At 45.8% G+C, this 144,179-nt stretch overlaps 1 protein-coding gene across 1 annotated transcript; it reads right to left on the bottom strand.

The window, feature by feature from the left end:
- Window positions 1-44,531: 44,531 nt before the first annotated feature.
- Window positions 44,532-110,557, bottom strand: ZBTB34 (zinc finger and BTB domain containing 34). Its single transcript, XM_069241775.1, has 3 exons — window positions 110,408-110,557; window positions 78,558-78,612; window positions 44,532-50,532 (listed from the first exon to the last, which is right to left on the bottom strand). The coding sequence occupies exons 2-3, from the start codon at window positions 78,565-78,567 to the stop codon at window positions 49,037-49,039; spliced, it is 1,506 nt and encodes a 501-aa protein (XP_069097876.1). The 5' UTR covers window positions 78,568-78,612; window positions 110,408-110,557; the 3' UTR covers window positions 44,532-49,036.
- Between the last annotated feature and the right edge of the window lie 33,622 nt (window positions 110,558-144,179).

Here is a 144,179-nt window from a genome sequence, read left to right as displayed (position 1 = left end):
GCCGCCATCTTGGCCACGCCCCTATGACTGTCTTTAGCAAATGACTACACCCTGTCTCATTAAGAATATAGCCAAAATGTGTGTCACCAAGGAGAACCAAAGAAAACAGTAACTTTTGAAACGCTCTGGCTGGTGCGGCGAATGGCAGCCTCCCCAGTTGTATGGACGCTGGTAGTAGAGGACAATTATAAATGCATAGATTACAGTCTAACAGTGAGCCACCAAGGAGGGGAAGGGAAAGGGAGAGGAGGCATACCCCTGGTTTCTGTGATGGGGGCAGGGGTCCTATATAAGTGTCCCACTGTGGAAGGTATGAGAACATACAAGTTGCTCAGAGGCTCAATCTAATCAGTCACCCAACTCATCACGGGTGGCGTTGCTGTCAGGAGGGGGTGGGTTCATTTTATCAAACAATTTAAGTACATACATGTCCCATATTGTAGCGACAGCACCCCCAATACCTTACAATCATGCCTCATGGCATCTGCTTCCACCAGGGCCCATTTGTGAGTCACCCAAAGCCAGCACTCAAGCGTGGTTGGTTGAGGGACTTTCCGAGCCATGGTGATTAGTCCCTTAAAAAGGACCAACGCCAACTCGACCAGCCACAAGTAGTGCTTAGTGCGCTTTGTTCATTTTGTGATCCCCAGACGTCAGAGGAGAGGGGCTAGTGGCAGTTGAATATTATTTACTGCCAATACCTGGGTCCAAGTGCGCATTAATGGTGGGGGTTCCCAGACCATATGAAGAAAAGTTGCATCTGCGTGTCCATATCTCAGGCATGCTAGTGACATCATCAGGAACATCTTGTGTTGGTGATGCGCTGTAAGGTAAGTTTGGTGCATGAAATTGAAATGGGTGAACTTTAAGCGCGTGTCTTGCGAGATTCGCTTTATTCGTTCTAAGCCCACGGTCCATTCCTTGGTAGTCAATTTTGTGTTCAAGCAATTGGCACAATTGCATTTGCTCTGAACTGAAAATTCACGGCCTTCCCCCTGCAATGCTGCATATAGGACTGAGACCACTCACCGGCCCATCCCGTGTGTTAGAAAGCATTGCAGGCCCAGGTGTACTGGTGGCTCAGTCTGTCCGGACACCCACACGGCCCCAATTGCCTTCTAGAGTGTTAGGAAAGGCCTGAGCCAATCTCATAAAATTCCTTTAATCCATCAAAGGGTATCAGGGTCCCTTCACTATAGAGATCACCTAAGTGGGCAAGTCCAGCGTCCCACAATTGAGAAGGATCATGAGTGGTCAGCAGATTCTTCATGGTTGGTACGCTCCACAAGGTCAGCTGCGGCTCATAGGGGGTCAGTGCATGTCTGAGTTGGATATAGCAGTTCCAGACTACCTAGGCCACTCGCGTAAGCCTGTCCAGTCTTCTAGCCAGCCCTCCTGGTGTGAACATTCACTCTAGTATATCCATGTCCCTCAAGTCTGCCCGAACCAGGCCACCCTCCATTGTCTTATCTCCGGCCAGCCACTGCATAGATCACTGCAGCTGGGCCGCTGCAAAGTATAGTCTGGGACTGCAAGCCCCCCCTTCTAGCGTAGGACACTGAAGCACATTGATCGCAACCAACTTCTAAGCTGGTCCCCAAACCAGTTCAGATTCCAGACTCTTAAGTCTTGAAAAAGGATCTAGCTGGTATCACTGGCAAGGCTGCAAAGAAATACAGGAGCCTCGGAAGGATCACAATTTTAGCCAACGAGGTTCTGCCCGTGGGTGAGAGAGGGAGTGGAGTCCAAAAGTTCATATACTGGTGAGTCAAGGTCAAGGCCTTACCGTGATTGCTATCTAGCAGGTACCCCTCAGTTTGACATACATTAACACAGAGATACCAAAGGGTGTCAAAGGAGCAGGGAAGACTCTCCGTTCCCAGCATTACTCGGAACTCTGATTCAATACGGGGAAAGGGGAAGATGAAGGATTTACCCCAAGTGACCTTCAGACTAGCTAGCTCTACAAAGCTGTCTAGTAGGTCGCAGAGCACAGGTAGCGTAGGTGGCCTGAGCTCATAGATATAAAAGCACATCGTCTGCATATAGAGACATGGCATGCCAATTTAGTCCCTCTCTGATGCCCCAGTCAGGACCTCTAAAATGCAGCAGGGCTGCCAGTGGCTTCATAGCGAGTGAGAAAATTACTGGGGATAAACAGCACCCCTGGTGGGTCTCTCTACAGATGGGAAAAGAACACGAGATCTGATGGTCAGTATGGACCCATGCCTGTGGGGCGGTGTAGAGTAGTTTGACCCATCCCAAAGAACTTGCAGTAAGTAAGACCAGCTCAGGGTGACAAATGCTTTCTCAAAATCCAGGGAGACCACCACCGGTGGGTCGGCTCCCCCGGTCTTCGCGTCCAAGATATGGCAGAAGTGCCAGATATTATGATGAGTTGCCCTGTGGGGCACAAATCCACATTGATCTGAGAGAACAAGGGAGTTAAGTGTCGGGAGCAACTTGATTACAAGAATCTTACTTAAGATTTTATAATCAATGTTCAACACTGACAATGGGTGGTATGAGTTCACCTCTAGGGGATCTCTTCCTGGTTTAAGGAGCACCACTATGAGTGCCTCATGCAGAGAACTTGGTAAAACTCCCTGTTGATGCTCCTCTTGGTAGACCTCAAGCAGCCGTGGGGCAAGGGTGGCTCGAAAAGCGGTATAATATTCCACAAGGAACCCGTCGGTACCTGGGGTGTTGCCATGTGCCATCTGGCAGATGGCTATATTATCCTCCTCTATCAGGAGGGGTTGCTCCAGGTCCAATAGCTGTAGTGGAGACAGCTGGGGAAGCACTAGCACTCGTATGTAATCCAGTATTTGTACCCTGGAGGCTCCTGAGGGGAGAGTATAAAGGCTCATAATATTAGGCAAACACTTCATTAATGTCTGTTTGAGTATTTCTCATGTGCCCCTCCTTATCGCGTATGGTACCCACTAGCATCGTGGGGGTCTTGAATCGCAACAACCAGGCCAATGTGTGCCCTGGCCTGTCACGATCTGCTTGTTGGCGAACTAAAAAGGAATTATAGTCCAAGGCATAAAACTGCTTCACATACTCTCGGAATTGGTGACCTAAGCCTGCTAGACGAGGGCGTGCTTCGGGCAGCATCACCGCCTCAATTTCTGCAGTGCACAAGCGTGTCTCTAGTGCCAGCACATTATGAGTAAGAACCGCCTTGACTCCCCAAGTTGTGGTGATACAATGCCCCCTCATAACCTTCTTCATGGCGTCCCATTCAAGTCCACAGGACCCCATCAGCCTCGTGTTTTTCTCAAAACACATGGAGAAATGCATGGCTATTGTGTCCTTGTAGGCAGTGTCCTACAGAGCATCTGTGCGGAGCCGTCATGTTGGGATAGAACCACTTGCCCCCCACCCACTGGAATGTATTCGAAGAGGGCTGTAGTCTGAAAAACCTCTGCAACAAGCTGGCCACTTTCTTCCAACGCAAGATTAATGACATCTAGGACAGTTTTCTCCCACAGTACCTGCCCAGCATCAGAACCCACCCACACCATCCACAGCTGGTCCACTCTCACCACAGAAGAGACTGAAATCATCATGAACAGCATTCACTCTGGAGTTCCCACAGACCCCTGCCCTCACCACATCTACAACAGAGCCAGTGCATCCATCGCCCAGAACTCCGCAAGATGCTGAACTGCTCCATCAAAACAGCCACCTTCCATGGATTCCTCTCAGTCTGGCTTCCGCAGCAACCACAGCACGGTGACAGCTCTTCTTGCAGACACCGATTACATCCGCACACTCCTCAACCATGGCCACACCGCAGCACTCATACTCCAACCTCTCAGCAGCCTTCGACATGGTCTCCCACAGCACCTTATGCACCAGACTCCGTGACGTAGAAATCTGCAGAAAAGCTTTGCAATGGTTCACTCCTTCCTCACCGGAAGAACATAAAGAGTCAGGCTCCCATCCTTCATATCCAAACCAACAGAAGTCAGTTGAAGAGTCCCTCAGGGATCCTCCATGAGCCCAATGCTCTTCAACATCTACATGGCCCCGCTTGCAGCCATTGTCAGAGAGCATGGAATGAATATTGTGTCATACACCGATGACACACAACTCATCATATCCCTCACTGAAGACCCGGACAAAGCTAAGAGGAACTTTCACACCGGAATGGAAGCCGTCGCCACCTGGATGAGGGGCAGATGCCACAAGGTCAACTCAGACAAGACCGAGTTCATCATCTTCGGAAACTCCACTTCAGCCTGGGATGGCGCCTGGTGGCCCACATTGCACAGCATACCGCCCACTCCGACTGACCACGCCTGCAACCTAGGAATCATCCTCAACTCTTCCCTATCAATGATCTGACAGGTAAACACAGTCACCTCTTCCTGCTGGCACACCCTCTGCTAACTCCACACAATCTTCAAATGGATCCCGGTCAATTGCCGCAAGATAATTACCCACGCCCTTGTCACAAGCAAGCTCGACTACGGCAATGCAATCTATGCCGGCACCGCAATAAAGAACATCAGGAAACTACAACTCATCCAAAAAGCCACCTCCACATTCGTCCTGAACCTCCCCCACCAGGAACACATTTCCCAAAACTTGAGGATCCTCCAGTGGCTCCCAGTGTTGAAGCGAATCACCTTCAAGCTACTCACCTACACCTACAAGATCCTTCACAACATCTGACTAGCCTACCTAAACCATTGCATCTCATTCCATAACCCACCAGATCCCTCTGTTCTGCCCTGCAGGTGCTAGCCACCATCCACGCATCTGGAAATCCACCACCGGAGGAAGATCTTTTGCCTACCACGCAGCTAAGAGCTGGAACAACCTGCCCACGCACCTCATGCAAAGCCCATCACTCACCATCTTCAGGAAGAACCTCAAGACATGGCCCTTCAAATGAGGCTCAGACCCACCACCAGCGCCTTGATACCCTCACGGGTGAGTAGCTAAGCTTTATAAAAATTGATTGATTGATTGATTGATTGAAAGGGATCTGCCCAGATATTCTGAACCACGTATGAGGGGCCAACAGTCTGCATTACAAAAGAAGTAGTCTAATCAAGTGTGTACCTGATGGCCCAGAGCATATTATGAATATTCCACCTCTCCAGGATGTCTCAGGCACCAGATATTATGCAAAATGACAGCCTGGACCACCACTGCAAATGACTAGTATGCCTGCAAATCCGGCGTGGCAGGGAGCGGGGGTACCAGTCGGTCAACATCAGTGTTGTGTATGCAATTAAAGTCACCCCCCATAACCCATGGTCGGGAAGAGGGTGTCCAAGAATGTGCCTTGGGCAGTATTGAGCATTTAAAAGGGACCATGGAGAAGGGGGTCCATCTAGGGCTCCCTACAGGACAACAAGACAGCCTTCCTTATCAACTAGCACTCTAGCTTTAACAAAGGGCACCTCTGGAGCAACCCAAACAAGAACCCCCAGGCATACGCTGAACAGCCAGTACCATATATCTGCCCGCTTCAATGTCATACCGTCTTCATCAACCATTCTTCAAGACACAACTCAACACTGGCACCTTCAGATTGTTTGGGGAAACCCTAGCAGCCGAATGCTAGGAGGAGTGCCCCTCCACGTCCTCTGCTCTGCAGTGTAGGTTAGATACTTCAGCCTCCATTTTTTGCAACTGCTCCTACAGTTCTTTCATCGTGGGTTACATTCCAGCCACACCAGACTCCGTTTCATCAACCTCTTCTGACAACTTGCCGTGGTTTGCCCTTAATAAGTTCACATCTAGGGACACTGAATCTATCCGGGCTTCCAGCTAGGTTTTAGTGTCTGAGATGGCTTGTAGGACTTTGTCGAATTGAGTAGAATGAGTGCATAGGGTGGCCACAATATAACGCAGTGTGTCTATGGTGTGGTCCATTGACATGAGAGAGATGGGTCACCACAGTTCTGTGGGTGCAGCTTCTTGGTTTTTGGTTTCACCACACTGATTATTGCGTTGATATGACTCCCAGGTCAACTGCCAGATGGACAGGAACCACAATCCCAGTCCAGAGCATAGATCACGTGAAGGAAGAGCCCCAGGCTTCAACAGGACAACAGGACAGTAGCTCTTCCAAGCCCACTCGAGCAGGAAATCAGTGAAGCACAGGTGATAGCTGGTATCCTTCCTCGTGTCTGTGTCGGTGCGGCCCATCTCCAAAACCAGACACTCTGGCTGCCCGAAATTGTTCTGGCGTCGCCTGTTTACATAAAACTCAGTCCGATTAGGTGAAAGATTGTTTTGTGCTTTAGAAGCCTCCCAGTAGTGGCACTCAAGTGGGCGGAAAAGTCTCTGACAGTCAGTATCAATGCCCCCCGAGGCTGCAACTCTCATGCATCTCCTAAGGGATCATGTGAGTTTGATGTGGCACCAGATGGGGGGAGTCAAAGGTCTCATTCTTAAAGGCTGCCAGCAACGTCTAGCAGGTGGTCAGTGTACTTGCAGAGCGGTGTGTACCGAGGAGCCTATGGCATTGGCGTTGCTGCACAGAAGGTCTCACTTGCAGCCCAAACCCAGTAGCTCAGTTGCTGTATGTGGGAGTGATTGTCTTTTGACAACTATGGGGTTAGGAAATGGGGAGGGTCAGGATCCTCAGTCACTGATGTCTCTGTTAGTTGAAAGTAGTTCCAGACTGGAGGTGGGGTCCTCTGAACACCGGGTGATTACTGGGAGTAATCGCTGGGATGATAGCGCTTCATATCTCCTTAGTGCCGCTCCTTGATGTTGGACAAGGCGGAGCGCGGTCTGTCCTTCCTCCCTCACTTGACTTACATGCTGATAATTAAACAGTCCAGTTCAAGAGGACAGACAGCAGGACCGCCACTGCCGAGCAGACAAACCTCCTTCTTCTCCCCCCTCACTGAGCCCCGCTGAAGAGGGGCCTGTGATGGGCAACCCCCGTTTCAGTCACGGGGTAACGAGGAGGGCCAAATTCACAGCGGCGAGGCACTTACCTGGGTGAGGATGCCAGAGTTATTGAGGGTGGCGGGTGGAGGTCCGTCGTGCAAGTCCAAGCACACTCTGGTCTAGGAGCCGCCAGGGGCCGACCAGCTGGCCCGAAGGAGATCCAATGGTGGAGACTCTGTGGCGACGTCCAAGGGTAGGCACCTTTACTCGCTGTCAGGCCCCGATGCCCCCAGCTCCAGGCGGGCAGCAATCCTGTATCTTCTGTCTGTCACAGGGTCCAGGCTGCCCACCAGGTCAGTGGGGCCCTTGATGTTGCTCCGTCTCAATCTTCAGGGCTGGCAGCCCGGAAACGAAGCAGACTGCAGCCGGGCCACGCAGGTGGGGCTCCGGCAAGTATCCCAGCAAAGACATCACTGGATGCACCGGGGTTATGGAGGATTTCTTACAGGCCGGCCGCAGAGCTCGTTACAAGTCATCTGATGCGGCCTCCATTTTGGCCACACACCCCATAATTCCCTGTTTGTTGTCATTCTACCCAAATTTCTAAAAGTTCATGTTTTTCCTACCACTTTATAGTTGTAATCTTACTTTAGTATGGGATCTGTGGTTTTTCAAGCTCACACTACTCTGCCCCAGAAAATATTTTCACACTGACATTCAATATGGTTACACAGCTAAGCAGTTTAAAGGGCAAAGTTCTTCCGGTATACAAACACGCCCCCAAAAGATTGTACAGTTTCCAACGGTCTACAAACATATTTCAAAATAATAGATCAGCAGGCTGTTTTGTTGGACGTCCAATATTGTAATACTGCACCCAGAAATCTCAATAGCACAGTTTGCTGTAATTTCTTGGCGTTGTATTAAACCACCATTATCAAAATACTCTTCAATATTAGGGAGTTACCAATGAAACTGGTGTTTCTGTAAAGATTCCTGCATAAGATTTTAAGTATTCTTGGCACATCTATCCACGGATATTTTCATTCGGGTTTCAACTGTGAAAACACGCGGGTGTGATATCATGTCAGAATCTTAATCAACACTATTATGGTTTTCAGTTGTTGCATTCTACTAATTTACTTATATTTGAATTTCATTAAACATCCATAATGTGTCCAAGTCTGATTCATAAATGTTTTCTTGGTTCTATGGAAATTTATAGTTTGTACATTAATTCTGATGATTTACAAATTTAATAACTGTCAGAGATTCACAAAATACACAAAGACTGCACATGGGAATCTACAAAAATCCAAGACTTCCATGTAAACTCTTGGTTTATCATCAGTACACAAAAAGATTTTCTGTATGGGTTTTCCACTTTGAGTATGCATTGTGAAAACATTCATTTCTATTATTTACTTCAATTTCTGCTATGTAGATATCCCTTCTTTCCGATTAAATATGAGGGTGTACGATTTCTTTTATGCACCTGGACAGTCCTTGCAGGTTAGAGACCTACCTGTAAAATATTGGTGAATGTCATCAGACTTCTGTGTTTGTAACAATCCAATGCATTTTTCATAGACAGCCCAAACAGAAGCATCCACTTCCCACCACAACCTTCCACCGAGGAAAATCCAGCAGCTCACTGTTGTATGCACACGTCACATTTCAAAGGCTACCCATAGGCTGGAAACCTTTGAACTACAGATGTTGCTCTCTTTAGTTCACAATGTACACCCTTGTGTGCCCAAAGACTTGCGAATAGGGCTCCAAACCATCTTTTCAATGTGAGCAGTATTTTTTAAATTTAGTGGATGTACCCATAAAACTGACCGACCCTTACTTTTAGGGAGTTCACTATCTTTCTGTTGATACAGGGGACTTGACTGTATTTTGTCAGTGCAGTAGTCAAGTTTGTTTGAGCAGCAGATGTGAATTTTGCTTCCTAGACAGACCATATCACTGATGGTTTAGTCATGTCATCTTAGCAGGCTTAACTTTTCTCTAGTGTCCTAGAGGAGGGATTTCGTGTAGCATGTACTAAATAGGCTGCAGATGTGAACCAAAGTCTTTTTTTCCACCACAGTGTAGACAATGCTTAAAGAAAGATATTTTGGGATTAGTGGGTTTAGTCACTGATACATGAAAGCAGTAACTTCCTCATGGAACAACTGCCCAGAACAACATATTTAGAGATGCCAATTCTAGAAAATGGGAGTCACAAATACCACGCACAAAGGAAAAGGTAGAAAGATGGGTCGATGTGAATTGTACCAGCTGAACTTAATCTCCATTAGTAGAAATGTCACATGAAGGTAGACATTGTCTATCATATATCCTGGAAAAGAGCAGACATCTAAGCGGGTAGTAACTTACTTGACCACCCCAAAGCGCTTTTGACTTTGCAAGGTGTAGAAAAGTACTATGTAGATACCAATACTTGGCATGGCCAGGATGGGGGCTGTGTAGGAGCATCTCCAAGTATCTACACTGCCAGCCTGCGTCACAGGCCATCATCTGATGGTCTTCAACCTGGTGGTCCGTGGGAGAAGGAACTGTAATGTTGCGCGCCATAACGCAACAGTGGTGCGTCAAGGGAGGCATCATGTAGAGCTCCCGTCAGGGGTGTGTGAGGAACACCCCTGCGCTGCTGACCTAGGTGTGCCAGACCCTGGGTCAGTGCACATAACAAATAAAAGACGCGACCCGAGGGGGCAAGGGGTCATTGCGGCCCGCCGAAGCGCGAGCATTGAACAAGCAAGCATGTGTGGCCTCGTTTAATTTCTTAAGTGCTTCTACCCCCGCGATCGGCAATCACAAAGCCCAGCACGTGATACATACGCTGCCTCTATAATAAATGGAGCATCAGTGTTGCTAGGACAACACTACAAATTGGCAACGAGGATGGGACAGCCTGCCGGTACTCTGCTCTTTGGACCACGTGGGCGGCAACACGTGGTACTGCTCACTACAGACCGCAGCAGAAGCAGTAGGAGATACGAAAGTCAATAAGGAGAGAAACACAAAGGTGGGTCATCAACCCTAGCAAAAAGAAAAATAAGAAAAATATTAATAAAGGCCAAGCTAGGCACACCACACACCTGCACCAACGCATCAGTGCACAAAGGCAGCAAGCAAGGCAAGAGCTACACGTCATGACAAATATTCCCCCATAGAGACATTCATCATTGAAGGGGCAAAGACAGCAAAGGCCTCCAGATGGAGAGACTGGGTACAGAGAGTTACCCTGTATTTGACGCCCTGAAGATTGAAGATGAGAGAACGAGAGCCATGCTCCTGCATTTGGGAGGGAAAGAGCTGCATAGATTATCCAAGACACATACGACCCTAATAACTTAGCTCAATGCTTACTTCGCGCCCCTGGTGAACCGAGACTACGAGCGGTTCATCTTTCGACAGGCCAGACAACAAGAGAGCGAATCCCTCAATGTATTTCACACCAGGTTCAAAGAACTAGTAAGTATGTGTGGCATCACAGACGAGGGTGAGGAGATAAGAGGCCAGATCACGCAAGGGTGTGCCTTAAGCAAGCTAAGGGAACACATCCTAGAAGAACCAGGAAAACCCCTTACTGACATCCTGACAATGGGGAGGAACAAAGAGCTATCAAAGGCCAGAGCCTCCCTCATGGAAGCCGTCCTCAACAAACCCATCAAGACGGAAACCATAACTGCCATTGTATCAGACAAGCCCAAGAAGACGCCCACGAAGACAGAAACACCACAGAAGTCGTGTGGATACAGCGGGGGTCCCCCTCATTGCATGGCAAATTGCTCAGCCTAAGGGAAAAAGTGCGCAGCCTGCAGTAAGTATAATCACTTCGCCAAAGTCTGCTGGTCGTAGGAAAAGGGAGCCACCTCAACATGGGTCTACAAGGTAATGGGCCAACAAAGTGACCTGGATGATGACGAACTTGAGCACATGGTTCATACCATCTTCACAGTAGGCAAACAAATAGGGGAGCACCCCGTCTCCCGCAATGTCATCTCCAAGTGGGCACCCAGAAGGTGTTAGCAACAGTAGACACGGGAGCTTCCATTAGCCTGCTGTCCAAAGAACTATATGACAGCTTACGCCATACTCCCCAGCTGCACAAGACAGTGGTGAAAGTCTTCGCATATGGACAGAGCAAACCCCTACACATCCACTGGAAGTTCTGTGCACCCATCACGCACGAGTCGGAGGTATGGAATTCGACCATCTACATCACTGGAAAAGGACATGGGATGCTGTTAGGGTGCCAAACAGCGGAAGCCCTCAAAATTGTTACTTTTGCCCTAGGGGTGCACCATGAAACAATCACGTACATTCTGGATGAATTCCCTGATGTGTTTGAAGGGATCGGATGTCTGAGGGAAAAAGAAGTGACCCTTCACATTTACCAGACAGTGAGACCAGTGGCCCTGAGGCACCGAAGAATCGCGTTCCATCTGAGACCCCAAGTCGAAAAGGAATTAGCCAACCTAGAGAAGGAAGCATAGAGAGAGTGGAAGGGCCCATCCCATTGTCGTGGCAAGGAAACCAAAGCAGCCCAGCGAGGTTCGCATATGTGTGGACATGAGATTACCCAACATGGCCATTAAATGAGAGAGGCATCTGACTCCCACCATCGATGACCTCCTATCAGAGCTGAACCGTGCTTGCTGGTTTTAGAAAGTAGACCTCCGCTTCGGATACCATTAGATCACACTGGCCAAGGAGTCGTGGTACATTACAACGTTTTCGACACACCAAGGGCTCTGACAATACCGAAGACTGAACTTTGGCATCTTCAGTGCGGCCGAAGTTTTTCAGAACACAATTTGCGAAATCCTTGGGGAATTACCAGGAGCCATTAACATCAGTGATGACATATTAATATATGCCAAGTCCATCCCAGAACACAACAGGCGACTTCGGGGAGTACTCCAGCGTCTGCAGGAGTCAGGAGTCACTCTACACCGGGACAAGTGTGAGTTTCTAATGCAGCGGATCAGTTTCTTTGGATACACTTTTTCAGCTGATGGGATAGCCCCCGACCCGGAAAACGTCAGAGCCATCAAAGAAGCCGCTGCACCTACCACAGTGTCAGAGATCCGCAGTTTTCTAGGGATGGTGAATTACTGCGGGCGTTTCATCCCCGACCTGATGACACTAACACAACCCCCGCGAGATCTGACCAGGACCGCTACCACGTGGCAGTGGGGTCCTACACAACAGTAAGCGTTTGAGGCCACTAAAACAGCCCTTTCAGCAGACACCACTCTGCTGTACTACGATCCTCAGAAAGAAACCACACTCACAGTTGATGCAGGACCGAAAGGTTTGGGTGCAGTATCGATGCAATGGCCAATCGATCGGGAATGGGCCCCTGTGGCGTTCGCGAGCAGATCGCTAACGAGTACGAGGCAGCGGTATTCTCAAATCGAGAAAGAAGCCATAGCTGTACACTGGGGATGCCGGCACTTCCACCTCTACGTTTATGGTTGGCCCTTTGTAGTCACTACTGATCACAGGCCACTGATACCGCTATTTCGGGAGACTGCGGCAAAACCACCCTCTCGGATAGAGAAGTGGCTGCTTCAGTTGTAGGAATGCGACTGTCAGGTTGACCCGGATCAAGTAACCCCGCATACTTTCTCTCTCGCCATCCCAGAGAAGCCACTCTGGCAGAAGAAGAAGCCCAAGGGACTGAAGAATACGTCAGCTATGTTGTGGACCGTTCTCGCCCTATTCCATTGTTTCTTGAACAGATACAACAAGCCACAGCCCAAGATGAGTGCCTGCAGCACGTTTTGAAAACCTTACAGACCAACCGTTGGCACAAGTTCAAGGAAAGCTGGGCCCAGAAAACTCCAGAAGCCCAGAGCATGCTTGAGAGCCTTTATCATGTTTGACAGGAGCTGGTGGCTGACTCTGGCGGATGCTTAATGAGAGGAACTCGACTAGTCATCCCAGCCAGCCTACACTCCCATGTGGTACAGTTAGCCCATGCTGGTCACCAGGGTATGGTGAAAATGAAAAATAGACTGAAAGCAAAGGTGTGGTTCTCCTTAATGGATGAGCAAGTGGAAAACCTTCTTCGAACGTACCCATGGTGCCAGGTCACCAGACCACCCTCCCCTCCAGAGCCAGTAATTACTGAAGAAGGACCACATCAACCCTCGGTGTGTGCTAGCCTTGACTTTGGCGGCCTTCCTATCGGAAGGCACACCATGGTAGGCATTGAGACTATTCCAGGTATCCCGAAGTGGAAATACTTCCTTCGCTTTCTGCTCAGGATGTGTTACCCAAATTGGAGAAGATAATGACCACCCATGGGCTACTCAAAGAACTGAGAACTGATAATGGACCTCCGTTCCAGAGCCATGAGGTGGCCGAATATTTGAAGTCGTTGAAGATCCATCACCGCCACATCACACCCCGCTGGCCACAGGCAAATGGAGAAGTCGAGAGATTTATGCGTACCCTGAATAAGGTGATCAGGATTGCTCATGCCAGTCTACAGCCATATGAGTGGGCCATTTATACCTTCCTACGGGAATATAGACAATCTCCTCATTCCACGACAGGTCAGTCCCCTGGACATATGTTGATGGGTTGAGTGGTACATGACTCCATTCCACATCACCCAGATTGGACTCTCACCCCAGTGGACCCTAGGAGATCTTTCTGTTAACATCAGAAGTCCAATCGCAGAATCAGCCGCCGCAGCAAAGCTAGGTCATTGAGACTTCAAGTAGGAGATGCTGTGCTCCTGAAGTGTCGAAATCCAGATAGTAAATTCCAGCTCCCTTTTGAACAGGCTACATGGACCATCGTTCGTATCACAGGTACCAAAGTGACAGTGAGGCGGGGCTTGGACGAGTTGTCCCAGAACATCTCACATGTTAAGAAATTCCACGGTCCATTGCCCCCCCTGAGGAGGAAGAAGGTGCTGAACACAACTGTGATTCCTTGGAGGTCGCTTCTCCAAAAGGTCCCTCCAAAAGAGTCAGACCTAGTGAGGATAACGAGCCATCCCGGAGACCTTCTGCTCCAGCTGAATCGACATCAGCTCCTGAGGTAATTCACCATCCCGTTTTCACTGGACGGAGTGAGAAGACCCGCTACAATCTGAGAGCCAACCCTGCACCATTATCTCTACTCCACCATGTAATGTATGACTGACTTTCACAAGTGTAGCTGTTTGAACTATGCTTCATGCCAAGGGTTTGTTGTTATAAGGTTTTCATTGTTTTGTTAATTTTGAGGAGGAATGTAATGCTGCGCGCCGTGATGCAACAGTCGTGCATCATAGGAGGTATCATGTAGAGCTCCTGTCAGAGGTGTTTGGGGAACACCCCTGCGCTGCTGAGCCAGATGCGCCAGACCCCGGGTCAGCGAACGTAACAAGTAAAAGGTGGGGGGTCATTGTGGCCCACTGAAGCGCGAGTATTGAGCAAGCAAGCACGTGTGGCCTTGTTTCATTTCGTCCGCACTGCTACTGCCGCGATCAGCGATCACAAAGCCCAGCGCGCGATACATACGCTGCCTCCATAATAAACGGTGCATCACAGTGTTGCTAGGACAACACTACAGGGATCTTGATTGCAGAGATCCTGAAAACGCCACCAGAAAACGCAAGAGCATCAAGGGAGAATCCATCTGGCTATGCAGTGAGATCCCAAGGTGGCACCCACTGTGGAGGGCGCATTGTACACAGCTGCACTCCTGTACCTTCCCGGAGACCCTGGAGCATACGGCTGCTCCATCTGTGGAACAACTACAGCTGCTGCTGTTCAGCCCCGAGCTGACTGAGAGCTGCTGATACTTAACTTCACTTGCTCTGTGTCTGGTGACTGGTGGGACATTGAAAGCCACAGTGAGAGTGCAGGATCTGTCACCCACATTGGTACAGTTGCCTCCAACCAACTAGCTCACCTGGACATGGGGAGCGAGAGACCACTGGGGGGAGGTAGGAGGCCCAAAGCAGGAAGTCACAGAGAGACCTTGAGTACTTTGGTGCCAGGACCACTACCTGGGGACTGAGAGGGGCGCTCCTGGATGCACGACATGCACTGGGATGGCCCACATAGGGCCCAATGGAGCACCAGGCCAGAACTAATTGAGATCGCTGGGGTTGCAACTGGGGCACACAGACACCTCACCCATCAAGGCTTAGGGGGCTTGCTTGTTCCCCTGTTCTCTGGGCCACACAGCAGAGGTCCCCGATAGCAACAACTGGATGGCATTAAGCGCTCCTGCACAGCTGTAGCCCCGCTCCCTGAAGTGTAACACCCACTGCAGCAGTGAACCCAGGTGTCCCCACCCTACCCATCACTCCCCCACCACAACATCCTCCCACAATAATAGCAAACCAGCAGTCCAGGAAAGACTCCACCTTTAAGGACATACATATCAAAGCTTCTACAAAAGCCCAATCCAGTCAGTGATGCCTCCCTTTAGACCAACCAACTCTCTACACACAGCCCTCAGGAACGGGGCAGGAGAACTCACATGCGCCAATCACCCATGCAGTTATGGAAACGCTGTTTGGGAAACTCAGAAAAGACATTGCAGCCTTCTGAGAAGGCACTGCAACTGACATCAAGGAAATTAAAAAAAGATGTGGCAGAGATTGTCCACCAGGGGCCCCCTTTGGAGAACAGCAGTGATACCAGGGAGAAGGAACCTGATCACTACTGCAGCGAGTTGCTGGAACTCCAGGAGCGCAAATCAGACCTAAAAATTCTCATGGGTGATCTTGATAACAGATTGTGTTGTTTAAATATTAGAACCAGAGGAGTCCCTGTCATGGCAGACTCAGGCGATCTACAGGTTTAGACTGGAAGGACATTGCCATCAACCACACTCACAGAGCAGGCAGCTGTCTAATGCCTCAGACACCACTTAAGACATCCTTACCTGCGTCCACCATTATTATCAGATGGAAGCCTTGATGGCGGCAGTGCGTGAAGAAGGCCCCACTTTAGTCGGGGGTGTGAAGCTATGGCTGTACTTTCACCCTTCAACAACTTCGCTCTCATAAAACAGCCACTACCTTTCTCCACGAGAAAAGTGTTAAATAGAAATGGGGTCACCGGTTTTGCCTGATCTTCGTGTGGAACAGAAAAGCCACATAATCCTCACCATGGAAGAAGGCTGAGATATCTCAGTGTGTTGCCACACTGAAGAGTTGTCCCAACACGCCATCCCTGAGAGATGCCGGCACGGCAAGCAGGAGACAAATGGGAGTGACGCGCACTCAATAGAAATGCATGTAACCCTACAGCAGGCAAAAGCCGCCTGGAGCGCTCAGCACTGCTTTAGCACCTCCAGCATCACAATGTTCCCCATACCCATCACTGAAACTGACTACCCAGTTGTTTCAACTCAGGCCCCTTCTGCCCGGCACACCCTATGGGAACTGTTTCCCTAACTACTTCACAAAACTTATGCCAACTCCAGAGGGTCAGGGATGCAGCTACACTACCACTTGATTCAGCAACGGGACAGTAGAGTGTCCCCCATACCTATAATACCACCTTAATATATTCCCCGATACTATGCTCAATGGCACATACCCCACATTGATGGTATGTATGGGTCCCATGGATGAGCGGTTGAGCTCTCTATTCTTTCCCAGTTGTATCCTATTCTCCACCCTCGGATAGACTCCGTGATTCACACTCCACAGCTCAACAGCGTGAAAGCATGTAGCAGGTAATTGATCTTTACTCCCTCTCTTCCCAGGAGGCCTTTCACTCACCACAGTGTGCATTGTTAAAATACTGAGCCTTAAAGTCCACGGTCTCGATGCCCCAGCAAAACGTCTAGCACTCCTAGCCTTACGGCTATATCCATCTCCCAGAGGAGATGCATCTCATGAAGGATTGGGAGTGGATGAAATCCAGCCGGTTCGATAGACAATATTGCTGTTCAGGGCAGGGCGGGGTGGCAATTCTACTGCCCACTAAATTCCAGGTGTGTCACCAGCAGACAACCTCCACAACACTGGACCAGCCTACCTCAACGAACGAGTGAACTTCCACACACCCACTCATCTCCCCTGCTCTTCTGACCTCGCCCTCGCCACAGTCCCACAAATCAAACGTACCACCTCCGGAGGCAGATCCTTCTCCTACCTCGTCTCCAAGCCCTGGAACTCCTTCCCCACCAACCTATGCAAGACCCAGGACCTCCTGACCTTCAGAAAGCTCCTAAAAACATGGCTTTTTGAGCAGTAATACGGCATCCCCTATAACCCCCCCCTTACAGCGCCATGAGACCCTCTCCGGTGAGTAGCGCGCTTAATACATTTTTGGATTGATTGATTGCTTGCACAGAGGCACCCAGGACCCTCTCTTGTTGCATATTGCTTTGCACTCATAAACTTTCACACTTGCCACATTATATCCACTCTCCGACAGATAAGAACAGTTTATCCATTACAGTCTGGGCTTCGTCGCCACATCATCAGGTGCCAAACTTATAGTTGGTGGGAATTTATCCTGGTGGCTCATACAGACCTTGACAGATCGGCCCACAGAATACTGCAAACAAAGGCTTTCACAAAGAACGGGCTGTGCTAGCTGGGGCATGCATGGCTAGTTGACACTTGGTGGTCTCAACATCTCACTAACACATATTTCCTCTGCCTCCCACCAGACAAATGCCTGAATTGACTATTCCCTGTCCTCACACCACATCTTAGCAACCAATGCCCAGGCAAAGGTGGCGTATCAACACCCATTATTACCTATCGGCCCAACTGTGCTACATGGTGGAGTGGAACAAGCTACTCTCTGAGAAACACTGGTGCTTTATAGACCAGGCAATGGCTGGGATTCATATCTGGAAAATGTCCTAGCTCCTCAAAAAGCACAGATCTCTATGGAGATGGAGATGGAAAATGTCACTTACCCAGTGTACATCTGTTCGTGGCATGAGTCGCTGAAGATTCACATGCTGTGCACAGTCCGCCGTCTGGTGTTGGGCTCGGAGTGTTACAAGTTGTTTTTCTTCTAAGAAGTCTTTTCGAGTCACGAGACCGAGGGACTCCTCCCATTTTGATTCCATTGCGCATGGGCGTCGACTCCATCTTAGATTGTTTTCCCCGCAGAGGGTGAGGTAGGAGTTGTGTATGTTAGTAATAGTGCCCATGCAATGGAATGAATACGTATGTACATAATAAAGGTTAAAGTAATATATTTACAAATGTACAAATGTTCAAGATCTACTTCTAAACGGCTACAGGCTCCCGGGGAGGCGGGTCGGCGCATGTGAATCTGCAGCGACTCCTGCCACGAACAGATGTACACTGGGTAAGTGACATTTTCCGTTCGATGGCATGTGTAGCTGCAGATACACATGCTGTGCATAGACTAGTAAGCAGTTATCTCCCCAAAAGCGGTAATTCAGCCTGTAGGAGTTGAAGTAGTTTGAAATAATGTTCTTAGTACAGCCTGACCTACTGTGGCTTGTTGTGCAGTTAACACATCTACACAGTAGTGCTTGCTAAATGTATGAGGCGTAGACCATGTTGCTGACTTACATATTTCGTTCATTGGAATATTTCCTAGAAAGGCCATGGTAGCACCTTTCTTTCTAGTTGAGTGTGCCTTTGGTGTAATAGGCAGCTCTCTCTTTGCTTTAAGATAGCAGGTTTGAATACACTTAACTATCCACCTAGCAATGCCTTGTTTTGAAATTGGATTTCCTGTATGAGGTTTTTGAAAGGCAATGAATAGATGTTTTGTTTTTCTAATTAGTTTTGTTCTGTCAATGTAGTACATTAGTGCTCTTTTGATGTCTAATGTATGTAGTGCTCTTTCAGCTACAGAATCTGGTTGTGGGAAGAACACTGGTAATTCTACTGTTTGATTTAAGTGGAACGGTGAGATAACCTTTGGTAAAAATGTAGGATTTGTTCTTAGAACTACTTTATGTTTATGTATCTGAATAAATGGTTCTTGTATGGTAAATGCTTGAATCTCGCTCACTCTTCTTAGAGATGTGATGGCAATCAAAAATGCAACTTTCCACGTTAAGTATTGCATTTCACAAGAATGCATGGGCTCGAAAGGTGGACCCATGAGTCTTGTTAAGACAATGTTGAGGTTCCATGAAGGAACAGGTGGTGTTCTTGGTGGTATGATTCTCTTTAAGCCTTCCATAAACGCTTTAATAACTGGTATTCTAAATAGTGAAGTTGAATGAGTAATTTGTAGGTAAGCTGATATTGCGGTGAGATGTATCTTTATGGAAGAGAAAGCTAGATTTGATTTTTGCAAATGTAGTAAATATCCTACTATATCTTTTGGAGATGCGTGTAATGGCTGAATTTGATTATTCTGGCAGTAATACACTAATCTTTTCCACTTGTTTGCGTAGCAGTGTCTAGTGGTAGGTTTCCTAGCTTGTTTTATGATCTCCATACATTCTTGTGTGAGGTGCAAGTGTCCGAATTCTAGGATTTCAGGAGCCAAATTGCTAGATTCAAAGATGCTGGATTTGGATGTCTGATCTGTTGTTTGTGTTGTGTTAACTGATCTGGTTTGTTGGGTAGTTTGACATGAGGTACTACTGACAGGTCTAGTAGTGTCGTGTACCAAGGTTGCCTTGCCCATGTTGGTGCTATTAGTATGAGTTTGAGTTTGTTTTGACTCAACCTGTTTACTACATATGGAAGGAGAGGGGGAAAAGCGTATGCAAAGATCCCTGACCAGTTCATCCATAGAGCATTGCCTTGGGATTGATCTTGTGGGTACCTGGATGCGAAGTTTTGGCATTTTGAGTTTTCCTTTGTTGCAAATAGATCTATTTGAGGTGTCCCCCAAATTTGAAAGTAATTGTTTAGTATTTGGGGGTGAATTTCCCATTCGTGGGTTTGTTGGTGATCTCGAGAGAGATTGTCTGCCAACTGGTTCTGAATCCCTGGAATAAATTGTGCTATTAGGCGAATGTGGTTGTGAATCGCCCAATGCCATATTTTTTGTGTTAGGAGGCACAACTGTGTCGAGTGTGTCCCTCCTTGTTTGTTTAGATAATACATTGTTGTCATGTTGTCTGTTTTGACAAGAATGTATTTTTGGGTTATTATGGGTTGAAATCCTTTTAGCGCTAGAAATACTGCTAACATTTCTAATTGATTTATGTGAAACTGTCTCTGATGTATGTCCCATTGTCCTTGGATGCTGTGTTGATTGAGGTGTGCTCCCCACCCTGTCATGGAATCATCTGTTGTTATGACGTATTGTGGCACTGGGTCTTGGAAAGGCCGCCCTCGGTTTAAATTTGTACTGTTCCACCATAGGAGCGAGATGTATGTTTGGCGGTCTATCAACACCAGATCTAGAAGTTGACCCTGTGCTTGTGACCATTGTGATGCTAGGCACTGTTGTAAGGGCCGCATGTGTAATCTTGCGTTTGGGACAATGGCTTTGCATGAAGACATCATGCCTAGTAGTTTCATTACCATTCTGACTTGTATCTTTTGTGTTGGATACATGGCCTGTATTACTTTGTGAAATGTTTGAACCCGTTGTGGACTTGGAGTGGCAATCCCTTTTGCTGTGTTGATTGTCGCTCCTAAGTATTGCTGTGTTTGACACGGCAAAAGGTGTGACTTCGCGTATTTGATGGAGAAACCTAGTCTGTGAAGGGTTTGTATGACATATTTTGTGTGCTGTGAACACTGTTTTAGCGTGTTGGTTTTGATTAACCAGTCGTCTAAATACGGGAACACATGTATTTGCTGCCTTCTGATATGTGCAGCTACTACTGCCAGGCATTTTGTAAAAACTCTTGGCGCAGTTGTTATACCGAATGGTAACACTTTGAATTGGTAATGTATTCCTTGGAATACGAACCTTAGGTATTTCCTGTGTGAAGGATGTATTGGTATATGGAAATACGCATCCTTTAGATCTAATGTTGTCATGTAGTCTTGCTGTTTGAGCAGTGGGATTACGTCTTGTAACGTGACCATGTGAAAGTGGTCTGATTTTATGTAGGTATTTAGTGTTCTGAGATCTAGTATTGGTCTCAGAGTTTTGTCCTTTTTGGGTATTAGAAAGTACAGTGAGTAAACTCCTGTGTTTTTTTGTTGAATTGGTACTAATTCTATTGCGTCCTTTTGTAGCAATGCTTGAACTTCTAGTCCTAGAAGATCTATATGTTGTTTTGACATATTGTGTGTTTTCGGTGGGACGTTTGGAGGGAATTGGTGAAATTCTATGCAATAACCATGCTGGATAATTGCTAAGACCCAAGTGTCTGTTGTTATTTCCTCCCAAAGTTTGTAAAATTGGCTTAGTCTTCCCCCCACAGGTGTTATGTGATGGGGGTGTGTGACTTGTGAGTCACTGCTTATTTTGAGGCTTTTTGGGGCCTTGGAATTTTCCTAGATTTTTTGGGAATTGGCCCCCTCTAAATTGCCCCCGAAAACCTCCCCTCTGATATTGACCCTGGTAGGTAGGCCTTGTTTGTGAGGTTGTGGTTTCTGTGGGTTGACCTCGAAACCCTCCCCTAAAAGGTGCGCAGCCATGCGTGCCTTCGTATTGTGACTGCAGTGTTTATTGTCCTTGCAGCTGTATCTGCTGCATCCATGGAAGACCGTATCTGATTATTTGAGATACTTTGTCCCTCTTCCACCACCTGTTGCGCTCTTTTTTGGAACTCCTTCGGTAAGTGTTCGATGAAATGTTGCATTTCGTCCCAATGAGCCCTGTCGTATCTTGCCAAAAGTGCTTGTGAATTGGCAATACGCCACTGATTTGCTGCCTGTGCTGCAACCCTTTTTCCCGCAGCATCAAATTTGCGGCTCTCCTTGTCCGGAGGTGGTGCGTCGCCTGAGGTATGAGAGTTGGCTCTCTTACGAGCTGCCCCCACAACTACTGAGTCTGGTGTTAGTTGTGTTGTAATATATATAGGATCTGTGGGCGGTGGCTTATATTTTTTCTCCACCCTTGGAGTTATGGCTCTGCCTTTAACTGGATCCTGAAATATTTGTTTTGAATGTCTTAGCGTTCCTGGGAGCATGGGAAGGCTTTGGTACTGGCTATGGGTGGAGGATAGGGTGTTAAAGAGAAAGTCATCCTCAATTGGTTCCGAATGTAAGGTGACATTGTGAAACTCGGCTGCCCTTGCGACCACCTGTGTATAGGATGTACTGTCCTCAGGTGGTGACGGTTTTGTAGGATAAGAGTCTGGGCTATTGTCAGACACTGGAGCATCGTAGAGGTCCCATGCATCGGGATCATCCTGACTCATTGCGGTATGAGCTGGTGAGTGCATTAGTGGTGGAGTTGTTGCTGGTGATGCATGTGTTGATGGTGGTGGAAAGGTGGTGGGGTTGTTTTCTTTGCCACCTTTGCCTGTGGTTGCTTGTCCCCTTGTTGAAAGACAAGTTTCCTTTTAATCTTGATTGGGGGAAGAGTGGTTATCTTCCCTGTGTCTTCATGAATATGAAGCCTTCTCTGCGTGTAGTCAGGCTCTACAGCTTGAAGCTCCTCTCCAAATCTATGTAATTGGGTGGTTAGCCCTTGTTCCTCTGTATAGGAACTAGTTTTCGGCTCCGAGGCTGGATGTTTCGGGACCGAAACCTTTTCGGAAGTCCTTTTCGGCTCCGAAGAAATTTTCTGTGGTTTCGGCGCGGTGTCTCGGTGCCGAATCTTTTCGGTGCCGCTGTCTCTGTGCCGAAGTTTCTCGGAGCCGTTGTCTCGGCTCCGAGGTTGCTGTGTGGCGGTATCACGACCGGAGTCGGATGACTTCAACACCAGCATGCCCATTTTAGGTGCCTTGGGTCGGTCACCTAGTTTTTGGGTTAAGCCATGGCCTGTTGGCGGAGGCGTCCCCTGGGCTTTTGTGGACTTTTCGCGAGTCCTTATTTTCGACGTCTTACTCACGGTTGTTGTTTCTTCGGCGTCGAGTTCTTCTGAATCCGACTCGTGGATGGAGAAAGTTTCTTCTTCTTCCTCCTCGAACCGTTGTTGACCTGTGGGCGTGGACGCCATTTGTAGTCTCCTGGCTCTTCGGTCTCTCAGCGTCTTCCTCGACCGAAACGCTCGACAGGCTTCACACATATCCTCCTTGTGCTTGGGGGACAAGCACAAGTTACAGACCAGATGCTGATCCGTATACGGATATTTGTTATGGCATTTTGGACAGAAGCGGAACGGGGTCCGTTCCATCAGTCTTGAAGTTGCATGCGGTCGGGCCGACCAGGCCCCGACAGGGGATCGAAATTACCCCGAAGGGCCACCGGAGCTCTTCAAAATTCGGTGTCGATTTGTTCTAACTAACCCGATACCGAATGCAACAATACCAACATTTTTTTCCGAGATTCTAACTAACTTTCCGACCGAAACACGGAGCGAAAAGGAACACGTCCGAACCCGATGGCGGAAAAAAACCAATCTAAGATGGAGTCGACGGCCATGCGCAATGGAATCGAAAAGGGAGGAGTCCCTCGGTCTCGTGACTCGAAAAGACTTCTTCGAAGAAAAACAACTTGTAACACTCCGAGCCCAACACCAGATGGCTGACTGTGCACAGCATGTGTATCTGCAGCTACACATGCCATCGAACACATATATATATATATATATATATATATATATATATATATGACCAGTCCTAAGGGCCATGGTAAAGGCATGGGATGGAGTCATGCATCCTAGAGGCCTCTCCACATCTATTTCTCTCCTCACAACCATTACTGGCAACCCACATAACCCCTTCCCCCAACTAGAGATCTCAAGATGGACATCCCACAACTACAGGGCAGTTATGGGATCCCAGCTGCTGAATTCTGGCACTACACTGTCATCAAGCACAGGATCTCCCAACCATTAATGAAATATAAAAACTGGCCTATTACTAAAACCGGAGACAACGGCCTGCTCTCAGCCACACACATATTCTTGAATAAGGCTGTGGACACCAGTAACATCCCAGCTCAGGGGAAATGAGAGGTGGTGTTAGATTGATCATTTACTTCCAAAGAATGTACTGACATACTCCACAGTGCATGTACCTCTCTTTTCAGTGCAACGGTCAAGCAGGCGATGCATAAAATAGCCCAGTATTGAGTTTGCATCCCGGCGAGGATAGGAAATGGAGAGCTGGCAGCAATGGGGATTGCTGGGGCAGCACCAGCCATGCAGGCACCACGACACATCGCCTTTGGCACTGCCCTGAACATAAAAGACATTGGGAAGATGTGCTGAAGGACATTAGTTTAATAAGATTTTCAACACAGATATCCCCCATCTTCCCCCAAACCTACTGACATCCCCGCTGCACTGCAACACATGTTTAGGTTCTCACCATGGGCCTCTATGCAGCCAAGCAGGTTATTGCGTCCAAACGGGGCACCAATTCCATACCAGAGCAGGCTTGTTGGTAATACTGGCCTTGGGACATTATAGGAATGGGAAAACTCACAACCTTAACCGCCATCAAATTGGCACTATTCGATCAAATGCGGGTCTATGCCTCTGGTTCCTTTCCCGGGATTTCCGTGAATGCTCTTGCCTGAAAAACCTCCCCATCCTTAGATAAATACAGCCTGAGCCCCCGCAGGAACGGTCCTGAACCCAGCACCATACCTTACTCAACCCCCCCGACTTTTGAACACTAGATATGGACGTCACGTGTGGTGGAGGCCCCCTCTTTTTCCCTTCTGGATCACTTCCGTGCTGTCCCACGTCCCTCATTCTCTGTTACTACGACAACTCCCCTCCCAATCCCCAGCCACCCAATCCCTGTTCTAAGCCCCGCCTCCCATGTATGTACCTCACCGGCCACTGGATAAAGGTGCATGCATTTGTTACTGGCTAAACGAATGAAAAGATTTGAATCATAAATACCAATATAGTATAAGATACTATTCAACTGCTTCTGCTCAAAAATTAAGTTGAAGACTCTGTGCACTGGTCACCTCCTGGGGGGAGTGGAGTTCAAAGCCTCCACACCTAGCTGGGTACCTGGCAGCACTAACAAAGGGGCTGACTACACCATACCAGCATTCTAATACTGCTGAGTACTCCCACCTTGAACACTGGCAACAATTCAAGTGTATAAGTATCTGTTCTAGAAAACAAGTAGGTTTATTAAGCAACTAAAATGTACTTGTTTTAAGAAGGGGTGGAAAACTCAAAGGGAAGAAGTGCTGTGATGAGGGTTCATAGGTGTTGGGAGCAGAAGGGGCAGATAGAAGCATTTTTGCTTGACAAGAATCCGAAGAGAATGTATGTAAAAGTGACATAAATGGACAAAACAAGATACGGTCGCTTTCCTTCATAAGGCTCTATGAATCAATCAATCGTCGCATTTGTAAAGAGCACTAATTTTAAAGGTGAAGATCTCTTCGAACTGTTTGTTGTAGAACTCCCATTGTTAGAATGAGACTGCTGGATTGGGGGAGGCAGCGCCACTGTTTGTGGGTGACTGAGTCACTCCTACACTGCCTTGGCTGCTGTTGGCCCAACCCTTTCGACTACCTAGGAGCACCTCACCAAAACCTGGAAGATAAGGTCATTTGTGGCAGCCTGAAACATGACAGTCTGTGGCTTCTCAAGCGAAGTCGTGGCCGACAGGTCTCACCCCTTTCTCTCGTTATTAAAGGGTCCCATACACACACATAGGCCAAAGAAAGGGATGCAGGACATTTATTGAAAAGACTGCAATCTACAATAAATTATGAGCTGCAAATATTAGGGCAATGAGGCATAACAGTATTAAAATGGTGGTGACCAGGCAGAAGAAAATGAACAGTTCCAACATACTGGGATACCATACATGGATGAATTCTACCTAACCCCTAACTCCTGAAAGCATAGTTGTGATTGCCCAATTTGTCCATACTTAGTCCATGAGAGGAGCACCCATCCCCATTGCCTGAAGGATAGGGGTCTGCCCACTATCTCCGGGGGCTGTCAGCAATGAAATGGCATGCAGCGTGGATTGAATCCTGGCTGGATAGACCTCCCTATTGTCCCTTGGCCTAAACAGTGTTTTTATAAGAAACTAGGGTGACCACCCGGCCGTACATTTCACAGACTATCAGTAATTTAGCCCTGCCTTCCGTTGTCTGTGATGGATGGCTTAACTGATGGCATTTGTCCGTGATTTTAGCCTTTCAGCAAACGCTCGAAAGTTAATTAAAAAATTTAGTATCCCTAGCGGGAGTGTAAGGGAGGGAGTCGCTGTGCTCTGATCCAGAGGGAGGGGCACACAGATAAAGAAACAGGCCTTTTTGCCAGGGTGACTACTTCCTTAAAGAAATGCAATCGTGAGCAACTGGTAAATCAGCACATGAAAAGAGGCTTGGAAGCCTGTATTGGCTTTAATGGAAGAAGTCACTTGAAGCTTTTTGAGGGCAAAGATATTTTATTTTAGAGAAATACTGTAATGGTTTTCCAAGCTGCGCTGTGGAATGTGCGGGTTCAATGGACAGTTATAGAAAATGTTTGCACTAGGTATAATCTGTACATTATTGAAATCTATAGTTTAGAATCACTTTTTATATTTCCCCTTAGTTCATATGCACATTTTGTGGCAGCCTATATTATGCTGTGTGTAATACATGTTTTAAAATAATGACTTGCACATTCACAGCGCTTTCGGGACCTTGGGACCTCATACTACTAACAAACATTGGCAAAGCCAATAGGTCTTGTCTATGCAAGAGTTATTGGCTTTGCCAATGTGTTTTAGCCATGCTATACACCAAAGTGGTTGCTGTTCAGCATGGCTAAAGGTTAGTGGCATAGAGGAGAGTGGGGCGGAGTGTCATAGAGTGTAATGGCGAACAGTGGAGTAGAGTATTGTGTTGTGGCAGTGTGTTGTGTTTAGGAGTGGCATACAGTAGAGTGGACTGTGTAGAGTGCAAGTGCATTAGCGTAGATTGTTGCAGAATACAGTGGTGTAGAGGCATTGAGTGCAGCTGCATAGAATTCAGCAGCGTATAATGCAGCGACACAGGATGCAGAGGCATAGGGTGGTGCATAGTAGAGTGTAGTGGTGCAGAATGGAGTGTGCAGAGTAGAGTGGCGTACAGTAGAGTGCTAGAGTGTGCAGTAGTGTAAAGTGGTGTATAGTGCAGTGGCATAGAGTGTAGAGTACGTTCGAGTGGCAAACAGTGCAGTGAGAGTGGTGCAGAGTACAGTGCTGTATAGTAAAGTGGCATAGAGTGGAATGATGCAGAGTAGAGTGACAGAGTGCAGTGGCATAAGGTGTATTGGTATAGAAGGCAATAATACAGAGTAAAGTGGTGTAGAGTACAGTGGTGGAGAGTGCTGTGTTGCTGAGTAGAGTGGCTTAGACTACAGTGGTGGCAAGGTGTACATTGCAGTTGTTTAGAGTGCATTGGCGTAAGAGTACAGTGGTGTAGAGTACAGTGGTGTAGAGTGCAGTGACGTAGAGTAGATGGTTTCAGAGTAGAGTGAAGTGGCAGAGTGGAGCGGTGCAGGGTAGAGTGCAGTAGCATAGAGTGTAGTGGCATAGAGTAGATTGTTTCAGAGTAGAGTGAAGTGGCATAGAGTTGAGAGGTGCAAGGTAGAGTAAAGTTCCGTAGAGTGGCATGAAGTGTAATGGCATACAGTAAAGTGGTGTAGAGTGCGGTGGCAGAGTGCAATTGTGCAGAGTAGATTAGAGTGATGTACAGTGTACTGGAGTAGAGTCCAGGGGCATAGAGTTGAGTGTTACAGAGTAAAGTGTATTGGCAGAGTGCATGCAGTGGTATACAATACAGTGTTGCAGAGTGCTGTAGAGTGGAGTTCTGCTGAGTAGATTGGTAGGGCCTAGACTGGAGAGGTGTAGCATGCAGTGGTGTAGAGTAGCATAGAGTGCATTGGCATAGAGTGGAAGAATAGAGAAGAGAGGCGCAGAGTGAAGTGGCATAAGTGGGGAGATTTAGAGTGGAGCAGAGTGAAGTGTCCCAGAGTGCAGTGGTATGGAGTGAAGAGAGTTGCAGAGTGGTGTGGAGTGGTGCAGATTAGAGTGGACTATGCATGGTGTAGTAGCACACTGCCATTACAGACATGTTTTTTGATTGAAATGACCATTACGTTGGCACAGACATAGTTTTACTAATAGAAATGCAAAGTGCACAGATGATGATGTGTGGAAATTGCATCACCCAGTGTAATGATTTGTTTTAATCATATTAAGGTATTTGTTTCTAGCACAGTTCAGAATTAATAAAAATGTGCTTCATTTGTTCCTAATTCTGAAATATTCTGAAATCCTTGCACAGTTCATTTAAATGTTGTCATGTGATAGAAAAAAACTCTTTCCTACGCCCAGTATCCAGCAAGATTGTCACATAAATCCTCACAGTTTGAAGTCTTTGAATGCACAACAAATGTGATGAGTAAAGAACAAGATTTACAGGCCTTTTTACAGAAAGGGAGCACTTGGAAGCATGCTGTAAATAAGGTTTGGGCAAGGGAAGGGATGAACTCAAGCTGGACAGCCTAAAACATATCAAGCCAGCAAATCGAAAGCAACAAATGTGAGGTAGAAACCCCAAAGCCAATGGCAAGCCTGGGGCGGAATCCATTCCCTGTGAAGCTCTCTGAATGTACTTAAAGTGGCAGCCGCAAGATACTTTGTGGGGAAGTTTAGTATTTCAGCCCACTCTGTATCTTGCAGAGGTTTGGCCACATCAGTCTCCCAGGTAGTATGGTGAGAAGCCCCACAGTGGTCTCCATGTAACATGAAAGGTCTATACACCCATCTTATCAGTTGGCCAGCAGTCCCCACAGTGTAGAGATTCTGGCACACCTCATGTGTGGTTGGTGATAGGGGGCGGACAAGAAGTAGGGCATTTAATGATTGTTTCAAGGTGTTTGTAAGTAATGAGCTGACGCGGGTGAAGATTGTAGTCTGCCACAAGGATTTGGAAATCTAGTAGCTCACCGTCCACAAACAAATTCCCCAATGTTAAGACACCTGCAGCATGCCACTGATGGAGTTGCCCTGAGCGCAGCTGTCCTGTGCGAGTGAGAAGGCCTAGTAGAGGTAGTGCAGGAGCGTAGGGTTTCTTCATGTCAGTGAGTATATAGGTACTAGCAAGGCAAGAGAAAGCTGGGCAGGATTACCCTGGATGGTGTTTCATAGAATGATCAGTAGGAAACCATGAGTAGTGCAGCACGCTCTCCTTAAGTCTTTACCAATAAACCCCATCTCATAAAGGGGTTGGCAAGACAGCCAACGAGCTACCAGTTGGACCTGTGCAGCTAAATAATAGCATTCTAAGTCCAGAAGGCCTAATCCACTGGCAGTCACAGGTAGCTTTAGATTGGAAAGGGCTATCCGATGGCACCCCAGCAACCGAATCTGATGTGTCTGAAGAAGGAATGAGGGATGAGCAGGAGAAGGTTTGCAGAGTAATACAATAATTGAATAGCACACCATCTTCATTAGTGCCACGTGGTCCATTCCTGAAAGCGGAAAAGGAGACCAAAAAGCAAACTGGGCTTGGAGGGACCATGTCGCTCTGCCCAGATTTCCATTGTGCAGATTCAAGGGGAAATGGTAGATATTAGTCCCTAGATATCGAAAGGTAACTGGTTGCCAGTTCAATCTGAGGTCTAAAAGGGGAAAACAGTACCATATATTTAAAAAAAACACTAATTGAATTTAAAAAATCTTTCTCATGTTTTTACATTTTGTTTGTGCAATTTACATACCAAGTGTTTTGAAGAATCTTTGTGTACTCTGACACTTAGGGATGGCCCAGATCACTCACTGGTTTGGCTTTTGCTCAACTGCATAACCATTTTAGGACATGGGCAAAGTAGGCAATTGCCTAGCATAACCTTGCAAGTGGTCTGGCCCCTGCTCACCCTTCACAAGCACGAACAGCGGACCATTGCACCAGAAGATTTTGCCAGGGTGGGTGGGTGCTGCTTGTCCAACCACTTGACGGTGCCTTTTCTATTTCTCTCTCCTCTGTTACAACAAATGCCCAGGTACGCAATACCTTCCGATACTCCTGGTAGACCCATCTTGTCAGATTTTATGTATTGTCCCACCTCTTCTTCTCTTTCTGATTTATCCAGTACTTAGCAACAACCCTTTTGAAAATTTACTTTGGATCTCCCATCTGATCTCGATTTCATCTCCCTCTTTTATAAACTTTGATTTGGTAGTCTGGGCTCCCGGTTCTGAGATAAATGCAGAGTCCCAGACATACACTCTAGTGCTGTGAGACTATAAACAAGTTGTGGGTACCTCACATCCTGATATTAGGTGCGAGACTGCCGCCCACACCATATGCTCTGCCTCCTTATTTTTTTTTGTTTGTTTAAAGTCCACTGGTGGCTAGGGTTAGCCATATGTTTTTGCTAAGCTTGTTTGAAATAGCATAAGGTTACTTACCTTAACGTTTCCCAGGGTTTTTAAAATGTTTAGAAACATAATCAGAATTTTGCTGTTGCCTTCTCTCCCAGAAAGATTGGTTAGATTTGGATACGGGCGATGGCCTTAACGCAGTGCTGAAGGGCATTAATTTACTACTGAACAAGAATGTAGCCTATCAGGAGGCAATCAAAATAAGACCACAGTGAACAAATAGTGCTATTTAGAAAATGGTAAATACATGCACTGGTAATTTAGTGGGGTATGGCCTCTCCTTGGATGTGTCTGTAAAACTTATGTTTGTTCTTGAATTTTTGTCCTGAATTTTCATCCTTCGTCCTGAAATTTTGTCCTGAATTTTGACCCTTTGTCCTGGATTCTTTTTACAGTCCTGTCCTGAGTTTGCCAGGTGGTCACCCTGTAAGAAACATATTTTTGTTCCATGAAAAGGCCTGACGTGGCCATGTGCCTAAGTGTCGGGCTGTTTACAAACTCTTGTGGTGACAATTGCTATCTGGATTACCATGCACTCGGACTCGTCACCCTTGGACAGAGGTACAATGGTGACATGTCATGCACCCAATAATAATAATAACAAAGCTTTTGCAGAATCAGTTACAGCTGATTAGGAAACACAAATATCCAATCTGAAAGTAGGCTAACTAAAAATGAGATAAAACGGAATCAATGAAATCAGAGTTCGTAAGTAAGTAAAAGGGCACAGGCCACAAGCCTATGCTAAGCTAAAATGTGTGTTCCCAAGCCGAGTGAAAAATGAACCCACGGACAAGTTCCATGGTCTATATTTCTTATTGATTATAGTGTGTGGGAAAAGACAATTTACGAAAGTCCATATCAGTTAACAGGCCACCTATACACCTGTATTTTCACATAATATACCTATTTTCTTATTGCTTTCTTATTACTAGAATAAGGGATGCCTTTCAGCTCCGCAAAGATGTTTTCTTGACTCCCACGTGAGGCAGTGGCCACGGAGCCAAATCTGTGATGGGTACTGTTGTTTAGAGCATTTGTTCAGTACACCAGGTTACTACTTCACTCCAATTAGATACCCAATGCATCCACTGTCTGCACTTGATCCTCTTAGGGTAGCTATTTCCTCCATGAGGAGGTATTAGGTTTGAAAGAGTGCGGCACAGAAATAAGACACAATAAACAAGATGTCTAGTCACAGCTAAAGCTTTTAATCATTTTAGGCCTTTATTACTGTATTGGGGATGAACAGTATTAAAGTGATTAACAAACAAGAAGGTTCTTATGCCATCAGGGGCAAAGATACAACCGCAACCAGTTTTATATCCCATTCAAACCTTACAATTCAGACAAGATGAGGGCTCTGGGAAATTTCATCTGATGGCAGAGTTCACTAGTTCTCGGCTATCTGAAGAAACGTTTAGTTCCACTTCTTTTACTAGAAGTTCCTATAAAGCTATAGAGTGCCAACCAATGAAGTAAAAGTGCCAGGTAGAATGCATCATGTTGGTTATGATGTATCTGCCCTTTTACATACTCTCTGAGCGGCTCTAGAAGCAAGAGAAGAGGGTGACTAAATAGTCCTGAACACAGGCTTCTGATAATCTGCCAAAAAAAAATAAATCACAAGCGTCAGAAAAAGTAAATATTTGACTAACAAATGCAAACTGTAATTTCTAACTGCAAACAAACAATGGTTTTAGGGAACCAAGAGAGTAGTGTTCAATGGTGGTTTCAGGGAACCAAGAGAGCAGTTTTAAAAGTGCAATACTAATGCCAACCAGGGCTCCTGGTGCCAGGGACAGGGGCACACTCCTAATTTCAAGATCAAATTTCTGCTTTGACTCCAAACTAATACAGTTGTGCCAAAGGGGGTGGGTGATTGAGGAATGAGGCAAATTACTGGCCATGGGACTACAATATCATGAAAATGATGTCCACCCAAAGGGGGGGGGACTCTAGCAGTCCATATCATGTTTACAGCTTCTTGATGTTTTTACAGATCAGGGGAAGTTACTGGACCTTTTGATTCTCATTGCTAGCAAGGGAAAGTATGATTTATTGTTAGGGCCTGTGATCGGTTCCCGTGTGGAAGGAATACTCGAACGCGTTGGTCAGGTGTACCAGTGTTTTATTAGAACAAGAGGATAGTCGGTGAGGTATGGTGCAGGTAAGTTTTAAAGGTTTTTCTCCTTTGGGTGGTTGGTGATTTCTTGTTGTGGTCGCTCTCACTCTTCTCTCTCTTTTATTTCCTTGGTATACAGGTGTCCCGGGAGGTACATGTGAAGAGAACAGAGGACATAAGGTAAGTGAAGGGATCACTTTTGGGGTTTTTCTCTTTCCTTTCTCTTTCTAGTCTCTGCCTGTTTTACTTCATGTTTTACAACGGCTATGATATCACTGTCTCTCTTTTGCTTGCTGTCTCTCTTTGTACGTCTGTTCTGAAACTGGTCTTCTGGCCTTTTCAGTGCGTTAATGTCTTTTCCCCTTCTTCCGTTGTGCCTTCTATAGTTTCTTAGGTGCAGTGCCTTTCAATTGCCTTCGTCTACATACAAAAGTGCTTCAGTGTGCTCGATGCGAGAGGGTGTCTGTGCTCTGTTCCCCTCCTCCCCTTTTATTCCCTTGTTCCTCCCCACTCTTTCTTCTCCCCCCTTCTACCCCTTTCATACGTCTCTCTCACTCTCGCTCTCTTTCTCTCTCTTTTCCCCACTCAGGTATGTAATCCCACGCACCTGGGTTCACCACGCTTCTCCAGAAGCGTGGCGGGCATTAGCATTTCGTCCTCCCGGCTGCCTGCTCCAGCGGGACCTGTCAGACGTCTCCGGCTGGTTTCTCCAAGTTGCATTCGCCAGTTGCTGGCTCCGGGTCTCGAAGCGCCGCCCTTCTTCTTCTTTGGTGACCTCCAGTAGCCCGATTCTTTCCTCCTCTTGTGATCGTCCGTCTGCTTCCTCCACACCATCGATTCCCGCCAGTGCTGTCGGAGGCAATTTTAACCTGGCGGCGGCCCGCCGATCCTGAGAGTCCCACCAATCACGGGACAGGAGGCGGGTCAGGCAACGGTCCCCAGGGACAGAGTCAGTACAGGACCTGGAAGTGTGCGGGTGATCGCCAATCAACCCGTCACAAACACTCCCCCTAGAGAGTGGACTGTCGAGACACGGAGATGCAGGATACCGGGACAGAAAATCAGCCGTCACCATTTGGCTACCTGGGAGATGCCGGATCTGAAACGAAAAAAGCTGTAAGGAAAAGAACCAGCGCAGCACCCGGGAATTAGTGTCCTTATGATGGGCGAGCCAGGTGAAAGGGGCATGGTCTGTGACCAGGGTAAAAGTTCGGCCAGACAGATAATATCGAAGAGATTCAATAGCCCATTTAATGGCCAAGCACTCCTTTTCAATAGCCGGATAGTGCCATTCACGCGGGAGAAGTTTCCGGCTGATGTACTGAAGGGGGTGGAGAGACTCATCAACCTGAGGCTGCGTTAGCACAGCCCCAAGGCCCACCTCCAAGGCATCAGTTAAGAGCCCAAAAGGTTTATCAAAATCCGGACAACAGAGGACTGGTGCAGAGATAAGAGCGGTCTTGAGTCTGTCAAAACTACCCAACTCGGTATCCGAAGGAGGTCTAAGTGTATTGGGACATGTCTTTCGCAACAAGTTAGAAAGGGGTTCGGCGATTGTTGAAAAATGGGGAATAAAACGTCTGTAATAGCCAACAAGCCCCAAAAACGCCCTAATATCTTTTTCGGATAGGACATCTGAGAAATAGCGTCTAGTTTCTCTACTTCGGGTCTTATTTTACCCCCTCCTACAACGTAACCCAGATATTTAATACTAGTTTGCCCCAGTCTACACTTCTCCGGATTGGCGGTTAACTGAGCTTTTATAAGGACACTTAGAAACGGACTCAAGGTGGGACATGTGTTCAGCCTATGTTTTGCTATAGATAACGATGTCATCCAGATAGGCAGCTGCATACTGCCTGTATGGTCGTAAAATGTCATCCATGAGTCTTTGGAAGGTGGCAGGGGCCCGTGTAACCCAAACGGCAAGACAGTGAATTGGTATAAGCCTGAAGGGGTGGCAAAGGCTGTTTTTTCTTTATCCTTCTCTCTCAGGGGTATTTGCCAATATCCCTTCGTGAGGTCCAGTGTGGTTAGATATTTGGCTTGACCCAACCTTTCAACCAGCTCGTCAATTCTAGGCATAGGATATGCATCAAAGTATGTTAAGTTATTGACACCCCTATAATCAACACAAAATCGGGTGCTGCCATCGGGTTTAGGAACTAACACGACTGGCGAGCACCAAGGGCTGGCTGATGGCTCTATAATACCGGCTGCTAACATGGCCTGGACTTCCTTCTCTATAATGTTCTGTTTGGCTTCAGGGATGCGGTACGGTCTCTGTCGAGATACCGTATTTTCTTTAAGGCGAATGGGATGTTGCATTAGGGAGGTTCTTCCCGGATATTTGGAAAATACGTCTTGATTTTGGGTCACCACGTGATGTAGCTGGTTAAGGTATTGCCGCGTCAGATTAGGATTGATCCAGGGCTTTTCCTGAGCTAGATACATTGTGGGGTATAAGGATGGGATACGGAATGTCCTCATTTACCTCGGCGGCGACATAATGGATGGTCTGTCCATCAGTGGGTTCTATCCATTTCTTAAGAAGGTTGATATGATATATCTGTTCTTTTCCGCCGTTTTGGGACATGGATAACTTATATGTGGTGGGGTTTATTTGGGCAGTTACTTCAAAGGGACCTTGCCATCGGGCCAATAATGTATTATCAGTGCTGGGGAGTAAGACCAGTGCTTTATCACCAACTGGCAATGTTCTAACAGCACTGTGAGTGTCACACGACTGCTTTTGCTTCTGCTGGGCAGCACGCAAGGCAGTGTGGGCTTCTTCCCATACTGTATTGAGGTTTTCTCGCAAATCTCGGGTATAAGTTAACAAATCTTTGACCTCTTCTTCAGTGTCTTCCCATTGTTCCGCTAACATATCTAGCAACGTACGAGGTTGTCGGCCGAATAACATTTCAAAAGGGCTATGACCTAAAGAGGATTGCATATGGGTCCGGATAGCGTATAGGACCAGAGGAAGTTTCTTTTCCCAATCCTTACCCGCCTCAGATATACTTTTCCGTAGGAGAGACTTAATGGTTTTGTTGTATCTTTCCACTAGTCCGTCTGTTTGGGGGTGGTATACAAAAGTACGGAATTGTTTCACCCCTAGTCATCGACAAACCTCAGTCATTAGTCTGGACATAAAAGGAGTCCCCTGATCCGTTAATATTTCATTCAGGGATCCTACCCTCGAAAAGAACTCTATCATTGCCTGGGCAACTGCTTTCGTATGCATACTGGGGAGGGCAATGGCTTCTGGTCTCTTCATGGAGGCGTGGGTTCAAATCCCACTTCTGACACCACTTGTGATCGGTTCCCGTGTGGAAGGAATACTCAAACGCGTTGGTCAGGTGTACCAGTGTTTTATTAGAACAAGAGGATAGTCGGTGAGGTATGGTGCAGGTAAGTTTTAAAGGTTTTTCTCCTTTGGGTGGTTGGTGATTTCTTGTTGTGGTCGCTCTCACTCTTCTCTCTCTTTTATTTCCTTGGTGTACAGGTGTCCAAGGAGGTACATGTGAAGAGAACAGAGGACATAAGGTAAGTGGAGGGATCACTTTTGGGGTTATTCTCTTTCCTTTCTCTTTCTAGTCTCTGCCTGTTTTACTTCATGTTTTACAACGGCTATGATATCACTGTCTCTCTTTTGCTTGCTGTCTCTCTTTGTACGTCTGTTCTGAAACCGGTCTTCTGGCCTTTTCAGTGCGTTAATGTCTTTTCCCCTTCTTCCGTTGTGCCTTCTATAGTTTCTTAGGTGCAGTGCCTTTGTCTGCATACAAAAGTGCTTCAGTGTGCTCGATGCGAGAGGGTGTCTGTGCTCTGTTTCCCCCCCCCCCCCCTTTTATTCCCTCGTTCCTCCCCACCTTTTCTTTTCCCCCCCTACCCCTTTCATATGTCTCTCTCACTCTTGCTCTCTTTCTCTCTCTTTTCCACACTCAGGTTCCGTCCTCCCGGCTACCTGCTGCCGCGGGACCTGTCAGATGTCTCCAGCTGGTTTTCTCCGAGTTGCATTCAGCAGTTGCTGGGTCCGGGTCTCGAAGCGCTGCCCTTCTTCTTTGGTGACCTCCAATAGCCGGATTCTTTCCTCCTCTTGTGATCGTCCGTCCGCTTCCTCCACACCATCGATTCCCGCCAGTGCTGTCGAGGAAATTTTAACCTGGCGGCGGACCGTCGATCCTGAGAGTCCCACCAGTACAGGACCTGGAAGTGTGCGGGTGATCGCCAATCAACCCGTCACAGGGCCTATCACTACTTCAGACCATCTTGTTTCCAGAACTGCAACAGGCTACTAAATAAGGTTCAGAGTTCTCTGTTTCATTTTTAAGCTGTAAAAGTATTGATACACTCATGCACAAACTAGGAAGGTCAAGCTGATGAAGACATACCAAAGTTGAAGTCCTTGACTGTCTCCTGCAGGCACTTTAACTCCTTACAAGGCAAATGTTTGCTTCTAGTCCGCTCACATCCTCAAGACGAACTCCATTCAAGCTCCAGTCTGCTAAGCTTTGGTCTTGACTTTTCATGAGTCATCAACTCTTTTTTCCAGAGAAGGTCACAGCATTCATAATTTGTATAGAATCCTCCAGATTCCTAAATTTTGTGTTTTGGAAGTACATGCCAATTTGCAGGGACTGATTTACAGTTGTCTGCTATTGTATGTTCCTACAATTTCTTAAGTGCTGAATATAGAGGGAAGTTTCCCCCCCTCTAAGCTATCCCAACAGTTGAGAAAACCCCTTTCCACCAGATTTAGCATTTTCTCCAGATATTGTACAATTTCCCATTACCATTCAACCGTAGAGCAATCAGTGCCCCTGGTCAAATATCCACCTATAATCATGCAACAGATTTGAAACAAGAATATACGAACTGCCCTACAAGGATTATGTTCTGTACAGGTAAGAGGGCATTGGCATGAACTGAGAGCCAATGAGTGTTACTTTTTGAAAATCAATTATTCTAACCCTCAATAGCAGAGCACATTAAACTTGGATTTGTCCACACTCTTGTGGCACCAACTGATGAGAGAAAGTCCAAAGTATTATGAATGAAGAATTGATAGCCCAATAATCCTAACTAATGATAGCATGTAGCTGGAAGGGTCTGCAGAGAGAGCTGCAAACAGGCTTGACTAAGTACGTTCTTCTCTGGCAGGGTTCAGGACGTGGAGGGGGCAGAGGTGGCAGTGAAGGTGAATTTTCTATAGTCTATCATGTCTGGGATAAGTGTTACTATGTTGTATTCGACAAGAGTATACAGAAACCCCTAAATCTTTATACAAATTCTACAGAAAGATGAATAAAGTCTACAACTGCCCTGTAACTCAGTGATGGTGCAGTATATTGATGACCTAGTAGTCACATAAAAAAAAATAAAAAAATTGCAAGTCGGATGCAATTGCACTCTTGAACCATCTTGCTGGTTATGGGCATAAAGTGTCTCCCAAAAAAATGCAGTAGTGTATGAAAGAAGAGCTCTCATTTTGAGAAAGGGGAAGCACAGTGTCAAAAGAACATGTTTCTGCTATCATGAAAAAGAATCCACCAAACAAAGATGTCACAATATTTTTGGGAATGGGTGACTACTGTTGACATTGGATTACAAACTTTTCCCTCATTAAGAAGCCATTAGTAAGGCTAACAGCAATGTTTCTGATCTGTTTCCATTTGATGACAAATGCACTTCCTACGTACCTAAATCAGTAGCAGCAGTTAATGATGTAATTCAGCAAAGTTAATGAATTACAATGGGTTACAGTTACTGTATTAATCCCTCATTCAGTTGGGATGTTGCTGACATCATATTCAAATGCAGCATCTGGCCAAATAGCGGCAGAGGATTTTCACAGTTGATAATATTTCTATCAGAAGTACCCTGAATTCCACATCACTTTTGCCAATTGAAGACAGGGATATGGAGGGTGAGGATTGTGATCATGATTGCTTTGATGAGATGGAAGTGAGTACCAAGCCAAGATGCGACATACAAAACATACCATTTTAACATGACGATTTGACACTATTTGTGGCTGGTTCTTGGCTGAGAGACTATCATGGAATATTGAGAACAGCAGATGCAGTTTGTACCATATCAAATATTATGGAAGCGTCATACTTGTGTGAATTAACTTCGGCATAAGTAGCAGACTTATTTGCACTTACAAGCGCATGCTGCTTATCTGATGGACTTCGTGTGGTCCTTGATTTTGGGCAACTGTGGTCACAAAGGGCTTTTATGTCATCTTTCCGTACCCCCAATTTGCTATGAAACATAAACTCCGACCTTGTTAGAATCACTGCAGCAACCTGACCAGATTTCTGAGACAAAATGTGCTGTTCACAGAAATGACAGATACTTTAGGAAACCGCTATGTGGATGAAGTAAAATAGTGTGTCCGGGATTCTGCTACGATCAATTGAAACGAACAACAGCAATTTAAAAGAGAACGACAATAAAAAATGTTTTGGGCTAACTTCAGTTCAAACATTAAGGCCCTCATTACAACCCTGGCGGTCAAAGACCGCCAGGGCTGTTTTTGAGTTTGTACCGCCAACAGGCTGGCGGTACAAACTCGGGCATTACAACCGCGGCGGAAGCGCCACGGTCGCACCACCGGGACCGGCGCTTTCCCGCCACTTTTGTCCTGGCGGTTGTAATCCCCCAGGGCAGCACTGCTTGCAGCGCTGCCCAGGGGATTACGAGGCCCCCTCCCGCCAGCCTTTTCATGGCAGTATAAACCGCCATGAAAAGGCTGGCGGAAAGGGGAGTCGTGGGGCCCCTGGGGGCCCCATGGAGCTTTTCACTGTCTGCATAGCAGACAGTGAAAAGCGCGACGGGTGCAACTGCACCCGTCGCGCCGCCGCTGGCTCCATTTGGAGTCGGCTCCTGTGTTGCGCCGAGATCCCCCCTGGGCCGGCGGGCGGAAACCAAGTTTCTCCACCCGCCGGCCCAGCGGGAATCTCCAAATAGACCCCAACAGGAGTGCGGCCGCATTGGCGGCAGCCCAGCGGTTTCAACTTGGTGGGCGGTGCTTGCCGCCCGCCAATGTTGAAATGAGGGCCTAAGTGAGCAAAGGGAGCTTGCAGAGAAGGCGCAAGATGAGAAGAAAATAGGTAATAACCAGTTGTATTAAAGACCAAAATGAAGTGTGCGTGACAGCTGAGAAGCAATTTATTCTGTCCAACTCAATGTTGGTTCCTGTGTGCGGAATAAATCATGGTCCAACTCACATTGGTTGAGGCAGTATGGTTAGTTTCTTTAATAATTATTGGTACAATCTACATTTTAGATCTGTTGCTGAAACTCTGTGCACCGTTCTGTTGCCCGTGAGCAAGAGTGAGTGTAATGCAAGCTATGTAATTGATAAGTTTCTGACTGGTGGAAAAACAAATTTTAAGGGGAATCTATTATGTCTGAAGTAAGACTGCTTATCTTAACCTCCCCTACAATTAGGTGTGAAGCTGCTACCTTGCCTTGGCCTTTCGGCATTTATATCATGTGACTGAGTTGAGTGAAAGGAGTGATATGGAGCTTAAAAGATCAAAATGTGGTTCTGTGTAAAGTATTAACGTATGTGTTTGCTGTTTTCATTTCTACTATTGGTGTGGCCTTATATGATGTGAAACTTACACAAATTGCCTATTTGTTGGATTGCTTAGCAACTAATACTGTTGGCGCATTAACTCACATAAATGAGGAGCTTATAGCTGAGTAGAATGGGTATGCAAAGCCACTTTTCATTAGATATTCTTCTTGCAAAAAAGATGAATCTGTGTTGATGGTTCAGCGGTGTTGTCCCTTCATATCAGACAGTAGCAAGGTTATTAATAATGACATCAGTAATAAGAGTAATATTTCCCATGAAGCACAAACACATAAAGAACATTGATTTTGGGAAACAAATTGGTGTATGGTTCAGCGAGATAGCAAAGTCTTTTGCAAATGTTGGTGAGTGGTTTAATAGCTTTGTGGGTGTTTTCAGGAAAATACTAACTCCACTAATTATTGTTTCGTTATGTACAATTGGTCTCATTCTTTTGCTAAAATGTTCTAACAATCTGCTTTAAAAGGGTCTTAAATTGCGGGTGTTTGGAGAAGGTACAAGTGAATACCTACATATAAATGCAAATGACATGATGTTGAGTTGAAGAAGACTAAGTGAAATGAAGGCTTTGGTGAAATCGAGACGCAAGAGGCAGAAGATAGAAAATATTTTGGAAAAGATTGGTGGGATATTAATGACTGTTTAATCAATTAAAGTGGGGACTGGAGAAAGATAACTGATTCAGAAATATTGTGTGCCTAACCTCATGAAAATGTTTGCATTAAAATTAGAACACTGCACTTTGTTATATTCCATTTTGCAGTTCTTGGCCTAACTGGGCCCAAACTAGCAGTGACTTCATCTTGAATCTCCATTCAGCTACGATGTATATTTCCATTTCTCCCTAAAACACACAGCAAAATGTGTAATTATGAAATGCTCTATCTTGCCATGGTCTTTGCAAAGAACTAGCGAGTGGAGGTTTTCCTTTTTTTGTAATTAATTGAGGACTCTTTCTGCATGGCTCTCTAAGCATATTCACAATAGGAGACTGTCATTGTTTTGTGTGTAACCAGATTTTAATTTTGACATCTGTTGCCCTCGCGACAAATAGAGTGATTATTAATTTCGATATTGTTGCACTTTACTGTATCATGATTGATGGAACCATGCAACTTTTAGTTCATTTTATGTTGATGTGAGTTTTCTGTGCATTTGCCTCTGTATTGTACTTTAAATGTCTTAATAAACCTTATTGATTTCCAAATGTTACTGTTATTGTGCTTTCTTAAGACTAAAGACTTATTTAATCGACTATACAGACTACGCAGGGACACACTGTCTCACATGACCTTGAAGTTACAACTGTTCCCTGACTGTGCAAAGGTGCTTTAACTAAAATTACCTGATAAGGTAGTGTGAAGACAGGTGACAAGGGTTCCCCATGGACAGGGTCAGTAGCTAGGGATGTTGACAGAGGGATACAGGTAGGTTGAGAGGGGCATACAACAGGCAAGGGACACAGCAAGGGCGACAAAGCCCTTCAAGGGATTGATTAGGATACCCTAGCTTTTGCCTAGGGCGGCCTGTGTAAGAAATTCACTTTTTCTGCGTGATCACCTCAGATTTCGCCTAATGCTGCCCTCCTTTACTTCTCCTGGCCTCAGAACTGTGCACTTTAGACCTACAAACAAGGAGTAAAGTTCATGTGCTCACCCTTTATATATGGTTGAGTTAGCACACTCCTAATTGGTATATTCAACTTGCCCATGAGTCCCTAGCTTATGGTAGAAAATGTACCCATTGCCTGAAAGCTAAATGCCACTAGGGGGTTGCATCACCTATTGCGCCATTCACTGTAGCAACAGTGCTAACATGGCCACAGGTCTGCCAGCGTAGCATAACTGTAACAGTGTAAACATGCACTGCAAATAGTAAAAATAATCCCTTCTGACAAGTAAAAATGCTGTCACCCCTATGTAGGCCTTGTAGCCCTCAAGAGACTGCATGGTATTTAAAAGTAGGACATGTACAAATTTAAAATTAACATTTACAGTGGCAAAGACCTCAAAGATAGCATAATTGTAAAAATGCTGGCTGGCTGGCCCACACAGAAACACTGGGAAGCAATAGTAACATACTAATACTGCATCTAGAGAATGGGACTAGCTAGTAAAATAATAGGTATTAAAAATCAAATTCAATAGTGAAGTTGGATTTTTAATAAATATTAAAGAAAAGCAAATTCAGAAAGTTTCTTTTTCCAAGCATGATGTTCCTGGAGGCTAATTTGCATTATTTCTCCAACTTTCCCAGGCAGTACTTGGCCTGTTCTGCCAGACTGTGGCTCTTATTATGACCCTGGCGGTCCGTGGACCGCCAAGGCCTCTGTGGTGGTCTCAATGACGCGGGACCGGCTGTGCAGACTGCCATATTACAATTGCCGAGGTATGGCCACTGCCATATTACAACCGCAGTGGTTTGGCCACTGCCAAACCGCTGTGTCCCCACCTGTCCCGCCACTTTACCACAGCCCGCCGGGCTGGAGGTGTCCATCTGCAGCCCAGCGGGAGTTTGATAACCTGGCGAAATGGTATACTGATGACAGAAACTTACCTTCCTGTCGCCGGGATACCGCCAAACACCTCGCACACCTGCATGCATGCATGCACCCACACACAATCACACACCCCACGTACACACGCACTCACAACATTCCCCCGCATACATACCCATCACACACGCAAGCATACACTCACCATCCTCCACCCCCTCCCTTCAACTACATACATACACAACCCCCACTCATCTTTATACAACCATCCGCCATCCTTACCTCACCGCACGCACACACCATATACACAAGACACCAGCCTGCACGCACTCAGTCCCGCCCCCATTACACATTCACCCATGCACATACCCGTCCACATGCATACACACACGCATCACCACATTTACACACAAACACATACACACGCACAACCACCCCTCTTAATCCCCCCCCACATTTATGACATGCATACTCACACAAACCCATTCACCACCCCCCCTTTATGGATGACACTTACCTTGTCTGACGAAGTGCTCCTCTGTGAGGTGACGAGAACAGGCGCTCCCACCGACGATACGGCCACGCCAGAAGAAGACCACCATACAGAATTACTGGTTGTAATTCTGTGGACGGTCTTTTTCTGGCAGTGTCTGCAGTGGAACTGCCTAAGCGCTGCCGACCGCCATTGTGAATGCAGACAGATATCCGACCACCAGAACTGGCGGTCTTCCAGCGGCCACAGCTGCGGTGGTCTTGGGAAAGGACCACCGGCGTCATAATGAGGGCCTGTGTCTTTTGCTGAAGAAAATAGGTTTTTGCCCCAAAAGGGCAAATCAAGGACCTTATAATGGCTTTATTATGTGTACGACATTTTTTTATTTTGGACTGCTGACAAACTTGTTTTTGTGCCTATGTTTTGAAAATAAATGATTCTGCTTCTAGTGGAATAGGAAACTCAGCAAATCTTTCTGTCACAATTATTTAATTACAACAGAGTATAACTGTGATAACAAAATAAATTGAATTTTTATCAATTACTGATGGTGGTGGAGTTTGGTGGAGTTGCTGGACCATATTCTTTGGTTAAACCCCTAAATATAAAAGGAGATAACCATGGGCTGATGTCCATATGGGCCTGACCGCAATAATTTCACATATTAACAAAAAGCCTGGGTCCATTGTGCCTTTTCCTCCCCTGGGGCATCAAACATTAGGTGTAGAGCCTACCAAAATGACCAATCAGTGGGACAGAGAGATATTTGTAGTAAAAGGGTGGGGTGGACTGCACAATGCTAGGATGGGCAACCCTCCTCCACCATATTCATTTAAAAAAATAAATCTCTCTCTAGTGTCTAGTGTGCTTTCTACTTCCTCACTTCTCCAGCTCCTGAAGAAGGGAGACTGGGACCAAATCAACCTATCGGCCACCATGTGGAGGGAGGTTGGGAAGAGTTGCTGTTTAGCTTTTAGTGATGAGGATGCAGCCAGACGTTAGGGAAGGTTGCCCCCACCCCATACTATTTATTTTAAACAACTAACCCTTCTATCTCTCTTCCCCACCTCCTCATGTTGTTAGATTCAAAGTAAACAACTACATCTACCCTCTTAGGTTGAGGAAAGTTGTTGGGGGGCAGTGGGAGTGTCCACACACCTCTTTAAAACTCCCTGCAGCAATCCCTGATGGAGGATCCACTGGCGAGAGGCACCCTTGGAAAGGGGAAGTTTCCACTTAGCTCTACTGTTGGGAGTAAAGGGAGGGGGAGTAGAATGTTTGCATTAGCAGAAACTTGTATTCGGAACTTTCGTCAAAATAGAGACTTATGAAGTGTTTTCAATAAATAATATGCTATTACACAAGATCAATGGCTAACAATATGTAGTTACAACAAAAACATACATGAAAAATGTTTATATCATAAGAATGTGCGTAGTGTTGTACTCGAGAAAAGGCCTTAAAGATGGTGAAAAGAAGAAATACTTTAAAATATGCAGCTCTGAAGGTCTGTGCATGTACACAACAAAAATACAACTTGCTTGCTGTATCAGCACTTTTATTTACAAACAAACAGTAATCCCCATTGACTTTATTCACTTTATTTATATTAAAAAAGCAATTTACAAGCAAAAAAACAAGAACTCATCAGAACAAAAAAAAGCAGAAGTAAAGTATAATATAAACGTCACAAATCTAACAGAAAAAAAAACAAACAAAAGGAATACAGGAGTAAAATATCATTTGAATAAATACTTTTTTGTAAAAATTCATGCTATAAAATAACCCTTAATGGCAAGTTATTAGAGCATCAGCATAGCTAGCTTCATGTACTTCATATGATGAAGTGTGGAGTTTGTGAGGTTACCAGTTTATATTGCAAGGTTATGACACAGAGAAAAGTCATTCAAATTGCTCAAACATTTAGCATGATAAAAATATGCTACAAATCAGAAAATAAATAAAAGTGACAATGACTAATTAAACAGACTGGAAAAAAAGAATGCTTCTGGCTTCTAGTGAACCTTATTCCAAATTAGACCTGAACCTGGTGTTTAATTTTAAATGTTGAGTATATAACCTATGTGTAACAGATATAACAGGAATTTCTCAAACTCTCTAGTATCATCTGTCTTACCAGTGGTTACATGCATGTTTGCCTACTTCGCATTTACCAAGTCTTTTAATTTAAGTAGTACACTTAAAAGGCGATTTTAATGCATTGAAAAATGATAAACATACTATATTGTTCTGGCACTTTGTTAAATATATGAAAAATAGCAAGCAGTTATAAATGTTGAGCATTCTGAATGACTTTATTAAACTGTTCTATTACTGAATACTATTAAACCTATGATTCATTAACAAGATAGTCAGAAAAGAATTTACATTTACACAATTTTCAAATACTTTCATATAAAATTTAATAAATAACCCTGACCAGTCTAAAAGCACCATTCAAGGGTAAATTCCCCTTAGAAAATAGATTAGGTGTTGCATATTTGAGTCCCTTTCAGTCGAGGTTGCATGTGACCCCATTCAGGATAATCATTCTAAGTAGTGAATTATCACAGTTAACTCATGTAAAACATATTCAAATAAAATACAATGATGTTTTAGTAAAAGCTCACAATTTAACGCCTCAGACAGCCCTTCCTTGGATTTCTGCCATCACTCATGTAACATTACCTTAAAAAGCACACGTTTTAATGCTTCATAAGGTTTTATCATTTTGGCTTGAAGTAAACTTCTGACTTGGGTATAAAACATTCAAGGATAAAATGGATTCCTATACATGCCTGGGAAGAGTACAATCTCATTAGAAGGCTCTCATTTCAAATCTACAGTACAACCAATTCTACAGTGTACAAACAGGATCCTTAATGCTACACGTCACACTAACCACTGCAGAACCAATTGGAAAGAGCTTCGGAGACAACCGAAGATAACCTAAAATAGACGCCTGATATAATACAGAACGTTTTAACAAATCTACTTTCTAAAGTATTTACACTTGTAAGAAGTTACTGGGTAGCTATAGGATTAGGAGCACTAAAATTAAATGTCCAATACCACAAACTTTAGCAAAAGTATAAAAGTCTTTGTTTTCACAGTTTGTAATTACAGGTTAAACATATAAATGTACACATATATATTATAAAATAGGACACTGTCACTGTTTTCACATTTTTATATGTACTTTAAAGGTAGCTCAAGAACAGACTCAGTTATGAATAGGATTTAAATTATTTCAGGATGTGTATTAGTCATGTAGAAGACCGTCACAAAATATTGTTTGTTGTTAACGGCATGGAATTACTGCACTTGAAATGTAAAACCCTACAGCACTAAATAAGAGCCCCCAAAACAAAGAATCTTTGATCAAAAAACAGCTGCCTCCATCTGACAGCCCACCCAAGAGTCATAAAACCAAGAAACGTGAACTGCAGATTGACATGTGTTTTGGTTTAGGATAACAATAACCCTGGCATGTATCCATGTGGCAAGGCACAATCGAACTGCTGATGCCAGGTATTTTTCATTTTGCTAACACTTTTTCTTATGTTCACGCTCTTTTGAAAGGTTGAAGTAATGCTCAAAGAGGTTAAGTGGATTCACATTGGCCTACAAGGATGTATCCTTCAAAGCACTGCTGCACTTTACAGTAGTGTTATGGCTTGATACTTTAACACTGGTTGAATGGATTGCATGGAATAGGCGAAACACTAACACCGGATGAAATAGTGAGCAAACAGAACCTGCAATAAAACAGAATACTGTGAAAAAGGATATATAGCCTGCCCTGAAGAGTTCTACTACAATGTTTGTACCTGAATCTGTACACTCTAAGCAATGCATATTACATATCTCCTTTTTATTTTAGCAGAAACAGATTTGGATAAGTCACTCTTTGGTAAACTCATATCAGCTTGAAAATATGTAATTTAACACAGCCAATGTAGTCAGTGTGTTACTAATACTTGTTCATGAAATCACTACACATGTCTAGAGTAAATAACACTTTTTTGTTTTTAGTTTTTCTCCGACTGTTCAGACCACTTATGATAAACACAAGAATGTAAAAAAAAAAAAAAAATAATAATAAAAAAAACAGAAAGGTAACTTGGCGGCAAAATAGTTTCATACAGTAGTTTACCACCCAGTTTCTTGATTTGTGGTGTTATGTTACCTTTGCTCTTGGTTCATGAAAATCAGTTGGATTCACATTATACCGTACTGACTGGATTGATATTTAAATAAAAACTGCACAGCACCACGTGTAAGAAAACAATGAACATATCTGATGAAAAAATAATTAAAGTATTCTTCCTTTTGAGCTTCCACCTTTGCATGTAGTCCAGAACCATGGTTCATCAATAAATTAAAAAGGAAGATGTAATGGCTTTTCTCTAGCGCATTACACAGACACACAACTATTGCTTACAGTTTCAGTATTTTAAAGTTTCCTTGCAATAATACAGTTCAACGCTCTTCACATGCTCTTTCTTGTAAGTGGATGAAGAAAGACAACGTTGTATCTCTCTAAAACCCACAAGAAGACTAGTTAAATGTACTGTAAATACATTTATAAAATATCTTTACTTTAGTGCTAGAACTAAATCCATCTGTAAAAGATTCAACTCAATTTCCTTAACTGGTACATTTCCACTGCACAAATTAGCGTAGATGTCTTAGACTTGAAATATGTGTTAAAATTACTGCTACGATTGGGCTTCAAAACAATACAGTACAAATTAAATTATAGATCAGGACCAAATCTTGCTTGATGTATATCTTGTAAGTTCCAAGAACAATTAATTGGCCTTATTTCAATATTTGGTTTACTTATCTTATGAGGCAAAGCTGTATAAAAGAACGTCTATTTCTGGGCATACATGTTTTTACTAATGTGCAAAGATAATCAATGGTCACCCAGCGTGCCCCAACTCTTACAAATGAAGAAAGTTAAAGTCTGTTCAAATAAAATGTTCCTACTTTCACTTCAATTATGAAAATAATCATGAAAACGTTTGTCATATTTCTATGCAGTTTGAGGCAAGGGAGCATAGTTCATAGGGGATGCTGCCACTAACTGAACAATGACAAAAACATGATATTACACAATACTATTGTAAACTATTATTTATATACTACATTGGTTTGAATAGTAAAAAAGAAAAAAAAAAAAAAAAAAAAAAAAAAAAAAACTTATATAGAAATAAATCCCGACTTTACAAAAACAATATTATAAGGGATATAATTATAATTTTATTTATGTATGTGTGTCTGTATGTGTGTGCATACACACACACAAAAACACACACACATATCCTATAGTCCATCCACTTTTAAAAATTGCATTCAATGTCAACAGTTCCTCTCCACCAGGTGGGTCCCATCACAAATTGACTTAAACAAGGGGAATGGGCAACTGATAAGGTAGCACCATGCAAGGTTAACTCCTGCCCAGTAGAAGGTGCATAGCACCCCCACATTTTTTATTATATTTATCATGGACTTACACTGCAAGTCTTTCAAAGTAAATCAATTATCTTGTCATGATCAGTCAACCAGTGTATGTTAAACATAGAGATTGCTGAGTAACAAGTTGCAAACAAATAACGCAACTGCATTCTGAAATGTGTGTGCTAGAACCACCAGTGGCTTCCCCAATGCACCTGAGTGCCGAGCACTGAACTTTCATTTGCATTCTATAACCTTCTTCCATTTTTTTATTTTTAAAATCCACCACAAACAAACTAAAGGTGAAGATGTTGAATTTTAACTGATTTACTTCACTTTCTGGTGTTATTTATTATGATGTTACTCCACTTGCTTTGCAGTGATTTAAAGATACTCGGAGACGAAAACTTAGAGTACACTGTCTACTAAGAAAAAGAGTTTGTAGTGTTAACACGGAAATCCTGGACCGCTTATATCAGCATTTATAGATCAACAATATATAGTCAATCAAAATTTAAAAAGCTATTTTTATGTTCTAGTTTTAGAGAATACTAAAAAAGCAAACCTTAAAAATATGCATTGATTCATGTGCTTTGTTTGGGCTGCACTTGGCGTTTAGCATTGTAATTAGAGGGTTTCACCACTACGTGAATCAACTGGTGAGTCCATGTTTGTTTCAGAAAGTGAGGTGTCATTATGGAGGTTCGGTTCCACATACGAATCCGTTCTTTCTGGCGACTCCATTCGACTTCTCACTTCTGCCACTCCAGGGTGATTTTTTCTCAGATGCTGGTTTAGAGTTCCTTGGAAAGGAAAGCATTTGCCACAGACCTCACAGCGGAAAGGTTTATCATCTGTATGACCACGAATATGATACTCAAGCTGGTCTTTGCGTGTATATTTCTTACCACAATACTTGCAAACAAAGGGAGTGATACCCATATGCAATCTCATGTGTCGATCAAGGCTGCCCTTCTGGTTGAAAGTCTTTCCACAGTAAATACAGATTAACCGTTCACTGTAGGGATGCCAGTAACCTCTTGAATTCTTCTCTTGGGGACTGTTGTCATATCCTGTGGTGGTAGCTAGTGGATCGCCGTCAGCCGCTTGTATCAGCCTATGCATGTCACTGTGTAAATGGGAGGCGCGTTTCTGACGACCGCGACCTCTGTAACCACTAAGCAATGACCTTGAGGGACCAGAGCTCCCTGCACTTCTGAAAGATTCGGAAACATGGGCAGAAGGGTAACCAGCCTGAGAAAAGGATGAGTAGGCATGCTGCAGCACCGACCCATACGAACCAACATTAACGGCCACCACTTGCTCGCCATCCACCATTTCTGTATGGTAGCCATCATCGCCAAGAGAAGAGCTGTCCGAACAACTTGGCCGGTCTGATTTTTCCATTTTAATTTTCACTTCTTCAATTTGGTTTTCTCTCGGTATAAGATCGCTTTGTTCGTGATCACCATCAATCTGAATTTCATGCTCTGAAACACTACCACTGCTCCCTCTGTCTGACTGCCCCTCTTCTTGTAAGCGGCTTCGCAAGGCGATGCTGGTGTCCATCTTTAAATCGCTTACTGTGGACTGCCGAGGAGGGCAATATGGCGGCGATATTTCTAATGGATTGGCAAAATAGCTACTTTCTTTGATTCCATTGTGGTTCCCTTGGTCTTCTTCAATGACGTCACCAGTGACAGAATCAACAACACTAAACTTTGAGTGAATGCTCTCCAAAATCTGCGTGCACTTGTCAATCACACACTGCATTTGCAAAAAGCTGGCTGCCGTTAAAAAACTAACAACATCCTTTAGCTGTAAGGACATCCTTCCAGTGTAGCAAAAAGAAAGCAACTGTTCAAAAACAGTTGGGTTTTTAATGACTGATATGGATAAGCCACTCATGGTGCTCAAAGCAGAGTGATCGCGAAAGTAAGGAGAACTGGCGGCTAAAACTGCTTTGTGGGCTCTGAAGGGTTGACCCTGAATGTGGACTATGATGTCACACAGCTTTCCTTGAACTCGTAACTCATTTAATTGGCTCAGAACAGTATTGCTGTACTCTGGTACATCAAACTGGATGAAGCTGTTACTGTCCATTTCTTCCGATGTACAATTATCTGTATGGAAAAAAAACAAAAATACATATTTCAGGTAAGTAAAATGAAATGTAATCTACTCTAAGCACCTAGAAATAAACAGATCAGTGAAAGATAATGCAATTCAAATTTTAAAGTAACAAAGAATAAGTTATGGTTTTCTCGTTTAAATGTCTAAGCATCTTTTAACAAATTTATATTTAGTCTGAAATGAAAATTCTGATATATTCTGAAACATTTGCACATTTTATTTACAGGCATTTAAATGTTGTATGGTAGAAAAAAGGTTTTTCTTTCGCACCCCCAGATTGTTAGATGAATACTCTCACTTTGAAGTCAGAGAAAGAAAAGTAAACACCGTTCTCCCTAGGAAGACAGAGCCCGACATTTGACATATTTCAATGCATAGCAAATGTGGCAATCTAAGAACAACATTTATAGACTGGTTTATAGAAAGCGAGCACTTGTGGAAAAATACAATTTACAGATTATGGCACTAACTTAAACTGGACAGCCTAAAACAAATAAAGCCAGCAAACAGCAAGTAAACAACTGTGAGTTACGAAACACAAAGCCATTGGTAAGAAATGGGTAGAATGCACACCCAGGGAAGCTCTCAGAATGCCCCCAAGACGTTTTAAGCAAACCAGACAGCTGTGCTGTCTGGTAGACTTCCACCTAAAAAATGTGATGTGATGTAGAGTTTGACTTGTCTGATATTCTAACACCAAATATTCTGGATTTAGAATTACAATGATAGCCGTAATAATGTATGAAATAAGAATTGACAATGGTTCCAGTACCCTTGTGCCTCGTCTCAGTGTTTGTACTTCGTGAGTGATATGATATACACATGATTTACTAGTTTAGTTAACAAAGGCTAATTAAAAGAATGGTATATAGAAGATCTGTGTTCAGGGCCTCCATAGAGCTGGGAAGTTAAGGAGTGGAAAGATCTACAGAAACATAAGAAGGGTACATTGGAGTCGTTTGGTGGGAATGGATGGGAAAGTGGCTGTAGTGTAATTCTATCTACAGGTGCCTGGAGGGCATTAAACATCCAGCATGTCATTGCATCAGGTCTTCAAAGGGCACGGCCAGAGCCTTGTGGCTTTCATTAATGCTAATAAGGAAGACAGTGTTGTGAGTAACAGGGAAAAACATTGGGGGAGGTAATAAAACAGGGGAAAACATTGGGGGAGGTAATAAAACAGGGGAAAACATTGGGGGAGGGAATAAAAAAAAGGTGGCGGTCTGCCAAGAACAGTGTGGGTTGGAGATTCAAGTGTTGTTAGCGAGCCCAGGTGGTGTCAGAGAATGGGTGCATTTGAATGCCAGAAAGAGAAGCTTTAGTAAGCCCCTTTTGGAGCCAAGAGTCAGAACACCAGTTATTAAAATAAGAAGGCAGGTGTTTATTGGGGCAGTTTGAATTGCATCCACATGGCATCACGCTTGATGATGACTATCGGGGGATGCAGCCGTAAGAGAAACAAGCAAGGAGGCAAGGGTGATGATACAGGTGTTGGTTTATTGAAAGGAAAGAAGCTTCAGGTTTTAGTGTATGTTAACGTGATAAAAGCAGTCATCCCAAAGAATGAGAGGGATGAAGAGGTCCGTTTAATCTGGGTCCTGAAAAGCACCTATGCACAGAACAGTAGTCAGGAGCAAGGGAACAATGATGGAGAGGAGGTGGAGTACTGGGTGCATGCTTCCATCCATCTACTGAGCTGGGTCCACCTCGAGATGTTTGGAGGAGACACTTGAGGTTGGAGGCAGGGAAGGGTTGCAGGTGCTGTTGGATACAAGTCACGTCAATCCTATAGAATTGGGCTTGGGGGTTTTATTGGCTGAACTGGGTGACTGGATCAATGGTTAATTCCGTCCAGAATGGGGAACAAGCAGATCAAGAATAAGTACGCTCATTTATTTGGCAAGTTAACTGAGGATGGACCTGGATGCAGTGAGGAACAGAGCTCAGCATGTTGATTACAGCACAGACAGTTAGAGATCAATGCAAGTGAAGAGAGCGAGTGGTGCTAGACTGAGCCCCCCAAGGATGGGGTCACCTCACCTTCAGCTATGTGCTAATAAAGCCAGTCACAAAGCTCTATGAGGAACAGGCAATCATTTGCTTCTCTGCAGCTGAGGTGGCTACTTCTAACATTTCTACAACGTCAAACGTCTGTGGTGGGAATAGTGTGATTGCGACATCAAGTGCATGATGAACAGAAAGCAAATTATGACGTTTAATCATCAACACACTTGTAGAGGATAACAAGTAGTCATTTTGTGCCTAGAATAAAAATCTGAGAAAGATGGAAATGATTCCAACGGGTAAGCAAGATGAGAATATTTCACATCAACCTGTTAAGATTTACACAAACCAACTGCATTTTGGGGGTTAAATGAGACCTTCACTTCTGATTACAGGGGTTCACCCCCTTATTCTCAGAGGTGGCTACCAAAAAAGCCACACCGCAGCAACATTTTGGACTCTGCTGCGAAGGTTACAAAAACTATACTCTGACCTTCTGTTCAACTAGTAAATGTCAGTATTAATGACATCTGCTAGCAACATGCTTAGAATCAGAAGGATGGTGAAACCTCAAAGGACAGATGCTTTGTGACTAGAATGAAACGCAGCAGCACAAAGAATGGGAATCAGGAAACATATGACATTTGCAGAGTTCTTCACAAATAGACTGTACTGGAGGCAGCTTCTCCTGAAAGAAGACTATGCATAAACCAGGGAGCACACTCGCTTTTGCATGGAACTGGGGTACCTTAAATAAATATGGGCGTATAGGTACAAAGTGTTCCTTTGGAATCAGTAGAGTACACTGTTATTTTTAGGGAGCCTCCAGAAGTACTAACAGAAAGTTCCTCGTTTCAACTGATAAGACAATAAATTGCAGGGTTAAATCAAACATATGTTTTATTATGGGAACAACACATAACCGAAACATGCATTCAGCAATTGGTTCTTTGGGTGAAGACACAGAGCAGCGCTAGCAAAAAAATGGAAAAAGTGGCAAATCCAGCAATATACAATGCACCCTGATCACACAGACAAATTTATCAAAACTTTGAGTAACTACAGTCCCATTATGTAATGGAGAAGTCGGGCGATGCGTAGCCTTTGGAGGGAACAGAGACGCTGCTGAGCCTTGGGAGTTAAATAGAAACTTATTCAGGTTCACACGAACTATTGCCATCATTGACTTTTAGGTAAGAGAGAGACAAAGACTACCTTGTATCAAGTATCTAGGTTTCTACATGGATACTGTCCTGAGAAAGACCTCTTTAAAGTCATTTTGTGGTTCACTCATTGATTGTGGACATTACATCCCTGAATTTGTATTGGTGAATTTGTCAGGTTTGTGCAGCACGGTGAGTGGAGTGAATGCGAATCTATTTTTTTACAGCCAAATGCACTCTAGCGTTCAGTTAGTTCCAATATTCTGATCCTTGTTTCAAGAATAAGAGGTTACAATTACATAGTGTGCAAATTCTACCTTTGTCTTCCCTCCATTGACAATATATATCCATTTTCTTTCATTGACAGTAGATATCCACTGCCAATAAAGGAAGAATATGCACAATATGCACTTGTAACGCCTGCTTTTTGAAACAAGGTCCCAGAAAATTTGAATTAACCAGTCATTAGCACGCACGTGAAGATAAAAAAGAAGATTGATGAAGTCGGTCTCATTAGACAGTTGGTGTCACGTACACCACCAATTGTGGGACTTTCTTGAAGGAAAACAATTGGTGTGTGCAGCAAATTATGGTCTTTAGTGTTTCTACTTGATAAGTCTGAATGCCGATTTATGTCTATTAGGTAAACATGTCAGCATTAAAGTAATTTAAAGTCCCCACAGGGCAGGGATGTACTAACTCAATTACAAGACTGGTCAATTGCTAAGCATGGCCAGAGCCCAGCAGTGTGTTTGTGTAGGACACCTGGGCTCGGTAACTGCTTTCTGAAGTTTTACTAAAGGGAAAGTGTTCTGATTCACAAGAGGGGTTTCACTAGTATGCCTAGGAATTAGAGCTCCTGCACATGGAGGCAATGATTTAACAGCAGTGGGTGATGCAAATCAGATTTTCACTAATGAGCGATCTGCCCGAGTAAGCCAAAACCTCCGATCAGGCACCTCTTTTCTAAGCTTTCATCTAACTCAGCACCACGCTTGAAGGCGTGGGGGATAAGTGTTGTAGACTCTCCTAGCCTCAAACACCTTCATTGTGCTCCACATAAACAGCTAGAACCTGGGTTAAATACTGGTGGAGGGGTTACTCCATCACAGCGGTGACGGATATCCCAAAATCTAAATCCCATTATCTCTAGGGGATTTAGATTTCGGTAGAGGGGTAATCTGTCACCATTGTAATGGAGTAACCCCTCCGCCAATATCTAAATCAGGCCCTTAAAGGGTAAAAAAAAAAAAAAAAGTGGGGGGGGGGACCTGAACAGCCCTTGTTCTATGGGTCGAATTCCGTCAAAACAAATTTGTTATTGTAATTTGGACGACTACCAAAATTGTTTATTGCTGTATAGGTTGCTTCACCATGGGGGTAGCAATTCCTCTTTCCTATGTGTGAGTGATAGTGACTCATAACTAAAATTCAAGGGGCTTTTGTAGGCTAGAGAACGCTGCTTATGCTGCAGTAAGAGCACTCACAGGCTTCAACACTGCTTCAAAGGGATCCACATGGAATTAGTAATAAATGCACTGGAAGGTAAAACCTATCCAGTCCTGCCTCTATAACACTTGTCTGGATCCCAGACCCTGCAAATAACGTAAGCATTTTGGAGGATCTAAACCCAGAGGCTTGGATCACATTCTACTATATGCTTTGAAATGACCAGCCTACAAAAAGCCATGACACTTTGCAATCAATAGAGGGACAAGCATGTCTATGTTTTATTGCTCTTCCAGACATCTGCTAATACCCAACCAGCTGTTGAAAACCTTTAAAGCAAAAGCAGCCCAAAGGCCCCTCTTTATTGCCTTCATGACAGTGTGACAATGACACAGAAATTGCAAATAGTAACCTTCGTGTACAGATCTAAATTAGGCATTCCCTGGGGTAGCAGCTTCAACCAGTTTTGCCCGCTGGGTCAACTGGAATGGATCTGTACACTGTGTATTTCAATCCTTATTTTATATGTGTTGCAAATTTATTACAATTGCAAAGTTAATTAAAGAAGGTTGCACAGATCCTATGAATAAAAATAACCATAATATTACATCTGAGAAAATAGCACTGTACTGCGGTTGTGAGAGCTTAGGCTGCCATGCCAAGCTTTGCTGCCTTCCTTCTGCATACTGGCAGCACTCTTAGGCACTTTCTAGAACAGGCAGGCACACACCTTTCAAGAGGGAAATGACCAGCAGCACACACCAGTCTATCACTAAGATAGACCCTGGGCTGCCCCTTTAGTTCTAATCATCTGTTGGTTTCTTACCCTTGAACGTCATCAGTACACTTGCTTAGAGCATTTATGGCAAGTAGTTTCTAGAAGTAAGTGCTGCATTAGGGAACAAGGATAACTTAGTCGCAGGACCTGTGCTTCTAGTAATGTCTGAAGATGAATGGTTCTGACCGTAAATCAGACAGAAAACAGTTGCAGAGCTTGGGGCCCAGAGGTGGCAGATCTTCAGTTACCATAGGTAGTGGGTTTGGGGTATGCTGGGCTTAACAGACAAAGACAAGCACTGCAGTACTCTGGTGTGTATTCTAGTTTTCTACCAGGTCCCATATGTATGGTGAAGGTGTGTTATCAATTCTGCAGCAGGCCCTTCGGTGTTATCTTATCTTTCACTTTTAACCAGCGTGCTTGAAAGCTGATAGTCTCATCAGTGGTTTAGATTTAACGCGCAGAGCACTTTATATATATTGTAGTCTATACTTTTTTTTTAAGGGCTTTGGTACAGCTTCCTTCAACCATTAACTTTTTTGCCCCAGAATCTTCAGCCTCTAGCCTGGCACACTGTCAATCACATCTTAAGGTAGGTCTAAGTTAAGGTTTTTTTTTTTGTAATGTCATAATTACTTCATTAATGAGAAATTCATTCATTAATGAGAAAGGCACATGACAAATGTAAACCCACTCCCTTGTCACTACAAACCAAATCAAGGACCGGAGAAGAAGGGTTAAACTATCTCACTTATTCACTTCCTTTAAGAAACATCCTGGTAGCAGCTAAGTGTCCAGGCAACTGTTCCACTTACCTCAATTTTCTGCAAATAGTGTGAGTGAATGTAGTAGTTAGTAATCTCAATCCAATCCACTTAAAATAAACATATTAAAACTCATTTACATTCAAATCACCGAGAGTTAATAGGTTCATTTCAGTTCATGTCCAGTGTCTTTATATAATATGGATCTAACGTTTTAGCGGTTATCATCACTAAAAATTGGAATCATTATTAATAATGAAAACAAATTGTGTTATTGGAACGTAGTAAAATTTCCTTAAAGGTCAGTTGAAAAAACGCAGCTACTCAGTGGAGTTCCAACATATTTTATGTGCTGAGGCAGTGTTTTAAGGCTTCCTTACACTGTGTGATTTTGACTGCCAGGAAAACCTGCTTGGTGAATAAGTGTCTCTCAGAGGAGGAACCAAACCTGGAAAACAGCTCAAGAGATGAAGTATCCAAGATGGCGACCAGCTCGGATGCATAAGAGAGAGCTCCGAGTGGGCTCGCAGTTCCATCCTGCACTAATCCTTAGGAGCACAGCGTATTTTGCTCCATAATCACAGCCTAAGGAAGGGGCACACAAGTCTGGGTACTGAGGAGTTAGGATCGCTCCCCGAGGCCGTCAGAGCGAAGAGGAGCGGTGCGGCCTAAGGTGGGAGCGGCGAGCACCTGAGGCGCTGCTGTGTGGCACGGCCGCTGGGGCTCAGGAGGGGCATTAGAGCAGCAAGAGGTGATCCCTGGTGACCCGCTGGGGCTCAGGAGGGGCATTAGAGCAGCCAGAGGTGATCCCTGGTGACCCGCTGGGGCTCAGGAGGGGCATTAGAGCAGCCAGAGGTGATCCCTCGTGACCCACTGCGGCTCAGGAGGGGCATTAGAGCAGCCAGAGGTGATCCCTCGTGACCCGCTGGGGCTCAGGAGGGGCATTAGAGCAGCAAGAGGTGATCCCTCGTGACCCGCTGGGGCTCAGGAGGGGCATTAGAGCAGCAAAAAGGTGATCCCTCGTGACCCGCTGGGGCTCAGGAGGGGCATTAGAGCAGCAAGAGGTGATCCCTGGTGACCCGCTGGGGCTCAGGAGGGGCATTAGAGCAGCCAGAGGTGATCCCTGGTGACCCGCTGGGGCTCAGGAGGGGCATTAGAGCAGCCAGAGGTGATCCCTGGTGACCCGCTGGGGCTCAGGAGGGGCATTAGAGCAGCCAGAGGTGATCCCTGGTGACCCGCTGGGGCTCAGGAGGGGCATTAGAGCAGCAAGAGGTGATCCCTCGTGACCCGCTGGGGCTCAGGAGGGGCATTAGAGCAGCAAGAGGTGATCCCTGGTGACCCGCTGGGGCTCAGGAGGGGCATTAGAGCAGCAAGAGGTGATCCCTGGTGACCCGCTGGGGCTCAGGAGGGGCATTAGAGCAGCAAGAGGTGATCCCTGGTGACCCGCTGCGGCTCAGGAGGGGCATTAGAGCAGCCAGAGGTGATCCCTCGTGACCCGCTGGGGCTCAGGAGGGGCATTAGAGCAGCAAGAGGTGATCCCTCGTGACAGCGCAGACCGGTCCTCTCCTGGAGCTTCCACGGACTTGGGCTGGGGACAGAGGGTGAGGAGTCCACCTGAAGGGGGTGAGGCCAGGTCCCTACCATCCCCCACTACCCGAGATAATGGCTAAGGGGAAGGACCCGGAGACTTGTGCCCTGCGATTTTGGTGCTCGGAGCTGGATACCGGGGGAGCTGGATCACCCCCCACTGCCAAGGACGTGCTGCAGGGTTGGTGAGGCGGTGGGGCATTGCACAGCTTATGGTGAGAGCTGCGCAGAACATGGAGAGATCTGCCACGCAGCAATCCAGCTGAAGGCCGTGGCAGCGAGTGACGACTGCCCTTCCCTGCTAGAGCCCCGGAGACCGAGGTAAGGCGCCGACGGGACACTGATGAGCGAGGGGGGCGCACTGGTCGGAAGCGAACCCCCAACCATCTACGCCGAGGGAGCTGGCTGTTGGGGGTGAGAGCTGGGGCCAAGGACTCGAATACCAGTCTCTTGCCCCCCTGCACCTGGGCCCTACTAGCCCCTCCTGAGGTGGCCTGACCTGGAACTACCTGTTGCCCGCGGCATTACTGGGCCTTGTGCTGCGAGGCGGGCGGGTGTCTGTTTCCCACCTGCCTCCCCAGCGGAATACAGGACTGCTATTGGAGTGAGGCAGAGGCAAACGTGGTGATCACTATTTGCAAAGACTGTACCGGGGGGAGCTCCCCGAACTACTTGTCGACCTCCAGACACTGGCGTGACTGTTTTCTTTTGCGCCAGGTACAGCCGAGGGCTTACAACGCAGTTGTTGAACTACACCACACCCCTGCTTGAGGCGAGGGTCCTTCACCTGTTGGAGGATCCCCTGAGATTGGCCGCATCCTACTAGGCGGCTGATTCCTCTCAGGGTCTGTTTCCCTAGGAAGGAACAGGGCCTGGCTGCAGGAGTGCTGTCCAGGGGAGATGGGTGACAAGACGATCTGATTTCCCCTCTGGTGGCATTTGGAGCCCCCGGACGCCTCCCTATCTCCAAGGAGGGCTGCGCTTATAGGCTGGCGTGCCCCCCTGCAACATTTGGTCTCTGGCCCCCTCAGGCGGCTATCACTTTTCTTGTGACCAATAGTGTTGGGCGCTGCGGGAGTCGAAATTTGTCTACAATAGTGCACTTACTACCTTTCACTATTTTACCATGACGGGAAAGCCCAAAAATGTAAAATACCCATTTTAGGGCCCAGTGCCACTTGGCCCCCTCGACTGCACGGCTGATGCCTTCACTCAACTAGAAACCATTCTTCAAGCGCACTCCATCCAGTTCGATAAGGTCCTTCAAGCTATCCTGGACATGAAGACCTCCCTGGAATCCAGGATTGACGCAATATCCAGATGTAAATTTACTCTGGGTAGACCACCACAACCTGACAGAGAGCATTGATAAGGCGGATTCCTTTCTCACCTCCCTTCACCCTAAGGTTCAGGAGCTGCAGACCCAGATGGTGCAGCTCCAAATGGAAGTGGCTTCCCTTCATAGACGAGCGGAGGATACCAAAGGGACATCTTGGCGAAATATTAGACTGCTGGGCTTTCCCGAGCAAGCAGGGGGCCCTAATGTGGAGCTGCTCGTTGAAAAATGGTTGATTGACAATGTACTGGCAGACAACCCTTCTAAGTTATTTTACGTGGAGAGGGCCCACAGGGTACATGGGAGGAAGCCCAAGACGGGTGCTCCACCTCGGCCCATTGTGACTCACATACTCAATTTCCGAGATCGTGACTTAATTCTTCAATTGTCCCACATGAAAGGCCCGTGGCACTATGAAGATGCAGAGATTACAGCTTACCCCGGCTTTACCACTGAGGTGCAGAAGCAGCGCAGCTCGTATGGCAAGGTTAAGCAACGTCTCAGAGAACTGAACTTTAAACATGCGCTTCCGATCCCGCCCACACGCCAAGTAATCGGTGGTGAGGCGACTTGGATGTTTACCACCCCTGCGGACGTGTGGCCCTGGCTGCATGCCAAAGGCTTAACACACTCCCCTCGGGAGCTTCGAGATGAGTCGACCTGGTTAACACCCCACAAGCGACGACTCACATGTAAACTGCCTAGGGCCAAGCCATCTCGGGCTCAGGCTGCAAAGGAGCAGGCGGAGGCAGTGCTTGAAACCTCGCAGTTGACCTTTAATCCCTTCTCCACCCTCAGAGAACATCCACTCACTGACCCGAATTGGATACAGAGACTACAGCGTTCTCCTGGACCTCACAAGTGGGGGGCCCAGCACTCACCCCACACACAGCTGACGACTTATGAAGGCATTAATACTTTCCTGACTTTGCCTGGCCCTGCGGGCTCATCCAGATGTGGGAAGCTTGCACCACTGATGGCCCACCCTGATGCTGCATATGTTCTTACTGTAAGCTCTGGTTCAATACCTGGCTTTTCCCTGAGGGCCCACAATATGAAACTCTTTTTATAACAGGCCTCCTGCACATCTGCCTTCCTTGCATGGACTTGAATGAACGATAAGTGCCTTTTGCGCTCTGATTAAACAGTTTGGGGAGTTGTGGGATGATACTTGTTCAGGCTTGGGTTCGAGGAGTTGTTACACATGTGTATGTTATTGTTCTGACGTGTCTAGCTGGCGATGATGATGCCCGATGCTTGGAGGGAATGATGAGAGATTGGGGGAGGGGATTGGGGCCAGTTTAGAAATCGTATACCTTTGATATGGCTGCTTGATATGCTGCTCTAACCTGGAATATTGGGGCATGGACACTCCTCCTATAAGACACAAGGTATATGCCTACCTTAGACACAGACAGCTACACTGTGCATGTATACAGGAGACACACCTGACAAATGGGGAACTGCTCAAGCTTAACCGGAGGCAGAGTGGCCAGATATATGGCAGAGGATAAGCCACTTTGGCTCGGGGAGTTCTTATTTGGGTTGCCCTGGGGGTGCCATTTGTCAAACAAAAGTTTCACGTGGAAAGAGAAGGACGATATGTTCTCCTGGAAGGCCCTCTAGCTGGGTGTTCCATCATGATTGCATAGATTTATGCCCCTAACACAGCTCAAGGTGCCTTTTTAAATACGCTTTCCCCGACCTTACTACAAGACCCTCGAGCACCCGGACTCTGGGGAGGGGACTTCAACTGCATACATAACACAAAACTGGACCACTCTGTTCTTTCCCCCCTGAACACCTCTGGCCTACGGGCCACCAAGCATTTTCAGCTTTGGTCTTCTTCCCTGGGCCTGCATGATATATGGCACCTAAGCCACCCTGGGGATAGTGAATATTCCTAGTACGCACTGGAACACCAAATACATTATACGAGGTTCCGAATATCTAGGCAAGAGCTTATCTGATCAAAATCCCCTTAAAATTACATTCCAGTGGGGTACAGTTAGGTCACCCATCCCGTTGTGGAAATTGAGAACAGAGGCTCTACACCATACAGTATATAGAGAGACGATAGGCTCACATATTTCTACATACTATACTGACAACTCGAGTTCTGTGGGTGACGTAGGGGGGAAAATGGGACGCAATGAAAGTGGTTTTGAGAGGGACTGTATAGCCACATCCTGGGAGTGAAATCCTCTCTCACATGCAGTGTGTTAGAACTTGAAAACATTATCTGTACACTTGAGAGGGAGGCGGTCACTACCCTAAGGCGCGTCCCCTTCTAACTGCCCAGTGGCACCAGTACCGAGAGGAGCTACAGCGCCTCTGCAATGTCGACTAAAAGACATATCTGGCCCGACAACACATGGACAGAGACAAACCAGGAGGCACGTTAACGTGGTTACTACGTTCAGAAACTCCTAGATCTGTCATAGGGGTGATTCGGGATGACAGGGCCCAGGAGGTGAATACTCAGGAAGCAATTAATAATACCTTTGCCCACTACTATGAGCAACTGTACTCTTCCCTGGCCATTCCCTCCCATTCCTGTACACAATCTTTACCGCAGGTCTCACTTTGCCCAGTTTACCGCCGCCTCAATTGCAAGACCTAAAACAACCTCTACACATAGATGAAGTACATATGACAATTCAGCAGATGGCTCGTGGGAAAACACTGGGTACCGGGGTACCGATGGGTTCCCAGTTCAGTGTTATGCTAATTTTAAGGATACACTAGAACCTCGGCCGCTGCAGATGTATAGGGCTGCACACCAACAGGGCAAATTGCTGTGCTCTTTATGCGAGGCACTCATAGTGGTGCTACCCAGACCCGGCAGGGATCCAACTGAGGTGAGCTTATACTACCCGCTGTCTATGTTGAACACTTATTACAAGATCTTGAGCACAGTCCTAGCGAACAGACTAATCCTGTTGATCCGCCAATTAGTAAACCCAGACCAATGTGGTTTCGTGCCGCAAATGGCCATGCACTTTAGACGACTGTGTTATATCATAGACGCAGTCTCCTGGAAGACGGGCCACCCAGTGGCTATCTCCCGGGACTTTGAAAGAGCATTCAACACACTAAGTTTGTCATACCAGATGCAGGTCCTGGAGTGGTTTGGGGTTGGTCCAAATTTTTTGCGCTAGGTGAAGTTGTTATACACCACCCCACAAGTGAGAGTTCGCATCGGCACCCAGATCTCCCGCTCATTCCTTATACAGAGTGGGGCGCAACAGGCTTGCTCTCTCTCACTGGTAAGCTATGGAAGCCCTGCAGCATAGCGGTGAGGCAAAGGCCCTGACTGCTGTGTCCAAGTTGGAACGCACTGGCACACAATGTCATTATATGCAGATGATGTATTGGTTTACATGCGGGATGTGACGGGCACTTTCCTAGCCCTTTACGGCGTGTTGGACCATTTCGGGGAGGCAGTTGAACTTAAGATAAATTGGGGGTAATCCTGTATCTTCCCATTGTAGACAGCGAGCATTCCGCACCAGTTAAATCTAGATGGAGGACGTCTCCTGAGGGCTCTTGGGACCTTCCGTTATCTAGGGGTCAAGATTTATTATACAGAAGCTGACAATAAATGGTAATCATGTCAGGGCCCTAGCCTCTATCTGACAGTCCCTATCTTTCTGGACACGTCTCCCCCTTTCTCTTAGGGGCAGGGTGTCCATAGCCAACATGCTGGTCCTTCCCAGGCTCCTGTATTTCTATGTGGCGCTACCCGTGTCTCCCGCAAAAACTTTATTCTGGACTCTATGGTGCCTGATAATGGCACTCACAAGGGGAACGGGATGCAAGAGGGTGTCCCTCGTCATGCTTCAGTTCCCTTTGATAGAGGGCGGCCTGTCGGTGCCTGATATGGAACGTTACTTTGCGGCAGCCCAGCTGAAATGGCCGATGCGCTGGATAGCTGGCAATCACACAACAGAGGATGACATGGTTTGAGCCGACCTGGGTGGTAGAGGGGTGCTTGAGTGACTCCTCTTCTCTGACTCACCCCTTGGTGCCCCTGGGCTGCTCACGCGGATCGCAAAACTAGTTTGGAACCATTGTATCCAACCTAGACAAACACCAATGCCATACTCCGCACAGCTCCCTTTGTAGAGAGTACCCCAGCTGCAACACCTCCGTCATGTCTACAACTTCGCCCCATGGAGGGAGAAGGGGCTCACTCTCATAGGTGACCTATATAGCGATGGTTCATTAAGTTCCTTCCCAGATCTTATAGGTTCACATGGCCTATACACTGGACAGTTTCTCTCACATACCTCTGTAAGAACAGTGATAGGGGAGATTTGGAGATGTATCCCATCCGAGCCCTTACCCCACTGTGGGCTACACTGCATAGTGACCCTCGGCAGGAGAGCGGTTTCAATCCTTTATAGGGCGCTGCAGGAGGTCAATAGTATCCCCCACCCGCGCAGTGAAGCTAGATGGGATGACTGCCTGGGCTTTAACTTAACAGACAAGCAGTGGTTGATTACCCTGGAATGGGTGAAATATGCATCACGCACCCCCTGACTAAAATACTCGCAATTCAACTATACCCACCACACATACCTCACGTCCAGTCACCTCCACAGAATATTCCAAGGCACTTCATCCCTTTGCCTGAGATGTGGTCACAACATCACTTTTCTTCAAATGAGAGGGAGTGCCCGCTGATTTGCACCACCTGGTCCCAAGAGCTACAAAACATTTCGAAGCTAACAGACACACTGCTCAACCCAGACCCACTCCTTTGCCTCCTTTGAGGAGAACCAAGCGGACCAAACACTATTTAAAATTTGTAGACCTTGTGTTGATATTGTTCAAACGGCTTACTGCCATGTCTTGGAAGGCGCACCAGCCTCCCGCAATCGATAACTGGTTAAGCTTAACCTCACACTGGGCCACGGCGGAGGCTAGTGCACTGGCATAAGACTGTAGACCACGGGGACGGAGTGGGCTAACCACGCTCTGGGACACTTACTGGTTGAAGTTATCAGATAAACTGGCATTCAGCACTGCCAGAGATACAGGTACCAGTAACTCACCCCCGGCGCGGAGGCACTGACTCCAACCTAACCACCACTCCTACTCCAGCGAGGGCTTTGCAATACTTCCTCTCTACCTGACTGTGACAGTGAAGGTGCAGTCGACAAGGCCCCTGTATCCCGGCCGCACAATTAAATGCATCCCTGATATACCCCACCACTTTCTCCACCATATTGGGGGCACCTCCTTGACACGCGATAACTCATGTGATAAAGCTTTGATCTATTTCTTCAGCTCTATGCCAACCTAGACACAATTAACTGTTAATTACCCCTCCGTTCTCTCTCCTCCTCTCCCTGCATGTTTGACAGGGTCTTTTCAGGCAAGTTATGTAATATAACGAAATTCTGTTTATACATTTGTCACGCTGCGGGGAACGATGTAAGTTGCCGTCCTCACTGACTGTAGTGGACAATCTACATATTGCCGTAGTCACCGTTACTTGGGCTGTCATATGTATTTATCTGTATCAGATTCTTTACCTTTGGCTGAGATGCCGTTGCGTATGTATGCTTTCTGACTAACCTCCTATGTACTTTACCAGGCAGACACTTGCTTGTTATCTCCTTCTTAAAAAGTCAATATAATACATTTTTATAAAACAGAGAGAGAGGTGAAGTATCCATTCTATTTTAAAGCCATACAGCCTACATCTGAGGTTTGTAAATTGTTGATACAATCAGGATAATCTGAATTCTTTTAAAGAAAAAAGCATAAAGCTCATGTGAAGAATATGTAACCCTACAGGTTCAAGTATGTGTCCTATTAGACAGGGCCGACTAGTCGTAGTATTAGAAGATTTCATAATGTAGTTTGAATTGCTTGCTCTATCATATCAGCAGTACAACAAAGCAAGATGGTTTGTGTTTCTATAGCTAATCTGAATGCTGACTGGGAGATACATTCCCAAATGGACTCTACTTCGAGGTCATAGATGGCGCATGATAAATACTAAGACCAGGATTTCAAAGCAAATAAACATTTTCAAATATTGTCTTAATGACTCGTTTTAATATTCCTTCTTTGCTTTGTGAACAAAATACCAGTATTTCATCAAGTTTGTTTTGCATGCCTAGCTTGGAGAATTAGACCAAATTCCAATGATTTTTGAACTCTCAAGGTGTTCCATGACACACAAAAAAGCTTTGAAAAAGTACTGCACTTTATTAAGTATTATCATTGCCAAGTGTCATAAGAATCCTTGATGAAGATATATTACAGATTAATGAAATTAATTATCCCGGGGGACTTATTTATAAATGGGGACCTTTTGATTACCTACGAGGTTCCCCCTAATTATATGTAATTTGAAAAGCACAGGACTCACAAAGCTTTCCATTTTACATGCATTAAATACTATCAGATAGTACAAAAAAAAATTAGTGATCATAAATTGAAACGTGATTCCATTTATTTACAACATATGAAAAAATCCTTTTTCGTTTACCACAATATTATGATTTTCTAAAGAAGAATCTGTAGTCATTTCGATTCTGATTTTACTTTTTGAATTGACGGTGCCTCAGCAAATGTTGATGTCACTTGTAAATTTAAGGTGGAATCAGAATAATCGGGAGATTGATTATCTACTTTTATAGTGTTAGCTATTGTTGATGGTTTATTTCTCAAGGGCTCTTGGGTGCCCATGACTGTGTAAGTTTCAGTATTTATTTGGAAGATTCCTGAAGCGTTCTTAAGTGAAGCCATAGCATATTGTGATATTTTCATCACAACTTAAATGCTTTACGGTTCCCTCCATTGTACTGATGGGATGAAGTATTGTTTTCCATAGTGTGTCAGAATTAAGTTGTTCAGAGCTAGGATTAGATAATGTTTCAATGAGAATACCATTGCGGGAATGAATTCAGGTATCATGAGATGCATTTTCCTGGGAGGACTTTTAACTTCTATGCAAATATAGGGTGAACATTACTGTTCCCTGTTGTTGCTCCCCTTGTGGATATCCAATTCTTGGAGGTATTGTTCCTTAGAGCCATTATTTGCTTTTCTTAGTTTTTTTCTTCTTCTCCCTACTAATGGTTTAGTAAGTGAATGTGTATGCCACCATCCTGCTGATGCACAGAAGGAAAGAGGACTTCTCAGCAGATACACAGGCAACTTACATTGAAAGTAACTCTGAAACCCATATCAGTTTCTGCCATGAGGAAAACCTCAATCTTAACATCATCTTCATTAATGATACCAAGATATTTACAGAGCACTAAGACCTACGTGTTCGAAGACCGGACAAAATCAGTAAAGCTAAAATGTGAAAGCTGTTAAAGCGCCTCTAAAATTCATTAGCTGTTTCTGGCTTAATTGTTTCAGAAGTGCAATCGCAAGCAGAAGTGCAATCGCTAGATTTCTGATCTAGATTTTAAGACACAACACACAACTCTTGTCCAGTGATTTTTGGTGTGTCTAAGAAATTATTTATTACTGGTTCAGAGTGTTTACTGAGTCATGAAGAGGTAGGTAAGTAACTGAGGGCTGAGGCATACCGAGAACTTAGTTGTAGGGCAATGGTCTTGAATCTAACCCTTCCTTATATTAGCAGCCAGTTTGTAGGCCTAATAGTTGGGGAAATGTGGTAGTACTTTGAGATATTAGTGAAAAATGTAACTGACAAATTTTGAAAGGCTTGGATTGTGGTCAGGTTTTACTATGTTATTTGTTTGGAAAATCATTTTTATTATTACAAAGCACTGCAATATGAGAGTCCTTTACATAGAACAAACAAGAGTTAACAGTAATGTATCATAGGAGGATGGATTAACACGTTAATCAGTAAAGCTGGTTAGTAACAATCAACACCTAAAGCTGATAGGGTATCCTTTGGAGGAGAGAACAGTCCTCAGGAATCAGAAGGTGGCAGTCAATGTTAGATATCCTTAGTTAGACAGAAACAGCTCAAAGAGTTGAGATTTTAGGTGTTTTTTGAGGATGTCAGTGTGGATTTTACTCTCAGTCACCTTATAGTGTGTGCCAAAGGAGTGAGGCAGTACCTGAGAAGGACTATTGCTGGACATATGTGGTTGGAAAAGCAGGTATTTTGAGCAACAAGGTTGTTTTCACTTCTGGATTCTCTGGTGGCCCCAGACCTTTTCAGTACGGAAGCATGACAGGAGCTGAAGTGAATGGCTATGTTGGCTGGACTTGAACTTTAGTGCGGCCTCTAAGGGAAGCCAAAGAAACTGAGAGAGGAAGGGTGTGATATTGTCAAATGTTTTGGTTTTCAGCAGGAAGAGATTATTTTGTGGGAAGGGCAATAAGACCACATTTACTAAATAAAGTCTAGCAACAATGAGGGTACGAGTTACTGCTCTGAGAAGTTGAGTGGATAATAGAGGTTCAGCCTAGTTAAGATATGCATGTAAAAATCTGCTGAATTGGCCATCATACTTACAAAAAAGAATCATGGAGGTTTTTGAGTGTAAAGTAATCCCAAAGAAGAGAACGTGGTGAAGTCTGATGGTGATTAGTCAGGGATGTTCAGTGTGTGAATTAGATCTAGACAGAAGGGCTTCTTGAACCACGGAGAGAACATTAAAAATTGGTTTTTTTGCAGGTTTGAAATCAGGTTATTTTCAGACATCCATTCTTGAATCTTCAGTAGGACAGACTATAAAGTGAGATGCCAAACAAATTTAGGGTACAACTTTGTGTTGTCCACATATTGGTGGGCGGACACCTCCCTGCCTTAGGCAGATTTCAGATAGTGGTTAAACACATACTTTTTAAAAGAGTGAGTGCCAGGTGAACGAGTTACTTACCTTCGGTAACGACTTTTCTGGTGGATACTTTAGCTACCTGTGGATTCCTCACCTAATGAATACTCCCACTGCACCAGCATTCGACGGAAATCTTCTTCCTAGCTTCTGCACATCGACGAGGACGTCACATTTGCCCACGCGACGCCGTCTGACGTCATACAGGCAATAAGAGGTCCTCGCCGACGTGCCAACGTCAGTACCAACATTTTTTACGTGCCTGAGAACAATAATCCAATGAGATGAAAGACAATAGCAATATTTCATGACATTGTAAACAACACATCATTGCGAGAAGATGGACCACTAATTTAATAAAAATCTTTTTTTTTTAAACAAGTAAATAAATATATAAACTAAATATATATCTATATAGATATATACAAATGCGCATATATACATAATCTACACCAATCCTCAAAACCAAGAGGAGCACACTCAAGAATTACTTGGTTCGACCAAACAGGCGGGTGGGACCGTGAGGAATCCACAGGTAGCTAATGTATCCACCAGAAAAGTTGTTACCGAAGGTAAGTAACTCGTTCTTCTGATGGATACAACTACCTGTGGATTCCTCACCTAATGAATAGAGTCCCAAAGCAGTACCGTGCTCGGTGGTGGGTGCCTGAATGGTCAAACCAAGAAATCCTGCAGCACTGACCGTGCAAAATGGCCGTCCCTTCTGACCTCAGAGTCCAACCAATAATGCTTCGCAAAAGTGTGAAGGGACGACCAAGTTGCGGCCTTGCAGATATCGACCACAGGAACACCTCTGGCCAAGGCCGAAGTGGCCGACTTAGCTCTGGTGGAATGAGCTCTAATACCATCAGGAGGATCCTTCTTTGCCAAAGAGTAACAAATTTTAATGCAAAGAACAACCCACCTGGAGAGTGTTCTCTTGTGGACTGCCTTTCCTCTCCTCTTTCCCACGTATCCGATGAAAAGCTGATCCTCCAGCCTGAAATCGTTCGTCCTGTCTATGTAAAAGCTTAACGCCCTCTTTGGGTCCAAGCAATGTAGTCTCTCTTCTTCCTTTGAAGGATGAGGCGGAGGATAAAAAGTGGACAGAGTAATTGTCTGGGCCAAATGAAGGGTGAAACAACCTTCGGGAGGAAAGCAGCCTTGGTCCTCAACACCACCTTATCCCCATAAAAAGTTTTATAAGGGGGTTTTACCGATAGAGCCTGCAACTCACTCACTCTCCTTGCAGATGTTATAGCCACCAGGAAAACTGTTTTAAGAACTAACAATCTTATGGGGCAAGAATGCATAGGCTCAAAAGGGGACCCCATAAGGAAATTTAGGACCAAGGACAAATCGCATTGAGGCATAACGAAAGGATTTGGAAGAAATTTATTCATAAGGCCCTTCAAGAATCTAAGTACTATAGTAGATTTAAATAACGAAGGCTGGTCTGGAAGGCAAATGAAGGCTGACAAAGCAGACAAGTAACCCTTAATAGTAGCCACTGCACAACCCCTCTGAGCTAAAGACAAAGCAAAAGATAAAACATCTGACAAATGAGCACGTAAGGGATCAATCTGTCTCTCTCCACACCATACCACAAATTTAGACCACCTATTAGCGTAGATAGATTTAGTGGAGTGTCGCCTGGCCGCTAAAATAACATCCACTACATCAGGCGGGAGAGAAAAGGAACTCAGGTTGCCCCGCTCAATCTCCAGGCATGAAGGTGCAGACTCTGGAGGTTGGGGTGTAAAACCTGCCCTGCGACTGCGAGAGGAGGTCCGCCCTGAAAGGGAGACGGAGCGGAGGGCACAGTGAGAGTTGGAGAAGGTCGGAATACCACACCCTCCTTGGCCAATCCGGAGCAATTAAGATTACTTGGGCCCGGTCTTGGCGAATTTTCCTCAACACTCGAGGAATCAAGGGTATGGGGGGAAACGCGTAAAGCAACTGGTCGCACCAGGTTCTCTGAAACGCGTCCCCCAACGCTCCTTGCACCGGATACTGGAGGCTGCAGAATAACGGGCAGTGCGAATTCTCCCGGGTGGCAAACAGATCTATCCGAGGAAACCCCCAAATCTGGAAGATTAGACGGACTTGATCTGGATGGAGACGCCACTCGTGGTCAGCCGAGGAATGGCGACTGAGACTGTCCGCACGTACATTCAAGACCTCCAACACAGGTTCCAGCAGCGCCTCGTTAAATAGCAAAAGAGGTTCTGCTGATGTAGAGGCCGGATGTAAAACCTCAGTCAGCAGATTTTGCTTCACCTCAGTTACCGGCAAAGGCAGTTCCAAGAAGTTAGCTGCCTTCTTTATCACAGCATGAAAAGTGGCCGCCTCTTCAGTATACTCCCCTGGAGATGACAAGTCCCACTCAGGGGAAGTATCAAGGCCACTAGCTGTGTCCAGCCCATGAAGACCCTCGCCAGAGTCCTCAATTTCTCCTTCCTCCAGGACCTGCTGATACTCTTGTTCTTCCAAGAGACGGAGAGCACGTCTCCTCGAATGCAGCCTCTCCTCAATCCTCGGCGTCGACATGGCGTCAGCAGATGTCGAAGAACGACGCCGATCACCGGATCCGCCCGACGCCGGGTCAACAGGCACCACAGGTAGCTTCGGCGCCGAACCAAGAGTCGGATAAAGAGAAGACTGCCTCGGAGTCGCAGAAGGCTCAGACGGCGTCACTGGCCGAAACACCGAAGCCGATGGAGCTGAAACCTCCGGAGCCGAAGCCTCTGAAGCCACCGGAGCAGACACCGGCACCGAGCCCACGTTCCCCAAGGGGAGTAAGGGCATGAAGGGTGCTGGTCGCAGCGGAGCCGGAGTACCCAAACTGAAAGACAAAGGACCCGAAGGCCCAGCCGGTGCGCCACCTGGAGCCATCTGCTGAAAGATGGAAAACATTGCATTTAAAAATGCAGTATTATCGGCTCCAGGGGCCGGAAAAGCCGGATACTGGGGTGCCTGGATCGAAGGCGACACCGGCCTCGACGTCTGCAACGTCGGTGAGAACATTTGAGGCTGTGGCACCTCAAATACTGAAGGCGGCTGGCCCGAAGACCCGGGCGAAGTCGGCGAGGCTGGAGAAGGCAACGGCGTCGATGGATGAGGAGTGACTGTGGGACTGACTTCCCAAGTCTTACGACGCCGAGTCGATGGTGACCTCGACCGAGACCTCTCCTTACTCGACCGGCGCCGCGATTCCTGATGGCGCCGGGAGTCTCGATGACGCGATGAGACTTCGGCGAGGAGGATTTTCTATGGTGCCTCTTCTCCTTTTTCTTCGACTTCGCCATAAAAAGTTTGGCCTCTCGCACCTTCAGGGCTTTCGGATTCATACGCTGACATGAATCACAGCTGACCACATCATGGTCGGAACTTAAACACTACAAACAGTCCGAATGTGGGTCCGTAACCGACATCTTGCCCCCACACTCTCGACAGGGCTTAAAACCTGACTTCCTCTGAGACATAGTAATCTTAGAGAAAAAAACACAGCCAAAAACACACTGTAACTGCCGAACAGCAACAGTAGCTCCCTCGAAGATAACCGTTTCGAATGGCACGTCAAAAAGGGAACTGACGTTGGCACGTCTGCGAGGACCTCTTATTGCCTGTATGACGTCAGACGGCGTCGCGTGGGCAAATGTGACGTCCTCGTCGACGTACAGAAGCTAGGAAGAAGATTTCCGTCGAATGCTGGCGCAGTGGGAGTATTCATTAGGTGATGCATCCATAGGTAGTTGTATCCATCAGAAAGAAATCTTATTGGCCACAGCAGACAACACAATTAGGATTTCATATTTTACCGTCATCTATGGAGACCTGAAAGCGCCTTGATAGATGGGATTTGAACCTCTTGAGAACAGGGGCTCAGACTCGAAAATGTTGATCAGGTTATGAGATCAAACGTGTGTGGCAATGGTGTCAAATGAGGCCTCAAGGTCAAGAGGTACAAGGAGGCATGAGTCACCACCATCGGTAATACGATAGATGATGCTGAGGATTTTGAATGAAGCTGTTTCTATTCCTTGGAAACATTTTAATAAAGACTGATGACTTGCTAGTAGGGTGGCTCTTCTAATCTGATATGTAGAATTGAAGACAGGGACATTTTTAAGAGCTTTTTCTCAACCAGGAAGGTTGCAAACAGGTCACTAGTTGGAAGGAACACTAGTGTTGAAGTTGGATTTCTTAAGTAAATGGTTGATTAGACCTAGTTTTAATGTGAGGGTGAAAAGGGAAGTGTGTAGCATGTTAGTGCAATGGTAAGCTTTTCCTTCATCTTAAGAGGATGCATGAAAATGCCCATCAAAAACACGTCTGAATATGATACAGCATCACACCTCATAGCATATATAATGCTCCCAGCAAAGAAACTGATTGGGTTATCTTTTGTACTGTGAGCTGAAGGAATGTCATGAAGCATTATACTGATTTTTAGATCTGTTTGAACTAACTGTTCTTAGAAACTCCAAGTTAGGAGAAAAAAAGTTGAAAAGATATTACAAAGCTACTTCAGTACTTAGGCTTTCAGGTGTAGCTAATAAAAATAAGTAATATACTTTTCCTTAATCTACAGAGAGGTGATTTCACTACTGAGAAAAAGTAAGAATGCTGGCCCAGTCAAGTTACTGAAGGCCTGAATACTGGACCTACTGTGATAATGTTAAGGTTATTGGAAACAGAAAACTCATCTTGATTAGAATTAATTTCTAGACAGCTAAGGGGATGAAAGGAGGAATCAAACATTGACTGACCTATGAGGAAGATATTCCAAAGCAAATCTTATCATCTAACCCGATGCTGATGGCATTTAGGGAGAGACAAAGAAAACTCTTTGGCAAATTCAAATCCACATCACTGACTATGCTAATACCGCCTTATTTCCCCAAATGGTGTGTTCAAGGTTGCAATGGTGGTGCCACTAGCATGTGCATTAAGTGCTAGGCGCCCACGCTGGGGAGTACAGGTTAATGGGAGGTTGCACATTGTGTCCCTATACACAGACGATGCATTAATCTACCTCAGCGAAGATGGAGACAATATACAAAACTTGATCGCTCTACTGGAGGAGTTTGGTAGAGCTTCAGGTCTCAAGATAAACTGAGATAGATCCTGTTTGTTCCCTCTAATGAAATTGCCCAGCGGAAAATGTATTGCACTATCTACTACTCCTCTACCCCGGCAATTCAATACTATTAAGCATTTGGAGGCTTGCATTCATCATGCAGACAAAGATCTAGTAGACAGAAATGTAGGATGTGCATTGGCTGGTACAAGCACATCGATGGCCTTTTGGTGTACCGTATACTTCCCGGGTGGCTATATTTGTGTTCTCAGTGTTCCCAAAGGTGCCCAGCAGGGGCTTTTTTCAGGGAGCTCCAGACTCAGTTGGTTATATTAATTAAGGGTTCAGGAAGGTGCAGGACAGCCATCTCTAAAATATATGCCCTTTTAACAAAGGGTGGATTGGGGCCACCGAATAACGAGTTCTATTATGTTGCTTCTCAACTCCTGTGGCCGGCATGATAACTGGGCGGTCATTGCACTGAGGAACTGGGGAATTGGTTTAAAGAAGCGCGGGAGAGGGCCATACTGCAGTGGTTATTGGGGTCAGTCTCAACTGTAGCTAACAAGGAAGAGAATGCACTCAAGAGGGTGGCTAGATGGTGTTGGAAAGCTTAAGTTCATACAAGGGGCAGACAGATTCATTTTGCACTAGCCCTTCCGTTGTGGGCGTTACCTGGCTGAAAATGCTTATTGACACTTTACAACTTGCGCTCCTGGACAGAACCGGGGCTCATCACATGAAGGTGATGGGGGTGTTTGCTGACAGGATGCTTTGGTGTTTTAAAGACTTGACAGAATCCAACAGGCTGGCTCCTGCAAAATTTCTCCTAAACTCTGCACTGCACGTTAGCTTTACTGATTTGGAATAGAACCCATGATGCCCCTGATATGTCCACACAGGCGGGCCAGAAAGGCAGTGACATGATTATACAGTGCACCACACCAATGTAAGAGGGTCCGGCTTTCCGCACAGAGAAAAGCGGGAGACCAATTTTGGAGAAGAATTGACAGACACTAAATGGACGCAGTGCTTACACTCTGTTAAAAGCATTTCTGTTAATACACAACTAAAATGTGAGCAATCTGACTACCTGAACCGTGCTCACTTGACTCCAGCTTGGTAGTACATTCCTTGATGCTTCTCACATGTGCCCAGGATGCACCGAGGAGGATGCCATTTTTTACTGCATGGTGTGGCTATGTCTGGCCACTGGTGGTTGTTTGGAGGAAGTGCTGGTGCATACCTTGGGACATAGCAGGCAGACAGATGTATCTGAAGAGACTGAGGCTGGTGACACGCACAGAAAAAGACTAGAAATATGAATAGATTTATAGATGTGGCCTTAGTACTGGCCAAATGGTGCACTGCCATGTCTTTGAGGTCCCTCCCTGCACCATCAATAGGGTTTTGGCTTAGAGACCTAAAGACAGGGGTGAATGCTAAGATGGACACATTATTTTAAACCAGCCTTGTTAGTGCAAGGTGCTCGCTACCTGTATACTGGGACATGTATTTGAGATAGGCAGAGGCTAAGCTGAACGAAGGACCACCTTGAGATGCGCCTGGCATCTTGGAGAATAGTGTATGCGCAGGTGGCGATCACCACTGCAATGCAATTAGACACACTGTGCTGTTGGCAGAACTTTTGATATGCTCTCGGAGTTCAATTTAATACCAGTCATGGAGGTTATAGAGAGCTGGGTAACCTCCGCACAACCCGCCACCCGCACTCCTTTGAGTATACCATTTCTTACCTTGCTGTCTTCTGCTGAAATGTTGTTTATATCTTTCACATAACCTGTAAAACTCTAGTATTCTTACAGCATTTGTCGGTTTGTATTGAGCTGCATCATTTAATATTAATGACTGTTGTAATCCTCAGGAAGACATGTTGTAGTGTAATGTCACTGTTACGCATGTTGAAAATTACAACAAAGGGCCTGATGTACAAATACTGCATATAGTGACCTGTATTTTACAGACAAGTGAGAATTATTGCCTACCCCCTATGTACTAATGGGTTGGGTTCCAAATTCCTATTCAGCGTGGGTCGCAATATGAACTACCTCATGAATATTAATGTGATAGATTTCCTGGGAGTGCCACTCTAAGTTGAATCTTAGGTAGGTTGGGTAAGGAGGTGAATGCGCAAATATGCTGGACAAGTCCGCTCTCTAAATCCTTGGGCGAGACAGCAGATGCAGGGGACCCATGTTTTTTCTAACGCTGGTAGTTTGAAGTCGATTACTGCACTCATCTTCTCCATCCCCAGGAGGGCCTGGAATTTCTATAACCATTCTAACTTCGTTGGGCTATTATCCCCTCCCCCCATTTAGCGGGAATGTCATGCTTAGCAGCGCAGGGTGCTAGGGAGACTGCCCGTCCGCGTGCAGAGGGCAGTGCGTAGGTCATGGCAATGGTAAGGCCTAGTAAAACAGAGATGGAGAAGCGAGGAATATCCGTGTTGTAGATTTAATAAATTGCAGTGCTAACTTCGGACCAGAAGTGCTGAAGTATTGGGCATTGCCACAAAATGTGTTAGTGTATACCGCTGACCGCAGTGTCTCTACCAGTGCTCATTCCCGCTCAGTTACCACTTAGCTAGTCGAGCAGAGGTATAATACCAGTAATGGGTTATTTTAGAAGTGTTTCTTTACCCCTGACACAACAAGCAGATGTATGTGCTCTGTGTAGTATGCCCTCCCATTCTTTTAGGGGTGAAGAGTTGTTCACACTCTAGCTCCCACCATCTCTGAGCTGATGAAATCTGTTTAGTGGATGTATTATTAAGAAAGGCATAGATATCTGCCAGTAGACTCTTGTCCGATAGAGGGCTCAGAAGCCACTTTTCAAAAGGCATAAGAGGACGCCAGGCATACTGTCTAATTTGTGGTTGGGTGACCGAATGCTTAATTGCAAGGTACTGCCAATAGACAGAGAAGGCAATATTATAATCTGATTGGAGTTGGGGAAAGTCCTGTCCCGATCAAAAAGTCTCCACCCTCCTGAAGTCTGTCAATGTAGGAAGGCCGTTCCTTGATGTGCAGGAGGGAAGTCTGGGTTGCTAAAGGTGAGTGTCTGTGGTAAGACAAATGAGGATAACTGCTTCAATACTCTGTTGTACTTTATCTCATGTACACATCGCCGCCCGAAGCACTGGTGAGATATAGACCCTCACAGGTCTTTGCACCTTTGGAAGCCAGGGTATCTTCCAAATATGGATTCCGGCAATGGCCTGATTAATAAAGCACCAGTGTTCCACCATTCTGGGCCTGGACAATTCCACCATGTAACGGAGTCGTGCTGCTTGGTATTAATGGTCTAAATGGAGAAATCCCAACACCCCCCCCTCCTTTATTGGCAAGTAAGTTTGTTGCTTAGCCATACGCGCCCGACGGCCGTCCAAAATATAGGACTCCAGAAGGTGATGCATTTTTCCAAGCACATGATGGGATGGTTAAAGTGGGAGGGTCTTCATGACATATAATATTTTGGGCAGAAGAGTTATTTTCACTGCCGCTAATCTCCCCAGCCAGGAGAGAGAGTTTATTTTCCAAGATTGCAAGTCAGCTCTAGCTGTGGCCAACAGTGCAGCGTAATTGCGCTCCACAGTGGTCTCCAAATATGGAACTCCTTGTGTAGCCGAAAAGGAAGTAGCATGGCATAAGGGCTCTATCTGTGTGTGTAATAGTGAGGCTCAATATCTGTGTTTTCTGAAGGTTGACTATGAACCCAGTTACTTTCTCAAATGTTTCCAACTCCTTTATCAGCTGTGGGAGAGAGGTAAGCGTTTGAGTGACAGTTATCATTACATCGTCCACGTAGATGGCAAGTTCATGGTCCCTGACCCCCACGTGAACCCATATTATGTGAGGGCTGCACCGTATCTTCTCAGCGAAAGGCTCTAAATATAACGCGAAGAGAAGGGCTGAGAGGGGACAACCCTGATGAGTGCCACATGTGATAGAGAAGGTGTCCGATAGTACACCATTGGCCCTAACTTGTGCCATAAGGGCATTTCTTTTTTTTCCCAATGAACCAATTTGCCAATATGGGCGTCATGTAAAAAAAGAAAGTTAACTTTTTCTTTGTGTGTTTGAGAGTTGGCATTGGACCCCTGGACCTTGTAAACTAATTTCGGTCAGAAAGTGTTGCTACATCTCCTTTTGTGATGCAGAGATCACACCCCTTCCACATAACGACTCCTTATGTAGTCACATACATTTTAGAAGTCAGTATTAATTTAATATAGGGTTTGTATATATTTAAAAAAAGCGTTGTTTACAGTTTCTAAGGCTAAAGGTTCGAAACTAGTTATGTAGTCTCTACTATTCTTGTGGCTATGGTGACAACCCGACAATATTCAATCTTGCGCATTTTCACATGCCCTGCGTTGAAGTGGTCTTACAGATCATGTTCTATTCCAATCACTCAAGTGGCAAAAGGTTTTCTGCTCAGAAAACATCAACTGTTATCATCATGTTAAGCAACAAACCATAAAGGAAATATTCTTGCACACCCTATTCTCAATATCACTTCAATATCTTTTCGGTGCCAGACCAGACCCTGAGAAGGAGATGTTTTAATTCAATACACTTCTGGACAGGCTCTTTACTTGACATGCATAATGTCAACAAAAGCTAATCCCCCCCAGGTAGGTTGCCCCACAGGAAAGACTGGAAATTCCATGCCAAAGTAAGTTTGATAGGTAGCCAAGTCAAAGACCGAAGATAATTGTTCTACCCTGGTTATGTTAAACAGTTCACAACACTAAAAAGAGAATTCCATAAAGATATACCTACAGTACCAGCTTGGGCAAACAAAATTAGACTGATTTCTCAGCCCTGCCCCTCCATGCCACTCTATCCCTCCAAGCTCCAACAAAAAAGCAAAAACAAACTCTAACCAAATACTGGTAGATTCAGTGCCCTAAATTCCAAGATAACACTGGTCATTTCAATGCAAATGACCACGTAAGCATAGTTTCTTTTGTATTCTTACCACTGGAATTAAGATTAAATTACAAATGAAGTAGATATACTATACAAGTCTTTCTTACCTTTCTGCATTTTGTATTCCTGAGGTATTCACATCCACAGCTTCAATATATTTTTCTGTTATAAAAGAACAAATAAAACCTTATGAAGCGACAGAGTATTAGAGACATTAAGCAACTTATTGAAAGACTCTTGTTAAAGGGGGAGTAGAACAAAATATATTTATACATTTAGATCAGGTTAGAGACACCAGCATTAGTTCACTAGAGACTGACCAAGAGAAAAGCTAGGTGACATGAAAACATTAGAAAGACAAAGATCACAAACTTGACAGCTGCCTCCGTGACCAACAGATTCAACAGTGATACGTAAAGTTATATTGATGACATTCTCAAACTGTTGTACATATTCAGCACCGTGAAGCAAGAGAAATTGTTCTATAACGCAGTATATTGAAAATAGTGTTCTTGTCAACACAGTTTTCCCTTTAATGCATAAATATTTTCTTGAACAGAAAAAAGAAACCTATGGTACAGTAGTATCTTTGGGATATGTTTTACCATTTCATCCAAGCATTTTTTTTTAATGCTGAAAGAACATTAATTCGGGAACATTCTGGAACCAAAATGCACACATTTACAAAAAGTATATAAAAATAAAGAAATTACAAATATTAGGCCGGACACCAAAAAAAACGGACATAGATATAGGATGGTATGGGATCACGTTAATGGGCTTGAAAGATCCAACACTGAGGCCATCAGTTTAACAGTTAATGGTAAGTCTCCTCTGCTGGTACAGTGTATTCAAAAGGTCAAAGAACTTGGCAATGAAGCTGGATTGGAACACCCAACATCCAGTCATGAAATTTAGAGGATGTTTAGAGGTGGAGGGTTCTCTAAATTAGAAAGCAAAATGACCATGCCAGCAACATTGAGAGACCAGACCTGGTACCACTGGGTGGAAACAGATGCTTTATCATCAATGGTTAATGCGGGAAAGAATGTTCTGCATTTCTTCTGAAAGAGAATCTTGCACAGCGTGAATTAAAGGCAATCCTAGTCTACGCTAATGATAGATTTCTGCAGTATCTATATTTATACGCTTTGTTGCTGCATGGCTACACTTGTGCTACACAAATACACACTTATATACACACAAATAGACCTTACAATCATTCCTACACCCTGGAAACAAAAAAATCAATTCCACAGGATTAATAATAGGAAATTCTTTGTAGAAATCCAACCTTGGAGGCATGAACCAGGAATCCAAATATGGTGATAGCATCTATATTTTTGCTAGTAACTTTGTATCCATGGCACGCAGCGAGATAGGTAATAATAAACTCGCAAAATCAGGGAAGTACCTCACAGGTTCAGGAATTAGTAAACCAGAGCGGTGGGCATAACATCAGGATACCTTAATATAGACCTCACAAAGAGTTAGTGACAGCAGGTCACCCTACTGGTGAAAGCAGTCTTCTGGAAAGCCAGCTAGGCCAAGAGACTTGCATGTAATTCTAGAGCTAAAGGTTTCCAAATTTGGTTGAGAAACTCAGTATTCTTAAAGAGAGAAAAACTACCTTAATTGATGGTTTTAGTATTGTACTGGATAACTGTGACTGGTCAGTTTACCACCACTCACAGAACTTCCTTATTACTACTGTAGATAACCATTAAAATGGCTATGCCACCCAAATGATAGGAATTTTTCATCTTGCATGCCTTTTTGCCCTGCCAGCTTGACTAGACCACTTTGAGAAATGCACTGTTCTGTAGGGGTGGAGGTACCCTGTGCTGTCTGAGATACATTTTGATGTGTGGGTTGAGAGATAATAATATATGCTATGCGGTTTGAGGTATGCCATCTACTATATAGGGCGAAACATCTTCTCTGCTGTAGTGTGGGTTAAATAACACCATGTGATCTTCAGCCTGAGAAGCATTCTAAGTTGCAGGAAGTGAGAAGCACAAGTAACCCCTTATTTTGAGAGATACCCTATGGTGTATAAGTGGGCAGATACACAATAGAGCAGTGGTTCCCAACTTGTGGTCCGGAGGGCCCTGTGGGCCTACGAAGCCTCTTAAGGGGGTCCGCGACTGCTTAAAAAATTAAATAATATTAACAGATTAAGGGGGTGATTCTAACTTCGGTGGGCGGCGGAGGCCGCCCTCCAAAGTTCCCCCACCAAAATACCGCTCGCGGTCGAAAGACCGATGAGGGTATTTTGGGATTTGCCCTGGGCTGGCGGGCGGCCGCCAAAAGGCCGCCCGCCAGCCCAGGGCAAATCAACCTTCCCACGAGGACGCCGGCTCAGAATTGAGCCGGCGTAGTGTGAAGGTGCGACGGGTGCAGTGGCACCCGTCGCGTATTTCAGTGTCTGCATAGCAGACACTGAAATACTTTGTGGGGCCCTCTTACGGGGGCCCCTGCAGTGCCCATGCCATTGGGCACTGCAGGGACCCCCAGGGGACCCGCGGCACCCCCTACCGCCATCCTGTTCCTGGCGGGAGACCCGCCAGGAACAGGATGGCGGTAGGGGGTGTCAGAATCCCCATGGCGGCGGGAAACCGGCGGGAGACCACCGGTTTCCCGCATCTGACCGCGGCCGAACCGCCGCGGTCAGAATGCCCTGCGGGGCACCGCCGGTCTGTCGGCGGTGCTCCCGCCGACCCAGCTTCCAGTACTGACTCAGTAGGGGGTCTCTGTGATTCAGTGATGATAAAGTGGGGGCCTACAGAAGTCAAAAGTTTGGGAACCACTGCAATAGAGTATGTTTGGGGTGAAAGATAACCAAGATACATTGTGCAGGGTACGCTGTCAGATACCCTATCCTGCGTCGGTTTTCATGTTCTGCATTGGGACTGAAAGATGCAGACTCCTTTCCAGGTTTTTAGGTATGTTGAGATTATCGATGAGTTGAACTGTGTTACTCACTGCGGAAAAGTTCTGAACTCAGCCTGTTGGAAGTTTACTGTAGGTACTCCTATTTTTGGGGGGAGTGAGTGATGTTTACAAGAAAGTAGTTATGTGCATTTGTACGTGTTTCATGTGGTTAATGTGCTGTGTGTGAAGAGAGTGGTTAAGTTGTGTCTTTTGCTTTTTATGCTGCATCAGGAGGAAGGGGTATGTTGTATACAGTGATGCTGTGAGTGTTGATGCCTGTCCAGAGTGGATTGTCTCTGTATTTTGGCTGTTGCAGTCAGTGGAAGGGAAAGCATAAAGAAAAAGCTTTAACTTCTGAGTGTCTTGGGCAGCTACCAACTAATTTACTTTCCTGGAACAGGATATGTTCTCTTGAATCACTCCTAGAAACAAAATAATTTAAAAACTAATGAAGAAATTAACACCAAACTAGAACAAGCATTTGCAATACAATGGGTCTTGCATTTGTTCGACTTAGAGCTATTAGCTTCGCAAAGTCCTAACAGGACTTTTCTTGCACATAAATTGAAAATAAAAAGTAATAAAGTTTTACATAAGTGAGCCAATTTAAAACTCTACACCATGAGCGTGAAGGAACACACAAAAGGAAACAGAAGTTTGCTCGCAGTCAAACGTATCACAAGTTAAGCAATTATCTATGTAACAGGGTCAATGTCATGCAAAGCGCTCGACTACTGCCCAGCGAGATCACGCTGCGTAGGAAATAAAAAGGAAAGGTAGACTAGAAGCCATGCAGAAAACATGGAGCCTCTTATGTTTTCAGTAGTTTACCAGTGCTGTCGAGGAGGGCTAAACACTGGAAAAGGCATGACATGCATCGGCATGCCTTTCACAAATGAAATCAAGCTAATTTTAAAAGGCAAGCCCACAAACCAAAAAAACTGATGGGAGTGATATGGGTGTGTTTAAAGGCCCACAAGGAGATTGCAACAGGGGCCAGAGCAATTGCTTGCTCGACCCTAAACAGGACTCTTTCTGAGTGGCGTTCTAATTCATTGACAAGTTTGGTTTAAATCCATTCAGTAGTTTTTGGTTGTAGCTGAGAGTACAACTGTCAATCGCAGATTGAAAGGCAAACACCCTCTCCATTATCTTTTTTTATCAACAGATGGATCTGCATGAAACTGGGCTTGCTAAAACATACCAGTAGAAGCTAGATGACAGCCGGATCTCATGCAGGTTCATTCAATGGCATAATAATCAAAACAGGAAAAGGTGTACTTTCTGGCTTTTTTGAGACACTGGGATTTACAATTTTGATATAATATCAATCAATATCTTGGGCTATTGAGCCACCTTCTTTCTCACACTGAAACCTAAAATAATTTCATTTCTCTACCATACAAAAAATTGTGTTGGCAAACACAGCCTGCGACCTCTTTTCCACAGTGTTGCAGCAAGCCAGCAAACTTCATGAAGTTAATCTGAGATTTAGATTGAGGCCGCAGGCTGTTTCACTAACAGTAAAGGCCGCTAGGCATAACTACATTGATCTTTAATTTATCATAGGGTACCCTCAGTTATGCTCTTATGAGGCATAAGTGCTTTGAAAGTACTCAATCATGTACTAGCATGAATCATTTTTTTCTTCAGTGAAGTAGCCTTATTCTGAATTTACTGAGGGCCATGAAACAATTGGGCTCCTTTCCAACCCAACCCATGGTGAAGGGCTCTAGGGCAAAGCAGAAAAGCATTCTCATCAAAAAGAGTTAATCGCTGAGTTATTAGCAACAGAACAATTATTGTTCAATTTATTTTAGACCATGTCATGTTGGAAACATTAATTTACTCTGTGGTTTATTTTCATTTATTTGCTCCCGATTGATACAGTGATATATTTGAGTAGAAACTGGCTTTCATATTCACAAAAAGGCAGGGCGTTCTGTCAAAATCTATCTCCTAAATTGTTTTATTTAAACCTTAAAATTAGAAACAATTAGCCTACAAATAGATTTCAATAGTTCAAATTTCACCCGAGCATGTATGTATCTGAGAACTAAATGATTCCTAGCAACCTGTAACCGTGGTGCAACTAGAAACAGAGCTCATTGTGTATTGGGTGCATTTACAAACAGCTACTGCTCCAACTAGGAGGCAGCAGAATACGTTGGGTCAATGGCAGAGTCAGTAGGGCACATAGAAAACCTTAAACCGGCAGAAGGAAAACACTATCCTATTGTGAGTGGCTCAAGCAGAAGTAAGCCAAGTTCACCTACAAACCCCCAAACAGCACACCACAACAATGGCATCTACCAAGGAACAATAAAGTCGAATAGAGCTCCCAGCCTAGCAAAGTACAGCAGATAGGTACTAATGAAAGGAACAGCACCTCAAAGACTTAGCCACATAAGAAGTGGGATGTCTTTGTGGTGTCCAGTGAGAAATATGTGAAGTAGCTGAAGCTAGCACAGATAATCAAGGTGAGGTCAGAAGGTACACAATATGGGTAATGGATCCCACTGTGGTTCTAGTGACACACATGACCCCCAGCAGAGAAATGAACCCAATTTACTCTCACTTTCCGTAAGGAAGGGTTGCAGGATTTCTGTTGTTCAAGGAGCCAGGGAAATCCAGGGTGGTTGTTGTAACTTTCCACAAAATGACTGCTGGAATGGAAATGTATTAAACTGCTAAACTATATCAGTGGTGTGTCTTGATTAGATCCATGCAGGTTTTCTTACGCACAATACACTACAGATGTCACACTAGGGTGAAAAAATTCAAATTCCTTACATCTATTTGAGAGAAAAACTAAGTAAAATGAATAAAACAACAAATGTCTTACAGTCCTGCGTTCCATAGTTCTCCAGATGAAAGCGGTAGGCAACAAGTATACAGGGTCCAATGTTGTTTTATAACTACCACAACAACAACAAAAGTAGTTGTCAGTTACAGTTATGCTTTGCTACACACCAGGTACATGCATCCTTCAACCTCCTAGCAACTGGCCCTACCTCTTAGCAACAGTCTCTCCACATCTAGAGATGTTGTACAGGAATCTAGAATATCTACACAGAACAACACTCTAGATTCCTCTGTTAAAGGTATACACCACAACAAATCCCACCCTTAAAAATACTCAAAATACATTTAATAACAGCCTACTGAATGCGATAAGAACACACCCAATCAGTGACTCTACACTAGCACGATCCCAACTTCACATGGTCAGTTTTCATCTGTTTCTGTAGGTATGAGGGACACACCTATACACCTGTGGTAGCATGTAGGAATAGCAGCTGGAAGGACTTGTCAAACCCCACAGATTCCAGAGCTTCCCCCAAACAGAAACATACCATAATTCTGTAATTTTAGCCAATGTACACCATTTACAAGGCATCCTGGATAAGAAAATGTGGTTGTATGCATGCAAGTCACACTACACCCTGGACTTTCCTGGGTGTATAGTTTTTAAAAATATCTGTGGTTGGGTAGGGATTCCTGGGTACCAGGCAACCCTGTGTTCAACTACCATCGCTCCTCATTTCCTCACAAAGATTAACATTCCAAGGAAAAATACTGCTAAGTTGCACTCTGGGGCCTATCTTTGAGTGATACGCCCATCCACAAAAAAACAGGAACAGCTTTTATCGTGAGAAGTGTGGAAATCTTAAATGATAGGACTTTAGTTAATTTCCACAGATTCTGGATCTTTCCACCCTTACCGAAACAAGGCAAATTTGTAAGGCATATTACCACAGACTCTCATGGATGACTAGGTTTCAAAAATGCTTTTGGTTGGTAGGTTCCCTTAGGTGACGGCCAACCCTAAGCCCAAATACAGCAGATACCCACATCTCCAGTAAAACTAAATTCAAAGTAAACATTTTGATGTCTCCTTGTTGCCTTTTGGACCTTTTCTTTTACGATTTTATACCCACAAAAGTGGGATTTTGCTTTTTATCTGGAGAAAAGTGAGAGCACAGGATCATAGAACATTTGTTAATATCTGTAGGACTTCTCTCCATTTGTGGCTTCCAAATGTAAATCAATGTGCCACAAAGAACACATATTGCAAAATGCCTACACTATTTCTAAACTCATATTCTTGAGAACATTTCTAAGTGCATAGCTTTCCTTCACACTCATTTTTCATTCATTACATTTTACATTACAAACTCATGCAAGGTCAATCACAATGAAAAATCATCATAAGGCGCAGCTCGTTGATGGCTCTAGGAATCGCATGCTTTTTTGTCAACCGACAAGCACAATATATCCCTGTGACTTGAAGAGTTTGATGGATGTAACAGTATATAAAACATTTGTAGATCAGCTATAAGGGCACTATATTCCAGATAAAATTATAAATTCTATATTTTCCAATATCTTTTCATAAATTTTTAATTCAAAGATTGGTTTCTCTCGGAAAACAAGGAGTCATCTTCATGAATATCTTTTTCTGAATTCAGAATTTGTTTACTTTTCAGAAATGTACAGCTTTCTGGGTTCTCACAATTTTTTTTCCAACAAGTTGCCAGCAGGCAGAAGCTGCATAAAACAAAGTTTCTGAAGGCTAGAAAGAGGGTTCTCTTAGCACAGGAAAACCTTTTACTGATGCCATTTCAAGAACAAAACACATTTTTCTTACACAACACCTTTTCTTTTTTTTTTACAATACAAGAAACTGCTTTAGTTTAGCTACTTTCTCTGTCCCGTGCAGAGGAACCTACAAATCCTGGCTACATTTAGAAACAAAGGACACAAATTTGTTATCTCTGTGGAAAAAGAACTGTATTGACTTAAGCACAAACTGCTCTAAATATCAAAATAAGCACTGGTAAACCAATAGGAGTGGTGTTGGCTATTAGCCTTTAGGCTTTATTGCCTGGAAATGAAAGCAAGTTCTTTTTGTGTGGATGTGCTACTTGTGAAAGGGCAGAATGCCATCACTCGTAGTGATGTTCGTAATTGGCTGAAGTAGACTAACCCACTGCTCCGCCTCCATGCTCTATGGGCAGAAGAAAAATGTAATGTTACATTCATTGACCAATCGATGAAGAGGGCTGGTTGGATGCCCTATATCCAAGTATCCATCATAAATTTAATTTTAGTAAAAATCAAACGATCTTGGCTATCGCCAGGGGCTTAGAAGGGCTCAGAACCTTGAAGTGGATGGAGGGAGTAAGAGCCTTTAAGAAGTAAACTGTTAAAGGCTTTAACAGTTAAGAATAAGGCCTGAGTAGGGGTGTGGCCACAACAGCAATGGAGCAAGATTCTTAAATTGTAGCTCGACACCGCCCGCTGGTTCAGGCACCTTGTAGCATCCACCCCTGCAAGGTCCGGCATGCCACTGCGTGGCACTCTGGAAGCACTGGGGGCCAAGGGGCACCAGTTACAGGGCCAGTGACGTCTGCCGAGGCTGCCAGAGCTGGGCAGGTTGCTGGTCACGGCCCAGGACGTGGCTGCTGGGGGAGTGAGGTAGATTCGCTTCGAAAGCGTGAGGGGCCAGGAGGAGTGCTGAGAGGCCGGTGGAGCCGGGTGAGTCCTATGGAGACACAAGAGAGCGGCCACAGGAAGATGCGGATGACAGCTAGGCGGTGTTAGGCCTGCCTTCCTGAGGTGGCTGCCATTTTGCCTCAAAGCTGTGCCGGGGCCCTCCACTAGCTGCCGCCCCTGAAGAGGTGACTGGGGGCCAACAAAGAAACTAATGGCCGGAGTGGCCAGAAAACATTCAACAGTGACATGAGAACTGTGGAAAAGCAAAGAGTGACCACTGAGAAGAGCTGGGATCGTGGCTGCAAAGGAAATGTCTGCCAAGCTAGGGAGCCACGGATCAGCGGGTGGTGTTGTGGTCGGGCCCCGAAAGGCTGCTGTGGTGTTTCTCCTCACCAGTGGGGACCTGCTGGATTTTTGGGGCTTGAGAGGCTGTTGGAGGCCCAGTGGACTAGCTTCTGCTCGGCAAGGCAGAGTGGAGTGGAGTGGGCTTGCCAGCCCTGCATGGTCTTAGGCAGTGCATGGCCGTCGGAGTGCAGAGCTGGCCTGAGGACTACTAAGCATGGAGAGAGGCAAGAAGGCCCAATGGCAGGGCCAGACAGACTGGTGGGATCCCCCATGGCCCCGGAGTGCCCTGAGCACAAGGGTACCCCTTTTGAAGGCAGCGTGGGCCTTTTGAGCGTTTTGGATCCAGTGGCGGTGCTGCTTTCGGCTGTGTGGTGGGGACCTGAGGTAGCACTCCTAGACCCATCTTGGTTAGCTCACGCATAGGTGAAGTGTGCGCCTGAAGAGGCACTCTGTGTGAGGGTGGTGCTTGATCCCACGCCCCTCCCTGGCCCTGGAGTCTGAGACCCGGTAAAGCTCTGGCTGATATCTGCCAACCTGGGGGACTGTTCAGCTGAAGTGCCTCACATGTACACTAGGCAGGAGCCTGTACTGGACAACCATGTATACTCTTTGTTGGACCTGAAGGGTGGGAACCCTCTGAAGAGAGGGTGGTGGCTGCTGGGTCATCCTGTGTCTGGCAGGCAATCACACGGGGACTTGGCCTGCAGGCTGCTGGCGATGGTAGGCAGTAAGCAGAGAGGCCAGGAGTTGGCGAAGGGGGCAACCGTGGCAGACCACCGAGCTCAGGCATGGACCTAGAGTCACACACAGCCACAATACTAGCAGCTATTTCTGACACAAAAGACGCCTTAAAGCATAAGATTGAGGCGGTGGTGGATGATGTGGGCCACCTGTGGGTGAACTACTCCATACTGGCTGAGCGGGACATGGGGGTGGAAATGATAGTAGTTTGGCTCAACCCCTCAGTGGCAGATCATAAGGAGCATCTGACTCAGCTGAAGAAGGAAATGAAGGCTCCTTAGCAAGGGTGAAAGACGCTAAGGGCCGCTCCTGCTGGAACAATGTCTGAATGGTGGGGGTTCCAGAGAAGGCAAAGGATCCTTCAGTGAAGTTGCTCGCTGAACGGAGGTAGACCTCTGAGCTGGGGGGGGGGGGGGGGGGGAGTACAGCATGCAGCAACATCAGTTCAAGTATTCCTTGTTATACGCGGCCAGGCTCAGGGTGGGGTTTTACGATGCACTTCTTTATGGAGGTGAAGGAGGAATGGGACTGGCTGGAGTGGCAGGGCAGCTGTTGCCGCAAGACCGGACTGATGAGAGATCCCCAGACTGACAGACTCAGAGATGACAACCACAAGAAGGGGAACCTCCACCAGTGAGGAGGCCCTTATGGAAGAAGACAAGGTGTGGGGTGCAGATTCGACATGGACACCTTAGACCCATGGCAAATCGATGGGTCGCTATGGCTCCCAAGTCTTGAGCCTTCAGAAGATGGATCAGCGGCCTTTGGTGTGGATGAGGAGGTGGCAGACCTTCAGAAAGTCACTCTTAGGACTTCAGATAAGGCCGTCTGAGGGGTTAAGTGCAGAGGTGAGGCCCGAAGGGCCTCTCAGGGGAAAAATGCAAGGGGGGGGCTCTGAGTGGGTGGGTTGAGGGTATTTCTTTAAAGGACCTTCAGTTAGCAGGGCTGACCACACCACCCGAAGGACTTTGGAGGACATAGCGGTAAGTAGTATACACAGAGAGGCAGGGGCAACAGGTGTCCTGGATACTGGGGGAGGGGGTGTTTTATACCTGCAACGGAGGCCATTGCAATGGAGACCAGGAGACAGATGAGAAGTGGGAGAGTGGGATAGAACAAGTATCATAAGTATTGGTGGGGATGGGTTCTTCACAAGTAGCGGAGGTAGGATATATCTGAAGGGCTCCCACTGTGATTTTTTGTCGAGAGGCAGATTTCGGTTGGTGTTCCTCATGGGGTACTCAGCGGAGGCCAGTGGAGGTCAGTATTATGGTCTGTAGGTCCATGCCCTTACAGGTAATGAACATATTGGCTAATCCTTCGGGCTGCTTGACAGAGGTGGATGGCGTGTGGAGTGGCAAATATCTGATAGTAGCTTTTTGGTATTGTCTTCCCAGACTACAGGGGCCTGGCTTTGAGAGCACGTGGAAATGGACTTCAGGTTGCCCCAAGGCAGTACTGTTTGTGGGGGGTGAGGGGAGCTCAATTTGACACTACACAGGGCTGAAGATCATATGGTGCAGACTGGGGAGGGACCCAGGAATGACCAGAGACTCTTTATTTTCTGGGGTGTTTGGGGTTGGAGGATTTGTGGGGGCGACACATCCAGGAAAGCGGCAGCTCTCCCATGCGGCTAAAGCTTCCCTCGTTGGCATGCCCAGATTATTTTCTAGTGTTCGGGTGACAGAGATTTAGATATAAGAACACTGCTTACTTGACTAGAGGCATTTCGGATCACTCTCCACTGGTTACGGAATTATGGGTTCCTGGGCCCAGTCCTGGGATGGGCTGAAGTTGGATCCATGGAAGCTATCAGACTGCGACACCCTGCCATCAAGTTTCAGAGATGTTGGTCCATTATTTCTGGAAAAATGAAGGGTCAGTGACCTCAGGCATGATACTTTGGGAGGCATATAAGACTGTGATCCAGGGCCAATTAATTGCAGATGTGGCGGCAAGACCAGACAGAAGCATTGGGTGATGGTGAGAAAGGAGAAGGAGCTGTTGGAGGGGAAAGCAGCTTATTTGGAGCAGCCGAACCTGGATCAGGGTCTGGCCCAGCTGCGGGATGATTATAGACGGCATGTTCAGAATGAGGAGCGAACCCTCTAATGGGTGTGACAGAGCAGGCTGTAGCAGGCGGGAAACAAAGCTGAGATGTTGACATGACTGACAAGGAAAGAAGGCCAGCAGTGGAGTCTAGCGTTATGTACACAAACCATGGTGAGGGCAAAGACACCCACTGAGATCACCCAAGTCACTGCTTCGTGGACTTTATGCCTCCCAGCTGTCGCTGGAGGCAATTCAGGGCATGCAAAGGTTTGTGCAGGATCTTTAGGTGCCTTGTTTTGGTAGGGAGGCCTAGGAAGCACTTGAGGCCAAGATAATGAAGAGGGAGCTGGCAAAAGATATGAACCAGCTTAAAGGTGGGAAGGCACTCGACCCCAAAGGTCTTCCTCGCCCTGTTCACTGAATCCCCGGTCAAAGGGGGTGTTGCCAAGGGACCACCGGGCAGGCACAGGCCATAATGATTGCACATTATCCTACACTCTTGACGAAAGGGAGGGGAAACAAGGACTTGGGTGGAGAGACCGTCCCCTTCCTTCTGCTATATCTAACACCTAGTGTATTTCTGTCCATATGTAGAGTACTTATTCTCACTGCACTGGCACAAAAAAGCCTATCTTGTTGAAAGGTGCTAATGCATACATAGGGCATCCCACTGGAGTCACACCACATGGCAGCCATGGGTCCACAAAGCTAGAACATGCAGCTTAAAAAAAACTATCTCCTAGGTATCATCATGGAAGGCATTGGGGCATAGCAAAAAAATGCACTGGTTGTGGTGCTGGGTCACACATACATAAGTCTTTGTCAGTGGTGTAATAATTCTTATTGATACAGATTACAGAGGAGTTAGGACTAACACATGCCACTGGGAACTTGCATTTCCTCTTTACTGCCACAGTGTCCTGCTGCATGCCAGTGTCAGACACACAGAAAATCAGTTCTCATCGCAAGGCATTTGATCAGATATTAAAATAGGGACTAAAATGTACATTGTCGCAACCAAATATCTGTAGGTCAGCATAGTAAGCACTTTATAAATACAATACTTCAAGGTTATGCCTCAGACATTTACTAAGAGTATAGCACTTTGGAAGACATGTGGAAACTGTGCACCTAGAACATCCTTGCTCTTCTTTGTCACTTTCCTCAAAGATGCCACAAGTCCAATGTCCCGAATAAAACACTGCAGCCTAGCAAATGACTAGTATTTCATCCACGTGTAGCGAATTCTTTGGCATTACATCACATTTGAGTGCACAGCAGTTTTGCATTGTCCATGAACACAACCTCCTGGTGTGTAGAACCCCCTGTGCAGTTATGGTGCCCAAATCCACCTGTTAGATAGCACTGTATACCTACAATCATACTTTTTCTGACGGCAACCACTAAACAAGAGCAAGAAGTTTATATCCCCTCAATCCCTACCACAGCAAAATGTTTCTCTTTCCCCTATTGTAAGAAATTGAATTTTTGGGGGGATAACTGCAAGCCCCTTGTCACGGTGAACCCTCAAAGTCACTAAATTAACTGGAGCTCAACTCCCAGTAGCTAGGATTCGGAGCAGATATGCGTATATTAGGGCAATGTGTAAATTATTTAGGCAACACCAAAACAGTAATAAAGTAAAAAAGCAAGACAATAAAAAGTCCAAACTAAATGAGAAAAAAATCAATAACTTAATAACCAAATTGACACTGAAATTACAATAATCAAGTAACGGAAACCAGAGATGTTAACTTTCAAAGGTTTAAATAGTATTAGCACCAATAAGTACACAATGCCAATAATAGTCAAAGGTTGCGTAGACCAGGACCTAGAAGCAATCTGAGGGTGGCAGTGATGCAGCAAAGGTTGGATATATAAACCAGGTTAGTCAAGGTCATAGATCTTACCATCTGACTTTAGTTTTTAAGTACCAATCTACCACAGGAATATACTTCTAAGAGCTCATCAAGATCTCAGGCGAGGCACTTGGAGGCACAAAGAGTATCAGGCGGAGGCCAACAGTAGGGTCCAGCTGCTACTGGTCATCAAGGCAGTTGCAGGAAGACCTCGTCACTTGTTGTATTCCTGTAACTTGATTAGGTCAGCCATTTGACCCTTGGAGTCTTTATCCTGGGTCAAGAGGGAATCAGTTCAGTCCTTCAGGGCTCCTCTCAGGTCAATACAGCAGGCTCACTACTATTCTGTTCTTCCTCACATTCAACAGTGGGTGCCTGGAGGTGATACATGCATGCCTGGCACTAGCTGGTGGGAGGGAATGACACCTGGTCACGCCCTGAGCAATGGGGTAAATGTTTGTGGGACTAAAATACCCACTTTGGGCACTTTCAATACAGTGAAAGTCTTTGCCAATACTAAACATGGGCTCCAGGGTCTGGGAGGTGAGTGGAGAGTGCAATTGTGGTAATCCTAGTGTTCTCCCACATCTAACACTAAAATCCAGTTTAAAGTAGCCACTGTACCCATAGTCAACCCAGAGACAGGGGTCTAGTAGGACATAGGCAGGGTTTTTCAGAAACCTCTCAAGTGCTATATATGGTTCAGGGACCTAACAAGTAGGATTTCACACTGTGCTGTCAAAAAGGAGGACCCACAACCCATCCTGCATATGCTGCTGGGCTCGGAAAAGTAATCTCTGACTATTCAGGTCTGCCTATCGCTTGCTTCTAGAAGATAATATACATCCTTTTCACTCCCATTCAAACGCTCATCGCTGGCTGGGGGAACCTGGACAGCAAATTCAAATTTCCCTCCAGGAATTTCAGGCAGGTAAAAGGTAACTTTCTAAAAGTTACTTTTCCTTTATATTTATTATACATTCGACTTCACCGTTAAATTGGATTTTTAATAACAATTAAAAATATGTGTTTACTTATTTTACTAGCCAGTCCCATTCCTGAGATGCAGTGTCAGTATTTTAATCTGTGCTCTGATTTGCTCTAAGATGCAGCCAGCCTTAAGACAGTGAAAACACTTTTTGGGTGCAGGTCACTGTAGGGATATGTTAACTTGCAGGTTTCTACCTGTCCTACTTTTAAGTACCATGCAGCCTGCCTTGTGGGCTACCACACCTACATATGTTTGACCTGAATTTGAAAGGGAAGCTTCGACCAGTCAAAAGGATTTATTTTTACAGTTTGACAGGGATGTGGAATTCCTATAGCCCGACGCCCAGGACATATTGTTTGGAGGTTAAGGGCAACAAGTTTTCATGTTTATTTTGTCATTTGGGTAAATAGGCCCATCCCACTGCTGCCAGTTTACAGACAAGGGAACTGTCTGCAGTTAAGGTAATATGTGTGTCCATATGTTAATGATGTTTGAACTTGTATTTATGGTTCATTAATGAAAAGCCTTTATTATTATGGTGAGCACTGCAAATAAACGTTTTAAGGTCACACTGCACTACTGACAGTGGTTGTAGTTAAAAAAAAAAAAATACGTACACGTTTGAAAAGTTTAATCATATGAGGCTAAGTATTATGCTCCCAGAATGCTCAGATTAGATGTACATGTTTGCAGAAGCTTGTATGCAAGTGTGATGATTCTTTGCTTTCAAAATAAAATGTTCAGCAAAAAATTCAAGTAGGAAAAAAAGGTTTCGCTACTATGAAATTTTAGGTGCTAGTTCTTTGAAGTGTCATTTAGTAAAATGTGTTGATGCATGCTAGTATTTCCCCAAATAAATTCCTAATGGAAAATCAGTGTAACCATTTTCAACAAGATTATGGGAAGCATGAAAATAAACAAGCACTGGCAAAGCCAACTGATCCGACATTTGTTGTGAGTCTTTTAGTTTCGTCAATGCATGTCTTGTCTTGACTGGCTTTTGTAACACTTTATTGTTGTGGGAGCTGCCAGGCCCTCACTATTGTAACAAACACTGGCAGAAAGCAAAAAAAGTTTTTGGATCTGAAAAAGCACATATTGCCACCAGTGGCGTAACAAAACCCCTGCAGTCCTTGTGGTGCTGGGGGACTCCACTGGGGGAGGGAGAGAGAGCGGGGGTGGGGGGAATTTAGCCCAGCACCTGCCCTCAGTGAGCCAGGGGGCTCCATGTTCTTTGCAGGGGGGGAGGGGGGGCTCCAGTTTGATTATTCCAGATTGCCACCACAGTAGTTCCTGGCAATGAACAAAACTAAAGTGTGTGCCAATATGCTCCTTGTGGAAGAGCAGAATGCGATCACTCACAGTAAAACCAGATCTAATTAGGGACCCAATTCTTAAAGAAAGTCACAAAAGTGCACCCAGGGTATATGTCTTTGAATTAGTGGTGTTCGAGAATTCAAAAGAACTTAGAGAAGTAGATCAGGAAATTGAACTCCTAGAAAATATTTGTGAACTGTAATTTAGTATATGTAGATTTGCTCATGTGAAAACGTATTGAGCGTTTACAAGTTCACTTTCCCTCGAACCAGTTTTTTCCCAACCCTGGAAGAACTTCTACTTCTGCCATGGTCAGGAATAAATTCCCGACCTTTCGCATTATAAGAAAAGATTAGAGAAGAGCTGGTGAAAATCCTTAAAACATGCGAGTTAGTAGGTCTGCAGACTCAAACGCACTCCAGCCCTGAAACTATTGCTTACTTCTGCCTCCAGCCCCAGTATGTAGATCTGCGGAAAGGTGGCAAAATAAGGAAATTGCTTAAGTAGGGATTGAAATTGCAAGTATTCATGCACCACTATAATAGTAGCCCTAGCATAAACAGCGGGGCTATTCTATTATTAGAGCTTTTACATAACGAGATTGCTGCCATAATTTGTCACCACACTACATGGCACCAAAGGGACAAGTAGATTTTTTTTTGTACATGACAAGTAGATTTAAAAAGCAATCTGTCCATGGACAAGTAAGTATTTTATTATATTCCACACCCCTGACTTGAATTGCAGTTTTTGCACAGCTACAGTCAGACTAGAATGGTACGCCTGAAGCCATGTTTGCTCTGCCACTGCACTGTATGGCACAATGGGTGCTGCATTTAACTTACCAGTCTTGGGCACACTTTACAACATATACTAGGGATTTACAGGTATGCTAATTATACTAATCAGGAACATGCCAATTCGACCATGTTAAATTAGAGAGCACAGGTACTTTACTACTGGATAACAGGGGTAAAGTGCACAGAGTTCTAAAGCCAATTAAAATATAGGGTCCAGCAACAGGTGAACAATTTGGGCAGACCACAAAGAAAAGGTGGATTTCATATACCAGGTCCCTGGTTCAATCAGATAAATTTCCAAACACACACTAGCAGCTTCTGCAGAGGCTCAGCATCCACTAAAATGGCAATGGAAAGTCTTTAGCCAAAAGTCTGAAAACACTCTTGATAGTCTGACTGTCATATTACAAGGGAAGGCCAACCAGACACACATGTATCAGGTGTTGTTTCAGAGAGAACAATAAAGTCCTCATGCATTATCATCCTCTCTGGAGATGAAAACAAGAAACTTCACCTTATGGCTCCGATCTGAGGTGAAGGTTGAGTCAATAGAAACCAGGGTCAAGGACCTCAAAGTTTGAAACTCTAGTATCACCTAGAGCAGTTTTAGGTGTAGAAGCAGGTAAACCACAACCTAACTGGCAGTGTGCACTATATAAGGCAAACATTATAAAGCAAAAAGGTTTGAGTTTAGTGTGCTAATGCATGCAGCTTCTGCTCATGAGAGTGAGACATAAAGGAAGATGCCAGCATGGGCAGTAGATGTAAAGTAGTCCCTGGAGTACTTCAATACATGCACGTCAATGGAAGCAGGAGGACACACCCAAAACGCCAATAGCATTATTTGAGACAAAATTGCTCTTCTGAGATGAGGAAAGACAGAAATGATGAAATCTCAAGCAAATAACTGAAGAAGAAATATGATAGTCATAGAATGCCAACAGTTTACTAGAAAGGACTTAAAGTCCACACTATATTTACTGTAAGCAATATGTCCCTCTGACAGTTCCACTGCCGATAGGAACAATATGCAGCTGAACAAGCTAGGGAAGAAAGAATTCCTGCATCTCTTGCATAAGGCCTACAGATGGGAAAAGGAGAGTGATCTTCAGTAATCCCTATCAAAACAAAAAGATCTGGCTACATACAGCAAATTCTGCATTTTATAAAACACAAAGGTATTACATCAAACCGCTTTAAATGAAATTAAAACAGTGGCAAATGTACAGAATCATTACAAGGAAAAATCAAGAATGCCCATTGATCAACACGAAACGCTTCTATTGTTGTGCCCAGAGCAATTCTCAATGATCCACTCACATGAGAATGGACATCGTCCTACAGTCTCAACTCAAAGTGATACAGAGAACAGATGAATAGGGTTTCAGACCTATTCTGCCGAAGCAGTATAGATGCTGCCTTGTATACAGTATGCATTAATGTACCTTGGTTGGGAGCCGCTACTCTGCATTCTCTACAGAATTATGAGTCCAAGTTGAGTCTCCACGCTTGAGACTTGTGCCATCACCGTTTCTCACTTGAAGAAAGAGAAGCCAGTCTGGTGGCCCAGAGGACTCGCGTGTTAATTTCAGGGCCTGTGTTTAAAATATTGGTCAAAGGTTCACAGCCCGCAGAAGCCATCCAGCCTTTATCTCTTCAAAAGTAGATCAAATTAACAACAAGGAGCACAATAAAAAGGTAACAAATATCTTGTTACGGCTCAGGAGTCACTCTTTCATCAAATGAGTCTGGCTCTCCCGACTATGATGACCAAAAATCACAACATTAGCCCTTACACTGTTTTGTTGTACAATTCACAGACTGACCTAATTGCAATTGATTTTATTTGTAAAGTCCTAATTAATATGTTTAGCATGGCTGTTTAAATTGCGTGCTATACCAATGTCCCAAATGCGTGCTAGCCGAAGCATGCTATTAAATCAAACTGAATTTGAATGCCATCTGCCCCAGGGTGAAGTTGTCTTGCCATTCACATGCCCGTACTTGAACACAGACTACTTCTCACTAACACTTTACCAAATTGGAGAGCCCGGGAGCTCAGCCTTCTATAAGTACCATATTCACCATTGCTGCAGCACTGTTCTTCGCGACAGCTTCCCTCTTACATAAAACACCAACCGGATGAGTTCCTGCTCTCGGTACAAGACTGTTGCCAAGAACATTCTTATGACTTTGGCTCCCAATGTTTGGCTCCAGCTTTAGACTCAGCTGCTCGCTTTACGACAGGTAATCACTCACTCTTCAACAGCCAGCACTCAATGGTATCCCTCAAGAATGATTCTGGCTTACAACCGCTGCCTTACTAAATATCAACAATGTGGATTGTGATGAAATCACTGCATCTCGCAAACCATCCTTATCCACACTTAACTGACTTTATTAAACGAAAACACTGAAAGCCCCTTTGTTGACCTCGAAGTTAGTACACGACTCCTTACTCTGGCATGCAGACACATTACTCAGATTCAAATCATCATTTTAACAGCTGCTATTAAAGTAGAAGGAATGCCTATCCTTCTTCCGTCCAGGAAAAAGCAAGCCGGCACCAACCTCTCTTTTGACCCAATCTACTGGCAAAATATGTCACAATTCATCTGAAACCAGATGCATTCTAGATTCCTTCCAATCTAGATTAAAGGCATACAGTGGTGTCAGGTCTATGTTTGTCTGTGAACACAATGCTATTCTTGGAATTGTACACAGGTGGGACTCAGCGGCCATCGTACCAGAAGATGCCTCTGTAGCCTTTGATATAGTCGACCTTCAAATTCTACAAAAAGGCCTTCCAGCACTAATGGGATTAAACAATGGACACTGCTTTTGTCTCATTCCTTACTACCAAGTAAGCAGCCTCAGTTATTTGTAAACCATATGCCCGTTTCCTTTGGCATGTCCCCATCATATCCCCTGAACCATACCATCTTCATTATGGATTATTATGTATGCTATTAAACATCTGCTTTTAACCAGTAGGACATCCGACCAGCGAATATATTGATGACACAAACATTTAAAACTAGCTCGTTCACGTTCAAGTGAGGCTTCTCTCCCCCTTGTCAAAATAATCTAACTCGTCATTACCAGATGAGTAGCCTCTGCCTCAATTATTGCCTTCCAAAGAAGGCTTCCCTTTCCCATGTCCCCACACCAACTGCATCCCATTGGCACCAAAGGTTTCCAAGATGTCCCTATATCCGAGTTCTTCTTGAGTCTCCTCAATCCCTGTCCAGGCATGAGCCCGCTTGGCTGTCACAAGAAGCCTGCAGGATCAATGTGGCTCTCTATTGCTTCTGCCACTGGCTGTATAGCTCTCAATGTCCCTCTGTGACCTCAGCACTAAAGGCGGAAGCATTCTAAACAAGGGTGCAGGCTATCTAAATACTCTAAACTCAGAGCACCCAATTGCTACCATACGTCGCCAAGTACTGATTCTTATCTCTGTCGACCAACTATTGCACCACTGTGCGGTGATCTGAATCATCTTGCATGAGCTCATCCTGTACAAGTTTACTCTTACACTTTCAAAAAACGTTTATACTTTTGACTATACACCATTTGTGGTGTAACAAACAAGGTGTGGAGTACATAAAAATATGAAATGCGACCAAACAGTTACCACCAGTAGCAAGTTTACAACTGTATTTGCAATTCCCCACACTTGGTGAAGAACTCCACGAAAGGGGCAGAGATCTCCACATAGTAAAGTGGGAGAAATTAATAAAACATAAAAGTTTTAAAAACAAACAGATATGTAAAATTTTTATGTTAAATCTAATAAATGTTTTTGAACTGTGAGCATTTTTGCACTTTTAACTAAATTCAAAATTAAAATTGTAATACATTTTAGTATAATTTTAATTAAAACCACCTCAAGTAATAGGTTTATATTTATTTATGTTCCTGGGTGTTATATATGATATGTTTAAATATATATTAAAAAATTTAAGTTGCAGGTATTTTTAAATCGAAAAAGATTAAATTATTTTAAAATATCATTTTTATTTATAATGTATATATCCTTAACATTCAAATAATTAGATATTTTAAAAATGTAAATTATTTAATTTATTTTAACAATAATTCCTATGGGGTTTTATTTTAAGTGCCTACCTCCATTATATTTTTGTGGGAGTGTGTTGTAGTACGTCTAAGTGACCATGGATGATGCAGAACTTACTTCAGCTCTGAGCCTGAGTACCTTTACAATTGTTTTGGGTCCTTTTTGGTTGTAGTAACTTTAGAAATGCAGACTGAGAATACGTAGAAGGCTACTCTTTTGTGCATTACCATCCCCCGACACCTCCCTATCCCTCACATAACACCTCTTATGCATCCCAAATCCCCTCACACTTAGTCACAGGTATGCTACAATTATTTAGCTCGTCTAGGGGGCAGACAAAGTTTGGATTTACTCGTACCATGACAAAAAAAATCTGATCAGCACCTGGGTCCTACCTGGGGCGCCTTTCTGAAAAAACATGTTGGGAGTTCTGGGTCGTGTGGAATGCATAGATACTACTATTTTTTCTTACCCAGTATGCACTGCAGAAATCACATTTGGCGCAAAAAAGAAATCCCATCATATTTATGTATTGGTACGTTCTGGAAACGTGAGTAGGTGCCAAAGCCCCGTCTTTTAGGGCTCCCACACATCTATAGATCACAATAGTCTTCACGCGTGTGGTTGAGTCAATCATAAGTGACAAAAATAGGTCAAAATTGTGACCGCGTAAAGTTGGAGTATAATGTCAATTCTTAAAGGTTTACTGCATAAAGAATCACAATTTTAATAAATACAAAGAGGTTAGCATTATGCATTAACTTTTATAAACTTCCTTCTGAGCAGCAACCATTAAAAGTTCCAACAACCGAATGCAAACCACATCACAAAGAAAACAGAACTCTCAAGTCCGTATAAATATCCCTGTCTAACATGTTCTTCCTCTTTTCTTTCTCTTCTCCGAACTATCATCATCTTCTGTGTTCTCACGCCATCATATCCTTACTGATCTAAAAAATGCAAACACAATTCTGCATTTCTTCCCATCTCTTAACCTGCACATCAAGTTAATATCCAATTACTCTTATTCCTTAAACCTGGGGGGGGGAAATTAATGCTAGCCGCCTTGTCTTTAATAAAATCGCAATTCTTAATACAGTAAAATTAACATTTTGCAGCAGGCAGGAGGCTAGCGTTATGCATGCTCCAGATTTCTTAATGTGCAGCGTGAAACACGATCTACTGGCCCAAAATGACATTTCCTAAATGTATCTGCATTAGACCAGTCCAATGCCTTCATAATCTCATCCAACTTTCCTACTGGCATTTTTTTTCTTGCCATGGCACCAATTACCGAATGTGCTGTAAACTTAGCTGTGCCCATACCAGCTTCATTCATTGCAGACTTCACCTACCTAGCAATGGTTGCATTTGTAACCGCTGGTGAATTATTTAAACTAGGATAAAAAAACATTGAAATTGACATAATCTTTGTTCTTTTACAAATTTTAAGTAACACTCCTTTTGATAAAATCTGCTCCCATATCTGAAGTTCTTCTAAAGGAGATTAAACACAACAGGATTGCCAACATTCAGAATAATTTCTCTTACACCCAGACACTTATTACTAGGCCATTCCTGAAACAACTTAAATGTCCCAAGGTGACTGATACTTAGATTTCGGACCTCTTTTCAACCTTATCCACGACATCAACTCTACAAATTAAAGGGCTCTTTCCCACCGAAATACTTTGAATCAAAAATGCCCTGCTGCTATTGAACGTTAACAATTTACAGTCCTGTAAACCAGTCCTTCATCAAATAATTCTGCTAAAAAATGAGCTACACCTATCTCATCAGTCCCCAGAGGATCCGAATCCCTTGCCACACACCAACGTAACCATGCCCCGTGCACTCATGTATATTTTCATAGTTCCTGGGGCCCAAGACTCATTGAGTAACCTCTTGTGAATCTTTTGGATTCCTTGAGATTTTCCAAAAAAGTAGGGTGAGCAAACCTGACCGAATTAATGGCGGCTATCTCTCTTCTGCTCCTCTTAATAATCCCTTCCTAGACCTGATTAAAAAAGGACTCTCCATAACCAGTTCTAAAGCAGTCGGAAACAATGCCTGAGCCTTCCAAAAAGATGTCACTAAGACAATCCAACACTTTTGCCTCCTGCACTGTAACAGTATGTTCTGCATCACAAAGAAAGAGGGAAACGCACACTCTTTCATTCCGGACCAATCCTGCATAAACGCATCCATTGCCACTGTACCCGGATCCGGTCTCAAGCTGTCATATTTTTCTAACTGAAAGGCCAACCGGGATGTGAAAAGGTCTACATTCAGCAGACCCATTAGATTCTGAATCTTTTGGAAATAACTGATTTACAATTTACAATCGCTGAAATCTGTTTGATGCTTCGAATTCCAGTCTGGTATTATATTGTGCATTACCGGAAAATATTCTGCTCTCAATCCAACCTTGTGCTTCAAAAAACAAAATCCCACATTTCTCTTGCTAAATCCGCTAATCTATTTGATCTGCTCCCATCTAGCTTGTTGATATAAATTGCTGCTGTAACAGTGTACATTTTCAACAATATCGACACACCTTGTAATTGCATGAGACTGTGAAAGGTAAACAATCCTCCTCTCAATTCTAGACAATTGATATGTTCCTGAGAGAAAAAAATTCTGACTAAATCCTCGGTGAAGTCTGCACTGACTCTCACTCAGACATGTTGCCAAAGGCTTTACTATTATGGTACTGGCATGGGATAAGAGTGGAAGACATCTCAGTATTAGTGTGCGTGAGTGCAGAGTAAAAGAATGCAGTGTGCGCTCATGGAGAGCTGTTTGAGAAGAGCAATTATTAATGAGAAAAGACAATTGTGTAAGAGTTTGTGAAGGTATGTGAATATAATAATTATTTGAGTATACGGCAATATAAACAAGGTTAGAGGAAAGACAGCAAAGGAAGATATTGTTCCGAGAGTGGTCGACTGGAGGAGAGCACTTATCCTAGGCTGGGAGCAGCAATAATCAATGGTGTAGCTCCTCCTCAGCGTTATTTACTGCACATGACATTTGATTTGTATTGTCACCTGTTATTGTTGCTGGGAGTCTGTGACAAAGAGTTATACATATTGTACAGCCTCGTCTTTGGGTAAAATATGTTATGTAATATTAACACTGGAACTTGTCAGTAAAGTGTGTCAGAATCACTATTTAAGGTGCATTGTTCATTTGATGACAGATATTAAATTCAGGGCACTACAAAAAAGTGTAAAACCTATATTTCTAATTCTCTTTTTCCTAAGGCATCTTTAGGAGCAATCCAGAGTGCCTTTGCCCTCACCAGAATACACTGCATTTGACATTTGTCAGATTTTTTGAATTGTATACCAATACACGATAATCTCCTTCATGCAGAGTCAGATCCCTGTCAAAGCTTGACCACCCCCAAATGTGTTCTTTACTTTTCTCCCTATGTACTTTCCTCTCCGGCAGTCCCACAACTCTTATTTTACCTTGTGCTCACTTGTACTACTACACTAAGGGCCATATGTACAAACACATTTTCCCATAGACACAAAGTGGGTAAAACCCTTTGCTACATCTGGCCCTAATATTCTCAAGACATGCTCCAAACTTACTCCAATGCAGTACCTTTTAATAGCCCCTTTGCTGCGTTCCTATTCAAGCTGCCCTAACTCTTAATAGGCCTTGTTACTGCATTCTGTAACTATGAAGTGGCACATCATCCTGCCCTTCAACGGCATTACTTAGGAAATGTCCCTATTACCAGTTACATCCTAGTCAAGACCGTGACCAGCAGCAAGGGCTCCATCTCCACTACTACCCAGTGGTCTTTTCTCGCCTCTCCAGGGATTTTCTTCTGGTGATGCGAGGACACTCTATAGGGTTCACTAACGTTGATTTGGCCCCCTAAGTGCCTTCACTTTTAGGTCTCTGCCCGCACATCACCCCTTCTCTACCTCAGGTTCCGCCAGAACCTTCCTTTCGGAAAAAATAAAATGTGCGGAACTCTTTTTTAAGTACATTTCTTCATTAATCTGGCAAAAATGTTAAAAAATACAGACAGTCATTACGAGTTATACAAACCACTACCTCACTGCTTTTTGTTTCAAAAGCAATGATTGCATACCACGCAAGTTAGCGCCTTGCGACATCCTCAACCCTACAGGGCAAACTTCAACATGCCAGCCTCTGAAGACATTGATGCTCCCTCTTCCCCGGCTCATCCCCAGCACCACCTTCAGAATACCACTGACCTCTTGCGCACCCAGATTCAAGTCACCCTCAACAAAGCACTGAAAAAATTGACTTCTATGTGGCATGCCTCTTTCCCTAATTCTTACCAAGCCACTTCAACCCCCAAATTCCCGGAGTCTCACCATGATACCCCATATAAACGTAAGCCCCTGCACAATGCCTTACCCAGGCTAAAGGGTATGCTGCCATTCAGCTCCCCATGCCGCAGGAGACTGTGTGGAGGTATTGAGACAGGGGTACGAGGGCCCCTCCAAGGTGGTAGATGAGGACGCTTTTGTTGTCTTGGAGAACGACCCCTCCGATACTTCACTGTAAAATTAAGATTATACTGTGCTCAATGCTCGTGCTTTGCCTCTGCACACCCTAGACCCTGGCCCTTCCACCTCAAAATCCTCCATTCTGGAGTTGTTGGATGAGCCCATGTATGACCCGGCAGAGTGAAGACAACGTAACTTCAAGGAATTGCACCCCCATGTGATGTAATTCACAGGGCCTCCCTACTAAGCAACATATGACAGGGGCATCATTCGGTCCGTTCGTCTGGTCGATCCAGAGATCTGTCCTTCAGCTCGCACGCAACCTTCTATCCAAGCGGTCCCTGCTCCACCAGATGAACCGGCTGGGGTATTAAACAACCATCCCTCTCATCCCTTAACCAAAGTAAGACTTACCCTCTTTTCTCCTCTTTCCATTGCCCTTCTGTCACCCATCTGCAGGGGAACCGCAATTTTCCTTCCAACCCAGTGAGGCATTACTTTCAACCCATAGGGTCCTTCAAACAGTCTCCAGGTATCAGACAGATATGTGGGCTACCCAGCACAAACCTGTAGAACCCTACCGATCCCCGTCACATCAGCCAAATATATCCTTGAAGATTAGGTCACAGCAGATAAAGAGGTAAAGAAGGGCACTTTATGTGGTGTAAATTGTTTGGTTTTAGTATTATTTTTAGTATTTTTATGAGGCATTCTATTTGTGTGTTTTATATAGGATTAATTATTAAATAATTATTTAGATATTTCCTTTATCAAGACTGATCATTGGTGGGAGTGTTTGATTGTGTAGTGTGCTGAGTGGTGGATAGGTTATGTGCTCCCCCCAGGGGTTATTTACTTTTTATCACTGTGACACAGTGCCCTGTCCCCTTGGGGTGATACGCTGAGTGGGGCCCTCTCTCCCTCTCTGTTTTAGAGTTTATATTTTGATGCACCAATCTCCAGACACACACTCCCAGGGTCTGGATGTCAGGAAATGTACTTCACAGTCTAGGTTTTCTGATCAATTTTGAGCAACTTTTTTGCATGCATTCTTAAATAACAGACTTTATAGGTTTTTCTGTAGACAGAAAAAATGTACCCTAATCAGAAAGGAACTAAACTCTTCTCTGGCAGCTGTGTCCCTTCTATTACAATCCCTTACCAGGCCCATCTGTCTCCTAGCAGCCTCAATCCAGGCTGTCTTCCCAGCCTCGCTACATTATCGAGCCGTTCAATTAAAAAAAAAAAAATCTTCTTTTCAGAGGTCTTTCCTACTCTAAATTTGTACTTGTAGCCACCGATGATGATTCTCGTTCGGAGCTTCACTGGTGGCTTTTACCCATGCAGGCAAGGAACTGCAGAGCTATTTTCTATTCTTCCCTAGTCCAGGTGATCTATTCAGATGAAAGCAGGCTAGGTTGGGTGCCAGTTCTAGCACATTAACAACCAAGGTCCTCTGGTTGCCAACCCAAAAACATGCCCACATCTACGATCTAGAATTTATTGCAGTTGCTTTTGAATTAAAGAGTCTCACCAAGAAAAAGTCTTGCGTCTTTTCCACTGGAGAAATGAAGAATTCCCTAATCCATAGATTCTTCTGAGCATTTATATAACTTCTGATATTCACCATCAATCTCAAGGCCAATAGGGAGAAACTGAATATTGTTCTCCAACATTCTCAACAATGCTCTGCTTTAAGTTGTATATTTCATACCTGAAGAAACCACAACACATCCCCTTTCGTAATAAAACAAGAAACAAACCGGTCTAAACAACATAAAGTAATTAAGACCACTGATAAGTGATACACCACACATAACGACTTACTAGAACGTAAAAAACACATTTGACAAAATACACACATAATGCATAAAAATGTAGCATTCCCAAGTTTGGATTCCTTTTCATATAACTTCACACTATGTTGCAGGACTCTAAGTCACTGTAGACAGTTGCTAACCTGTACTGTTTTCATCAAACAGTGTTATGCATACTATACACGCCTCATTGCCTTTCAAAAAATCTTATATTTCCTCTTCACGGAAGCTAGGAAAGCCTCAATTGTGCATTCTACACTCCTTGGGACTGAATTAATATATTCCAGACTGCAGGCATTCAAAGCATCACTTCCTTGGTTAGCGTTTTGGGATTTAAGAAGGCTTGCCTTTATTTGTAGGACCTCACTTCTATAAAATGAAGGCAGAATATCAAGCTGGACTATCCACTGAAACTCCACAGCAAAAACAGAATTACTACGGTTACAGTGCGGCATAATCACACTTTGGTCGGTTAACTGGATCATCAGAATGGGCATGCAGACTCTGCGGGTTATCATCTGAGCCTCTACTGCACATAACTTGTATCCCTTGTGAGCCTTTACTGGTACACAGCCGCTTCTGGCTATGGCCAGTCTTCTTACTGTTACCAACAGGATCATGTCAGGAAGCAACTCTGCTTGTTTATCCCCACAATCACTACATCTTGATGCTACATTCTTGAAAATGATTCAACATGTAGTTAAGATGCTGGAGGAGGCTTCAGATTAATGCCGACTAGCTTGATGGCTTGAGATTTGACCAACTCGAAGATAATTAGTTGTAAGTAAACCTCCTATCAGACCAGATCATCTGCGAAGAACCATTCTTCCACCTTTACACTGGAACAAAATCTAGTATTATAGGGAATGTGACTGTCTGGGCTAGCTAGGGCCCTCTGTCATGAACAGATGTAGAACTGGGTGGCCCTTTAAGTAATGTGATATCCCAGGAGGAACTAAAGATGAGATGATCATTTAGCCAAATAAGTTCCGGCAAAGGTGTACAGACATATCAACAGTAAAAGGGTAAAAAAGAAATTCCCCCTTTTATCAACCCATTCCATTTTGCTACACATCAACAATTCTGGAAAAATGTACCACAGCGAAACGTTATTTTGCAATGTGGAAAGTCAGGAATATAGTTCAGCTGTACAGTCTGGTAGGGCATTGTGGTACTACACTTTTAGAAGCGTGAAGAAGATGCTTCTTTCCAAAGCGCGTGGTGCGGTAGCAAATCCCACAGAGGCATGACTGCAGAAGTATTTTTTTTTTACTTTTTTTATTGCTTTTCTGAGATATATATATATATACACATACATACACATAACTTAATTAGAATGATGTATTCCTCAGTATAAAACCAACTACGACTTAAGGAGAATATCCGTCTCCTTATCTTTCATTAACTCTCCGATTTTCTCTGCACTTACAAGTTTTGAAAATCCCCATTTCGCATTAAAGCGGTACTATGAAGGAGCACTGAGTATCTGAACTGCGAATCTATTACTCCTAGAATGCATATCAAATGTTAAGGAAACGGGCACTCGACTAATTTTCTCTTGGAAAAGGTTCATTTGGTGGAAAGTCGGCAGGTCTACTGGGACAAGCAACGGATATGGAGAGCGCACCTTCCACTGGGATCGACGAACTCACAAACCCAAAGATGCTGATAGGCATACCGCCATTCTTTACTACTGCAGGCCCGGTTTGACTCTCTTCTACATTAAGTCCAATGAGAGCATCCACTATAGCAAACTAATATGACATACAAACGGTGCACCTAAAATGCCCCTCGCGCGCAACTGTATTCTAAGCACTCCCGTTGATAACAGATTTTGCAAGTAGATGATAAATGAGGACCACCCCTTTACCTCGTAACCGCATATTCTAACTGGTGAGAAAAAAACACAATTTTAAATACACCCCGTGGGCAGAGATTTTGCAGATACAATCAAGTGGCCATTTACTGATGCTATATGGGGACAATTGACGTTAGACGGTAAAATATTGGGCAAGAATGTGCCTGATAGGCCGAGCACACGCAGTTTCTGACCACTGCACTCTCACTGATCCTATCAAAATCATGCTGTAGGAAACATCAGTGGGGGATTTCTGGGTAGAGGATTTTTTTCAAACTCTCTTGTGCTGGGAAGAAAAGTGAACCTCACACAAGCTGTAAAACTAACGGCTTTTGGTAGACCCGAAAAATGAAAATCTTTACAATACCGCTTTCGAATGAAAGTCTTACTGCTCTTCGTGAGACACTCGAACATTGCCAACTAACAAAGCACAATGCCCTCATTACAATCACGCAGTTAAAGTTGTTACGTGTGACTGATCTTTTGTGCATCAAGGGCCTCAAGAGAGTCACAAGTTTTAACAGCAGTCAAGTTGTTTACCATTCTGACATAACCCACTACAAATACACCCGCCCCACCCCCTTTCTCAGACACCTCCCTCGCCCCGTGCAGACAGATTTCAACCACTCTCCAACTGGATGAAACCAATAAGGTTTTGCTGTCCCTGTGCAAGTGGCTATTCCAAGCCTGCCATGCTATATACATGCCACGTATGGTGGGCCTCCGCTTAACTCTCAAACTTGTGAACCTGGGAAACACGCATTGCTCTTTTTGAATAACAAAAACCACGCTGCACTCCCCAAAAGCATTTATCTAGTCAATGCAGACGAATGGGAAGTTTACTTCTAGAAATGCTTATTATTGCCATTAACAAAATGGTTAGAAAGTTAAAAGTTCTGGAACTAATTACACTGAAAATGAAAACAATGAACTATATGTGTCAATGTCTTTGTGAAAAAACGTGTTCCATTAATTACGCACAGTTCTGACTCGTTCCAACTGCTCACTTTTCAAGAGGTACAACAGCATCTTATCTGCTTCTTGATACCCTGGGGACTGGGCCAGGACTGAAGGGTGGGTCAAAGAAGGAAAGGCGCTAAGCTCAATGGAGATTAGTTACATATTTTTAAAATAATTTAAAAATCAAGAACTGTGTACATATACGTTTTCAATCTGCAACGCTTATGGTAACGTTTTGGAATTAATACTGCGGTATTTTAGAGGCAAGGAATTGTCGGATTCTGTGGTTTCCCGGAGTCTGAATTTCTATGACCTATGCAGGAGAGACACTCTGTTTTGCGTTGTTGAACCATCATAATCACTTATTTTTACATTTGCTCCGATCACAAACTGGGGTTACAGCACCGTGTCTGAGTATATTGTTCTAATGATACTTACTGATTTAATACAAGGAAGAGTGCTATTGAAACCCCACCATCATTGATTATGGTACGTTGCCAATGACCTAATTTTGGGGACATGGTTATTTGAAGTAATGTACTACTCTATTACCATGTGGCCTTTTTAATGGGAGTGTTTAATGGGGTGTCATGCATTTGACTGATTCGAAACTGCTTGGCCTCTGGTAGTCTGATACTGCGAGCATACGTTCCCACACTGGGTATGCAGGATGTCTGACCTCTATATCGAGGGATTTCAAGCAACTGATTCGACATATGGAATGTGGGAACCGTTCTTCGTGTATTTTGGTTGTGAAGCTATTACTTTCATATTAGTGCCAGTGGACCCTGTTCTCGTGCAATCTGCTTCAGAAAATACTTTCCGTACATGGGGGGTATGTTCTCTTGGACTGCAGTATTCACATCGTGCATCCTACAGTAGACGTGGCTCTAGAATATTGTAGATTAAATTATGAACGCGGGTGCACGTAGACTCTACCATCCTGTATTCTGCTACTGAAAAAAAATGCTAAATAGAGGATATTGAGCTCAGACTCTTGTCTTAGGCTCTTGATAGCTACAGTGCGCCTCTACCACAAGTAGTCTTGGCTCGGGATTAGCATACATTAATTCCTGAATGCGGACAGGCAGCCTATCTTTGTGTATTCTGCTACAGATTTGTTGGTCTGGGGGATTAGGGGCACGGGGCTGGGATCAAATCCTCTTGCACGCTCTTATTATGATAGGGATTTCACTTGGGGAGCGTGGTGCCTTTTGGAAGCGACTACCAGCGGGCTTCTTAGCACAAGCCTGAGCTTTACAAAAACAATGAAATACATAAGTGTGCAATCTCGCCCTCATGCATTAAGAAGACTTTGATAGCTAACGTTTCTGTGAGAAGGGAAGGGGTCAACTGTTGTGGCTCGGACCTACTATCAGTAAATACGCTTCCATTCTGCCCCCACTGCTAGATCAATTTAATAAAAAGGGCAGATACCGAGAACGTGCGTGCCCCAGTAATCGATCAGAGTTTCACCAGGAGGAAAGAGAGGTTCTAGACAGCGCTCTTGGTGTACCATGATAATGATTTCACAAATGAGGTATATTAAAGTTTCATTTATTGGCAGCTATCGATCTGCGGACTTTACAGTACACAGATGGCCCTGGTGCAGACTAGCATAGCTTTGCTAGGAAGAGGTGGGGTCCTTGTCTCTATCGGGCATGCTGATAGTTTTCCAGTGATTTCACGGGGGTCAATGACTCCCTTCATCGCGTTTACGACTGAGATCACACTGAAGGCGGATTCTGCATCCGAGGGCTGCGCTATCCGCTGGCACTGACCAGCTCTTGTGAGGGATATTCTGGGACTCGTTTTTCGACGACCCGGCTTAGTTCTGCCAATAGCAGGTTTCACATGCGAGGGCCGCTGGGGCAGGGCCCGGCTTTAACATTTCCATACTTTTATTCCGCACGGGGTGGGAGCCCGGGCCGCCCCCGTAGGGCCATACTGTATTTTCTTCGGGGTGGGTTCAGAGTCCAGCCTTTGGGGCTCAGGGTCGTGATCCCCGGGGAGGCCGCATAACTGTCTCATGGGAGGGGCCGGCGAGTCAATCATTCTTTTTAAATACATCTGTGTGGGCTCTGGGAGGTGCTGCCGGCTTCACACTGGGGGGCCGGGCCCTCCTCCTTCCATAGACCGCAGCCCCCCCCCCGTGAGGGGGGCCCCCTCTTCCTCCTCCCCGGGACCCCCGAGCGCCCCCGTACCTCGGCCGGTCTCCGCCGCATCTGCCTCTCTCGGGGGCCGCTGGGGGTGGCTCACATCCCGGCTCGGGCTGCCCTCCGAGGCCTAGCGCTCCCACCGCCGCTGCTTCTCCTGCTGCTCCCCCCAGCGCCAGCCCCGCCGCAGCCGGAAGCGATCCCTCCCGGCCGGCGACCGCTTCCGGGTCGCGCGGCCCAGGCGGCGCTGCCTGGGATCCCCCGCCGGAGAGAGGGCGCAGCCGGGGGGGGACAGTGACACCCCCCCCACAGGGGTACACAGCTCCCGAGGACAGGGGTACACTGACACCCCCAACCCCCTGGGAAAGGGAGTACAGTACCCCCGCCGGAGAGAGGGCGCAGCCGGGGGGGGGGGGGACACTGACACCCCCCCCACAGGGGTACACAGCTCCCGAGGACAGGGGTACACTGACACCCCCAACCCCCGGGGAAAGGGGTACACTACCCCCGCCGGAGAGAGGGCGCAGCCCCGGGGAGAGGGGGACAGTGACACCCCCCCACAGGGGTACACAGCTCCCGAGGACAGGGGTACACTGACACCCCCAACCCCCGGGGAAAGGGGTACACTACCCCCGCCGGAGAGAGGGCTCAGCCCCGGGGAGAGGGGGACAGTGACACCCCCCCACAGGGGTACACAGCTCCCGAGGACAGGGGTACACTGACACCCCCAACCCCCGGGGAAAGGGAGTACAGTACCCCCGCCGGAGAGAGGGCGCAGCCGGGGGGGGGGGGGACAGTGACACCCCCCCCACAGGGGTACACGGCTCCCGAGGACAGGGGTACACTGACACCCCCAACCCCCGGGGAAAGGGGTACACTACCCCCGCCGGAGAGAGGGCGCAGCCCCGGGGAGAGGGGGGGGGGCGACAGTGACACCCCCCTCACAGGGGTACACAGCTCCCGAGGACAGGGGTACACTGATCCCCCCCAACCCCCGGGGAAAGGGAGTACAGTACCCCCGCCGGAGAGAGGGCGCAGCCCCGGGGAGAGGGGGGGGGCCAGTGACACCCCCCCCACATGGGTACACGGCTCCCGAGGACAGGGGTACACTGACACCCCCAACCCCCTGGGAAAGGGGTACACTACCCCCGCCGGACAGAGGGCGCAGCCCCGGCGAGAGGGGGGGGGGCGACAGTGACACCCCCCCCACATGGGTACACGGCTCCCGAGGACAGGGGTACAGACACCCCCAACCCCCGGGGAAAGGGAGTACACTACCCCCGCCGGAGAGAGGGCGCAGCCCCGGGGAGAGGGGGGGGGGGGGGCGACAGTGACACCCCCCCACAGGGGTACACAGCTCCCGAGGACAGGGGTACACTGATCCCCCCCAACCCCCGGGGAAAGGGAGTACACTACCCCCGCCGGAGAGAGGGCGCAGCCCCGGGGAGAGGGGGGGGGACAGTGACACCCCCACATGCACAACTCCCGAGGACAGGGGTACACTGACACCCCCAACCCCCGGGGAAAGGGGTACACTACCCCCGCCGGAGAGAGGGCGCAGCCCCGGAGAGAGGGGGGGGGGCGACAGTGACACCCCCCCACAGGGGTACACAGCTCCCGAGGACAGGGGTACACTGATCCCCCCCAACCCCCGGGGAAAGGGAGTACAGTACCCCCGCCGGAGAGAGGGCGCAGCCCCGGGGAGAGGGGGGGGGCCAGTGACACCCCCCCACAGGGGTACACAGCTCCCGAGGACAGGGGTACACTGACACCCCCAACCCCCGGGGAAAGGGAGTACAGTACCCCCGCCGGACAGAGGGCGCAGCCCCGGGGGGGGGGGGGACACTGACACCCCCCCCACAGGGGTACACAGCTCCCGAGGACAGGGGTACACTGATCCCCCCCCAACCCCCGGGGAAAGGGGTACACTACCCCCGCCGGAGAGAGGGCGCAGCCCCGGGGAGAGGGGGGGGGCCAGTGACACCCCCCCACAGGGGTACACAGCTCCCGAGGACAGGAGTACACTGACACCCCCAACCCCCGGGGAAAGGGAGTACAGTACCCCCGCCGGAGAGAGGGCGCAGCCCCGGGGGGGGGGGACACTGACACCCCCCCCACAGGGGTACACAGCTCCCGAGGACAGGGGTACACTGATCCCCCCCAACCCCCGGGGAAAGGGAGTACAGTACCCCCGCCGGACAGAGGGCGCAGCCCCGGGGGGGGGGGGGACACTGACACCCCCCCCACAGGGGTACACAGCTCCCGAGGACAGGGGTACACTGATCCCCCCCAACCCCCGGGGAAAGGGAGTACAGTACCCCCGCCGGAGAGAGGGCGCAGCCGGGGGGGGGGGGGGACAGTGACACCCCCCCACAGGGGTACACAGCTCCCGAGGACAGGGGTACACTGACACCCCCAACCCCCGGGGAAAGGGGTACACTACCCCCGCCGGAGAGAGGGCGCAGCCGGGGGGGGGTGGGACAGTGACACCCCCCCACAGGGGTACACAGCTCCCGAGGACAGGGGTACACTGACACCCCCAACCCCCGGGGAAAGGGGTACACTACCCCCGCCGGAGAGAGGGCGCAGCCCCGGAGAGAGGGGGGGGGGCGACAGGGACACCCCCCTCACAGGGGTACACGGCTCCCGAGGACAGGGGTACACTGACACCCCCAACCCCCTGGGAAAGGGGTACACTACCCCCGCCGGACAGAGGGCGCAGCCCCGGAGAGAGGGGGGGGCGACAGTGACACCCCCCCCACAGGGGTACACGGCTCCCGAGGACAGGGGTACAGACACCCCCAACCCCCGGGGAAAGGGAGTACACTACCCCCGCCGGAGAGAGGGCGCAGCCCCGGGGAGAGGGGGGGGGGGGGCGACAGTGACACCCCCCCACAGGGGTACACAGCTCCCGAGGACAGGGGTACACTGATCCCCCCCCAACCCCCGGGGAAAGGGAGTACACTACCCCCGCCGGAGAGAGGGCGCAGCCCCGGGGAGAGGGGGGGGGACAGTGACACCCCCACATGCACAACTCCCGAGGACAGGGGTACACTGACACCCCCAACCCCCGGGGAAAGGGGTACACTACCCCCGCCCAGCCCCTGGGGAGAGGGACTACAGTGACACCTCCACAACCCCCGGGGACAGCGGTACTCTAACCCCCCCCCTCCACACACACAACTCCCGGGGGCAGGGGTACACAGACCTCCCCAACCTCCGGGGACAGGGGTACACTGACACCTCACAAACCCCCGGAGACGGAGTATACTGGCCCCCACCCCGCCAGAGAGTACACAACACCCCTGGGTACGGGGGGTATGGACACTACCACCAACCCCTGGGAAGAGGGAGTACACTGCCCCCCCCAATACACACACACAACCCCCGGGGACATTGGTACACTGACAGCTCCCCAACCCCTGGGGAGGAGGGGTACACTGACCCCCGCCAGAGAGACTGTACAACGCCCACCCCCCCTGCCCTCTGGGACAGGGCTACACTGACACCCCACAACCCCTGGACATGGGAGTACACCGACTGACAGACCCCAGCTTCCGGGGAGAAGGAGTACACTGGCCTCCGCCTGAGAGTGCACAGCCGCCCATCCCCGGGGACAGGGAGTACACTAACTCGCTCTGCCCTCGGCGGCCCCTCCCCCCCCTTCCTGTCTCCACCCCCGAGAGAGAGGACACAGGCCCCCAAAGGGAGCTCCCCTACCGAGAGTACACAGCCCTCCCCAAACTCCAGTGGACAGGAGTACACTGACCCCCTCCCATCTCTAGCCTGGAGAGGAAGAGCACAGAGCTCCATCTTTAGCGAGATAGGGAACCCATAGCTCTCCCACCAACAGTGCACAGCCCTTCGCCCCCCCAATCACTGAGTCACTCATCCACAGTGAGAGCACATATATCTCCAGAGAGAACACAAAACTTCCAAGAGAGTGCACAGCTCCTCGTTCACAGAGAAACTGACGCATATTTTGTTTTTTTCTGCCACAATTCCAGTGGTCATGCATTTAACTAAAGGGCGAGTAGGCCTACTGGAATATTTTTTTCTAACAAGGCCCTAAAAACACAAACTACTCCCAGGCGCAAAACAGAAGTTCTGGCCAAAAGAGAGTTTACAAATAGACTGAATGGTGGGGAGGGTCACTATTTTGGAGTCCCCACTAACCTAGAGTAGGGACCCATAGATGATTTAGCCCGAAAGATCACGTTGCGGAGAACGTTTTGAAGGTGGTCCCATTGTCCCAGGACCACCACACACGGAGTTATGACTAAAAATGTTTTGTGAAAGTAATGCCCTCTAAAGCATTATGGGGAGAGTTTCCAAGTACCACAAATATTGTAGTATGTTGACTGTAATGCTCAGAACAGCCCCTGAAGAACATAACAGTAAAAATAGTATTTCTTAGAAGCATGGTCATGTAACCATATAGTTAGCCTCAAGACAGCATAAACAAATGAAAACAAAATGGCAGAAAGTAATGCAGTGCAATCATATAATTAGCCCCTCGCGGGCATAGTGTGTGATTTGAGCCATGATTTAAATGGAAATATAGAGGAACGGGTACTCACTATTTACACCTGTTTACTGCTGAGGAGTGCAGATACTCTCCCATTAAATGTATTGCAACAGTGGTGAGAAATAGAAGTACTCTCACTTTCCAATTGAAGTGCAGGTACTCAGTAGTGGGCAGTATGTACCCATTGAAAGCACTGGATCTGATCATACATGGTCAACGCTGTTTGCTGTCTGCTCTTACCATCTTAATTACACAATAATTTTTTTCAGTTTATTAGTGCAAACTGTCCTAATTCACTCCAACAAAAATTAAACATTAAGGCTGCTGCAGATTGATTACAGTAAACACATGTCCCAGCTTCACGTTATTTTGGCAAGGCGTAGCATTTATAGTGAAAACATGTCAAGCAATAGGATGAGATTTTATGCGTGATATTGAAAATGGACAATGTAGTGATTTGAAAAGTAAAATATGTTTGGGTAACGTGTCACAGACACCTCATTTATTACAGATGTTGGCAGCGGGGGTTGGAGGAGAGTCTACAGAACAAATTCGATGTAATTTGTAGAATAAGAGCAAACACAGGGCGGTTACAACCTAATGACGGTGCTGCATCAGACCGGAAACAGGGAATCTAGGTGTGACTGACGGTCCTTAGCTACCGTGTGCTGTTGTTTAGCGTCGCTGGCCAATATACGCAACTGCCCAACACTATTTGCTATTTGTAACCATTTCACAAATCATATACAAGACATTCCAGACGTGCATCTCAACAGCTGCTGTCTCTTTAATCAATACTTTCTCTTAAAAAGCCAGCCTGCTAATAAACAGTATGCTCGCTGATAGAGGCGCTGTAGGAAAGTACCATCTTGCCTGGCATGTTACCCCCATTTTTCACTGTATATATGTTGTTTTAGTTGTATGTGTCACTGGGACCCTGGTAACCCAGGGCCCCAGTGCTCATAAGTGTGCCTGAATGTGTTACCTGTGTAGTGACTAACTGTCTCACTGAGGCTCTTCTAATCAGAACCTCAGTGGTTATGCTCTCTCATTTCTTTCCAAATTGTCACTAACAGGCTAGTGACCATTTTAACCAATTTACATTGGCTTACTGGAACACCCTTATAATTCCCTAGTATATGGTACTGAGGTACCCAGGGTATTGGGGTTCCAGGAGATCCCTATGGGCTGCAGCATTTCTTTTGCCACCCATAGGGAGCTCTGACAATTCTTACACAGGCCTGCCACTGAGTCCACGTTATTTCACAGCCATTTTACACTGCACTTAAGTAACTTATAAGTCACCTATATGTCTAACCTTTACCTGGTAAAGGTTAGGTGCAAAGTTACTTAGTGTGAGGGCACCCTGGCACTAGCCAAGGTGCCCCCACATTGTTCAGAGCCAATTCACTGAACTTTGTGAGTGCGGGGACACCATTACACGCGTGCACTACATATAGGTCACTACCTATATGTAGCTTCACCATGGTAACTCCGAATATGGCCATGTAACATGTCTATGATCATGGAATTGCCCCCTCTATGCCATCCTGGCATTGTTGGTACAATTCCATGATCCCAGTGGTCTGTAGCACAGACCCTGGTACTGCCAGACTGCCCTTCCTGGGGTTTCACTGCAGCTGCTGCTGCTGCCAACCCCTCAGACAGGCAGCTGCCCTCCTGGGGTCCAGCCAGGCCTGGCCCAGGATGGCAGAACAAAGAACTTCCTCTGAGAGAGGGTGTGACACCCTCTCCCTTTGGAAAATGGTGTGAAGGCAGGGGAGGAGTAGCCTCCCCCAGCCTCTGGAAATGCTTTGTTGGGCACAGATATGCCCAATTCTGCATAAGCCAGTCTACACCGGTTCAGGGACCCCTTAGCCCCTGCTCTGGCGCGAAACTGGACAAAGGAAAGGGGAGTGACCACTCCCCTGACCTGCACCTCCCCTGGGAGGTGTCCAGAGCTCCTCCAGTGTGCTCCAGACCTCTGCCATCTTGGAAACAGAGGTGCTGCTGGCACACTGGACTGCTCTGAGTGGCCAGTGCCACCAGGTGACGTCAGAGACTCCTGCTGATAGGCTCCTTCAGGTGTTAGTAGCCTTTCCTCTCTCCTAGGTAGCCAAACCCTCTTTTCTGGCTATTTAGGGTCTCTGTCTCTGGGGAAACTTCAGATAACGAATGCATGAGCTCAGCCGAGTTCCTCTGCATCTCCCTCTTCACCTTCTGATAAGGAATCGACCGCTGACCGCGCTGGAAGCCTGCAAACCTGCAACATAGTAGCAAAGACGACTACTGCAACTCTGTAACGCTGATCCTGCCGCCTTCTCGACTGTTTTCCTGCTTGTGCATGCTGTGGGGGTAGCCTGCCTCCTCTCTGCACCAGAAGCTCCGAAGAAATCTCCCGTGGGTCGACGGAATCTTCCCCCTGCAACCGCAGGCACCAAAAAGCTGCATTTCCGGTCCCTTGGGTCTCCTCTCAGCACGACGAGCGAGGTCCCTCGAATCCAGCGACGCTGTCCAAGTGACCCCCACAGTCCAGTGACTCTTCAGCCCAAGTTTGGTGGAGGTAAGTCCTTGCCTCACCTCGCTGGGCTGCATTGCTGGGAACCGCGACTTTGCAGCTACTCCGGCCCCTGTGCACTTCCGGCGGAAATCCTTTGTGCACAGCCAAGCCTGGGTCCACGGCACTCTAACCTGCATTGCACGACTTTCTAAGTTGGTCTCCGGCGACGTGGGACTCCTTTGTGCAACTTCGGCGAGCACCGTTTCACGCATCCTCGTAGTGCCTGTTTCTGGCACTTCTCCGGGTGCTACCTGCTTCAGTGAGGGCTCTTTGTCTTGCTCGACGTCCCCTCTCTCTGCAGGTCCAATTTGCGACCTCCTGGTCCCTCCTGGGCCCCGGCAGCGTCCAAAAACGCCAAACGCACGTTTTGCGTGTAGCAAGGCTTGTTGGCGTCCTTCCGGCGGGAAAACACTTCTGCACGACTCTCCAAGGCGAGAGGGATCCGTCCACCAAAGGGGAAGTCTCTAGCCCTTTTCGTTCCTGCAGAAACCTCAGCTTCTTCTGTCCAGTCGAAGCTTCTTTGCACCCGCAGCTGGCATTTCCTGGGCATCTGCCCATCTCCGACTTGCTTGTGACTTTTGGACTTGGTCCCCTTGTTCCACAGGTACTCTAGATTGGAAATCCACAGTTGTTGCATTGCTGGTTTGTGTCTTTCCTGCATTATTCCTCTAACACGACTCTTTTGTCCTTAGGGGAACTTTAGTGCACTTTGCACTCACTTTTCAGGGTCTTGGGGAGGGTTATTTTTCTAACTCTCACTATTTTCTAATAGTCCCAGCGACCCTCTACAAGGTCACATAGGTTTGGGGTCCATTCGTGGTTCGCATTCCACTTCTGGAGTATATGGTTTGTGTTGCCCCTATCCCTATGTTTCCCCATTGCATCCTATTGTAACTATACATTGTTTGCACTGTTTTCTAAGACTATACTGCATATTTTTGCTATTGTGTATATATATCTTGTGTATATTTCCTATCCTCTCACTGAGGGTACACTCTAAGATACTTTGGCATATTGTCATAAAAATAAAGTACCTTTATTTTTAGTATAACTGTGTATTGTGTTTTCTTATGATATTGTGCATATGACACTAAGTGGTACTGTAGTAGCTTCACACGTCTCCTAGTTCAGCCTAAGCTGCTCTGCTAAGCTACCATTATCTATCAGCCTAAGCTGCTAGACACCCTATACACTAATAAGGGATAACTGGGCCTGGTGCAAGGTGCAAGTACCCCTTGGTACTCACTACAAGCCAGTCCAGCCTCCTACATTGGTTGTGCAGTGGTGGGATAAGTGCTTGAGACTACTTACCACTCTTGTCATTGTACTTTTCATAAGAGAAAAATATACAAAACAAGGTCAGTGTATATACACATAGCCAAAAAGTTTTGCATTTCCTCTTTTCACTCTTTTCTAAGTGCTGAAAAGTACTCCTAAACTTTCAAAAAGTTCTTAAAAGTTTTAAAAGTTTTTTTCTGTCTTTCCAAAAAGTTCTGAAAACCTTTTTCTCTTTTTCTATCACTTTAACTCTCTCTAAAAAATGTCTGGCACAGGAAAAAATGTTGAACTGTCCAAACTTGCATATGATCACCTTAGCTGGAAAGGAGCAAGGAGTCTCTGCATAGAGAGAGGTTTGAGTGTAGGGAAGAATCCTTCCTTAGAACTGTTAATTAATATGCTTAGAGTACAGGATAAGGCCATAAGTGCCCAATCTGTAGAAAAAGTAGCTAATGGTTCTCAATCTGATCCAGGGACTCCCCCAGGAAAAGGTTCAGGAAAGAAACTTCTCAGCCTGCCCATTACTAGACAGTCTAGCGTAGTTGGTACAGAGGTTGAATCACACCATACTGATGGTGTGCTCTCACATTATGCTGGTAGCCAAGCTGTTAGGGTGCCCTTTGTAAGGGACAGGTCTCCTTCTGTTCATTCCCATCATACCTCTGTATCTAGAAATGTCCCTCCCACCCACCCTGATGACAGATTGTTAGAAAGGGAGCTCAATAGATTGAGAGTGGAACAAACCAGACTGAAGCTCAAGAAGCAACAGCTGGATTTGGATAGACAGTCTTTAGAAGTAGAGAGGGAAAGACAGAAGTTGGGTTTAGAAACCCATGGTGGCAGCAGCAGTATTCCCCATAGTCATCCTGCAAAAGAGCATGATTCCAGGAATCTGCACAAGATAGTTCCCCCTTATAAGGAGGGGGATGACATTAACAAGTGGTTTGCTGCACTTGAGAGGGCCTGTGCTGTACAGGATGTCCCTCAAAAGCAGTGGGCTGCTATCCTATGGCTATCATTTAGTGGAAAAGGTAGGGATAGGCTCCTTACTGTAAAAGAAAATGATGCCAATAATTTCCAAGTTCTTAAGAATGCACTCCTGGATGGTTATGGCTTAACCACTGAACAGTACAGGATAAAGTTCAGAGAGACCAAAAAGGAGTCTTCACAAGACTGGGTTGATTTCATTGACCAGGCAGTGAAGGCCTTGGAGGGGTGGTTACATGGCAGTAAAGTTTCTGATTATGACAGCCTGTATAACTTAATCCTGAGAGAGCATATTCTTAATAATTGTGTGTCTGATTTGTTGCACCAGTACTTGGTGGACTCTGATCTGACCTCTCCCCAAGAATTGGGAAAGAAGGCAGACAAATGGGTCAGAACAAGAGTGAACAGAAAAGTTCATACAGGGGGTGACAAAGATGGCAACAAAAAGAAGGATGGTAAGTCTTCTGACAAGGGTGGGGACAAATCTAAAAATGAGTCTTCATCAGGCCCACAAAAACACTCTGGTGGGGGTGGTGGGCCCAAATCCTCCTTTAATCAGAACAAGGAAAAGAAACCATGGTGCTATTTATGTAAAATAAAAGGCCATTGGACAACAGATCCCAGTTGTCCAAAGAAAGGCACCACAGCTCCTACCACTACAACCCCTACTGCTACACCTAGTGTCCCTACTAATAGCAGTGGTGGTGGGAGCAAACCTACTAATAGCCAATCCAAGGGAGTAGCTGGGCTCACTTTTGGTAATTTAGTTGGGGTTGGTCTGATTAGGGAGACCACAGAGGCTACTTTAGTCTCTGAAGGGGCTATTGATTTAGCCACTTTGGTTGCTTGCCCCCATAACTTGGAGAAGTACAAGCAACTAACCCTAATAAATGGTGTTGAGGTCCAGGCCTACAGGGACACAGGTGCCAGTGTCACAATGGTGATTGAGAAACTGGTGCACCCTGAACAACACATACTTGGACACCAGTACCAAGTAACCGATGCTCACAACATAACACAAAGCCACCCCATGGCTGTTGTAAATCTCAACTGGGGGGGGTAACTGGTCCAAAGAAAGTTGTGGTAGCTTCAGATTTACCTGTAGACTGTCTATTAGGGAATGATTTGGAGACATCAGCTTGGTCAGATGTGGAGTTGGAGGCCCATGCAGCAATGCTGGGCATTCCAGGGCATATTTTTGCTTTGACAAGGGCTCAGGCCAAAAAGCAAAAAGGACAGGGAAGCTTGGATCCTGGAACAATGGACCAAGTGCTCCCTAAAGCTAGGGCTAGTAGAAGCAAACCACTTCCTACTATCCCTCCCTCTACAGTGGATTCAACTTCTGAGGAAGAAGAATTCCCTTCCTGTGCAGAACCTACACCAGAGGAGCTGGAAGCAGACACTGCTGAGCTTTTGGGTGAAGGGGGGCCTGCCAGGGAGGAGCTGAGTGTGGCACAGCAAACCTGTCCCACATTAGAGGGTATCAGACAGCAAGCTGTCAAACAGGCTAATGGGGATGTCAGTGACTCTCACAGAGTTTACTGGGAGGACAACCTCTTGTACACTGAGCATAGGGATCCTAAACCTGGAGCTGCCAGGAGATTAGTGATTCCTCAGGAGTACAGAAAGTTCCTCCTAACACTGGCACATGACATTCCCTTAGCTGGGCACCTGGGTCAAATGAAAACTTGGGACAGATTGGTACCATTGTTTCATTGGCCTAGGATGTCTGAGGACACAAAGGAATTTTGTAAGTCCTGTGAAACCTGTCAAGCCAGTGGCAAGACAGGTGGCACTCCAAAGGCACCCCTTATCCCACTGCCTGTGGTTGGGGTTCCCTTTGAAAGGGTAGGGGTTGACATAGTTGGCCCCCTTGACCCTCCTACTGCTTCAGGCAATAGGTTTATCTTAGTGGTAGGGGACCATGCCACAAGATATCCTGAAGCTATTCCTTTAAGGACCACTACAGCTCCTGCAGTGGCAAAGGCCCTCCTGGGAATATTTTCCAGGGTGAGCTTCCCAAAGGAAGTAGTATCAGACAGAGGAAGCAATTTCATGTCTGCATACTTAAAGGCCATGTGGAAGGAGTGTGGTGTAACTTACAAGTTCACAACATCCTATCATCCACAAACAAATGGACTGGTAGAGAGATTTAATAAAACTCTCAAAGGCATGATTATGGGACTCCCTGAAAAACTCCGCAGGAGATGGGATATCCTTCTACCATGCCTCCTTTTTGCGTACAGGGAGGTACCCCAGAAAGGAGTGGGCTTCAGCCCCTTTGAACTTCTTTTTGGACACCCTGTTAGGGGTCCACTCACACTTGTAAAGGAGGGTTGGGAACAACCTTTAAAAGCTCCTAAGCAGGATATTGTGGATTATGTACTTGGCCTCAGATCAAGGATGGCTGAGTACATGAAAAAGGCCAGTAAAAACCTTCAGGCCAGCCAAGAGCTCCAGAAGCAATGGCATGATCAGAAGGCTGTTTTGGTTCAGTACCAACCAGGGCAGAAAGTGTGGGTCTTGGAGCCTGTGGCCCCAAGAGCACTCCAAGATAAATGGAGTGGACCCCACACAATTGTTGAAAAGAAGGGTGAAGTCACCTACTTGGTTGACTTAGGCACTGCCAGGAGTCCCCTTAGGGTGCTCCATGTCAACCGCCTGAAACCCTACTATGACAGGGCTGATCTCACCCTGCTCATGGCAACAGATGAGGGACAGGAAGAAGACAGTGATCCTCTACCTGATCTCTTCTCTTCCACAGAACAAGATGCTCTTGTGGAAGGTGTAGTTTTGGCTGATCAGAAAGATAATTGCATAAATCTCCTAGGACAATTTTCAGAACTCTTCTCTACTGTGCCAGGCACCACTTCTTGGTGTGAGCACACTATAGATACTGGAGACAGTTTACCTGTCAAAAGTAAGATCTATAGGCAGCCTGACCATGTCAGGGACTGCATAAAGCAAGAAGTTCAGAAAATGTTGGAACTAGGAGTGGTTGAGCACTCTGACAGTCCATGGGCTTCTCCTGTGGTACTGGTACCAAAACCCAATTCTAAAGATGGAAAGAAGGAAATGAGGTTTTGTGTAGACTATAGAGGTCTCAACTTGGTAACCAAAACTGATGTTCACCCTATACCCAGGGCAGATGAGCTCATAGATACACTGGCATCTGCCAAGTATCTAAGCACTTTTGATTTGACTGCAGGGTATTGGCAGATCAAATTGTCAGAAGATGCTAAACCTAAGACTGCATTTTCTACCATTGGAGGACATTACCAGTTTACTGTAATGCCTTTTGGTTTGAAAAATGCACCTGCCACTTTTCAGAGGTTGGTGAACACAGTCCTGCAAGGGCTGGAAGCTTTCAGTGCAGCATATTTGGACGATATAGCTGTCTTTAGCTCCAGCTGGGATGATCACCTGGTCCACCTATGGAAAGTTTTGGAGGCTCTGCAAAAGGCAGGCCTCACTATCAAGGCTTCAAAGTGCCAGATAGGGCAGGGTAAGGTGGTTTATCTGGGACACCTTGTTGGTGGGGAACAGATTGCACCACTTCAGGGGAAAATCCAAACTATTATTGATTGGGTTCCCCCTACCACTCAGACTCGGGTGAGAGCCTTCCTAGGCCTCACTGGGTATTACAGGAGGTTCATTAAGAACTATGGCTCCATTGCAGCCCCTCTTAATGACCTCACATCCAAGAAAATGCCTAAAAAGGTATTGTGGACAGCAAGCTGTCAGAAAGCTTTTGAGGAGCTGAAGCAGGCCATGTGCTCTGCACCTGTCCTGAAAAGCCCTTGTTACTCTAAAAAATTATATGTCCAAACTGATGCATCTGAATTAGGAGTAGGGGCAGTCCTATCACAACTTAATTCTGAGGGCCAGGATCAACCTGTTGCTTTTATTAGTAGAAGGTTGACCCCTAGAGAAAAGCGTTGGTCTGCCATTGAGAGGGAGGCCTTTGCTGTGGTCTGGGCTCTGAAGAAGTTGAGGCCATACCTGTTTGGCACTCACTTCATTGTTCAGACACACCACAAACCTCTACTTTGGCTAAAACAAATGAAAGGTGAAAATCCTAAATTGTTGAGGTGGTCCATATCCCTGCAGGGAATGGATTATACAGTGGAACATAGACCTGGGAGTAGCCACTCCAATGCAGATGGACTCTCCAGATATTTCCACTTAGACAATGAAGACTCATCAGGTAATGGCTAGTCTTATTGTCCTTCGTTTGGGGGGGGGGTTGTGTAGGAAAGTACCATCTTGCCTGGCATGTTACCCCCATTTTTCACTGTATATATGTTGTTTTAGTTGTATGTGTCACTGGGACCCTGGTAACCCAGGGCCCCAGTGCTCATAAGTGTGCCTGAATGTGTTACCTGTGTAGTGACTAACTGTCTCACTGAGGCTCTGCTAATCAGAACCTCAGTGGTTATGCTCTCTCATTTCTTTCCAAATTGTCACTAACAGGCTAGTGACCATTTTAACCAATTTACATTGGCTTACTGGAACACCCTTATAATTCCCTAGTATATGGTACTGAGGTACCCAGGGTATTGGGGTTCCAGGAGATCCCTATGGGCTGCAGCATTTCTTTTGCCACCCATAGGGAGCTCTGACAATTCTTACACAGGCCTGCCACTGCAGCCTGAGTGAAATAACGTCCACGTTATTTCACAGCCATTTTACACTGCACTTAAGTAACTTATAAGTCACCTATATGTCTAACCTTTACCTGGTAAAGGTTAGGTGCAAAGTTACTTAGTGTGAGGGCACCCTGGCACTAGCCAAGGTGCCCCCACATTGTTCAGAGCCAATTCACTGAACTTTGTGAGTGCGGGGACACCATTACACGCGTGCACTACATATAGGTCACTACCTATATGTAGCTTCACCATGGTAACTCCGAATATGGCCATGTAACATGTCTATGATCATGGAATTGCCCCCTCTATGCCATCCTGGCATTGTTGGTACAATTCCATGATCCCAGTGGTCTGTAGCACAGACCCTGGTACTGCCAGACTGCCCTTCCTGGGGTTTCACTGCAGCTGCTGCTGCTGCCAACCCCTCAGACAGGCAGCTGCCCTCCTGGGGTCCAGCCAGGCCTGGCCCAGGATGGCAGAACAAAGAACTTCCTCTGAGAGAGGGTGTGACACCCTCTCCCTTTGGAAAATGGTGTGAAGGCAGGGGAGGAGTAGCCTCCCCCAGCCTCTGGAAATGCTTTGTTGGGCACAGATATGCCCAATTCTGCATAAGCCAGTCTACACCGGTTCAGGGACCCCTTAGCCCCTGCTCTGGCGCGAAACTGGACAAAGGAAAGGGGAGTGACCACTCCCCTGACCTGCACCTCCCCTGGGAGGTGTCCAGAGCTCCTCCAGTGTGCTCCAGACCTCTGCCATCTTGGAAACAGAGGTGCTGCTGGCACACTGGACTGCTCTGAGTGGCCAGTGCCACCAGGTGACGTCAGAGACTCCTGCTGATAGGCTCCTTCAGGTGTTAGTAGCCTTTCCTCTCTCCTAGGTAGCCAAACCCTCTTTTCTGGCTATTTAGGGTCTCTGTCTCTGGGGAAACTTCAGATAACGAATGCATGAGCTCAGCCGAGTTCCTCTGCATCTCCCTCTTCACCTTCTGATAAGGAATCGACCGCTGACCGCGCTGGAAGCCTGCAAACCTGCAACATAGTAGCAAAGACGACTACTGCAACTCTGTAACGCTGATCCTGCCGCCTTCTCGACTGTTTTCCTGCTTGTGCATGCTGTGGGGGTAGCCTGCCTCCTCTCTGCACCAGAAGCTCCGAAGAAATCTCCCGTGGGTCGACGGAATCTTCCCCCTGCAACCGCAGGCACCAAAAAGCTGCATTTCCGGTCCCTTGGGTCTCCTCTCAGCACGACGAGCGAGGTCCCTCGAATCCAGCGACGCTGTCCAAGTGACCCCCACAGTCCAGTGACTCTTCAGCCCAAGTTTGGTGGAGGTAAGTCCTTGCCTCACCTCGCTGGGCTGCATTGCTGGGAACCGCGACTTTGCAGCTACTCCGGCCCCTGTGCACTTCCGGCGGAAATCCTTTGTGCACAGCCAAGCCTGGGTCCACGGCACTCTAACCTGCATTGCACGACTTTCTAAGTTGGTCTCCGGCGACGTGGGACTCCTTTGTGCAACTTCGGCGAGCACCGTTTCACGCATCCTCGTAGTGCCTGTTTCTGGCACTTCTCCGGGTGCTACCTGCTTCAGTGAGGGCTCTTTGTCTTGCTCGACGTCCCCTCTCTCTGCAGGTCCAATTTGCGACCTCCTGGTCCCTCCTGGGCCCCGGCAGCGTCCAAAAACGCCAAACGCACGTTTTGCGTGTAGCAAGGCTTGTTGGCGTCCTTCCGGCGGGAAAACACTTCTGCACGACTCTCCAAGGCGAGAGGGATCCGTCCACCAAAGGGGAAGTCTCTAGCCCTTTTCGTTCCTGCAGAAACCTCAGCTTCTTCTGTCCAGTCGAAGCTTCTTTGCACCCGCAGCTGGCATTTCCTGGGCATCTGCCCATCTCCGACTTGCTTGTGACTTTTGGACTTGGTCCCCTTGTTCCACAGGTACTCTAGATTGGAAATCCACAGTTGTTGCATTGCTGGTTTGTGTCTTTCCTGCATTATTCCTCTAACACGACTCTTTTGTCCTTAGGGGAACTTTAGTGCACTTTGCACTCACTTTTCAGGGTCTTGGGGAGGGTTATTTTTCTAACTCTCACTATTTTCTAATAGTCCCAGCGACCCTCTACAAGGTCACATAGGTTTGGGGTCCATTCGTGGTTCGCATTCCACTTCTGGAGTATATGGTTTGTGTTGCCCCTATCCCTATGTTTCCCCATTGCATCCTATTGTAACTATACATTGTTTGCACTGTTTTCTAAGACTATACTGCATATTTTTGCTATTGTGTATATATATCTTGTGTATATTTCCTATCCTCTCACTGAGGGTACACTCTAAATCATAAAAATAAAGTACCTTTATTTTTAGTATAACTGTGAATTGTGTTTTCTTATGATATTGTGCATATGACACTAAGTGGTACTGTAGTAGCTTCACACGTCTCCTAGTTCAGCCTAAGCTGCTCTGCTAAGCTACCATTATCTATCAGCCTAAGCTGCTAGACACCCTATACACTAATAAGGGACAACTGGGCCTGGTGCAAGGTGCAAGTACCCCTTGGTACTCACTACAAGCCAGTCCAGCCTCCTACAGGCGCATACCGAAGAGCGAGGCAGGCGATGAACACAACAAGCAACGATGTGGAAGGGGTGGTGGGGATGGCCAGACACGAACAGGAACCTGAGGGACGGACGGGAGGTGGGGGGGACAGCAGCGTGAGCCGATTTAAAGCACCATGGCCGGCATGAGCGTGAAGGAGAGACACAAAAGAAACAAGCAACAATGTGGGAGATGTGGTGGGGATGGGAGACACAAACAGGAAACTCAGGGACAGGCGGGAGGTGCTGGGGGACAGCAGAGCGAGCCGATACAAAGCCCCATGAGCGCCAAGGAGAGACACAAAAGAAAAAAGTAGTTTGCTCACAGTAAAACATTACACTAATTGTGCAATAATCCATTTAAAGGGGCAGTCTGCAAGGAGGTAACAAAACCGCCCCACGGTAGGACAAACATAAAGCATTTACCAATGACGAGGGTCTTTTTTGAAAGGCAAGCCCACAAACGAGTGAAAGTGATGGGCGTGGTTAAAAGCCCACAGCATACTTACAACAGTTCGAAAAGCGCTTGCGGGCTCAACCTAAAAAAGAGCCAGTCAAATAGATACACTTAAAGTACACCGCACCAAGTACAGTAACAGACTGTAGAGTCCCTAAAACAGCAGCTAAGTATATAATCACTTGACTGTCAGAGAATTAAAAAGTCCACAACAGTAAGTGTGACTGTATACGGGTGGAGCACCTTTTATACAATAATATTGATAGCAGGGCGACAGCTCCTCACAGTGCAATTCAGAGCAGGAACCTGCAAGCCCTAGGCCTCAACGTGGACAACAACAGCATGACTTGCACTGAGCTTTAGTAAGCATACAGATCCCCTACAGGAGACAAAGAGAGTACATAGCTTCTCAGATAGGATGAACAAACAGGCCTCCTTAGATAGTAACCGAATATTTAGGACAATTAACATGAGACCTGCACTTCCTCAGACAGTATCAGTGTTCCCATCACAAAGTACGAGTGAGGGTGTGCAGTTCCACAGACAGACATAGGAGCTGCAACCCCTTCTGACAATAACTGAGAGCACAGAGGCCATGAGTAAGTGTTGCTAAGAGCACCGAGCCTTCAGGCAGCAGCAGCCAGCACACAGAGCCAGAGCCCCACTAAGTAGCAGTGAAAGAATGGCGAGAGTAGGATTCTGCGCCTGTTATTCCAAAGCCCCAGTAGACATCAATACCACACTGAGCCTCAGTGAGTCTACAGAGCCTCCTAATCCGAGACAGTGAGAATACAGGTCGGGATGTCTTCCGCCCAGCGAGCCTGTGCTGAACCTGAGACTATCTAAGAAAACTTCCAATATTTACTATTCAAAGATGGCACACCAAGAAATGATTACCGAAAAAGGCAACTTCAATGTTGAGTTGTTTATCCAAGCTACAGTTATGTCCCAAATGGGTAAAACGCAAGGCGATGAGTGACATCCTTGGCTCATGGCTTGTGTCTCTAGCTGCCTTCCCTGTATCGTACTACAGGCCTCAGCTTACATGCATCACACTTGCACAAAACCTCAATAATATGATAAGTACTAAACATGTTAATACAGGATGGAAAATTACAGAATATGACACCACAACAGGTGTGAGCATCAAGAAAGTACAATGCCTTTTGGAGAAGTTAAAGGGGAGAGCACAGCCCAGACACCCCCTGCCCCAACACACAGATGAGCAGCAAAGTTTTGTGAATCACTTGGTTTTAAACATATTGGGTCCATCATTGTTGGCAGAGTAAATAGGTCTGATGTGTTTGGGGATATGTTGGTAGTTGGGTGACTTTGTGTTACCCCCAAGTGTCTTCAAAAGGAAATCTCAAAATGAAGTAACATATTGGGCTACAATAATATGGAAACGGAGCGGGGCTCTTTACCTAATATATTACATTAGCAGGGATAAACTGAACCTTCAAAGGAGATCGTTATAAAAATAAGTCATACATTTGGGTTCTAAGTAGTGGCAAAAGTAAGACCTTAAAAGGCAGACACAGCACCACATTCCATAGTAGATACTTTTGAAAATGGGCCAATATTTTTATTCGGTCTTTAAGAAAGCCTTTATGCACAGCCTTTACTCCATGAAGAAAAAGAGCTGTGAATCCAACAACATTATATGACAGCGAAGTAAAACAAATGAACATGCACTGCGAATAGTAGATAGCATTGTGTCTGGATGGCAGGCTAAATCATCCAAACAGCAAGCACTTTCTAAACAAAAAAATGCAATAAATCAGCAATTAAAATGTCATCGTGGCAGCAAAGTAAGTATATAAAAGAAAATATTGACTCAATTAGAAGTTAAATGTCCTGTGACATTTGTTGTCTAACAGAAGGCCCTCTTAATCCCCATCAGCAAACCTAATGGGAACACAAATGGGGCAATGTAACCAATCTCAAAATGCCTTAAAATGCCTTAAAATTGATGGACAGCCCTTCCAAGCAATGACAAAGGATGAAAAACACATGAAAGGTAATTGCTTAAGGGGAGTGACCCAAAGCCACGTCTCTATGTAATTCTTATTATACTTTTTTTAAAGGAACTAATAACATGAGGTCGACTAAAAAGTTAAAGCTGTCTTAAACCATACCTAACATCACAAAGTTGCATAGTACTCTTTAATATGACAATCTTAACAGGAACAATCGCTGCACAAGAACCCAAAAGGAAGGTAACTGTCATATAACGCCCCAACAAGGCCAGATTGAATTATACTAACATTCTGTGACACAATGAAACACATTTCTGCAATATGAAATGCAACAGTGATACATACAAATAAAACCAGAACATGAAGAGGGCATGTTAGACGCCTAACCCATGAGTTCACGGGTATAGTACCATCATCCTTCGCCATCTTGCCTAGTCAGCCGGTCCTAAAAACCGAAGATCGTGGGGGCACTTCTGGAGTGCTGCAGGGTGGCTTCCAGCGCGGTTGTGTCTCTGGGACAACAAGGAGTGCTGCAGGGTGGCTTCCAGCGCGGTTGTGTCTCTGGGACAACAAGGAGTGCTGCAGGGTGGCGTCCAGCGCGGTTGTGTCTCTGGGACAACAAGGAGTGCCGCAGGGTGGCGTCCAGCGCGGTTGTGTCTCTGGGACAACAAGGAGTGCCGCAGGGTGGCTTCCAGCGCTGTTGTGTCTCTGGGACAACAAGGAGTGCTGCAGGGTGGCGTCCAGCGCGGTTGTGTCTCTGGGACAACAAGGAGTGCCGCAGGGTGGCTTCCAGCGCGGTTGTGTCTCTGGGACAACAAGGAGTGCTGCAGGGTGGCTTCCAGCGCGGTTGTGTCTCTGGGACAACAAGGAGTGCTGCAGCCTGTTGAGGCGAGTGGGGGAGCGGCTAATCCAGCTGTTCGGCGAAAGGTCTGAGGGAGGCCCCGCGACCACAGAGCCGCCTGACCCAGATCCCCCCATGGTGAGTGAGGTCCCACGCGGATCTGCTGGTGTGGTCGGGGAGGGGGTGGCTGTGTGGCCAGAGCACCTCTGAAAATTGAGGGGGTCCTCGAAGTCATGCTGAAAGCACTGGAAGAGGCGATTTCTCCGGGTGCACAGGACAGATCGTGACTGAAGGGTGGGGGGGGGGCGAATTCCCTCACTGTAATCACACCAGTGGGAAACCCACCATCAGTAAGTCAAGTGTGGCCTCACTGGGGGGGGAGGCAGGCAAGTATCGCAGGCACCTCCCGGTGCAGTAGATAGGAGGCAGAAATCAGTGCTTGGGACCTCACAGGGGCTGCTTGTGTTGCCTCACCTGTTACTCTCTGGCCCCTGGTGAGGTAAGCCAGCCCCACATAAACCACACATCTACGCCTGCAGGGGGGTCCTTGGTGAACTGACCACTCCCCTCTGCAGCCTCAGACCCAAAAACAAGGACATGGGGTGCACCAAACCAGTCAAGCCGGTGGCCCTTTCGGTGGGCTCCCCGGTGCATCACTGGCAGGTGGCGGCTGACACATCTGGAAGGGACAATTTAGATGTCATTATAGCTGCCATCAAGACCTCCAGGGTCTGCCTAGAGACAAAGTTGGATGCAGTGTCAGAGGAAATAAATCTGCTCTGGCATGATCATAAGAAGCTCTCAGCACGAGTCACCCTCAGGGAGCGGACACTTGCTGATCTTTAGCCTCAGGCCTCTGACTTTCAACAGTAACCATCAGTTCTCATGGAGAGTGTGACCTTCCTGGAGCCAAGAGCTAAGGACTCTTAGGGAAGAGCCAGGAGTAGCAATATCCACATTATAGGCCTCCCAGAAGGCTGCAATGGATCTAACATGGTGGACCACCTGGAGCAGTGGTTTATGTAGCTGGACTTGCTGAGGAATTTGCTACCTTATTTTCCATCAATAGCAGCCATCGAGTCCCGACACAGAGTCCACTTCCTGGGGCCCACCAGTCCTCGTTGTGGCCAAGCTCTTACACTTCAAAGACTGCAACACAATCCTTAAGGTGGTCCGATAGGCTAACCCTACTCTTCGAGAGAATCATCAGATTCTCCTGGTTCCAGATTACACCCAGGCAGTTCAGCACCAACAAGCCTCTTTCTTGGGGGAGATACGCAAACTAAGAGACCTAGGCTGTAGTAAGCGTTACATTTCCTTTCCGAGCTGAAAGTAATCCTCAACAATGAGTCCTTGTTATTACGGCACCATCTGGGGAGTGGCTAGAAGCTACTCTGCCAGGCATGATCACGGCAGAGGATAGGCGAGGACTCTCCAGCCATAGATGTGCGCGCAGCCGGGAGTGGAACTGCAGACCCTTGCCAGCAGCAGCCAGGCGCACACCCTTACCTACGCAGGTCTGACAGATGTCAATCTGTCCTGGAGATGGCAGCGTCCCTCCGCGCAGCCCAGGGGAATATTTTGGACTCCTCTTCTGCAACCTTGGAGGCAGGGAGCTCTTGCCACTCTACTGGGTTGGGGTGGGTGCACCTGACCCCTCAGTCTGTGGATGAAATTATATAAACAGAAGGCATGCTGCTGTGTTGGGGGTACACTTCCCGCAGGCACCCCAAGTTTGAGGAGCTAATATGACCATGCCTGCCCCACCTGCCATTCTCTGCATTACACATGGACTGCTCTCCCAGTCAGAATCATATCATTACCTAGCCGAAGGGCACCCCCTGAACACCTCTCTACTGGTGCCCCATGTGCGAAGAACTGAACATGTTGTTTGGGCGACAGGCTGTTGAGATATATATATATATATATACAAATGCTCGAAAATAGAACACAATCGGCCCAAGAGGGGTGGTGCGAGAACCGGCACAAGCAAGCCGGTAATTCATAAATTGCAAAAGAAAAAGAGTTAATACTCTCACACTCAGGATTCAGGGAGGAGCAAAATTCATTTGAATCCAAACACAACGCGTTTCGGCTGACACAGCAGCCTTGTGTCAGCCGAAACACGTTGTGTTTGGATTAAAATGAATTTTGCTCCTCCCTGAATCCTGAGTGTGCGAGTATTAACTATTTTTCTTTTGTAATACATACATATATATATATATATATATATATATATATATATATATATATATATATATATATATATATATATATATATATATATATATATGGTAGAAACATAGAACTAACACTGTATTAATAAAGTATATATATTTGGATGGCATTACACAGATATACACCTAAGAGATACTCAGACCCATATTTATACTCTGTGCCTGATTTGCGTCATTTATTTTGGCGCAAAACGGCGCAAACTTTACTCCATATTTATACTTTGGCGCTAGACCCGTCTAGCACCAAAGTTATGGAGTGTGCGCCATTTTTTGTACGTGAAAACCTACTTGTTCTAATGACATGCAAGGTAGGCCTTTCCCGTGCAAAAAATGACTCTAAGGCATGTGCGCCTTATTTATCCTCCGGCGTCAAAATGGCGCACAGGAGGAGGCGGGCCTTAAAACATGGCGCCCAGCCGGATTTGCGCCGTTTTTTAACGCGTGGGTCAGGGCAGGCGTTAAGGGACCTGTGGGCTCATTTCCATGGTGGGAGACCATGGAAGCAGTCCACAGGTGCCCTTACCTGCACCCAGGGACACCCCCCTGCCAGCCTCGCCCACCCCTGGAGGACACCCATGGATGGGGGGACCCATCCATCGTGAGTGCAGGTAAGTATAATTTTTTTTTTTAAAGTGGCATAGGGGGTGCTAACTTGGGCCCCCTACATGCCACTGTGCCCAATGGCCAGGTCCAGGGGACATAAGTCCCCTGGGCCTGCCTATTGGGCAGGGGGGCATGACCCCTGTCTTTGCTAAGACAGGAGTCATTTCCACGGGGGTAGTGCGTAAAAAAATGGCGCTAGTCAAGTTAGAGCCAATATTTTTTACTCTAATCTGACTTGCACCATTATTTGGCGCACAACCCCCAGTCTTCCCTTCGCCTCCGCTGCCCGGTTACTGCCATTTATTTTGACGCTAACCAGGCCGCAGCGCCGGCTAACGTCATTCCATAAATAAGGAGCCTGGCTGGCACGTTGGAATGGTGTTAGCCGGCATTAAACCTTTTGACGCAAACCTGCGCTAGTGCTGATTTGCGTCAAAAAGAATAAATATGGGCCTCAGTATTCAAACATAGACAAAATGATATGCTGGTACCTAATGCATTCATGTGTTATAGGTCTATAGCCATTAAATCAAATATTTCTTTATGTGCTTCCTCTACATCTTGTTGTGTTCTAAGATATCTAGGTAGGATAGGAGGTGGAACTTTAACTGCAGAAATCGAAAGGATGCTTTTACTACAGAATTCCTAGAGCATGGAGCAACAACACTGAAGACAACACAAAAGTAGCACTATTGCTATAAAGATACCAAATAGTGCTAGAGCTAGGCTCCGCAACCATCCTGTTGGCATCCAGGACCAATCATCAGAATCTGTAATTTTCTCTGCTCCATGAAATATTCTAACTGCTTTCTTAATTTGGGCTGCACCCCTTGCTATGTTTCCACTTTCATTAAAAAATATAATAGCAAGAGGAATTCAATAACAGACACAATCCTCCTTGTTGTATTGTCAGGAGATCAAGGGTAATTCTATGTTGAATTGTCATGGCAGCCACTGAATTTATTTCCACCTGCAACTCTTGAAGTGCATCTCTTGTGGAAATGAATGCAATGGCTAGCTCAGCAGACACTTTAACAAGGGCCAATCCCAAATCATATACACCATATCCAGGAATTAATATACACATTAGTTTAAAAAAAAAATAGACCATGTCTAGCTTCCAGAATAGTTGTATGAATGTATTTTTTTTCCTATGAGCAAAACTCCACAGATTTAATGGCTCATGGGCTGCAATATGCAGCACAACTGAAATGTTTGGTGTAAGATAAGAAATAGCACACATGCCTTCCCAGTTTCAGGGAAGCACCTTATAAGCTGAGAGGAAGGTCTACCCTCTTAGGGAAAGAGTTCTGAAATTGATCACACCATTTGTTATCACTCCATGCAGAATTGATAAGAGTAACATTTGCCCAGGGTGCCATGTAGGAGCAGCGAGCTGAACATAAAGGATATTCTTATATGTTAGAAATACATTTGGTGCCATAGCATAATGATTTTCTTGCTCAATTAAGGGATCGTATAAAAGACCATCAGGTGTTATCAACAGTACCTCTGCAGGTATAGTTATGTTGCACTTATGTAAAGTGTAGTTAACTTTTTTTTTCCTTGTATCTTAGTTGTCCGGATTTTAGTTATTAACTGTCTGTTCCTTTTATTCCAATTACCAGTGGTATCATCAAATTCTAATATGTTAGGAGACTTGCTACTTGTTAGAGATCCTAAGTACTGGGAAGCTGGGTTACGTCCTTATACTTGATGCTTTATACATACAGGAAAGACACTGTCCTCTGCATTGTTTTGTACCATAGGTGACACTGGGTATTCAGCTTGAATATTTGGCAGTATGGTACAATATGGGTACCATCCAATCCTCCCTTTTCCGCAGTCCCAAGTTACATTTGGTACAAGGCATCCCTTTCCTTGTGCGTAATTCTCTGTAGGTACAGGTGTCCCATATAAGCCAATGGGGTCATTGGGGTGTCTGGATAATTCTCTACACGTCAAGCAATTGTCTGGACCTAAGACTTGGGCTACTTATTCATGTATTGCAATGAGGGGATGGTCATCTGGTTGTCTAAATACAGGTAGCACACACAAAATGAAGGTACTAAAAATATTGTTTTTACTATGCGATGGCATTTTTTGGTCAAGAGTTTTAGATATGAAGTCTTTCTGTTACTCAGTTCTAAGCCCCTTTCTCTAAGTGTCAGTAAGGCAGTGGCACGCAGCGTGCTGTCCTCTGCTTTTCTTCCTCGTCCGCAGTCGTCTTGTTCAGGGGCGGTTTCACGGACCTGCCCTGCGCAGTTCTCTTCAGTCTATTTCTCTGCAGGTGCGACCATCACCTTTCTTCGAAACTATGTTGAGTGCTTCACCCAACAGCATCAGTTGGTGTGACTATCCCTCTGACACTTGATGAGGGGCCCTCAGCATGGCTCTTAGGAATGGTCTGGTCTGTCTCCCCCTTTTCTGGTATGTTACACTGCTCAACGGGTTGCAGGTGCTCATTCGTTGCAGGCACCTCTGCCTCAGTCTTTGTTGGTGTGGCTCTGCACCTAGTGCTGTGAGTCCACTCAGGATGTCCCTGGACCTTCCCCGCCGTCTGCGTCACCAGGAGCATGAAGTGTGGTCCAGTCCACCTAGAACTAAGAGGAACATCTTTTATTTTTCTCACCATGACATTGTCTTCAGGTTCAAAGGGTGTGTGGGCTCTGAGGACGGATGAGGCAAAGCCTCTACCTGGAGATGGTGATGCCTCAAGACTGGTGAGAACTTTATAGCATAGTCAGAAATGTTTTCATCTGTCCACAGCAGTGCTGCTTGAGATGCCGGGAGAGGCAACCTCAACACCACGGACATAGGCTGCCCCATCAGTACCTCATGGGGAGACCAAAGAGTTGTTCTAGATGGCATTGCCCTTATGGTATGCAGTACTAAAAGCAGTGCATCAGTCCATTTCAGGCTTGTTGCATCAGTTGTCTTTGCTAATCTATTTCTTATTGTGTAGTTCATCCTCTCCACCTGTCCTGAACTTTGGGGGTGGTAATGGGCATGCAGTTTCCACTCTATTCCCAAACAGTCACACATCTTTTGCACAATTGCAGCCCCAAATTCTCCCCCTCTGTTTCTGTTTGTCCCTGGGGTCCCCAAATCGGGGAATTATATTTGTCATCAAGCACCGCACAACAGCTGCAGCATCATTCTTACAGGATACACCTCCACCCATTTTGAAAATGGAGCCACACACACCAGCAAATATTTGAATCCATTCACTGGGGGCATATTGGCAAAATCTAATTCGACATAGGTAAAGGGACCCTGTGGTACTGGCAAGTGATCATGTGTAGCAGAGGACCGGCCTTTAGCGTGTTTGGCACAGACAAGACATTGAGAGCAGAACTGTGCAGTGAAGGTTGTTATCCCTGGTGCAAACCATCCCTGTGTATTTAGCTCATTCATCCCCCTTTGTGCCATGTGAGTGGGTCCATGCGTAAGCCTTGTAAGGAGAAGGAACATACTACATGGAGCCACAGGTCTTGCATCCCGGTGGACCCACAATCCTTCATCATTTTACTCACATCCAGCATCAATTCACACTCTGCTTACCTGGTGTTGCAGACCATTGTGCTTCCTTCACATCAGCTAGCAACAATTGTCTCTGAATGAGCTGACGTTTTTTAATACTTTTTACCATTAGAGGCAGCATCTGTACTGGCTGGAACAAGCTCTCCCTTGCTGCTGTGTCAGCCATGGCGTTACCTCTGGCTATCTTGGTATTAGCTCCTGTATGGGCCTGGCATTTATTTGACCGCTATGCTGTTAAGTATTAGTATTGCTTTTAACAAGTTCTTTACTAAAAGGCCATTTTGAATGGGGCACCCTGCTGCTGTTAGGAAACCACAATACTTCCACAGCTGGCCAAAATCATGGACAACTCCAAAGGTATAACGTGAGTTAGTGTAAATGTTAACAGTTTTTCCCTCAGCTAGGATGCATGCTCTTGTTACACTATATAGTTCAGCTTGCTGGGCAGGTGTGCCAGGGCTGCACTTTCAATTATGGTGTCTACTGTTGTTATAGCATACTCTTCTCTGTAATTGGTGTCTGTTAGTCTGTTGGAGGAACCATCAGTGTACCACTTATAGTCTGCCTTCTCTAATGGTGTCTTTTGTAAATCTGGTCTGGGTGCGGTGCATGTTTCTATAACCTCAACACAATCATGCTCAGGGGTCTCATCAGAATCACCTATTGCACGTAATAATATTTCTAAATTAACAGGTGGGCATCTTTTAATAGTGATATTAGTGTTAGATAATAATGTGACCTCATAACCTGTGTGCCTGGCTGCTGAGAATTTCTGTGTTGCTGCTGATGACAACAACAACAACTGTGCCGAATGTGGCACATAAACAATACCAGGGTAGTCCATCACAACGGGAGCTGCCCTCTCTACCGTCACAGCGGCTGCGGCGGCTGCTCTCAAACAAGCCGGATACCCAGTCAGTGCTGAAGGCAAAGTCACAGAGTTATACGCCACAGGTCTTTTTCCAGAGTCCTGCTGCTGTGTCAGCACACCATTTGCAATGCCATTTTGCTCTGACACATAGAGATGGAAGGGCAGTTTGATATCAGGCAGCCCCAATGCTGGCACAGTACACAATGTCCCTTTCAGTTTCTTGAAACATTCTGCAAGTTCATTAGTCCATACAATGTTGTTGTGTGCATCTTGTAGTGTGCACTTCCTCAACATCGCATCATAGGATCTGTACTCAGGGATCCACTGGCGGCAGTAGTTCATCATTCCCAGGAAGGACATAATTGCTTTCTTGGTGAACTGGGGCTGCAAACTTTGAATCATTTTTATTCTGTCAAGTGAAATGCGGCATGTACCTTTGGATATCACCTAACCCAGGGAAGACACCTCTTTTTGGCAGAACTGAAATTTTGACACTGGGGCTTTGTGTCCTCTCTCCTGGAGGTAGTGCAGCAGAGTGACAGTGTCTTTTTCACAGGCATAAAGTGATGGAGATGCCACAAGGAGATCATCAGCGTACTGCAAGATGACACTACCGCATTCCAGGTGTAGGCTGTCCAGGTCTCTACTGCCTATGCATAGAGCGTGGGACTCTGTGAAGCCTTGGGCCAGTCTTGTGAAAATGTACTAGGTATCTTTTATTGTGTGGCAAAGAGGTACTCGCTCTCTGGATGGACTCTAATACTGAAAACATAGAGGAGAGAACTACGACTGAAAAGTACTCTACTTTTATAGGTATAGAAGATACTATAGTATTGGTGTCAAGCACAACAGGTACTAAGGGAACCACAATGTTGTTTATCTGGTTGTAAATCTTATATGAATCTATACTGCCCTGTGTTGCCCCTGGGCAATGGAATTATTGTACTATTAGATGGACTAGTGGTCTTTTAAATGATACTCTGTTGTAAGAGAAACTTACAGCAGGTTTTATTCCTTCCTCTGCTTGAGGTGACAGTCTACACTGACACACATGGGGTATTTCTGCATTTCCTTTAAGCGTCACTTCATGGGGAGGGCATGTTTTCAACAATCCTGCCTCATTTTTGTGTTTTGCCCAAACCTCTGAGTTCATTTGTTCGAGAACCTTGTTTTTAGTCAGTTGTAAAGCCATCGGCACGCCTCATCCTCGACGTACCCCGCAACAGCCACATCTCCGCACACCTGAGACACCTGCATTGGCTCCCAGTCAGCAAAAGGATCACCTTTCGACTTCTCACCCACGCACACAAAGCCCTCCACAACAAGGGACCGGAATACCTCAACCGACGCCTCAGCTTCTACGTCCCCACCCGCCTCCTCCGTTCCTCTGGTCTCGCACTCGCTGCCGTCCCTCGCATCCGCCGCTCCACGGCGGGTGGGAGATCTTTCTCCTTCCTGGCGGCCAAGACCTGGAACTCCCTCCCCACCAGCCTCAGGACCACCCAGGACCACTCCGCTTTCCGGAGACTCCTAAAAACCTGGCTATTCGAGCAGCAGTAACCCCCCCCTTTTCCCCTAGCGCCTTGAGACCCGCACGGGTGAGTAGCGCGCTTTATAAATGTTATTGATTTGATTTGATTTGATATTCCCTTCAAGCTTGTCAAAAACTGCAGCCCTGTCATTTCTGAGCTTACAAAACATCTAACACCATCTTTCTCCATCTCCCAACACAGATACAACTCCCAAGGAAATGTAAAATCCTTAGTTCGTGGAAAGTCCCGGAGACGTTTGACCATAGACCCCAAATCTTTAGGGTAGAATCCTGGTGCTACAACTACAGACACATGTGGTTCTGAAGCTGGCACTTAAAATAACCTCTCTTCTTTTGGTCCTAGCTCAGTGCTCACAGCACACCCTTCTGTGCCTACATACAATGAGTCTTTGTGCAAATCCATTGTCCAGTACAAATATTTGACTGCCATGTAGGTGTACCATTAAGGCACTAGCCCTGTAAAAAATGCTGCAGTACAGTGTACGGGCCCTGGTACTAATGCCAACTGCACTAAATTAATCACCAAGTTACTCTCAATGTCAGGGATGTATTTAAACAGCTGTTGGAACATGTCATTGTAGAAATCTCCCTATAACGGAGTCCATTGGTGGAGAATTGGAGAGGGAGAAAAGACAGGGTTTGTACATAACACAGAATCCTCACTTAATTTGCAAGCAGTAAGTGTTCTATAATCCAATTCTACCCTTTCCTCGGGTACTTGCAAGTAAATCCCATTTTGTGAAAAATATAATGTTGCATGCAATTTACAGAGGAGGTCTCTTCCCAGCAAATTGATGGCTGCACCTGGTGACAGGAGAAACTGATGGGCCGTTGTGAAGTCCTCAACAGAAACTGGTAGGAGTTCCGATAACTCTTCACGCATTAGCATTCCATATACAGCTACAGAAGTTACTGTTTTGCCACTACGGGGTGCCAACTTGTTTCTTACTGCTGATATAGTAGCACCACTGGCAATAAATAAATACATTTCCTTACCTCCTACATTGGTGAGGAACATTGGATTCTCCTGAGGTGTGTCTGATACCTTATCATAAAGCACTAGGCTAGAAGGTTTTCTGCTGTTCGGGCCATCTCTCTCTCTGCATGGTTCTATGCTGATCTATGTTGTTCCTGAAATGGGTTCCTCAGGGAGTGCTTTGGGCATGGATGGTGCGGATGGCTGGACCTCATCCCTGTCAAACCTGGCATACCTGTTGTTTCTATCATTTCTCTCATACCTGTCATTTCTATCTCTTCTACCTCTATAACTTTTACAATTTTGGCCCCAGTGCCCATACTTCCGGCAAACTGATCCCTACTCTTGTCTCTTCTCTGATATCCTTGTCCTCCATCCTGTCTATGCTGCACCCCCTGATAGTACATTCCCTCTGGCTCCTCCTCCGGTTGTACTTGCTGCAACATCATCCCTTTGTCAGTTTTATCTGAGTCCTTCTTTACTTTGAAAATACCACCCCTTTCCATAGTTGCCAGAAGCATGCACAACTCTTGATATCCTTTAATAGACCAGTAAGGGTGTTGTAGTTTACAACTATGGCCACAGATGCTAATAATTTATTCATAAGTGTCTGAGTAGCCAATACTTTATATGTCGTGTGCTGCACCCCTGCACTATTATCCTATGCTTCATTGAACCATAGGATGTAATCAGCCACTGACTCACCTGACTTCTGCAACGTGGCTGGTACTTGAGAAAAAGCACCATGTTTCAGTGCTAAGACATTGATTGTGTCCCTGACAGACTCTAACCAATTAATCAATCTATTCTCTGTGACATCCATCTTATTAGTCAGTATTGTTCAATCTCTTTCCTGTGGAATTTGGAACACACTCTTTACCAAAGACCATCTGCTACCATATCCTATTTTTAGTAACATTTCTACATCTCTGGGACGGGGGATAAAGGCAATGCATATTTTATGAAACCATTCCTAATATTTCACTCTGGCTGTGAATTGGTCTGGGGCATCCTTAGTCATCTGAGCAGCCTCCAATGGGGACTAAGGTTTTAACATTGCTGCCCGCATCACTATTTTTGGTACAGTCATTTTAGTGTTTAATAGTACATCATCCATATATGATTTCTCATCCTTTCCCTTAAGCACCTGTGTGTGTGACAGTATAAGTATCAGCATCTTTGTTATCTATCTTATCCTGAAGTTTATTAGTGGAGCATAGTATTTTCTCCCTTTCAGTGTTCACCTCCTCCTGGAACTTATCTGCCTCCGTCCTTAGGTGAGCTAACTGCTGGCGTTCCTCCTCATTGTTTTTCTCTTCTGCACTCAGCCCTAAAACCTTCCTTAGACCAAAAGTTGAAGTTGTGGCAGGGGTTTCAAAAGTAAGTGGTATATCCCCTCCAAATGATAGGTGTCCATTCAGGACCGGTGTTTTGGCACCACCTTCTCTGGGGCTAGTTGGCATGTCAGATACCCCGGTTAAATCACCTTCCATAGATATATGGAAATAAGGAATACGTAGTAAGCCTGGTTTTGCACCCAGTGCCTGCTTGTGTTTGTTATTTCTTTCACAGTGTATGTAGGGGCATGAAAGTGACGAGTAAATTGAAGTTGTTTGAGGAGGGGCTGAGAAACGCTATTCTGAATGCATATAGTTACCTAATTCTAATAAAAATAATCAGGCTCTTCAGTGTGGTTTTACAATCCCCCGAACGGATCTGCCACTATCATTTAACGTAATGATATGGATAACTTAGTTACTCCTCAGTCCCCATGTTTAATTGCCAGCTATATTTGTAATTACACCTCAATCCCCAGTTTTACTACCAGCTATATTGTAAGCGTTGAAATGTCACAACGGCAAGGTATTTTGTTCACTTACCGATGGTGATTTCTCACGCATCCCACTTCTGACGCCATTTGATAGGAAAACAACATTTCCAACCCTCGTCAAAGTTACGCGAAGAAAACACAAACACCAGGCAAGGCTCCGGAACAGATTAAATGTTTGCTAAGGTTCCAATGTTTATTGGCCAGCCAAGTCAGGTGGCAGACACACATCCCAGTGTTACTTCTTACAAACAAACATCTTCTGTCCTGAGGCATTCATGTCTGGCAGTTATATATGGTAAAAAGTGCTGTCACAGCAAAACACCAAAAGGGGACATAGTCCAAATATGGGCAAGCATATACAACATAGAAATGCTACATATACACAAACTACAAGACCACAGAGTAAAATTATACTTAATGCAGTGGTGGCAAAAACAAGTGAACAGACAACAGGTAGGCAAAAGGGCTCTGTGACTTTGCTTGTGGGTTGCTGACTGGCTGAGCTTAATGTGCGAGACAGAACTAAATGCAACATGGCTTGGACAGGTTTGTTTGCACAGCTGGCGTAGGTGTCAGAGAGGTCAGCAGGGAAGCCTTGGTTCAGTGCTGAAATAGTAATGTGAAGGAGAGGGGACCATTCTGTGAATGAGAGGGGGGGTGCACATGAACAAGCAGCTTGGTCAGGGACAGGAATAGCTTGGGGGGATTCATAATGCTGGAGAGAATTGGTACTCAAGTATGATATCTATGTGGTACATACATATGGATTTTTTTTCTCAACAGGGAGGTCCTATTCACTAGTAGTCAACCTCCATCTGGGTACCCGAATATACCACAAACTCTCAGATTACGAGATGGAAGTCTAGAGGTGGCAGTTGCCTCCATTCAGTCAAGCCTTCCGTTTGGAGATCTCTTCCCCTGTCAGTAGCAGGCTGCATCGCTGTATCCAAAATCCTCAGGCTACTTGATTACTTTGGGAACCTTCCTATAATTCTCCCCATATCTTTCTTCTGGGGTCTGCACTCCCTTCTGGGAGACCTTAGCTGTTATACTTCCCGCAGACAGGTGGCTCTAGCTAAGCTTCAACCCCAGTCAGATCAGGGTGGGCTCGGGCCCCCAATTATTAATTAATTATTAATTTTACTATCTAGCTGCCCAATTACAATGGCTTACATTCTGTGCTGGCTGGCGAGGCAGTACTTGGAGAAAACGGGCTCACTTGTCCCCCCCCCACTGCCCCGTGAGGCTCTTCTCTGACTCCTTCATCTGGATATAGGGCCTCCCACGCAGAGCCCCTTTAATCCTGCAGATGGCCTCACTTGCTACAGAATGGTCTTCATTGGTCTTCATTCAATAGTCTTCTTCCATCATATGCCCCAACAATACTGATACTCTACCTACCGACAAATGGGGGGGCATCTCTCCGCCCAACAACTTCAGCCGTGGGAGTAGTCGGGAATGACCTGTTCCAGAACAGTCAGGCGCTGTCGTCCAAGGCAGTAACTGACAGTATGCCCTCCCTTAACGTCAATTTCTCCTATATGTGCCCTGAAGGGGACCCTAGGGGATCATTTTTTTTAGTACATGTGGCTGAACTGTAAACACAGCAACTGATACAAAGGTGTACACAATGAGGAAGGGTCAGAAGTTGATAAGTTGGATCAATAAAGCCCTCACTGTGCTTACCCAAATATCATTACTCCCCTTTTATGATCAAGAATGGGAAAGGGTCCAGATATACCCTTGTAAGGTGTCCTGTATTGCTTGGCTAAAGTTAATCCAATTCTCAATTTTGCACATGATGTACCTCATTGCTAGCCGGCTTGCTCAAATTTTCCCAACAGCAGTAGACACACATGCCAGGTGCAACACTCCTGGGGTGGACCTGAGCCACATTCTGTGGGAGTGCCCTCAACTTCGATACTATTGGAGCACGGTAGTCTGCATGGAACAGGTCACAGGGTACTGAGCATATCCACGTGGGAGGTGTGAGCCCTGGGCATTTACACACAATCACAAAACTGCAAAGCAAAGACACAGTTCCTAGACCTGGCCCTCATCATACCACCATTTATCATTTGCTGAAAGAGGGGGCCATCAGTGAGGCATATTCGTTTGAACAAACACTATTCATTGATACACCCCAAAGATACAGATGCAACCTGCATCAAGAAAATAAAGGCCTTAAGACTTAACCAACTATGGATGTATAAGAGGCCCACATTGTGGAACACTGTTTACATCTCATTTGTCAATACAGCCTTAATATTCTTCAACCTTAAGGAACACCAGAACTAATTCACTTACAACAGCATAATAAATCAAAACTAAAACTCATGAGCT

The sequence above is a fragment of the Pleurodeles waltl genome, chromosome 6 (genome assembly GCF_031143425.1).
Source record: "Pleurodeles waltl isolate 20211129_DDA chromosome 6, aPleWal1.hap1.20221129, whole genome shotgun sequence".
Taxonomy (NCBI): Eukaryota; Metazoa; Chordata; class Amphibia; order Caudata; family Salamandridae; genus Pleurodeles; species Pleurodeles waltl.
Note: the sequence above shows the minus strand (reverse complement) of the source record. Positions and strands in the feature narration are given on the sequence as shown.